The following is a 123,033-nucleotide window of genomic DNA, read 5'->3' on the forward strand; positions in this document are numbered from 1 at the left end:
ACCATCTTGACCATGGCAATGAAAGCAGCAGCCAACCCTTCCACCAGCACAGCAAAGCTATAGAGAATGTTCTCTCTTCTTTGTCTATAAAAGATTCTAGGGCTCAGAAACATGAAGCAATCTGTCTGACATCACTCAATGGGTTAAGAGCTCTAATGGGAACATAATCAAGTCTTGCAGCGTCATTTTGCTGTCAGCACAGATTATAGCTGTGCCCATCGGCCATTGGCAGGAAGTATCTCAAAGCCTCGGTCTCTGGCCCTGTTCAGCTTGCCTGTCCAGGTCAGCTGAAATGACTCAAGAGTGTGCAGTCAGAGGCAATAGGTTCATTAAAAAAATTTGAGTGTTTTCTAGAATAAAAATAAAACCTCTGTAAGATGACAAAACACTAGCTAGTCTAATTTTTAAAAAAGATTTTAAAAATACACAAAATTAGGAAAGTGGAAAATATCACAAAGACAGAAGGTATTAATTATAAGGAAATGTTTTGTACCACTCAAAGCAGTTAGTAGGAAAATCTGAACTATTACTAGGAGATTATAAATTATCAAAATTGACTGAAGGAGAAATTTTTAAATCTAAAAACCGATAATACTGAAGGAAATTGAGAAAGTTAACACTGAGCCTTCAATGAATAGATGTTTAAAATATGTAATTGCATGACATTATGTTTTATTATTCTCACGTCATAAATTGTATGCAAAATATAGAGCAAGAAGGAAAACTCTAAGAGAAAGTTGCTAAGAGGGTAGATCTTAAAAGTTCTCATCACAAGGAAAAAAAATTATAGCTATGGTGTGGTGATGGATGTTACTACACTTATTGTGGTGTCATTATGCAATATATACAAATATCAAATCACTATGTTGTATACCTGAAACTAATATAATGTTATACATTAATTATATCCCAATGAAAAAAGAAGGACATCTCTTTAGTTCTTTTCATGAATAAAACTGATATTCATCTCACAAAGGCAGACAATAACAAGAAAACCATAGGGCAGCGGTTCTCAAACTTTTTAGTTGCAGGGTACCTTTACAGTTTGAAAAAATCATTGACAATTCTAAAGACCTTCTCTTCCTGTGAGTGATATTTACCAATAGTTAGCATATTAGAAATTAAAGCATAAGTTAAAAGAAATATTTGTTAATTTACTTAAGATAACCATAATAAAAATATTAAGTATTAACATGAACAACATATTTATTCAAATAACTACATTTTCGAAAAGAAAAAATTTAAATAAGACTGGTATTGTTTCACATTTTCTTGAAACTGTTTAATGTCTGGCTAAAATAGAAGACAAGCGGGATTTTCTGCTTTTTACATTCAGTCTGTTGAGATATCACAAGTTATGTAGCCTTTGGAAAACACTGTACACTTTTGAGAGAATGAGAGTAAAAAGGAAGAATGATGTCTATGCATTACTAGAAAAGTAGTTTTGACTTTGCTGATCCTCCTGAAAGGATCTTGGAAGTCCCCAGCAGTCTCCGGATCACATTTTGAGAACCTCTGCTATAGGTCTATCTCAATTATGAATATTGATGCAAAAATCTAAGTGAAAATTAGTAAACAGAATCCAGCAGTATGTCAAAAGATGAATGCATTATGTCCAAGTGGGATTTGTTTCAGGAATGTAGGAATGTTAGGAATTCTATTAATATGGATTTAATACATTAATAAATCAAAGGAGAAAATAACTTAATCATTTTAGTAGATGCTAAAAAGTGTTTCACAAAATTCAATATTAATTCTGATTGAAAAATCATAGGAAAGTGGATACGATAAAATAAATATATCTCTATCCAACAGCCAGCCTCATGTTTAGTTAAAATATGGCAGAGACACAATGAGGGGGCAAAACTTTCCTGAGCACTCTGGGAGCTCAAGTTCTGCCTGGGGAGATGGATTGCCCATCACTGTGGTGAACGGGGAAGTAGCAGCAGACCCTGATGGATGTTGGAGGCGGCAGCTGAAGAATGAATGATTACCTAGTTTAAACCATCAGCTCCCACCATGTTCCATTCCCTGAGTGTACTTACATATTGGTGCAATGAGCAGCGGTGACTACCCAGGTCTTCCCAAGGATGGTCCCTCCACAGAGATGCCTGGTGGCAATCTGCAGACTAACCTACATTGGCCAGGAGCTGGCTGTGGCCTCCTTGCCTCCCACAATCTGGCTGGAAAGTAATCTGGAAGGGGACGGTTAAGCAGCTCCGCAGAGGCCACCTGGGAAGGGGCCAAGAAGACCCATGTTTATTACTCAGGGATCCTCCTCACCATCAAGCCCGGATTACAATCTCTGAGCATCACCCTTGTGCCAGGCACTCTAATAGACAACTCGGATTAATTAGAAGTACCTATTATATTCTAGAGAGATAAAAAAAATATACACACTACTGAAAGTGGGTGTTATATCCAAGAAAACCACTAAAATTTCAGGCTCACCCTTGACATCTCCCTTTTTTTGCTCCAACTATGCAGTCTCCAAACCCTTCAGATTCTATACCTATATATCTTGCATCCACCTTTTACCTTTGGGCTCAGATCCTCCATATTGCTCACCTGGACTACTCTCCCTGCAGTTAATCTTTTCCTGTCCTCCTCACGCTCCCAAATCAACCTCCCCAAAGTGCTGTTTTGGTTGTGTCACTCCCTTGATCAAAACCATCCAAGGTTCCCCACAGCACATGGAATCATGTTGACATCCTACTTACCCTTGCAGGCCCAAATCAAATGCCAGTTTCCTAATCATCTCATCCAGAAGTTATTTCAGTGTCTTCTTGTATTATGGTTTTCTGTACACTTTTTAATTTTGTTGTGAATTTTATTGAAATATTACATACACACAGAAAAATACTCAAGTAGTAAAGTACTTTGAATGAATTTTCAAAAAGCATAACCAGAACGCAGATCAATAAACAGATTAGCAGAATCCCAGAAGACCCATCAAGAGCTGTTCCAGTCACTCCTCCTCCGAAGGGTAATTGCTCTCTTGACATCTCACACTATATGTTAGTTTTGAATGATTTTAGTTTTAAGTAAATGGAAGTCATACAATATCAACTATTTGTACACCTAATTTTCATTATTAGGATATAAATTCCTTGAAGATAGGCACTATATCTTCTTCCTCTATGCACCCTCCTCCCCTATGCCCTAGAGATTTGTACAGAGAAGGCACCAAATGAGTAGTAAGCCGGTGTGACAGGATGTCAACAATCGATGAATATTAGTGAAGGATAAATAGGTGCTCATTGTACTATTCTTTCACTTGTTTTGTAGATTTGCAAAATTTCAAAATAAAAAGTGAAGGATAAAATTGCACATTGAATGACTTACGTAACCCAGGTTAGGTGTGCTATTTAAAACAGGGCACATGTAAACTCTTTTTCTTGTCCTTCTCAAGTTGTTATGTGTATTTGTACAAAGGGAGAAGGCCCTAAAGTAGGTGTGAGTTCAGAGAGAGAAAATCAGGAAAGTCTCTCTTACTGAGGTTTTGTATCAGGAGCTATTCGTGGACTATTTAATTTTACTCACCAAATATTTATTTGGCATCTACTGTGTTCTGGGCACTGCGGTAGGTGCTGGGGACAAAATGATGAATAAATCTTGCAGAGTGTTGTAATGAGACTCCTTAGAAAATATTGTGCTTGGTTTAAGCTGAGAAAAGTGACTTTGCTGACTGTACCCCCACGGTGGCAAGAGAAGGAACTGCGGCAGCCACACTTTACCAGGATTTTATACTCAGGGCATCGATGTATCATGAGGTCCAAGAAGCCAGAACAGAACGACTCAGACTGCATCCATCTCTTCTCATTAAAAGGAATATTCACCTTCCATACTCTCTATTATCCTGTGTTTTACATGTCAGATACTTTGTAAAACTAAAAAAAAAAAAATTAAAACTAAAATTAAAAATAATGTGCTAGATCTTTCTCTTGACAAACTATCAAAATGACAAACTACAAAAGTTTCTGTACCCTCATCCTCTGCCTGCTCCCCTCACCACATTGTCCACATGGACCAAGATCTTGCACACATATATCAGTGGATGTGATGGCGGAAACAAGAAGAGAAAGTTCAGCACTTCTCAATGGTCATTTCTTAATGTCATTTAATGGCATTAAAAAGTAGTGGTATCCTCACTGTTTTTCAGTGGATGGATCTTATGAGTCAAGCCACAATTTGGCACGTGATTTACAATTCCCACCAAATGAATGACTTGGGATGGGAATTTTGATTCTTGTAACTGGAAATATTTCAGCATTGCTTTGAGCAAGAGGGACAATGACCACAGCCCACAGAGCTCTATGCAATGGCTCTTTTGATGTGTCAACTTGGCTTGGCTACAGCCCCCAGTTATTCAATCAAACTTTAATCTAGATGTTGCTGTGAAGGGATTTTGCAGATGTAATAAAGGTCCCTAGTCAGCTGACTTTAGGTGAGGAAGATTATCCTGGATAATCTGAGTGGGCCTCACTTAATTAATTAGAAAGGACTGAAAAGCAGAGCTGAGTCATCCCCAAAAGAGAGAAGAATTTCTGCCTGTAGAGAATAGCTTCAGCCCACGCCCGGGCAACTTTGGTGTCCTTCCCTTTCTGACTGCCTGCCCTATGGATTTACTTCTTAGTCAGCCCCCACAATTGTGTAAGCCAGTTCCTGGTGTGTTAGTTTGCTAGCCCTGTCATAACAAAATATCACAAACTAAATGGCTTAGAACAACATAAATTTATTGGGTCACAGTTTCGGAGGCCAGAGGTCTGAGACCAAGGTGTTGGTAGGGTTGATTCCTTCTGGGGGTGGTGATGGAGAATCTGCTCCATGCCTCTCTCCTAGCTTCTGGTAGTTTATTGGCAATCTTTGGCATTCCTTGGCTTATAGATGATGCATCACCTGATCTCTGGCTTCATGTTCATATGATGTTCTCCCTGCGTGTGTGTCTCTGTCTGCATCCAAATTTCCCCTTTTATAAGGACATCAGTCAGATTAGGTCCACACTATTGACCTCATTTCAACTTGATTACCTCTATAAAGACTATGTCTCCAAATAAGGTCACATTCTGAGGTACTGGAGGTTAGGACTCCACCGTATCTTTTTGGGGATTTCTGGTTGAACCCCGGCTGATACACTCTGTGTGTATCTCTTGGTCCCATTCCCAAAAAGAGCTTACCAGAAGCATTGGGTTCTTCAGATAGTACATTCTGTGTCTCCACAAACATTGACTCATCCTCTGATCTGGAGATGTTTAAATCTGGATGTAAGCATAATACAATTGCTCAGATCACAGACAAGGCCAGTATTTGGGACTTATCAGAAAATTATTATTGTTAGGATTCTGGGGCATCTCAGTCAGCTGAACTCTATGGGTATTTTAACTGTAAAGTGCAGTATTTTAACTATAACCTTGCTTTGCCATAAGCAGTTGCTTACCGCCTAACAAGAATGAACAACTTGAGAAGCCGATAACTGGCTTTGTGGAATTTGGACAGAATGCTCATGGGTGTGAGGGCGTGGAAGGAAGCTGTGTAGCTCAGGTGTTTAGGGACTGGGGGTTGGTGAAGATATTTCGCATTTCTGAGCCTCTGTTATGTGGCCAAGCATACCCTAACTGAGTTGATCCTCACTACATTCTTACCAGGCATGTATTATTCTCCCATTGGAAGGTTGAAGAAAATATCTTAGATGACTCTTTCTTAGATCACACATTTATAAAAATAGGCCAAGATTCAGACATATAGTTGATCCTCTTTCTTTATGGATTCTGTATTTGCAAATTCATCTACTCGCTAACATTTATTTGTGACTCAAAACCAGTACTCATGGTGCTTTCACAGTCACTCATGGACATGTGCAGAGCAGTGAAAAATTTGAGTCACCTGATGCCCGTGTTCCTAGCTGAGGTCTAACGAGGTGACACTCTGCCTTCTTGTTTCAGCTTTCATACTCTAAACAAGTGTTCTTTCCATGGTCTGTTTAGTGCCACCAATTTTTTTCTTGCATTTTTGTGTTTTTTGTTGGTGATTTGGCTGTTTAAAATTGTCCTAAACAGTGCTGAAGTGCCTCTCGTGTTCCTAAGTGTGAGGAGGCTGGGATGTGCCTTATGGAGAAAATAAGTGTGTTAGGTAAGCCTTGTTCAGGCACAAGTTATAGTGGTGAGTTCACTATATTGGCTGTGAGTTCAATGTTAATGAATCAACAATATATATTAAATAAGGTGACTTTAAACAGAAACTCATATAAAACCAGGATCATAGGAACCTAGCTCTGTTTTCCCCCCAAGGAGCAGTGGCTCATATTCACTAATTCAGTGTTCCTGGTGGCTTCATAGAACAGAACTGCTGCCAACAATGAGAATTGACTGTACCCATGTTGGGCTCTAAAGGCTGCCCTTTATTACCACATTGTGAGGATGAGAATTGAAACCCGAGGCATTGGTGCCCCATCTTCTTACCTTTTTCAGGAATGAACGAGACTGTGGCCTGAAAGCCTCTGAAGGTCACATTTCCATCCGACTGGAAACTGATGAGCATTACACCGGAGGAGCTCAGCACAGGGGCGGGTGCATCAAAGCCACACAACCGAGCTGGATCAAACCCAGCCCAGGCAAGACAGGGTCAAGAGTACAGCAAGTAGATACGGCATTGGATAGAAGAAAAAATTTGTCCTTCAGGTAATTGTTGAGAAATAAATTTTCTGGTGGGCGTCACAATTCATTTTCAAAATAGAAAAGCAGTTTGCTTCTTCTTAATATGTATTTAATCCCATCAACATTTCAATTCTGTTTGTCTACCAAATGCTCCCACTGGGAATGCCACTAAGGGAATTGGTTCTAGCCACTGGGTTTATCTCAATGGCACTTTCCCTTTGCAGCATGACCCCTAGTTCATTGTGGCCTTCCACATTTTCTGTTCAAATGGTTCTTTGATTCTCCATCTCACTCTTCCTGGCCCTGATGTGGGAGAAGGAATGGTGATGAGACCATAGGGAGGGATGGAGGTAGTGCAGAGGAATGAAGGAAAATTGAGCCAGATCCTTTTTATCCTTGGAAAGGAATGGGTCCAAATGCAAACTAAGGAAGCTGAGGCTCTAGGGGAACAAACCTATTTCCGTCTTCCCTTCTACATCCCTGTGCACTGTCACAAAGTCGGAAGAGCAGTCTCCACTTTCTTCTATTTCCAGGCTCTGAAAGGAAAGCTGAGAAGACTCAATATTACATCCAGAGTAAATAATATGAATGAATTACCTGATTTTGATTAATCAGAAAAATGTGGATTGCTCAACTTGCTCTGGAATGTGACCTCAGATGAGCAAGTGAGTGGGGCATTCATGAATGGGTTAAATTACTTAGGAAAAGATGCTACATCATGGGCTCCCAAACCTTCTGAGATATCTAAGCTACCAAATATGGGCTGAATATAAGGGTGGGGAAATGTGCAAATATTTGAGTTCCCTCGCAGCTCTAAGAGACCAGAAGAGCCATCCCATGGAGATTTTTCACTGGAAGCAACTAGGCTTTGGGTTATACAAGAAATCTGTGAACACCCAGCTGCTTCTCTGAACATCTTACTGTTGTACACTTGGTTCCTGATATTTCATCTTGAACCTCCAGTTCTCCTGAATCAAGACTGAAGGTGGTTGTTCCCCTTGGAGACTGTGTCTTTCTACTTGGCAGGATATATTTGGCCCCTATTCCCATGCGCCTTGTCTTGCTGCCAACAAATCTCTATGACTCACTGACAAATTCTGATATGGCACAGATATCAGTGAGTGTTGAGTGCTGATGTAAAACAAAAGATCATCTGAGCTACTAAGAGCATTTGCAAAGGTGGTCTCAGAGTCAACACAGAAAACTTTGAGAAGTCATGGACATGTGTGAAAACGGAAATCCTAGTATGGGTTAGAGACATTTGATTTTGGATACTAAGCTTAAATGTAAACTTCAGCAAAATTCTAGAGTAGATTCTTAAACACATGATGTGTAATACTCTAGAAAAGAAAGATGATTACTTGGGACCAGCCTGGGCTCACCAAGAATAAATCATGACAAATCTTATTTCCATCATTTCTATAATTATAATATTGAATGGTAGCATAATATTCCATTTATCTCTATCCTTGAACAATTATGAAAATCCCACTGTTTTTCTTTCTTAAACATGTGAATATACTTATACACTTGCCTTTTCCTTCTTTTATATTATTTCCTGAAAGGGGAGCCTGTTCTGTGTTAGGCAAAGGGAAGGGAAGTATCTAGATAGAGGGAGCCATGTGAAGGAGGAGAAAGGAAACAGCAGAGAGTGATCTTTGAGCAATTTGGTAGCACTGGCAAATTGAATTTGAAGTGAGGAGCCATGGGAGATGGGGCTGACAGAGTAGGAGTTTGGATTTTAAACACACAGATGACGGGGATACAGTGGAGCCTGAGCACTTGGCAAAAGACACAGAGGACTGCATGGATGGGACAAAAGTGGAAACAAATGATCATTAATGGTGAATATAGCCATGGAGAGAAGGAGATGCATCAGAAACAGGATTTGTTCAAACATTTCTTAAACTTTTACTGGCATACTTTCCAGAAATAGACTTTTTAATCTCCAAGTCAAATGATATGCACGTAGTTATGACTTTGATACTAATTTCCAAATTACTGTCTTGGGTGAGTCTTGCGAGATGATGCTGTCACAGGTATGAGAGCATCATTTCACCCAGGCACAGCACTCAATGTATATTCATTGAATAGATGCTTTTGAATCACTTCCAGCTCTGGCATGTTCAGATTTTCAACTAAATTTTCTCTTCTTTCTCTTTCCAGAAATACGCTCATACTTAAACTTTTATCCTCCATCACAAATAACAAATCTTCCCTTAATTCTGCTTCCTCCTGAAATTTCTGCCTCAACTCTGTTGGGATTCAGAAGCTCTTAGAAAGAGAAGATCTATCCTTGCATCCTCTGTGGCATCTTCTCCCACTCACTTGTAAAACCTGTGTGATCTTTTGTCTGCTCTTAACATCCAACTTAACTTGATATTTCAGACACCACCACTCCCCCCTCCTGTCTATTGTTCAATTGTCCAATGCAATTATTCCACATTTTTATTGGGGGATGAAGTGGGGACTGGACAACAAATGATCAGTTTCATCTTCTTTAAATTCTAACTTTTTGTGCTAAATCCAAACTAGCGGCCACAATTTTTTGTTTGTTTGGTTTGTCTTGTTTTAAATTAAAGCCTCCATTTTCTGGACTGCCATAGCATCATACCAATTTGCTTCTCCTCCTGTGTCTCAGATGTCTTTTGGCCTCTTAAATATACGAGAACTTTGAGGTCTTGTCCACCCTTACTCCTCTCCCTTTATTTTCTGCTTTACTTTCTCTCCTTCATACACTCTCTAGCTTTCAATTATTGTTTTAAGAGAAAGACTCCTAACTAAATGCCTGGTTCCAACCTCACTCTGGCTGCAGTCTCACCTTCAGCTCTCTAGGAGCATCTCTCTGCAGATGGCCCCCTAGGGTTTAATGAACAAACAAACAAATGACCACAAACACTAATCAGATGCTGAATAAACCCTGGATCCTGCCTTTCCAAACCCTTTATACTTTAACCTCAGCCTCACTTTCCACCACCCCTCCAGGCACCATGTGATTCCTACACCAGCAAGTCCCTGAACCTGTTCTATGCTGGCTCCTCTGTGCTTGCCCTGTCCCCTCTGCTTGGAAAGCTTGATGATTTGGGCCTTATTGTCATCGAATTTTGTTATCCATTACTTACAAAGTGTTTTGTCAGCAGTTTAATTAATAAAGAAGAATTGCTTGTTTCTAGAAGTGACTAGACATTGATAAATTACCAAGTACACAGATTAAGGCAGCACTCCCGCAAAAAGTAAAGTGCTCTGTTGCCATCTAGTGGTAAGTGTGGGTAGTTACAGGGGAAAATAGGCTGGTCTGTTAAGTGCTTACCCAGAGTCTTGTGTGCCGGATACTAGGCACTAGGGATCCAGCTGTGAATCAATCAGGTAAAAATCTCTGCCCTCATAGTGCTTATGTTAGGTGTTCTGTGGAGATACCACAGCAAAGTAAAGGTAACCAGAGTCAGTACCTTAATTAGGTAATGTTTGGGGGCTTGAAAAATCCAGTTGCAGTCGGCCATGTTAGTGTAGTCCTCAGGATAGTGAAGACTCTGTATGAGGCCTTCTTCAAAAAGGACAGTTAAGGAACTGCAACCTGAATCTGAAATACAAGGGAGAACGTTCAAACAATGGCATCATCCAAGCAAAGAGGAATCCTCTTTATTCTCCCTCCTGTCTCCCACGAATTATGCCTGAGCTGAATTCTCAGGCAGAGCCACAAAGCAGGAAGACATTGTGCACTGATTTTCCGGAACTCATTAGACACTCTTAACTCATGAGTTAGCAGGACCGTAGGAGAAGTGCCCGCGTCCGCACCGCGCTGACCTTGTGCTTCTCTCCACTATAGAGCCCAGGGGGACTTGGGAGAGAGCTCCCTACCTCTCACCTAATTCTTATGGGGCCTCAACTTCTACAAAAGACCTGGAAAGTGTGTGATAGAAGTAAATGGTTTTACCAGGAAGGTAGTTTGGTTTAAGAGCTTTATAGGTGAGATTAAACCCAGCGGCGTAATCTGTGGCGTCAGAGCTGAACTTCAGCCTGATAGAGTTGGCGCCAATGAGAACTGATGAAGTGAGGCTTTCTCCACAGAATTTCCCTGCAACATAAGATGGAAGATTTTTTGTTCAGAGTCTAGGAAACAGCACTCATTAAAAGACTTAAGGAGAATGGAACCTGTCACAATCGTGCAGGATTGCCTAAACAGGGTTTCTCAACCTCAGCACTATTGAGATTTGAACTGGAACATTCTCTGTGTTCAGGCTGTCTTGAACATTCTAGGATGTTTTGCAGCATCCCTGGCCTCTACCCGCTAGATGCTAGTAACACTCCCTCCAGTGTGACAACGAAAAATGCTTCTAAGACATTGCCAAGTGTCTACTGGGGAGCAAAATCACCTCCAATTAAGAACCACAGAAACGCTCCTCCATTTCTGTTTCTTATGTAAGTAGCCTTTGGCTCCTACTCATGGTTATGCGTTGGTATTTTTTCTCTTAGCTGCTTGAGGCAGGTAAAGGTCATTTTCATGTCTAGGAAAGCAGTATTCTGCCTGGGAGGCCCCAAGAGGCCCTGCAATATGTCTACATTTTACACCTGAAGGGCTCCAGGTCTGACAAATGAGACTAGGGGCCTGGTTCCATGGGTAGCAGATGCAGCAAATGAAATACACTGGGGCCTTACAGCCATCAAACAGGCTCTGATTCAGTTCCTTTCCACTGTCAATTCTGAGTCTCAAAATTGCAGACAGGAAGTATGTTGTTTGCAGATGCCTCAGTGCCAGACATATTGTCACCAGGCCTCATTAAGCCCTCCTGACACTAATGTCCATTTGATGATGTGAAAATCCACTCACCAATAAGTCTGTCTTCTAAAGAATATATTGACAGGTGATTGTGGTAACAGGACTCTGCATCCAAATGGGAAAAGATGAGTAACACATGCATTGCCTCTGGTACCAGCAGCGTCCAGACACACAGTCTGCGGCAGACACATTGAGAGGGTATTATGTCTACACAGAAAATGGCTGTCACAGTCCAGTTAATGGGCTCAGTCAGACTCGGAGTGGGAGTCAGCAGAGGAGAGGCAGAGGGGGCTACTCACTGCTTGCTTTCATAATATAGGTAGGAGGTTTCTGGAAAGTGCAGCTGCCCCTCAGAATTGCTGACCACATGATCCTGCTCACTGCATGAGGCTGGAAGGGAAAGCCAGGAGAATCAGGGCTGACAGTGATGCCTAGCCACAACAGTCCCCTCCTTCCAGAACCTGCGCAGACACTGGAAGCTCCTGGTTCTTCTTTATGTGCACTTCCTTTCTTCACGGAACCTCTTCCTGCATTCGCGTCTATGATGCCTTATTCTTTTTGTTCCATTTAGATCGTGCCTAGTCTTGAGATTTACGGTTTCTTCTCCTTCACTCTTCTTTCTCTGACTCCATAACTCCACTCTATAAATACAGGTATTTCCCAGATTCTATCCCTGGTTTTCATCTTTCTACACGATCCCTCTGACCGGCCTCATTCATATCCTCGGTTTCAATTATTATTGTCTCTACGTTTCCGAACTTCAGACCTGATTTTTCAACTGTCTCCTAGATGGCTCCCTTGAAGCTTAACATGTGACAAGTGGAATTCCTCTGGGTCTGCGAAACTGCCTCCACTTTTGACTTGATTACTTTTATGTGCCCTTTTCTTAGTCTCTCATGCTCAAAACTTTGGTACCATCCTTGATTCCTCCCCCTCCCTCACCACCATTCATCTAAGCGACCACCAAGCCCTCATTCTTCTGGTTTCTATTCTCTCCTTTTCATTCTCCGGCCATTGCTCTAGTTCAGGCCACCATTTCTCATGCACAATCTCATAAATCCACCTTCAATTATTTCCCCTCCAATCTATCACTTATCCCCCAATCTAGTGCTGTTCTTATATCACTAAAGGATAGCTCTACTTATCTAATTAATCAACTTCCTATTACTCAATAAAGTTCAAACTTTTTTGACTGGCATTCAAAATTTCCACAATTTGGTCTCAAGTTAGCAATCTAATCTTCTCCCCATCACCTATCTTACACTTCAGCTGCTTTGACTAACGTACTGGCCTCTGTTAACATCCTAAATTTTCCCATCTTTATCCTTAATATTCCTCCTTTGATACGGATGATTCCTTGAGCTGGAACAGTTTTCTTTACCTGTATCCCATTTCCACCTGATAAAATCCTACTCGTCCTTTGTCATTTAAGGTTCAGCTTAAAAGATGTCTGTGCTCAAATGCCTCCCCTGTCTTTTTTTTTTCAGCTAGAAGCAGCTGCTCACTCCTCTGAGCTCTCAGGGGGCTCTTTTCCCACATTACTTATTTGTATATAGTTCCAGAGACTCACAGAACCACTGAAGATTTGAGCTAAAGATGCCTTAGATACAATTACAATACAATTACAATACAAATCCCAACTCTTTTCTTTATGGATGAGGAAAGTGAGGTCCAGAGGTGGGAAGGAGCTTACCCAAAGTCACAGAGTAAATTCATTGCAGGCTTGCAATGTAACACCCAGGGTGACTGAGTCCCCTGTATAAGGAAGGATACTTTCAGGGTAAGGTGGACAGTTTATGGACCACATTCTTACCACCTCACCCTCCTCCCTCGAGTCTCTGATCCAAAGCTAGGATTTGGCAAATGTTTACTGAATTGAGATGGAGTTCTGGATTGGTAAGAAGTGAGATGAGAGGGAATCTGGGGCTCCTGCTGGGCGAGGGACTGCCCTGGCTGGCAGGGAATGCTGTAGGTGCTTCAAGAGGTGGTTTTACGAGCAAGCAGAGCTCTTGCAGAGGAAAACTTTTGATCACAAAGGGAACAGATATTCAGAAATGCTAGATATTAATTCACGCTCTTGGAGCAAGCTTCAAGAAACACCCACCTCTGGAGATCTTTCTCCGCTTCCCTGGGAAAGAAAAAGAAAGATACAATTCAAGGTTTGTGGTATCCTGAACAATATTTCAAGAAGTTAGCATTTCCCTGGCTCAAAAGTGCAGAGATTTTTAAGTCAATATGCAACTAATGAAAATCTAATCTGTGGGACCGGCCCTGTGGCTGAGTGGTTAAGTTCATGCGCTCTGCTTCGGAACCTGGGGTTCTCTGGTTTGGATCCAGGGCACAGACCTACACACTGCTTGTCAAGCCATGCTGTGGCAGCATCCTACATAAAAGAACTAGAATGACCTACAACTAGGATATACAACCATGTACTGGGGCTTTGGGGACAAAAAGAAAAAAGGGAGAAAGATTGGCAAGAGATGTTAGCTCAGGGCCAATCTTTCTCACCAAAGTAAAAAAGCATACCTTAAAAAAAAATCTAATCTATGGAAAAAACAGAAGGGATAAATTGACAGAACAGGAGAGTGGTCTTGGTGTTTTAGTGAGATGACTAAAACACTCTTTATTAAGTGGGCTAATTAAGAATCAGACCATGATTAGCTTGGAGGTTATGCAGATCAGGAAGGGGTCATCTGTTCTACCTCTCTCATTTCACATGAGAAGAGAGACTAGTGATGGAAATAACTCTCCACAATCACAAAAGCATTGCTGGGATAACCACAAATTGAAGTGAGGGCTTGGATACCTGCCACTGTGCCATACACTTGAAAATAAACCCAAGTTCTTATGGAACGAATTTGAATTAATTTAACTAATTGAATTTCCCTCTTTGGGAAAGAAGTCCTATTGAGGCTGGAAGCCACCAGTTAAGAAAAGAGTTAAGTTGAATTTGGAGGCAGAAATCAAATTGCAATTAACTTACTGGTCAATCTACTAGACTGGGTCTTTTCAGACTTGCAGTACTTAGGCCTATGCCAGACCTTCTCAACCAGAGCATTACTAACATTTGGGGCTGGATCATTCTTTGTTGTAAGGGCTGTCCAGTGCATTATAGGATGCTTAGCAGCATTCATGGCCCCCACCCACTAGATACCAGTGGCATCCCCCTCTCCCAGTTGTGGCAGCCCAAAATGTCTCCAGACATTGTCCCTTGGAGGACAAAATTTCCCCTGGCTGATAACTGCTGATTTATGCTATAGCTTGCTGAATCTTGCTGGCACAGTCGAGAAATAAGTGGTGAAAACATATCACCAGAGGAGATAGTTTCAATTAAAGGCAAATTTGACAAAGTCTAGGATGGATATATTCATATTTCATTGAATATTTGTATGCTGTACCACACGCCGTATTTTACTCTTGCTTTGGACTTAGTAAATATCACAATCCTTATGTGAGACACGAAGAGCAGAAGCAGAGCCTGTCTGCTCAGTGGTCCTCACTTGTCTGGACTCTGCTGATTCTCTCTCCGTCCCTAGCTTGTTAACCTTATGTGCTGGCTTCATTACCAATTTGGACGTGTTTGTGGACCCAGGGAAGCACTTTACTAAGGTCTGTGAAGATCCCAGGGGATCCTTGATCATCTTTCTGTACATTGTTTCTCCAGCCTCGACCACAGCCCAAACCCCAGGAAGTCACACCAGCCAGAGTCCAAGCCCCTTTCTTATTTCGACACATGAGGGAACCTCCTGAATCGCCCTGTAGGGGGAAAAAGCCTCAGTTACTATCATTGCCAGTGTCTGTTCCCCAAAGCACTCAATCCTTTTCCCCCACAAAGATGTTAGGTAAGAATCAATGATATTTCTTCATTTCTAATAATTTGGACTCAGGAGCCTGGAAGAATAGCCAACTACAATTCATAATAGCTGCTCAAATATCATTGGAGCCTATCAATTCCACCTCCTCCTCCCCCATCCTAGGCTTTCATCAAACAGATGTATTTCCCTCTCCTGTCTCATCCTATAGACTCAGAGAATTCTTTCCCAGTAGTAAAATTGACCTCGGGTCTTGGTCAGCAGGAAGAATGGAGGGAAAGTAAAGTTCCCATTATAGACAAACTGGATATCTCTATAGAGGAAAGTGCCAGGCATCTTTCAGCAGGGGAGAACCCTGAGCTCATTGTTGGCATTATGTCTATGATTTCGTCTTTTGGAAAAAGCAGAAGACCTCCTCTGAATTCATACTGCCTGGTAAAAACAGGTTGTTTAAATTGTCCCTATATTTTGACTTGACTTTCCCTGTCACTTCTGACCCTTCTTTCCAGAATCTAGTCTTACCTACAGCCTTCTTTCAGTCCCTCACGTGATGACAAAGCTGAGGGAAGCCCTGTCAGGGACCTGTCAGCTCAGCCACTCCCACCTACCTGACAAGCATCTCTCCCTCCATCTGGAAAGCCTGTGCAGAGAAAGGTCTGCCCACTGATGGGTTTCTTTAGGGTTAACAGAGCTGCCACACACTCCTCCTGGGTCAAAATGGGCAAGTTCACTTCCTGCAAGACTTGCGAGAGGATGCCGTCTAGAAAACACACAGATGAGAGCCCCAGCGAAGCACTCTTTCACCATTTCTGAGTTGAAGATGCCCCATTCAGGCTTGTGTCTTTTGGAAACACCTGAATTTCTAAGCACCATGTGATATTCTCTGTTTTTAAAAATGTTTACACAATTGTTTTACAAGAATACAATACAAAGAAATTTATGCACCGCTATGTTCATTGCAACATTATTCCGACAGCCAAGATATGGAAGCAACCCAAGTGCCCATCAACTGATGAATGGATAAAGAAGATGTGGTATATATATATACAATGCAATACTACTCAGCCATAAAAAAAGACAAAATTGTGCCATTTGTGACAACATGGATGGAACTTGAGGGTATTATGTTAAGCGAAATAAGCCAGGCAGAGAAAGATAGATATAGTATGATTTCACTCATTTGTGGAAGATAAACAAACACCTGGATAAGGAGAACAGATTGGTGGTTAAGAGAGGGGAAGGGGATGGGGGAGTGGGTGAAAGGGGTAAGGGGGCACATATGTATGGTGACAGATAAAAACTAGACTATTGGTGGTGACTATGAAGCAGTCTATACAGAATCTGATGTATATAGTGTATACCTGAAATTACACAGTTTTATAAACCAATATGACTTCAATAAAATAACTAAAAAAATTCTATTTTCTTACTGTCTACCAGAAAGTTCTGACGTCTGATTAAGAGTAGTGGCATAGAAGACCTTACCTTCAGTCAAGCGGCCCCAGCCTGCAGTTGTACAAATAAATCCAGCCTCAAATCGTTCCCCTGGTTCTGGAAGACACACGGGCCGCACAAACTGGCCTAAAGAAAAGAGCAAGGTAGGGCTTGTCTCATCCATGGAGGAGAGGACACCATAAGCCACTCACCAATTGGCATCTAGGTGGTTCCCCAGAGACCTTGTAAGAGTTGTGATAGTTTCGCCTGGAGTCTCCAGGGGTCACTTTTCAGACAAAGAAAGACCCTCTCCTGACTCCATGTAATACTATATCTGAAGCCACAAGCAAAAAGAGTTTCAGATAGGGAAGCCTCCACTCCAAATCTCTATCTTAAAGTCCATGACCCAGAACTGTTGGGCATATGCTACATAATATATACTGTAGGGAATGTGCTATGGAACAGAAGTTATGGAGAACATGGGATAGACAATTCAGAGTTGGCCTCAAATGTTTACCGAAATTGAAGGCTCCAGTCATCTTCAAAAGAGCAATATCGTAGTCCATTGGTTTCTTGGTGGAGAAATGTGGGTGTACAATGATGGTTTCAATGGTGAGAGTTTGCTCTCCTGGCTCTGTGTGGTTCAAGTCATATTCTCCAGCAGTAACATTCAAAGTTAATGCAATATTTCTATGAAGAGGAAGCAGTAAAATGGTGGATTTCATTGAGCCTCTGAGTATAGATGAAATGGTTGACAAACTGGCCTCTTCAAAATGACATGGGTAGATAATGAGGGGTGTGAGGCTGCTAAACAGAGAAAGTGAGAATGATTCCAACACTTTCAGTAAAAATGCAGAGTTTCCCAATTCAAGTGGGATACTAATAAAGAGTGGCCTCATATAGAGCCAATGATATGATAAATTGAATACTTAGCAATGTTATTTGTAAAATGTCTAAAAAAGTATATACATTGCAATTTAGGGGTCTAAAGCTGTTAGCGGACTTTATTCAGCATCTCTGGGGGTTAGTCTGGACTGACTATCAGTGAGATCCTTTGGGAATGATTTGTGATGCACACTAGGTATGCTGCTTTAATGTCAGAGATCTAATGCATAATGTATATTGTGAAAGACACAAGAGCACCATAACACTTATGTCCCAGATAGCATGAATACTCAGGGATTTGGGACAAATTATAACAATGGGAGGTAAGGATCCTTAACTCCTTTATGTTTGTAACTTAGAGCCCCGGCGCGACATGGGAAAACCATTCTACTACCTTTTTTCCTGCAATAAAGTTGTCTGAAAGGAACTTCGTAGGATGCATTGAGATGTATTAAGAGCTCTGGGCTTGCCATCTTTTGGGAGACTTCATTCCCAGGAGTGATGATTTAAATAAAATTAGAAAGGGTATAATTTTCTCTTGATATGCTTCCCTGGGCTCGTGGCTATCGTATGTACCTAACCTAAAACATAGCATCTCTCTAGCCTAACCACCTACCACATTGTGTGAAATCATCAGTTGACTCTTCCTTAGACTATCAACTCTCTGGGGGCAGAAATTCTGTATTACTCATATTTTTATCTTTGGTACCCACTAGTGTCTAGCACCAAGTAAATATCCAGGAGATGTTTGCAGACTTGAAATGAAAGAGAGAAAATATGAGGGCATGATCTTGGTTATAGCCTGGTGAGTAGCAAGAGCCCTGACAACAGTAGAACTTTTGGAGCACATAGGAAATTGGATCAAGGATGGAAGTTGTTGGAATGAAGCACAGAGAGGCAGGATCAAGAGGAAAGAAGACATGGAGAATTCTTTGTGTTTTACTGGCCTCCCATTTTTTTTTTTTTAATCCATTTCTTAAGATACATAATGAACTGGATAATTTTCTTTCTGTGAAATTTAAGAAAACTAGGAAAGAACTTTCACAAATCTATCTTTGTGTTACTTCTTTTCTCAATTAGATATTATCCTTTATTAACTTCCAGTCATGTTAAGTAAGTAAAGTATTCTGCTCCTTCAAGGGATGTATGTTTTCTACCAAGTTGAGTATCCTCTGACAGTGTCACTGAGCCCTATTTGTGTTATGAAGTTAAGATATTCCCCTACTACAGCATATGTCACACAGATGTATGTTTTGATAGAGTTGTTGCTGCTGATGCCAAGGGAGAAGGGTAAACTGTCCTTTATCCGTGGCTCGGCCTTCCCCTACCTGTTTGCAACGCAGTGAGCAGCTGTAATCACCCACTGTGGAGAGATGATGGTCCCACCACAGATATGCTTCTGCCTTCGTTTCAGTGACACCTGAATTGCAAAGACCTTAAATGGGAGCAAGTTAATGCCTTGGGATCCCCCAAAACCTGGAAACTGAGCATATTCTGAAAAACAGATCTGGATATCTTATTCATAAATATCAGAAACCATGGACTGTGAAGCAGAAAAACCCACCTCATCACAGCTCAGAAAAATAGCAGTGCTGGAGATAGAACATTCCCAACCCTGGTCCCCAAGAGAGGTAGTTAATTTCAGATGATTGGCTATAAGGTTTCAGTAGAGTTGATGGTAAAAATTGCTGGTATCTATCTATCTATATATCAATCAATCATCTATCTATCACCTATCTATCTGTCTATCTAATCTATTTATTTTTATAATACTTTTGACCCAGACTGTTACTGTAACAATATTAACAATATCTGTGAGTGAAGAGAAAGGAAACAAAGCATAAGATACAGTAGAGTCCAGATGAAGACGTTTGGGAGACAGGCCAGGTAAGAGCTAAGGGTGTCTTTCAACACAAGCTCTAATTCCTCCAAGCATCTTAGAGAAATAGTATGCACCTACAAATTTCTCATACTCTTAACTATTTGACCTCTACAACTCCTATAGGCCTGTTTTTTAAACGTTATTTTATTGAGGTCACACAGCATTGTGTAAATTTCAGGTGTGCATCATTAAATTTCAGCTTCAGTAAAGACTGAATTGTGTTTACCACCAAAAGTCTAGTTTCCATCCAAGCCTATTTTTAAATCTCCCTCTACAATATACTTTTTATCTTTGGTTTATCTTGTTTATGAATTTGATTTCACTCTAAAACAACTTACAGGATACAATTACATACTTTTAAATCCACTGTTGAAATTAGAAAAGATGCGATTTATTACAATTGTCTCCTTTTTGAACAAAAATTATTCAATGAGCAATATAAAATGATATTCAATACAAGATAAAGCCTAAGAATGGAATAAAGAGCAAGTAAGTAAAAGTCAATGAGTCACCCCTATGATTTGAATATGGACTTCTGAATTGACTAGCCAACCAATTGACCAAGTAAGCAACTGATCAATCAACTCTTCTACCAAATAATCAATTCATCAGTTAATCAAATGACAATGATTCAGCCATTCAATCAACCCACTGAACACAAACTCAAGCAACCAACAATTACCAAATATCCACTGCCATAAAGTTAATATGATTGACTCAAGGAAGTAAATATAAAGAGCTATCCCTTTACTTGCAAAATTAAGAAGCAAGAGTATGACATGGCTCCCATGATAAAGAAAGTTTGGAGACTTTCAAAGGCAGTACATGTAAACACCATAGGCTAGGTGCAGAAGCAGAAAGGCCTTTCTATGGCATGGGAGGACCAGAAAATTAGATTGAGTCAGAATTCTTAGGACACTAGCTATTAAGAAGGTGGTACTCTTGACTATTCCCTGAGGAGTCCTATGGTATAGGTACAAGCCTTATACCCAAGACATAAAAAACAGACTTATGGATATGACATCTTTGTCTTTCCTGGTTGTCTTAAACTATACTGAGACACACATATTTTAAATGTATATATCGAATCAGAAAACTATTTTTTAAATTGTAAATTCAAAAGTTTTTCAGCTCTTGAAGTGGGATTTCTGTCTTAGGGGTTGGAAGTTTGGGATGGCATTTCTAATTTTTGGAGCAAGGCAATAGTGCATGTGGCTACTCTAAATACACCTTTTCTGGAACTCAACTGGTACACATCATGAGGGAATTGGCCTTGCACACACTCATGGAATCTCTGGTGATGAGCTGGGCAGAATGGAGTGCACTGATGGGCAGAATGTGACTCTGGGAGATCCAATCCTAAGACAGCTTATAGTCCACCCACAAGAGAATGTTCCCTGGGACTTACCTGCCAGGGGTAGGAACCCTTTTCCACTTGGCTTCCCCCAACAATGCGACTGAAAATGTTAAAGTAATTCTGAGGCCGTGCCTTCACCAAACTCTGCCCACAAGTGGGAGCTGGGAAAAGAAAAGAGAAAAATTTAGTAATTAGATAGTTCCTAGCACTCAGGGTACAGGAAACTTTTCTGAGCAAGAAAAAACTGTAGGACATGGAGTATGTATAAAGATTACAAAATGGCTTTAAGTTAATTGTGGAATTTGCCGTGATTTGCAGTATAGGGGATTGTTCAGCTTTTGTCACATGGAACAGGCATATTGTGAAGAGATCTACTTCTCTGATAAGAAGATTAAGGGCCTCAGATGTAGATCTCCACTAGGTTAGCAGGGATGCAGCCTCCTTGATTCTGAGCACTCTGGCCCCTTAGAGATTCCTCGCAGCACTCTGTACTTCTATGATATCTATCACGGGTCTTTATGGTTATTTCTATGTCTTTCAATCCAACTAGACTGTGGGCTCCTTAAAGAAAGAATCTTAATGTTAGGAATGTCTATAACCTCAATATCTAGCACAGTTCCCGATGCATGGAAGTTGCTCAATTAATTGGTTGAATGGATGATGCCATAGACTGTTACACCTTAGACTGTAAATGTGTGTACATCTTCTTCTCAACTTCACCCAGGAGACTGAGTCAGAAACCATTGTCTATGCTGCCTGGCACACAGTCAGATATTGGATTTAATTCTCTATGAGGGTGGAAAGTGGCAGGTTTTTCAAGGAGAGTGGAGTAGAGAGAAGACATTGTCCTGATTCACATACCAGAGTAGTGTTAAGGTAGAAGGATTGCCAGGTAATGGAAGAAAGAGCTCTTTCCTCTTTGTGGAAAAGACTTTACCCCTGAAAACAGTGCCTTTACTTGTTTATCCTCAATGGTTTTTTTTGACTACTCATCTAATAGATGGGCTAGATTAAAGATATTTAATGACTCCTCAGAAATTCAAGGATGACACATCTTCTGTTCCTACTGCAGGTCATTCTTTCCTACATGTTTTCTAAGAGGGCCTAGAAATACCTGCCTCACAATCAACCCACTTTTTTTTTTTTTAAGAGATTGGCACCTGAGCCAACATCTGCTGCCAATCTTCTTCTTCTTCTCCTTTTTTTCTTCTTCCCAACCACCTCCCACCCCCCGCCCCCCGCTGCAGTACACAACTGCACATTCTAGCTGTAGGTCCCCCTGGCTCTGCTATGTGGGATGCTGCCACATCATGGCTTGTTGAGCAGTGCTAGGTCTGTGCCCAGGATCGGAACTGGTGAAACCCTGGGCCGCTGAAGCAGAGTGCGCCAACTTAACCACTTGGTCATGGGGCTGGCACCTCAACCCACTACTTTACCTAGCGGAATCCTCTAATCCTAATTCTTCAAGTTTAAAGATCACCTCAACTAAGAAGTATTCCTTGATTTCATCAAACTGTGCTAAGTGTCTCATCCCTGTATGTGTAGTACTCTTTCCTCTCCCTTTTTTTTTTTTTTAAAGATTTTATTTTTTTCCTTTTTCTCCCCAAAGCCCCCCGCTACATGGCTGTACATTCCTCGCTGTGGGTCCTTCTAGTTGTGGCATGCAGGATGCCGCCCCAGTGTGGCCCGACTAGCAGTGCCATGTCCGCGCCCAGGATTCGAACCAACGAAACACTGGGCCGCCTGCAGCAGAGCGCGCAAACCCAACCACTCAGCCACGGGGCCAGCCCCTCTTTCCTCTCCCTTTTTATGGTTTTTGCCATGTAGTATTGTGATAGTGAATTGTTCATCTGTCTCCCTCACTGGACTATGAAATACTTGAGGAAACAAAACTATGTCTTATTCATCTCTGTATTTCCAAAGTTTAGTACTATTGCTAGCATACAGTAGACACTTAGAAGAGTTGAATGGATGAACAAAACGTTTTTCTTGAGAAGGTATCATTGAGAGCATAATTATTTAGATCAATACATTAAAATATACAAAGCTCTTTCAAATAACTTCTCATTTAATCCCCATTCTATGCTTATGAATCAAGCTTTATTATCCCCACATTACAGTTGAGACAACAAAAGATCAAAGAGATGCACAGCTAATTAATGGCAAAGCATGGATGTAAAACCAAGCCTTTTGATTCTGAACCCAGTGAAGGCATGACATTGGATCAAATATTTATTTTTTAACTGTTTCAGTTGAAAAAATCACAAATACCTTAGAAACAGAATTTACTGTTTTCTTAACTCATTTAAGCAAGGATAGAAAACATGATGATTCTTGGTACCGGCACAAATATGACTATGGAGAAGCCTGCTAAGAACTGTTCTCAGCTTATGTTACTTGAGGAAACAAAGACCACTTATAATACACCACAGTGAACATGCTTCATATTTCCCAGCAACATAATTTTCTAAAAGACTACAAATGTTTCCAAATTTATGCTTCTTTCTAGAATTTGTTCCATGAAAGAGGATGGGATTGTATAGCGTGTCCAAATAATTGAACAATCCTAGTTTTCTTCAGATCAATTCAACTTTTCCAAGTTATATTCCATAAATGTTTCACCCCGTTTCATATGCTGACTGCAGGACAGAACGTCAGAAAAGTTACATTAAAATAAGTTAGATCTCCAAAATACATTTTCTTCTCCTCTTTTCCCAAAGGAATATAGAGTGAAGACGTGATGCCCATTGCCAGCAGAGGCTATTCCTTCAGGCAAAGGTAGTTATAGAATTTGTGTGGAACTTACCTTTGGGGAGAGACAGAGTTGCAGATTTCCCTTGTTCCAAACAGATCATTCCAATTAGTAAAATCAGCTTATTCTTGCTCATAGGCATTTTGAGACTCAGAGTTTTTCCCTGAAATTTTAGAGAGACTGAGGAGAACCAAAATAGAAAGCCTGTGAGACCAGCAATAAGCCAATTTAAAAGAAAGTTATTCATTAACCAAGACTTGAGGCATTCAACCATGTCTATATGATGTTTCTGAATGTGGTTTCTTGCAAAGATCTTTGCAAGATGTGGGAAGTCAACCACAGAAGCAAAGTCTTGATAAAGCAATATTACATGCCCCATTATACCCACATCAATATGTTGCTTCACTCAGAGTGTATCTGGCTAGCCAAGTGGTTGGTGGCTAAGGCTTTTATTTGCAAACATCATTTGCCACTTAGTACAGGTTAATATAAGAGGATTGAATATCAAATTTGTCCTTGTTTTCAAGATTAGACTTTCCGACATGCTTGCAGACAACTCATCAGAATGAGCTGAAGCATTTTTCTTTTTCTTATTTTCCAAATGTAAATGGATAGTTATACCATGTAGTAGAGAAGAAGAGATGAGAACAGATAATTTGGTAGCACACTCAGGATGTCATGCTACTAGACAGTGACTTAGGATACGGTCCATTAGGGCATTTGTGAATTTGCGTTCTCTCACCATTTTTTGTATTTACAGAAAGTAAACACTAAATATCCTTTGCTTCTACACCTGGTAGATGACGTGGCACAAATAGGTGGCTTTGATTAAATGCCAGTCTTCTTCTTCCCTGGCTGAGTTCTTGGCCCATGGTCAGTGTGTGAGCAACACTTGTAGATTGGCCAACGCCATCTCTGACCACACAGGAATATGAGATTTTTCTGTCAACTGTTACAAATTAGCTGCCCAAAACAGCAAATGTCAAACCAGAAGCTCCTAACTTCTTTGTGGCAAATTTTTCCCGAGTACAAAATAAATCTATAAAAACACAACAGATACAAATAATATAAATGCAAAACAAAGAAGTTCTAATAACTAAAATTTGTGAGAACTGCAAATTTAGGCACCAGTCAAGATTGTAGCTTTACATAAAGGACACTCAAATCCCTGATTGAGGCTTTATCCACAAATACTTTAATTCTGTAGCTGGGAAATTTTGACTGTTGATATGGGAATTGATGTCAGTCCTAACGAGTAATCAATCAAAGTCCAAACTATAATCAAAATCTCAATCTTTGTTTGACAACAGATGATCTGGAAAGTTCTATTATATCTTATCAATCACTTTCCAGAGCAATTTGAATAGGAATATGGCCCTCCTGACGCGAAATTCACTATATTCTGTCCATATATTGTGTGCTACTAATGTAAAAATTAGAGAAAAGTTTAGCATAGGCCTGGGATGTGCCAGGTTGATAAGCCTAAAGTAGAAATAGAGATTCATTTAAAGCACAGAGCCTTCTGAGCTTTTGACCTACTGTTGGTTTCCAGTATCATAGAATAAAGAAATTTGACTGTAAAATGAAAAATTATGAGTTTTCCTGTGTCATGCAAGAGGGGGGCATTTTTATTGGCTGCTACACATAAATGTGATGGGATCTTGCTTATTCCTTCAACTCAACACATATCAAAACACAACCATCAGTATATATCAATGCACTCATTCACATCTCTCATCTCTTGAGAGTGTAAGCTCTGATCTCCTTGCTGTTAAAATCTTTCATCTTCAGAGAGAGTATACCAGGTTCTGGGATACCAAGTTTCTGTGAGGTCAGCTACCCAAGCCTTGCAGAGTTCTATAAATTATAATTGTATATAATAGTCACTTGCAGAAAGGGATATAGTGAAGTATTTGGCATGGTAGTAGAAAATCAGTTTTTCATTTGTAAGACTGGTAAATTTTTTGGAGGGTGAAAAATCTGTCTTGGCAATTTTGGACCAAAGTCTGCACCAAACATAGCTTTAGGATTCAAATTATACTGTTTTCCTTATCTGTACACCTTCAAGTTGAGAAATTCGTATCAAAATTTATCCTGAGCTAGTGATACAGATGGCAGCTGACAGAAATAAAGAACAGAACTTATTTGGAGGACATACTCTCAATCCAGGCTAGACAAAGGTAACACTCACTAAAGAAAGAAGGGCTCACAATTTAAAATCATAAAACAACAAAAAACAAAAATGAACAGAAAAAAACCAAGAGTACATCCACAGACACATTAAAGAGCAGATTTAAGCCATTAAGAACTTCAGAAAATAGAATGACCTAATAGACATAATATGATATCTGTTAATATTTTTAAAAAGTAAAAGAATATGAAACTCAAGAAAGCAACTATTTTTTTTAAAGAAAGGACCAGACAGATTTGGGGGTAAAAGACAAAGAGGCATTCTAGAAATAAAAAATATTCTCAGAAAAAAATAGATTACACAGTTGGTTATATATAACTGGAGAATTAACGAGCTGGAAGATAGATCTTTGGAATTACCCAGAATATCATACACAGAGACAAACAGATACATAGAATGAAAAAGAATTTATGAAATATGCAGAAGAGAATGAGAAAGTCCATCATATGTCTAAGAGAAATAATAGAAGAAGATTATAGAAAGAATAGTGGACAGGCAATATTACAAAACATAATAGCTAAAATTTTTCATAACTAATGAAAGATATTAAGCTTCAGATCCAAGAACAAAAATTCCTAAACAAGATAAATAAAAGCCCCAATTTACTGTGAAACTTTATAACAACATGGCAAATAGAGCTCCTTAAAAACAGCAAGAGAGAAAGACAAATTACCTATTAAAATATATTAGACTGACAAATGATTTATCAGTAGCAATGGAAACTAGAAAATATCTTCAAAGTGCTGAGTAAAAATAACTATCAATTTAGAATTTTATGCCCAGACAATTGATTGTTTAAGAATAAGAGTGAAATGAAGATATTTGCAAGGAAAAACACTTGAAAGAATTTAATATCAACATACCATTGCTGAAGGAGCCACTAAATGAAGAAATCAAATCAGAAAAAAGAAATTAAATCCAGAAGGAAGGAGAGGGATGCAAGAGGCAATGATGAACAAAGAAAAAAACTGATAAAGATATATGTAAATCTAACCAAGTATAAAGTACTATGGTGGTCTAGTCTTTAAGATTTGGTGCTCTCACTGCCACAGCCTGGGTTCATTTCCTGGTCAGGGAACCACACTACCTGTCTCTTGATTGTCATACTGTGGCAGCTGCATGTTACTGCGATGCTAAAAGCTATGTGGCAGGTATTTCTCATAGCAGCTGGGTCACCCGTGGTGGACAGGTTTTAGCAGAGCTTCCAGACAAAACAGACTAGGAAGAAGGACCTGGCCACCCACTTCCAAAACATTGGCCATGAAACCCACGTGAATAACAGTGGAGTATTGTCTGATACAGTGCTGGCAGGTGAGAGGATGGCACAAAGACACTGGGCCCAGTTCTGCTCTGCTGTACACAAGGTCGCTAGTAGTCAGAATCAACTCAGAGGTACTAATAATGACAAAAATAAAGTGCTAGCAATAGTAATGACTACTCACTTTCTGTGTATCTTTCTGAATGAAGAGAGAGAGAGAACCTAAGGGGACATATGAAACACAAGAAGCAGGAGTGATCAAAGGGACAAATAAAAGTAATTTATTAGTCTAAATAATTGTTGATCAAAAATAGTAGTTTGTAGCTAAATTTCTTAATGACTTAACAAGCGAGATGGGGAGTGCCGAGAGAAGGAAGAAAGAGAAGTAAAGGCATGCTCGGATTCCTTTCTAACTTGAAGGTTGATGTAGAAAGAAATTAATTCCAGAATTGGTAGGAAATGTAAACATTGAAGAGTTAAAATTATTAGAAGAGTATAAATAAGATGCATACACTCTGTATTATTAGATTAAAAACAGTACAAAGAAAACTGATTTAATCTAACTAAAGCAAATAACGACAGGACAACAACAAAAAGAAGAACAAGGAAACTGCAGTAAGTAGAAAACTTGAATTAGATCACGTTGTTTATTGCAAATGAACAAATTTGATAATATCAAAGCTTAACTAAGGAGTGAGAGAATATGTACTCTCAGATACTGCTGGTGGGAAGTAGATTGACACAGATATTTTTAAAGGTTTTATAAAAATAAAAGGTATAATTTACATTAATTTATAGCAGTCTTAAGTATTTATATACCTAATAACACAGCGTTGAAATATTTAAAGCAAACTCTGATAGGAATTTGAGAAATTGAAAAACCCATAATCATAATGCAAGACTTTCAGAAATGGGTAGGTACAATAAACAACAAAATGAGTTTGATAGAATAGATTGTTAACATGAAACATCATTTTAAAAATGATGCTAGTTTTCTTTAAGTGCAATTTGGTAGTAACTATTAGAATTTAAATTGTGCAAACCTTTTGGCCCAGTAATTCTACTTCTTGGAGTACATCCAAGAGAACTACTAGTGTACAAGCACAATGAAGTGTTAGGAGGGATATTGTTCAATAAATACTAATTAAATACTGTAGAACACTATGAATCATTACAAAGAATGAAGGAGATTAATAAATACACAGAATTATCTAAAAAAGATTTTTGAGCGAAAAAAGCAAATTTGCAAAATACAAACAATAACTCACGTGTAAAACTACATGGAAATTAGAAACAAGGAAGACACTGTTGGCTTACCAGAAAGGGAGGGATGGGATAGAGATAAATATGGGTCAGGGAAAGGAAGAAATAACTTTAACTCATCTCGTCTACTTAAAGAGTCCAGGATTAGGGAGGGGCTGTTTATGATAAGTGGGAAATGCTCACGCTGAATTAAATCATGGGTCACTTTCACATAGAGAAAGCATCATGGATTTCCTGAATCTCCCTAAGGTGCCACTAAATGTGAATCACAGGAGAGAGCTCAAGAAAATAGTTTCAGGCACCCGGTCATGGCTGCTTTTCAGAAATACCACAGAAGATCAAAACATAGTCCACATTAATTATGTTGGTCCAAATCAAGTTTCAAAACTAATTAGATTATGTAGTTTTAGAACCTACGTACAAATAATGACAAGAATAAATGAAGCCCCTGAGACCTTAATGAACATCTCAGCTAGCATAATTGTGCAGGTAGATGTAAACACATGTAATTTTCTCAATCTCAATGGATTTTCTTCCACTGGATTTTCAATAGGATGTCAGCAGACCTGTGCATATCTGATGCTGAGGTACTTAAGGTCTTATATTCCAAATGGTCCTAAATCCTGCATAAATAAGCTCTGCTGTACAGGTATGATTCTTGGAGTCTGTCCCATCATAATATTTGAACAGCAGATAACGTTCATTCTTTGTTATGGATTTATAAATGACTTTCGTATTTGTAGTAGAAGCTAATAGCTGCATATTTGAAGTAGATTCTCATTTATGGATTATTCATTCATTGCCATCCATTGCTAGGTGTTTTAACATACATCATCTCACTTAACACAACGACCATGCAAAGTAAACATTATCATCTCAATTTTAAAAATAAGGAAATTGAGTCTCAGAAGGGTTGTGTAACTTTTCCAAGATCACTTAGCTAGTAAGTGGCAGACCTGGAATTTATATCCAGAGCTTTTGGCTCTGAAATATTATTTTCATTGCAGCTCTGTATGCCATGCTTTCTATATCATACTGGCACTCCTATCATATTTTGAATTCATTTGAGTCTTTCATGTATATATTTTCTTATAAAAATATAAGATTTGTTTCAGATTTATGCTTTTTAAACCTCTGACATACTCCTCAGACTAATTAATGAAGCCAGAGATTTAGCATTCTTACGTTATTTTATCAAGTTAATTCATATGAAAAATTGATTAAATACATTGGTGTAATCATCACCACATAGAGAACAAGTTTTTCATCCTAAGATTGACTGAGAATAGGGTACTGATAATTATTATTATATTTTGTAAAAAAAAATTTAATGTTGAGATCTCTTAAAAAGTAGCAAACATTCCGTTTGGAAATTCAAGAGTCTACACATGGTCAACTCTGTTCCTTTCAAAAACAATGACATTTTTTCTCCCTCAAGTTGCAGGCTTCTGATATTTGATAGTACTTCTGAAGTGTTATTTGATGTTTCAAAGTTTTTTTGATTTGATAATACTTGCTGATTCTTTTCATTGTTTGGTACTTGCTTTTCCGGTGTTCTAGCTTGTTTCTTACTGGGATGCTGGGATGACCTCAAAACTAAGGTAGTTGCAGTTTAGTTGAGCTCCTTATTTTTTAAAAAATTCCTGGGGCTGGCCCTGTGGCCGAGTGATTAAGTTCTCGCGCTCTGCTGGGGCGGCCCAGGGTTTTGCCAGTTCGGATCTTGGGCGCAGACATGGCACCACTCATCAGGCCATGTTGAGGCGGTGTCCCACATGCCACAACTAGAAGGACCCACAACTATAAGTATACAACTCTCTACTTTGGGTATTTGGGGAGAAAAAGCAAAAAAAAAAAAAAAAAGATAAGCAAGTTGTTAGCTCAGGTGCCAATCTAAAAAAAAAAATCCTATGTTGGCATCATCTTCACATTTCTCTTGCCTCAGTGACAAATTCCCCTCTAATACATTAAATATTTCTCTGATCTGTCCACTGTTCTCAATCTTTATTACTGCCACCCAATACAGCACCATATGCACCTGGACTACATTCTGACATGCCTTTCTGTTAATTGTTTTACTCTACAATTTAGTTCCCATAAGGTAGGGAGTTATCTTATTATTATGTAAATTAGATCATGTCATTCTGTTTAAAACTTTGCATTGTCTTCCTCTTGCACTTAGAATAATGTTTAAACTCTTTATCGTGGCTTTCAAAGCTGTAAATGATCTAGCTTCTGCCTAATTCTTGAGTTAATCTTGTGTCACTCTATCCACATTGGCTTGCTGTTCTTTAAATGTACGAAGCTATCACGTACTTCAGAGCCCTTGCACTGGCTGTTTAGACTATAATGTTCTTCCCCTCTAACTTAGCGTGGTTTGTTTGTTTGTGTCACTTATGCTTTCTTTTAAATGCCCCTTCCACAGAGAGCTTACTCGTGACCAATTTAAAATTAGCCACAAAGACTAAATCAAATCACCTTAAGTTTCTGCATAGCATTTATCATTGTCTAAAATTTTCTTGCTTATTTACATTTCGTTTTACTCTTTTTGAATTGTCTGCCCTCCACTATAGAATGTATGACACATGAGGGCTATGTTCTTGTCTTATTTAGCAGAAACTCGTAAGTACATCCACAAGAGTCTGATAAATAGAAAATGCTCAATGAATATTTTTAAATGAAAAATAATTTGTGCCTTTGGATTTTTCCCAGATATAATGAATTAAGTGTGCATTCTGATATTTGCTTTTCTTCTTTGGACAATTGCATAGAAGCTATGTGCTGTTCAACTGTAGTCATCAATCAGGGAAAGAAATACAGGTTCTAGTTTCAAGCTTAGTTATCAATAATATATGCAATAGTGATAAAATTTTCTAATCTCTGTAGGCCACAATTTACCCACTCTTTATTAAATATGAGGTTTCAATGGAAAGATAAGAGAGTAAATTTACTAGGAAAATATCATGTAACTGGGCATCTATGTAGGCTCACTTGAAATTTGTGGTCACAACTTAAAGTAAGATCAGTCAGTATTTTTCTCCAGACACAATTTGGTCTAAAAATATAAATGTAGAGTAAGCTGAAAGTTACATTTAGCCAGAAGTCACTTTTGTTAGGTGAGAACAACAGAGAAGAGCAGCAAGAAAATTGAGGAGTAACCAAAGGAATAGTTATAATGATGGTTTGTGAAACCCTAGCTGGGTAAGTAGAGATGTGGAAAACTAATAAGGGATGGAGACAACTGTGAACATATGCTTTCATCAATGATTGGTGCTTCCAGTGGGGTCAAAGAAATTTTGAATAATAGACCTGTAGGTGATACTGAGAGAGTGAGATATATGAAGTGTTATTATGGAGTTAGTAAACATTGGTAATGACAAAAATCTATGGAATGATCATGTGAATGAATGGGTGTGAAGAGTAGAAGCCTTTTCTCTCTTATGACTCTTTGTCTCTTTACTCTCCTCCATTTATAACATAATTGTCTTAAGTATTTCTTCTGCCCGTATTGAGAACCACATCAGACAGTGTTATAATTTTTGTTGTGATCATCAAACATAATTTAGAAAACTTAGGGGAAGAAGAAAAATGTATTGTGCTTATCTGTATTTTTACTTCTCCTGTTTTACTTTTCTTTTTCCTGATGTTTCAAGATTCTTTCTTATGTTAATTATTTTATGTTTAAAGAACTTCCTTTAGCCATTCTTCTAGGGTGGATCTGCTGGTAACCAATTCTCTTAGTTTTCTTTCATCTGAGAATGTCTCAATTTCCTCTTCATTCCTGAAAGGTATTTTTGCTGGATATAAAATTTATAGTTGACCCTTTCCTTTATTAGCACTTAAAAGATTTTCTTTTGACCTCCATGATTTCTGATAAGAATTCTGCTATCATTTGAATTGGTTTTCTGTTTATAGGTAAGGTGCCATTTCTTTCTTACTGCTTTCAAATTTTTTCTTTATCCTTAGTTTTCAGAAATTCAATTATGATGCATCTTGATGTGGATGTCTTTGAGTTTATTCTATTTGTCATTTTCTGTAACACTACTGGAATACGTAGGTTTGGGTCTTTTGCAAAATTTGAAAAATTTTAAGCCATTATACGTTTGAGTACTTTATCAGCCCATCCTTTTTTCTTCTCTTTTTCTGGGACTCTGATGACACAAATGTTAGATCTTTTGTTGTAGTCCCATAGTTCCCTGAGTCTTTGTTTACTTTCTATCTATTTTCTCTCACTGTTAAAATGGGTTCTTTCTTTTGTTCCAGCCACAATGTTACTCATTTTTTCCTACGCCTTCTCCATTCTGCTGTTGAACCCACTCATTAAGTTTTTTGAGTTATATTTTTCAGTTCTAAGATTTCCATTTGCATCTTATTTGTATTTTTTATTTCTTTGCTGAGACCCTCCTTTTACAGCCAATCTGTAATTATATTAAGCATGTTAGGTGATATTATTCTCTTCTAACAAATTAACTCTGGAAACTCAATGTAGTATAACATAACATAGATTTATTTTGCACTTCCAGTATATTTCCAGTATAGTCTCTGCTCTCCATAGTCCCTCAAATCCCAGGCTGGTGGGAAGTATCACTATCTTATAGTCATGTCATGCAGAATATGCTACTGTGGGAGAGGAAGAGAGAGTTGCCAACTGTAATTTAAATTGACCTAGAAGAGACACATGATATTTTCTTTCATAGCCCATTGGAATGTACTGTTCAAAGTCTCATTTAACTTCAAGGGAGCTTGGAAGTGAGGTTTCCAATATGACCAAGAAATAGAAGAAAATTGGATATGGCTAAACACCAGCGTAAGGTCAAGCACTTTGACCATTCTGGCTCTCAAAACATCATTATTGTAAGTGTTCAATCAACAACCTAAATTAATCAAATGATGTAAATATGAATGCTAACTGTTCTGATCTGAGTCATTGGTCCCTTTGTGAATATCTTTGGCCTCAAGATAATGGACATTAACATCCTCAAATCATGCATAATGTAAATGAGTTTGGAAAAATTTTGTAAGGTGTAAGCATTAGACAAAAGTGAGATCTATATTTTGGTTTTTTAATAGACTGGATGTGAAGTAAATATATGAGATCATTCGATTTATTCTAGTATCCACTGATTTTTTTATTTAACAGACATCATTCGAAACAAGATGGGGACTGGAAACCACACAATGGTGACAGAATTTATTATTTTGGGGTTAACAGAGAATCCTACACTTTGTTCCATCTTCTTTGTGGTTTTTCTCGGAATCTATATTGCTACCATATTGGGCAATATCAGCATAATCATGTTAATCCAAAGAAGCCCTCAGCTTCACAATCCAATGTACCTTTTCCTCAGCCATTTGGCCTTTGTGGACATTGGGTATTCCACATCAGTCACATCTATTATGATTGTTAGTTTCCTAAGAGAGAGAACTACTATCCCTGTTGCTGGCTGTATAGCCCAGCTTGGCTCTGATGTTATCTTTGGAACAGCTGAGTGCTTCCTGCTGGCTGCTATGGCCTATGATCGCTATGTGGCCATCTGCTCCCCACTTCTCTACTCCACCCACATATCTCCCAAGGTCTGCATCATCCTATTGGTTGCTTCCTATTTGGGTGGATGTGTGAATGCTTCATCAGTTACCAGTTGTTTATTGAGCCTGACTTTCTGTGGACCAAATAAAATCAACCATTTCTTCTGTGACCTCCCACCACTAGTGAAGCTTTCTTGTACCCATATTTATGTTGCTGAAATATCTCCTGCCATCTCAGCTGGGTCAATCATTGTAATCACACTGTTTATCATAGTTGTTTCATATCTATACATCCTCCATTCGATTCTGAAGATGCACTCTACCGAGGGAAGGCATAAGGCCTTCTCTACCTGCACTTCCCATCTCACTGCAGTCATGTTGTTTTATGGGACAGTTACATTTGTTTATGTCATACCAAAGTCGAGCCACTCACCTGCCCCTATTAAAGTAGTATCTGTTCTACACAGTCGTAATCCCCATGTTGAACCCTCTGATCTATAGTCTGAGGAACAAAGAGGTGAAAGAGGCTATGAGAAAACTGATGGCTAGAACACACTGGTCATGTTGAAGGAAAGCCGATGTTGTTTCAGAAACTGCAAAATGATAGCTCCAGGAACATGTGACAGATATTTACGTCTTCTATTAGTCTTATCATTTTATGTGAAGAACTATCTTAAATAAAAAATGTCAGTTTGTTGATTAATGCCAATTTTAATTTATAATTTTCTAAAGTCACAAAATATATCATTTTCATGAAAATTTGCTGGATCCACATTACATGTGTATAGTTCAAGGCCAGGATACTTGGAGAATATAGTTTCACTTTTTCTCTTTTTGTTCATTATTTAGGAAGTCTGTGATTAGAGAGGGTTTCTTTGTCTTCTCTTAAGTTACATATTTTTAAAATGTCATCTTGTAAATTAACATCATGTCTTAGAAAGCATCATATACTCAATGGAACTGGAATTCATGGTAGTGTTGACAGTCCACGTCATTTTTCTCTGGAAGATCTTGACATCTCGTATACAAGATTATCATAATCTTTGGAAATAGAGATGCTGAAGTCTTACAAAAGTTTCATTCCCATCTAATTGGGGAGTGGTAAGAGTTGGGGATTAGGGCACAGTGGAACTTTCTTTCAGCAAGCTGGTTGGTATTACTAGGTCATAGAATTATGGATTAAAACACCCAGGCTGATGCAGGCATGGAATATACTTGCCAAAATCCTTCTTTGTAGTATCTATCAAGATGGTGTTCATTGCTACTTCTGTCACTGCTTTATTTTACATGTGTACTGTAAGGCTTGAGGGTTGGTTTCTTTTTTGTTTGTATTGCAAGTGCTGCCTGACTTAAGCTTTGATTGCTGAGGCATCCACTTCAAAGACTGCCATCCTGAATAAACACATTGCTGGCCACAGGACTAGACAGAGACCCAGGGAGACCCCCACCCCTAGGTTCCTTAGACAACTGACCATTTGGGCATCTAGAGTTTTCTCTTCCTGTGCTTTAAATTTCTACTCTTATGTTATAAGTTCAGTAGTAAAGAATGAGTCTGCTAAACCTCAGGCTCCCACATTCTACACCAAAAAAACTAGGACGTTAGGCCCACATACTTTTTCTCTCTCTGCCCCTGACTAAACTCTGCAAGAAAAAGACACAGAGTAGCTGAATGGGTAAAAAAAAACAAGATCCAAGGGCCAGTTCTGATTGTCTAGTGGTCAAAAATTTGGCACTCTCACCACTTCAATAGCCCAGGTTCATTTCCTGGTTGCAGAACCACACCATCATCTGTCAGTGGCCATGCTGCGGCAGCTGGTCACATAGAAGAACTAGAAGGACTTATAACTAGGATATACTATTATTCTCTGGGGCTTTGCGGAGGAAAAAGAAAAAGGAAGGTTGGCAACAGATGTTAGCTAAGAGTGAATCTTTCCCTGCAAACAAATAAACTAACAAAAACCCAAGATGCAGCTGCATGCTGTCTACAAGAAACTCACTTTAGAATCAAGGACACACATGTACTGAAAGTGTAAAGTTGCAGGATACAAAAATCAGGTGCAGTTCTATACACTGATAATGAACTATCCGAAAAGGAAATTAGGAAACAATCCCATTTACAATAACACCAAAAAGAATAAAATACCTAGGAATAAACTTAACTAAGGAAGTGAAAGACTTGTTTACTGAAAACTACAAAATATTGAGAAGAGAAATTAAACAAGATGAAAACAAATGTAAAAGCACACTGTGTTTTTGGGTTGGAAGAGTTAATATTGTTAAAATATCAGTATCCATACTACCCAAAGCAGATTCAATGCATTCATATCAAAATCCCAATGGAATTTTTTACATAAATAGAAAAAACAATTCTAAAATTTATATGGATCCACAAGGGACCCCAAATAGCCAAAATAGTCTTGAGAAAGAAGAACAAAGCTGTAGGCATCACTCTTCCTGACTTCAACATATGCTACAACATACATAATACAACATACATAATAACATACAGCATACAACATATAATTAAAACAGTATGGTTCTGGCATAAAGATAGATATATGAACCAATGAGTAGACTAGTGAGCCAAAAAACCCATGCATATACAGTTGACTAGATTTAGACAAGGGTGACAAGAATACACAGTGAGGAAAGGATAGTCTCTTCAATAAATGGTGCTGGGAAAACTGGATATCCACATGCAAAAGAATGAAACTGAAACTTTATCTCATACTGTACACAAAAATCAACTTGAAATAGATTAAAGACTTAAATATAAGACTTAAAACTGTAATTAAAAAACCCTAGAGGAAAACATAGTGGAAAACCTTCATGTCATTGATTTTAATGATTTCTTTGATATGACACTAAAAGCACAGGGAACAAAACCAAAAATAGACAAGTGAGACTACCTCAAACTAAAAAGCTTCTGCACAGCAAAAGAAACAAGCAACAGAGTAAAAGGCAACTACAGAATGGGAGAAAATATTTGCAAACCATGCATCTGATAAGGGGTTAATTTAAAATATATGGAAAACTCATATATCTCAATAGCAAAATAACTAATAACTTAATTAAAAAATGAGCTAAAGACTTGAAGAGACATTGCTTCAAAAAAGACATTGAAAAGGCCAAGAGGTTCATGGACAGATGCTAAACATCACTAATAATCAAGTAAATGCAAATCAAAACCCCAATGAGATATCATCTCACATGTGTTGGGATGGCTATTGTAAAAAAACCCACTAAAGACAAGTGTGGGTGAGGATGTGAAGAAAGAGGAAACTCTTGTACACTGTTGCTGGGAATGCAAAATTGTGCAGCCGCTATGGAAAACAGTATAGAGCTTCCTCAAGTAATCAAAAATAGAACTACCATATGATCCAGTAATCCCACCTCTAGATATTTATCTAAAAAAATTAAAATCAGTATCTCAAAGAGATATCAGCATTTCCATGTTCCTTGTAGCACTATTCGCAATACCAAAGATATGGAAGCAATCTAAATGTCCATCAGCAGATAAATGGATAAAAAATTTGGTATATACATACAATGAAATATTATTCAGTCTTAAAAAAGAAGAGAATTCTACAGTACGTGACAACGTGAATGAGCTTGAAGGGCATTATGTTAAGCGAAATAAGCCAGTCACAGAAGGACTAATACTGCATGATTCCAGTTTATGAGGTATCTAAAATAGTCAAATTCATAGACTCAAGAGTGGAATGATGGTTTCCAGGGGCTGATGTTAGAGTGAAATGGGGAGTTGCTAATCAACAGGCATGAAATTTCAGTTAATTAAGGTGAGTAAGTTCTAGAGATCTGCTGGAGAACATTGTCCCTATAGTTAACAATACCATATTGTATGCTTAAAAACCTGTTAAGAAGATTAGTCTCATTCTAAATGTTCTTAACACAATAAAATAAAAATTTTTAAGTAGATCCTTCATTTATTCACTATTCATTCATTTAGTATTGCTGTGCACTAGGCACTCTGCAATGTTTTAAGAATGAAGTGTTGAACAAGGCAGATGTGACCCCTCACTCTTGGAAGTTGTAGGACAGTAGGCAAAAAAAGATATTGAGCAATAACATACAACAGTACCTGTATAATTAAAAGTGTGATAAGTGCAAAACATATTTCATGGTTATCTGAAACTGTTCACCAGGAGAATATAACTTAGTCCATGATATCAGGAGGGGCTTCAATGGTGAAATAAACTTAAACCCAGAGATCTAAGGTAACAAGGAGTTAGTCTTCCATTGGAAGAGGGTGGAGTAATGAATATGACCATAAAATGGTTTGTAGTTGAGTAAAAATAAGGATGTGGGACTACCTATTTATCTTTAGTTCATAGCACTGTGTCTGATACATAGAAAGATTTTTTAATGGTTTAATACTAATTCAACAAATATTTAGTGCCTCTTATATTACCAGCACTGGTCCATTAAAGAGGGATACAAAAATAATTAGTCATAGACACTGTACCTTCACACCAGGGGAAGAGCAAGATCTTCAACTATATTGGGTACTATCAAGTGGTGTGAACAAAACGTTAGGAAGAGGACAGGGTGAAAGGGATCTAGTTCTCCCAGATGTGATCTGGGAAGTTTTTGTGGAATCAATGGCCACCTATTTGTATCATTCATTAGCCACAGTTGGGCTTCCTTAACACGTAAAGGAATTGTCTTTCTAGGAGAGGTGGAACCTCACAGCATGTCCATTTCATAATTTGTTGGACTTGAGGTATTTGAGCTGTCAGATCCTTCTAATGTGTATTATCAAGTTTAGCTTTGTTCTGAAGCTCCCTCAATCCCAGAATCAAAGGAACCTGACCTTCAACCTAGAGAATGTTCTGCTACACGGTCATGGTTCAGGAACACAACCAGAAACAATTATGGCCATGTGTCTCTGACAACCTGCCAGTCAGCGAGGCAGCTGTAGGTGGCAGAGTCATAAGAAAAATGTTAGTGTGAGTTTCATTGTTATATTAGAAGCGTCAATGTTGGTGGATCAGAGTTGGTAATGGGGAGAGGGAAGAGCATGTGTTAGAGAAATATTTACTCCCAACAAGCATGGTGTGTTTCTCAAGTGTCGTAGGACAAATCTATAACATACGTATAAAATACATATGATTTTTTTAAAATGTATATCACTTACCATGTTGAAAATAATATTTCAATTACATTGGATGCATGTTTATAAACCAAACTCTACTAGCAAACCCAAATTAACTCTAAACATAGGTTATGTGAAAAACTGCACCACTGAATATAGCCACATTTCAGAAATGCTACAAATTGCCACAGCCATATTAGCCATGTTAATCTAATGATAAATGTCAACGTCAGTAAAATGTTATGATTTTTTTCAATTGAATTAAGTTGAAACTTTCAATTTTTCATTTAATTAAAAAGTAAATGGAACCTCAGGGTATTTAGAAAATATTTCATGCATACACTTTTACATAATCATGTTTACATGTTATTTCTCGGTCCCAACAGATGTGTACATGTAATTTCTCTATCCCAATGGATTCTCAATGTAGTTTTCCAAAACAAGGGAGGTAATTAATTTGTAATTGTAGGTGAAGTAAATGATTTGAGCCTTATCTCAAATGACATAAATCCCTCTTAAATACGGCATTGCTGTAGAGTAACAATTGCTTGGAACCTATCCCTAGTGTTGCAGTGGATGTGTCACTAGCTTATACTTGTTGCTTTTTAAGGATACGGAAATATTTTATTCTCTCATATATACCAGAAGTTACAAGTTGATTATTTCACGCAAATTATTAGTAATCGAGCATTTATTTGCTGGGTAAACAGGGCTTGGTGTTTCCACCCAGATCATATCATTTAACACAAGAATCGCATGAGGTATGTATTATTATCCTCTTTTTACAGATAAGGAAAGTGAAGATCAAAAATTTTTGTAACTTGCCTGTGATTCCATAGACAGTGAGAGGCACAGCTAGAGACTGATCCCAGGTTTGCATGGCTTCAAGCCCATGATATTTCTGCCCATCACTTTGCCTTCCACGCTGGCAGTCATATCCAACTTTGAAAACATTTGTGTCTGTCGTACATCTGTTTTCCTTAAAAATATGAAATCTATTTCAGGTTTGGGTCTTTTTGTCATTAAAAAGTCAGAATTTGAGAACTCAGATACATAATCCTAGGACTATTCATACCATTGTCATGATTCACATGTAACATTGAGTAAAATGTGCGTGGTTGCTAACAGGTATGTATGTATGTTTTCTTAATTCTTCTTCAGATGGAGGTTCTTGAGGAAAAAGCAGATTATTCCTAAGAATATGTTGGTCTTTAAACTGAAGGAGCAATGGGAATGACTGAATGTGACTAGTATATTCTCCTTGGCCTTGATTCTGTGCTCTAGTTTGAATTAAGGGAATATTATTTTGAAATGCTCATCTTTCTTTCAATCTAATTCCCTAGCTTTCCTAGCTGGCTGCTTCCATCCCTACCTCCCTGACTATTCCCCCTTTCCCTATCACATGGCCCCTCTTATTTCCTTATAGTTGCTTAACAGATTGATGAAACCAAAATTTATGTAATGCAGGTCCCCAAATGTTTCAGTTTACTATTCATTTAATCCTAGTCAATGAAAATATCTAGGCTACTCTTATTGCTTCATGCAATCCTATAAATATGAAATTCTATGGTATAGGAGATAAGCCCTGGAAGGTTTTGCAAAATGGTCAGGATTTTTAACTCATAACAACAGTATAAATTCTATTTGGCTTTTTCATTTTTAACACGGACACTTTCTAGCCCTTAGTGTCAATTATTATAACTAAGGATGTGATTTCTTTTTTATTTCAGGAAAAGAATCAAGTAAGAAAGAGATATCAAAGTTGAGATCATATTTTTTGTCCTGATCAATTGGAAAATGGAGATAGCATTTACTAAGACGGACATTATAGGGTAGAGGCTCATTTGGCATGGGGATGGAAAATCAAGAGCTGGCTTTTCTATGACCAATTAGTTTATTTACAGTTTATGTTATTAAATCAATATTGCTGTAAACATTCTTTTACATATCTCTTGTTCACAAGGGAAAGACTTACTCCATGGTATACAAATATGAGTAAAATAGGTGGGTCCTAAGGTAATTGTGTCTTCAATTTTAAGCTTTCCATGGAATTTGAAAAGAAAATTTGTGTGCGCAAAATATTCTATAAGTGAGACAAATTTACCATTTAAAACTTTGTAAGATTATGTTTAGGTACATACGTTAAATGCGGTGTCATTTCAGCCAGTTTAATCTCCTCTGGTTCTGATTTCAATAGGCACCATTAAATGGATAAATGGAGACTGAAAACCATACAACAGTGACAGAGTTCATTATTCTGGGACTAACAGATAATCCCACACTGCGTGCCATCTTCTTTGTGATTTTTCTAGGAGTTTATATAGTTACCATAGTGGGAAATATTAGCATAATCATTTTAATCCGAAGCAGCCCACAACTTCACACCCCAATGTACCTTTTTCTCAGCCATTTGGCCTTTGTGGACATTGGGTATTCCACATCAGTCACGCCAATCATGCTTATGAGTTTCTTAAGAGAAAGAACTACTATCCCTGTCGCTGGCTGTATAGCCCAGCTTGGCTCTGATGTCACTTTTGGGACTACAGAGTGCTTCCTGCTGGCCACCATGGCCTATGATCGCTATGTGGCCATCTGCTCTCCCCTGCTCTACTCCACACAGATGTCCCCCGTGGTCTGCTTCCTCCTACTGGGGGCCTCCTACCTGGGTGGATGCATGAATGCTTCATCTTTTACAGGCTGTTTGATGAATCTATCCTTCTGCGGACCAAATAAAATCAACCATTTTTTCTGTGACCTCTTCCCACTTTTGAAGCTTTCTTGTGGTCATGTTTATATTGCTGAAATCTCTCCTGCCATCTCCTCTGCCTCAGTCCTTATAAGCACGCTGTTCACCATAATTGTGTCCTACAGCTACATCCTGCACTCAATCCTGAATATGCGATCAACTGAGGGGAGGAAGAAGGCTTTCTCTACCTGCACGTCCCACCTCACAGCAGTCACTTTGTTTTACGGGACAGTTTTGTTTGTTTATGTGATGCCCAAATCGAGCTATTCAGCTGATCAGGTCAAAGTGACATCTGTGATCTACACAGTGGTGGTCCCCATGTTGAACCCCCTCATCTACAGTCTGAGGAACAAGGAAGTGAAAGAAGCCATGAGAAAACTAATGTCTAGAACACGTTGTTTTTCCTAAATTAAATCAGATATAAATCTGTAAATAACCAACCAATGATTTTGGGAACATTCGTGATGGATATCTTAATGATATTTCTCATTAACTTTATCACTTTTATAGTGAAGAACTCCCACATATATAAGGAACCAATGTTTACTTCCATTTATAAAGTTAAATATATCATTAATATGGATATCTGCTTGATTTCAATTAAATATAGATTTTTCAAGGTAAGAATACCTTTGGAAGATAGTTTCTACTTAAAAACCTCATTCACCGATTATAGAGTCCTATTTAAATAGAGATATATTTCAGCCAAAGATCACATTTCATTGAATTCTCTCTTGTAAAATAACACTTTGGAAAGAAATTTTTCCACAACAGACATGTACTATTGACAAGTCAGGCAGTTCAGGTCACTTCCTTTAAAGGTACTTCCCTGTCTTGGTCGATGGATCTTTAAACTTTTGGAAACATTGATGCTAGTGTCTTAGAAAAGATTCTGTTTATTTTCACTTTATGTAACCAGAGCAAAGATCATGATCTTGTATGACCACTAAGAGCTCCAACCCTGATAATACAGAAGAAACTTTGTATAAATCTCAGCTGACTCTTCTCACAATGTAAGTCTTACCACATGACTACTAGGGTAGGATTTGGAAGCTGGCATTTCTTTGGAGTAGGATCCTGGGACGGTGGGACTTCCTTTCAACAATAGTTGATAGATAGGGGGCATGAAATGATGGTTCAGGCAAAGAATATATCTACACACATTTTGTAATGTCTCCTAAGGAGGTGTCCACGGTACTGCTTCTTCTGCTGACCTTTTTGAAGGTGCTTGTGATCCAATCTGGTTATGGCAATGGCTTCTAAATTGATTCCCTGCCCTCTGCACTCCATTAACAATGATTCATGATTAATATTTTAGCTAATATATTTTATTATTAACGTGTTAATAGTGTCAGACAAATTCTGAGACAGTTTTGAGGGAACACTTTACAAGCTGACCTCGTATTCCTGGGTTCTTCACTGACCAGAGGAAGGAAACCTCCTGCTTTCCTGCCTGGAAGTCACTTTGTGGAATTTCTCTGGTTCTGTTTCCCTGTTTGTATCTCTTTGCATCAATTATGGGTGTATAATCCAACCAGTGCAATAACTTTGGGCTAAAGTCAGTGTAGACATGGCCATTTGTAGAGAGAGGGCATTTAAAGGTGTGACTCCAGTCTTGGAAAGTGCTATCTTAGAGTTGTGGTGGGAGCTCTGCACTCTGGAGGTTGAGGTTTTCATTCACTGTTTCTAGTACTCTTCCTCTTTATCCTTCCCCTTATACGTTGCTTTTCACCAGGGTTCATTCTCTGCCCTCTACTCTTCTCCCCATCACCCATGGTCCCCTTGGGTAACCTCATATTCTCCCATGAACTCAGCTGCTATCTGTATGTTGACAGTATGCTTATCTCCAAATACAACCTTCTTTAGAGGACAGATGAACTTCTTCACGGGCCTTTTCCCAAGACTCTCAAACTCAGTGTGCCCCAACTGAATTTATCATATTTATCCTCAAGCTATTCCTTTCCCAATAAATGGCAACTCTTTGTGAAGTCTAGTATTCCAAGAAATTTGGGGCAATCCTCACGGCATATCCGTCAAAATGGTCTGCTTTCCTCCATCTCTTTCCTTTTCTCACATGGAAGGCATGTCGCATACTGACCACTTCCTTATCTAAGTCTCTTTTATCTAGGGGCTTCAAGACTCCCAAGTTAATTACGATAAGTCCAGGCAGAGACTTTTCCTTTGTATTTCCACTCTAAGAGATTCAGATAATTCAATCACCTGGATGTAGAAGGTGTGGTGTGGCACTGTTAGAGTCCTTATTGGAGAGGGAATACGTTGATAATCATTTTCCGCTCCCAAGTTCTAAATCAACTGAGGGAATGACAAAAAAGAGAAGGTACATAGGAGAGCAAATATTACCTGTACAAACGAAAGAGCTGATATTAGAGAATGTGGCACACATGTGTGGACTCATGTGTTTTTGTGCTCTGGTCCCAGAATTTGATGCTCTTTCCTTCTCTGTCACTGGTGGTGCTGGAAACACTTAGGTCTCTCCAGTCAGACTAGGCCTTTGCCCATCAGCTTCCAGCATGGCCAAGAACAGCCAGGAGCACTGAGGACAGGCTCACTATCAAGAGAAAGCAGGAAGAAGAAGGCCTGGGATTGCTGTTATGGGTTGAAATTGTCCCTCAAGAATTCATGTGTTGAAGTCCTAGGCACTAATACCTCAGAATGTGACCTTCTCTTGGAATAAGGTTGTTGCAGATGTAATTAGTTAAGATGAAGTCCTACTGGTGTAGGGTGGGCTTCTAATCCAATATGACTGATATTCTTCTTTTAAAAAAAGGGAGAATTTGGACACAAACAACACACAGGGAGAATAGAATGTGAAAATAAAGACAGAGATATGGGTTTTACTTCTGCAAGCCAAAAAACTCCGAAGATTGCCAGCAAACCACTCGAAGCTAAGCGAGAGGCATGGAACAGATCTCATAGCCCCCAGAAGGAACCAACCCTGCTGACACCTTGATCTTGACTTTCTTGTCTCCAGAACTTGAGACAATAAATTTCTGTCATTTAAACCACACAGTTTGTGGTACTTTGTTACAATTTCCCTGACAAACTAATACTATTGCATTGGATATTAGATTCCCCTCCAATTTACCATCAGCTAATCTAATCCTTCTAGGGGAGGAGGGAGTGAAGGGTTAGAAAGATGTCAGGTGTGTTATACTAGTGGATGTCTCTCCAAAAAGAGGCTGAGGAATATTAGGAACGGTAAAAAGCATATTCCCCCAGCAGTGTGTCAAAAAATAAGGATCGAGGATATCTCTGTGGGAACAATCAAAAACTCCTTTCATAAGACTTCTTTTTGGAAGTTTCCTGCTTACTATGGATTGCAGATTGCTTCTTAGAAGGCAGGGATTTGAACTGGAAGAAATTGTAAAAGATCTTAAACTGTTGTGTTGTTAAAAGGTTCTCAGTCTATATAAATTGCAGGAAAATTTTCTTCTTCTGAAGTGGATTGGGACTTATGGAGTCATTGACATTTCTCAGGTTCTGTGAAGCACTTACCTGTAGTGGAGTTTTGGAGAAGAAATTGAAAGCAAAGGGACAAGAGGTAATTCTTGGGGGTGAGGAAATCATTGTATATTGTGATTGAGGTGGTGGTTATACAAGTGCATACATTTGTCAGAAGTCATCAACCTGTATACTTAAATTGTGTCTCTGTAAATTATACTTCAATAAAATTGCTATTTTAGGAGATTCTACAAGAGAGCACTCTTTCTTTCTCATTTTAATCTGAGACTACAGGCAGTAGAGACAGTATCATCATTTACCTCTCGATGTAGACTGGTTCTATTTCTTAATTATTCCTCAAAGCTGTTCCCTCACCTCTTGGACCTCCTCTAGTTTCCCATATATTTATTTTTCGTGCCCTTCATTCCTTTCTTTAACTCTATGCCTATACCAGCATTGATTTTTCTTTTGCTTAAACCATTCTTTTTTTTCTTTTAATGCAGATTTGCTGGTGATGATTTTTAACAGTATTTTGTCATAAAAAGTCCTTATTGCACTTTCATTTTTGAGAGAGATTTGTATATGGGGTAGAATTCTAGGTTACAAGCTAAAAGAATTGAGCACTTTTAAGATTCAGTTGTTTTCTTGCTTCTATCATTTCCTTCAAAAACTCAGCTATCAATCTTTCTTCTTTCTCTCTCTCTCTTTTGAAGGGAATATGTTTTTTATTTCCCTCTGGAAGCTTCTAACATTTTGTTTTGCTTTTGGCTTCCTGTCGTCTTTTTATGATTTTCCTCTGTGTGGTTGTTCTTATCCTTATCATGCTTGGAATTTGCAGAGTTTCTTGAATTTGTAGCTCATAGTCTTTGACCAGTTTGGAAAATTATCACTGAATATTTCTTCAGAAATTTCTTCTACTGCTCCTTTTTTACTTGAACTTCAATTACACATATGTTAGATCTTTTCACAATTTCCTATATAGCTCTCATACTCTACTTATATTTTCGATAATTTTTCCCTCCATCCTATAATATATATGTTTTCTACTGACCTATTTTTCAGTATACTAATTCTCCTTTTTCATCTCTCCAATCTACTATTAACCTATCTGCTGAATTCCTAATTTTATTCTTCATTTCTAAGACTTAAACTCGATTCTTTTTCTTTTTTTTGTTTTTCTTTTGTAGTCAGTTCTCTGGTGTGATTCTTCATTTTATTCTTCTATTTTTCTTAGATATATTTTTAATATTTGTTTTGAAGTACCTGGTTTTTATTCTTTTGGTCCTGTTTATTGACATATCTTGTCATTTATTTTTTAGTGAATGATGGACAATATGGATAAAAATTGTAGAGTCTCTAGATGAGATTATTTTCTTTCAAAATGTGTTCAATTTTATTTTAGCAGGAAGATAGAGCACTGGACTGATCCTTTTGAGGAAATGTAAATAAGAACTGATGTCTCCATGTCCAGTATAACCCCTGAATTTGCATCCTAGTGGAATGGTGGTGGTGTTTTCAGCGTAGGTTGGGGGTTGTGATTTGTTGGGGATAATCTATTTCTGGTTTGACCTTATTTCTGGGATGTAGCAATTTCTCCTAAAATGTGGTCCTTCAGGACTCTCAAATAAAAGCACAACATGTTATGGGTCCCCTCTAACTTAAATGACCTATCTATTAAACTTTTTCAAACGAGCACTGCAAAATGCCAGAATCTCTGCTAAGATCTTCAGCCTCCCACAGGCTGATTTCCATTTGGTGTTTTGATATTTCATCAGACCGTGTGCAGCTTGGGACTAGTCAAATTCATTAATGAAAAATTACACATAGAATTCCATGCTTACTTCTCTACTTCACTTATCTTTTTTCTTCTCCAGAATCTTGGCCTCACAAGTCTTAGCTGCCTTGGCATTCTTGACCTCAAGTGAATATATACTCACCCTGCCACACTGCCTAAAGCCCCAGGCTGTAGCTCTTTTCTCAGTCTCTGTTCCTCATATATCATTTGGAAAATGCATTTGTTTGTGAGGCTCAAGGAAGCCTTTACTGGGGAAATGACATTTAAACTGAGACATAAAGGAAAATAGGAGTAAAGTGGTCATTTAGAGTGGGAAATGAAGTTGTAGAAACTTTGGTGAGTGGGTGAAAGTAATGATGTGGGAGGTTGAACTAATTGTCCTTAACTCAAAGTACAGTGTCTGGTACAGAGCAAGCATTATACAAATATCTCTTGGTTAAACATTAACTCTAATTGAATGAATATTTGTTTAGTGTCCCCTTTATTCCTAGCACTAGGTTGTGAACTGAGGAAACGAATATGTCATGTGCTTTTCTTTCAAGAATTTCACAATAATCCAAGAACTGTTTCTTAAAAATTACAATGGTTTCCATTCAAATGATATGAATAAAGTTCTAGTTGCCATGTTTTCTTCAATCTTTAAAAGAATTTTAATACATTTTTATTTTTTAATAAAATTGCATACATTTAAGGTGTACAACATGATGTTTTGACATACATATATACAGTGAAATGATTAATATAGTCAAGCTAATCCATCTCATCAAATAGTTACCCTTTTTTGGTGTGGTGAGAGCACCTGAAATTTACTATTTTAGCGAATTTCCAGTATAAAATACAGTATTATTAACCACAGTTAGCATGCTGTACATTAGATCTCTAGAATTTATTTATCCTCCGTAACTGCAACTTGTGCCCTTTGACCAACATTTCCCCATTTCCCCTACCTACTCAACCCCAGTTGACTACCATTCTATTCTCTGCTTCTATGAATTTGACTTTCTTAAATTCCACATATAAGTGAGATCATGCAGTATTTTTCTTTCTGTGTCTGGCTTAATTCACTTAGCGTAATGTCTCCAAATACGTCCATATTGTCACAAACAGCAGGATTTTCTTATTTTTTATGGCTGAATAATATTCCATTGTGTAGATACGCCACAACTATTGACACGACCATGCCTTTTTTATCTTTCATTCTATTAATGTGGTATATCACATTGACTGATTTGCATACATTAAACCAAACTTGCATCCCAGGGATGAATCCCATTCGGTCAAAATTTAGACTTAAAATAATTAAAGAAATGAAAAATTTTAAGGTAATTATATGAGGAGGTAGAGACTTTCACACTAAGCAGGGAATGTTTGTGAAAACGTAATTGTGAAATTTTTGAAATGGCTGGTCAGGAAACTTCTAGCCAAATTTTAATTCAATGTTGAACAATGAATGAGACCTGGAGACCCAATAGACTCTGACACCACCTCTGATCAATGTAGCTGTGATTTGAATCCCAGTTGCAAGCCCTTCGGGAACTCTCCTCACCTGCATTCACTTCAGCACAACTCTATGCTTCCTCTCTTTTGACTTTTCTTTCTTCGTGGGATTTCTCCTAGCATATTTTGCTTTCATGCTGGAGTCTTCTCTCTATTTCATCCATCAGCTTTTCAAAGAGTACATTCTCTACCTCTTCATCTTAAATAAACCTGGTTGTCCAAGAAGGGCACATCTGTTTCTCAGCTCTACCGAAGAGAAGTTGCTCAATTCCCTGTTTTATAGGCACCAATAAACAATGCTGACATTCTCCTATCTCCTTACCATATTTCTAAACCATTTATTTACAATCTTCATGACAGAACAATTCACTCATTGACACCAATATTATCCCGTTATGAAACATTACACTATTTCCCTCAGAGTCCTTTACTGACTATTCAGTTTCTTCTTCTCATTTATTAAAGACTTTGCCACTGGCCTCTTGACACTTTTCCCCATCTCAGTCCCTCAGTCCTGCCACAGTGTTGATAATTGCACTTACCATATGGATGCACCATTAGACAATGTGACCTCAAAATGCCTAGACCTCCTTATAGCATCTAATATCTTCTACAATCCATGTGAGAACCTTATTACAATGGCCTCAGTTAGATTCAGTTGTATGTAGCACCTTCCACTTCTGCGGTTTCCATAAATTAGAAGCTATTTATCTTTATCTGTGCTTTAACTCAAACAATATTTGAATTATTTGCTTTTTGAGGACTTGAAGAAGTTAATCATGAAGCCTACTCCTTTGTTGGGGAATGGGAAGAAAAGCTATTTGACAAACTTTTCAATACTATTCTCGGAATTTGGTATATTAAAAATGCATATTTCTTTTCCAGTAACTTTCATCAGTTTATTTTTCCAGAAATTCATACATTCCCATCTTGTTTTCATATTTCTGTGAATAGAATTGAGCAAGGTATTTTCTTAAACTTCTTTGAAATTTTTCTGTATTTCGGTATCTTACACATTTCAAGTCTAAATTTTTGTGTTTGTGCTTTCTCTTTTTTTGATTAAGTAAATTAGTGATCTTTCTCTTTCCTCTCCTCTCTCTTTCTTTCTCAGTCTCTCCCCCTTTATTTCATTCTTTATCCTTTTCCTTTTTAATATAATTTTCTTCCTTCTCTAAAGGCAACCAAAATTATGAAAATACAGTGTTCCGAACATTTTTTGATATGTTTACTACATATATAAGTACATGTGTGTGTATGCATATATACGTGCAATAAACATTTTTAAATATTTTACTTCATTTTAAAATATTTAAAAACTAAACTACATCTGGGTTTTTAGTAGGAAAGGAGTGAGATCAGGCTATATTAGGCAATTAGAACATATTTTAGTGATGATTTTTATTGGAAGTACTCCACTTTTATTTATCAATGGTCTAAAATTTTTAAACAAGAGTTCAGGGCTCTTTCATTTACCATCTGAGGGAAAAAACTACATTCCTTGCCTAGTACTTTCCCTAGGACTATCTGCATTTCTTTGTTTCTTAGACTGTAAATGATGGGATTAAGCAGAGTTGTCAGCACTGTATATGTCACAGCCGTCAGCATATCTTTATGGAATGAGTCACTGTCTTTGGGCCTCAAACAAACAAAGCAGGAAAATCTATAGTGCATGGACACCACAGTGAGGTGGGAGGAGCAAGTTGTGATGGCCTTATACCTCCTCTTTGCAGAAGGCATCTTCACAACTATGGACCCAATGAAGACATAGGAAATCATAATTAAAATAAAAGTTCCCAGCAACACAAAGGCAGTGAATGCAAGAAGAACCATTTTCTGAAAAAAGGTGTTATCACAGGCAAGAGAGACCACAGGTGTGATGTCACAAAAAAAAGTGCTGGATGGTGTTGGAGTATCAAAAAGACAAATTAAAACCTATAAGGGTGACATCCAGGGTCACCACAATCCCAATAACATATGAGGCCATCACGAATTGAAAGCAGATTTTTTGGGTCATCAAGATGGGATAGTGCAGTGGGTTGTGAATGGCAGTGTAACGATCATAGGACATGGCAGCCAAGATGAAGCACTTATTGGCTCCCAAGCCAAAGGAGAAAAACATCTGCATGGCACACTCAGGAGAGAAATGGTCTTGCTGTCTGATAACAAGTCCACGAACATGTGGGGGTTGATTACCATAGCGGTACATGTTTCTGAAAAGGACAGGCCACAGAGGAAAAAGTATATGGGGGTGTGAAGGTTGTGACTGAGGTTGACGGCCACCATTATGGACAGATTTGTAGCTGAGATGGTCACACAGGAGAAGAACATCACCACAAAGAGGAGACTCTGCAAGTCTGGGAAACTGGAAAATCCCCACAGAAGTAATGCGCTCATTGCGGTGTGATTGCCCATCGTCTAGTAGCCTCAGTAACTTTCGGCCACAGGTGCAGATGTTCTTGAGGTCAATACGCTGATAAGATTGTAAAAAGTACTGATGTCACTTAGTTTTTAATCAAGGGCCTGTGGGCAAGGGCAGGACAACCCTTAATGAGAGAGCCTGAGAAATGGGAGCTAAATTCACCTGAATGAATTCAAGGTCAGGACTCAGAGTGATAAGGAGAAAGTTTCTGTAGGAGAATCCGTATAAATGCCATGAAGTAGGCCCAAATATATTCTGGGAACCCCCTCAGTTATCACCCCTTTCCATCCTCTACCGTCAGAATCTGTATGAATGAAAGAGTGAAATATGGAAAAAAACCCCTTATTTTCTCACCTACTAGAGTATGAAGAGCAACAGGTATAAAATGTTTATGTGTCATCTAATCACAGGCTGGCATAAAGAAGTGACTAATAACATTGACTGAATCAATACCAACTTAAGGAGAAGTAAGGAAAAATTTTTGAATGGCTTCCAAACGTTCTTGGAAAGTAATCCTATCTTCAGAGGTGTTCCCAAGAAGGCAGTGGTTGCTCGGCTAACAATTATGGCAATGAGTAGACCTAATACATGAATTTACCATTTTGAATTTGTGCTGGTTTCCTATCCATGACAATAAGTTAAGGCTGGAGGTATTCACTAACAGTCTCCCATTCAGACAGATCTCGGAGGCAAAATGGTTATGGAGAGACTAGCCCTGTACTGGATGGCTCATTTATGTTCATGATGTCCTGATCAATTCTTGAACTTTCAGGAAAACTTCGAGGATATTTTCTAACTGATATACTGGTGGAAAGGGCTGCTTAGGAGCACAGCTCTTATAAGAACTAGAGTGCCTTAGGTAATTTTCATCACTTCTTAAAATATCCACTCTGTGTGTGAGATGACAGCATGAAAGTAACACAAAGACTTTCCATACAATATGGGGTTTGGTTTCAAGAACCATTGTTGGAAAAGGAAAGGAAAACAGTGAAAAGACATGGGTGTGGAGTTGAGGGACTGGGGAAAGCAGGGTAGAGACACACTGGAAAGTATTTTGTAGGATCCACAAAGCTTGAAGAAAAAAGAAGAAAATATACCTTTAGCTGAAAAGTTTGTGTGTTCTTTACATACTGAATTATTGGGCAAAAAACATACAACAGGCAAGTCAGGTAACCAGTATTTACTTAACATCTGAAATGTGCTGGTCAATATGCTGTGTATTTGATAGAATTTTCTCACTAAATTTCTCTCAACAACTTTATGAGGTGGATATTTCAATCCTGATGTCAGAAAAATGAAAACTAAGGAATGGGTTGCTTAATTGACTATCCAAAGCCAATGTATTAATTCCACAAATATTTATTTAATGTCTATGATGTGTTAGTCAATTGTATGCATGGAAAATATAACATGGGGTGAGAAACATATGAGCTCTCCTATCTTACATAGAGAAAAATGCTATGAGGAGAATTAGTAAAGTGATAAGAGAGTGAGGGACTAGGTGGCTACTTTGGACTGTAGAGTTAGGAAAGTCCTTTCTATGGAACTGACACTTTGTGATTGGAATGCAGGAAGCAGCCCACCATTTAAAGATCTAGGGGGAAAGCACGACAGACACAAGAAATAGCGAGTGCAAAGACCCCATGGTGGGAATGAGCTTGACACATTCCAGGAATATCAGGACAGCCAATGTATCCAGAACACCTCTCTTATGTATCCTTTAAACATCTTATGAAACAAATAGTAGTATTGTGCCCATGTTTGAGATAAGGAAACTATGGCTTAGGCAGTTCCTTCATTTGCGAAGGTGATAAAGTTTGTTAAAGGAAGAGCTCGTATTTTCACCAGGCAGAGTGACTCTGGAGAAGACCTTCTCAACTAGTAGATTAAAGTGTCCCTGTAAGTGTAAGTGCCCTAGTATAGCATCCAAGGTCTACCTGTCCACCTGCTCTTCTGCCACCAACCTCCCCTACATGGGAAACAGCCCATTGTCCCCAAGCATAGCATGTCATGGGTCTCCTACTATGCACACATTGTTTCTCTATTTGCAGTGTTCTTCCTGCCTTTTTCTATTTCTTAAACTGCAGTCTTTGTTTTAAACCTGATTCAAATGTCACCTTCCTAGAAATCCATCCCCAATCACTCTGAGGGAGTTAATGAAATCTGTGTTCACATCTTATTCCATCATGATGACATTTCAACATGCCTGACTTATATATTAGTCAGTAGAGGGCTTTTTCACCATTTTGTCCACACTACTTGCAGCATAGCCTGGTAAATATAAAGGTTTGTGTCATGAGAACCCAGCGAACGAGTTGTCATCTTCCTTAAGAAACTTCACTTTGTCTTTTTTTTTAGGTGCACTGATTAATTCTTCCAAACTATCTTATTTTCACCGTTTAGCATTTACTTAATTTGGACATGTACTAAAGGTTGTTGGCTGTTTCTTCTAATACATTTAAAGATTCATTAAGATACAGCCACATCATCTAGAAATATAATAATTGCATATCGATATTTAATACATGCCTGTTTAATGAATAAAGTGTATTCCTCCCCCTCCAAAAAGAGCCCCATCTAAACTCTAGGAGTGTTTGGAACAAACAAAGCAAACCAAGCAAAACAAAGCAAAAAGAACTATTATATTCTGGAACAAATATATTGGAACAAAGCAAAGAGAACTATTATATTCTGATCTAGACAATATACTTCACTTTCTGTGGTATCAAATAACACATGATTGCCATAACTGCTCCTACAATAGGGAGCATATCATGATCACCAGGAGATCCTTCTCAAGAGTTACATATCTTCATTCAAATCCATCCCAAGTTTCTAGCAGGTCTTTCCAAGAAGAGAAAAGAAAAACTTCAGGAGAAATTGGCACACCTAGGTTTTGAAACTCTCACTGTAATCTGTTACTTCCTTTTCCCATTTGTGTGGATAATAAATCCTACTTTCTTCATAATACTCAAGGGAACTAGTAATTGAGAATATGCCAATATTACATAGTTCCCATTACTTCTGGTCACTCTCCGAGGGACAGAGGGTGATATTTTCTGACCCAGCATTTTGTGATAAATTCACCCACCTTGGGCTATACCACTTCTCTAGACTGAAAGGGACATAATTATTTCTTTCCCTGAAAAAGCCATTTCCAAGTTTATCCATACCCCTACCCTTGAGGAGAGATCTGGTGGACTTAGCATGTCTAATTTCTTTGAAATAGAAACCAGACCTGCAGGAATTTGCACTGATTCTTGAAATAAACCAGTTTGCAGACTCTCTTGTCCCATCACTATATCAGAACAGTGGGCAGTGGACACTGTACATCAATCTACCTCCCAAGAGATATGTCAAAACCATGGCCGGGCTGAGGATGGCTGGGACCACCATGTTACTCATCATTCCCCACTAGACTGAACTGGAGGATTTTTCTGGCAGTCACATTTAGTTTCTGCTCATGGAGCAATGTTCAAAGGTGGAGAAATGGTGACTATCTATCACCAAGTCTTTGGAAAAGTTCATTTAACTTTCTTCCACTCCAATCAGAATAAAAGTCAGCTTTGAGTCAGCTTTTCTATAATTTTCAGAAAAGATACTGATATTTTTAAAGGAGAAATAAAGGAATATGTTTTGTTGAGTTATAGGTATGAATTCCAACAGGAAATTTAACAAAATTTACATAGAGATTCATGAAGCTCATGTTTTTCCTAGTTGTAAGTGGCTTTCTAAGGTCACATATATATGAAAACTTATTTCTTTAGTTCTTTCAATGGTCTATATTAGATCCACAAGAATACTTGTTATTTTTATAAGTCACAGCTGCATAATTATGAAATCAAATGGTCACACTGAGTAACCAAAGGAAAAACAGAGGGAAACATACAAAGAATCAAATTGCCATTGGTTTATAGTGAAATTTACAATTAAATAATGGGTGAAATATGAAAATTGTGGAAGGATTTTGTACACGTTTTTCTTTACTCTTTCCTGCTTAATTCTTTTGATACACCGAAATCACCTAATTAGCCTTGAGATTAGACCTGGAATTACACTGGAGTCTATTTTGTTATGAGCTAGAGGATTGAGCAGATTTACAGGGGCCTGTGCTCAAATCCAAGCTCTTCTTCAATTAATATAAATTACATACAGTAATGTAACCTCTCTGATAACCATTTTTCTCCTCTGTAACATGGTCTTAAGTATACCACCTTGCAGAGTGACAATACTGTGCATATAGACCTATCAGATAATAAGTGCTTAGTACTTGCTAGTTCCATTCTCATTTGCTAAAATAGCACATGGTTTATGCGTAACTTTTCCTACAGGTGCTTGGCGATACTTGCCTGCTCACAAGATGCCTATAACGCTGTCCTGCTCTTCTACTTGGTTGGCTGTGTGAAATTGATACCTCTTGGCATATTTCTCCACGATGTACACTTTTCAGTCCTGTTCTCAGTTTGCAGCTTTCTAGCCTCCCCTCAGTGCTGTTGTCTGTGTCCTAAGTATGCCAGGAAGAGGAAAACAACAGCATTTATCTTTGTCCAATTGTATGCTTAGTATTTTCACTACCTTCTGTTGATTAACACCCATATCTACTTGGCCATTAGTGGCTAGAACACAATGTTCATGGTAAATAGGCATATAAAATAAAATTCCAACCTTATGGCAAAGAAGAATCGCTTTCAATCTCTTAAAAAGAAGAAAACATTAGTCTGTCTACTCACACTGCTCATGTGCAGTTTTCTAGAGTTCTTTCTGAAATATCGTGTAGGGATGAGTTCTAAGTCATTTTGTGCTTTGAATGCCTGTGATGCATTCACTCTATGTCTGAAATTACAAAATCTCCCATAACAATAGGATAGAGTCTTCTCTTTTCCTTGTGGCTGGAGCTGAGTTGCATGCACATTCCAATGAGAATTTCATGCTCACCTGAGAGCATTATCCCTTAACACTACTTGGAGTTACTTCCTTTCCATTAGTTACCAGGAAGAATGTCCTCTGTGGACCTAGAACTCATTGTGATATCCGCAAAACATTATTTTTATTCTGCCATAGCACCATGATTATTCAGTGAAATTTGTTCTTATTTATCCAAAAAAAAAAAAATCAAGTAATTGAAATCCAACTTATTCAAATACAGCTTGGAATGTGGATAATTCTCTTAGGTATATTTTACTTTCTACTCACTAGCATCTATTTTATAGTTCTGAAATTTTGCCAAGTCCCATAAGTCTTCTGTCCTATATACAGGGCTAGAAGGAGGGTATCTTACAGGCTACTGTCCAGGGAATCAGTTAGAAGAAAGCTAGAAAAGAAGATGAACACATCAAATGATTGTTGTGACTGCTTTCTCATGAAGTAACTCTTCTGTAGAAGGCCTTGCTGAACAGGAAAATCCACTGTAATAAAAAATCTCCTTTCGCCGCAGCACCACTCAAAATTTTTTTCCCAGTATTTCATGAAATTTTTAAAACATAGAGCCATGCTGAAACAATTATACTGTTAGCATCTGTGTATCTACTGCTTAGATTGTTCTGAGTATCTACTGTTGTATAATAAACTACCCCAAAACTTAGTGGATTTAAACAACTGAATTAGTATAGACAGAGCTCTATAGAGATGACAGAGACATTGAATGTTTTGTTCATTCTAATATGATTGTTTATGCTGGCTATTGTCTGAGACCTAAAACAGGGATTCAGCCTTTCTGCATTGTGCGTAGTGACTGGGCTCTGCGAGTGAGCATTCCATGGGAGCCAAGTGGATGCCATACAACTTTTATGCCCTACCTCACTTGAACTGCATTCTTTTCATTCAGACATCTATAAAGTATCATCCAGGTTCTAGGAGTTGGAAATATATTACAACTCTTGATGGGACAGTGACAAAGTTCTGGAAGAGTCTATGGGATTAGAATTATTGCTGTCATCATTTCTGGAAAATCCATTATGCCATCCATTAAGATTTTACTATATTTGCTTTATTACATACCTCTTTGTACTTTGTCCGTCTATTAATCATCTTATTTTTTATGATACACATCAAAGGAAATTGCAGGCGTAAGTACACTTCCTCTTAAACACTTTTGTACACATATCAATAACTAGAGTTCAATACCTTTTACATGTTTCGTTATATGCAAGTTTATTGAAATTTACATAAAGTGAAATATACAAATATTAAGTGTACAATAACTACATATTGGTAAATGCATTGGCCTGTGTAACTCAACTATCGCTAATCATACAGTATATTAGCATTAGCCCAGGAACTTCCCCCCTACCCCTCCCCAGTTAGTCCTAGCTCCTCCATATAGAGGGACCCATTGTTCTAATTATTTTTCCATCATGGCATAGTTTTGCAGGTTCTAGAATTTCATACAAATGGAATCATACAGTATGCCCTCTTTTATATAAAGTTTCATAATTATTTTAGTATATACAAATGCAACTGATTTTTGTATGTTGATTTTGTATTCTGTAACTTTACTGAATTCATTTATTAGTTTTAATAGTTTTTTGAGTAGTCTTTAGGATTTTCTGTATATTAGATCATGTTATCTGAAAACAGAGACAATTTTACACCTTCATTTCCAATTTGGATGCCTTTTATTTCTTTATCTTGCTTAATCACTCTGGCTAGGACTTCTAGGACTATATTGAATAGAAGTGGCAAGACTGGGCATCTTTGATTTTTTCCTGATCTTAGAAGAAGAGGATTTCAGCTTTTTACCATTGACTACGATGTTAGCTGTGGGCTTGTCACTTATGGCCTTCATTGTGTTGAGATACATTGCCTCTGTATGTGATTTATTGAGCGTTTTATGTCATGAAATGGTGTTGAATTTTGCCAAGTGCTTGTTCTGAATCTATTGAGATGATCATATATTTTTACCCTCCATGCTTTTAGCATGGTGTATCCTGTTATTAGTCGACAAAATGAAAAGGCAACCTACAAAGTGGGAGAAAATATTTGCCAACCATATGACTGACTAGGGGTTACTATCAAAATATATAAGGAACTCAAAAATAGATAGAAAAAACAGACAAACCAATAACCTGATTAAAAAGTGGTTAAAGGAACTGAAAAGACAATTCTCCAAAGAAAACATACAAATAGCTAATAGGGTTATGAAAAGGTGCTCAACATCACTAGTCATCAGGGACGTGCAAATCAAAACCATAATGAGACATCACCTCACTCCTATTAGAATGGCTAGTATAAAAAAGACAAGAAATAACAAGTGTTAGAGAGGATGTGGAAAAAAGGGAACTCGTACACTGTTGATGGGAATATAAATTGGTGTATCCATTATGGAAAATAATATGAAAGCTCATTAAAAAATTAAAAATAGAACTACCATGTGAAGCAGCAATTTCATTCTGGGTATATACCTGAAGGAAGTGAAATTAATATCTCAAATAGGTATCCACATTTCCATGTTCATTGCTACATTATTCACAATAGCATAGATACAGAAACAACTTAAGTGTCCTTTGATAGATGAACAGATAAAGAAATTCAGGTATATAAAATATGGAATATTATTCAGCCTTAAAGAGAAAAGGAAATCTTACCATTTGCAATAATGTGGATGAACTTGGAGGACATTATGTTAAGTGAAATAAGTCAGAGACAGAAAGACAAATACTGAATGAAATCTATGTGAAATCTAAAAAAGTTGAACTTAGGGAAACAAAGACTAGAATGATAGTTTCCAGGGTTGAAGAGGTGGGAAAAATGGGTTGGTGTTGGTCATAGAGTAAAAACTTCCAGTTATAAAGTGAGCAAGTTCTAGAAATCTAATGTATTATGTGTAACTATACTTAACAATAATGTATTGAATACTTGAAATTTGCTAAAGGAGTAAATCTTAAAAGTTCTCATCACAAGAAACAAATTTTTGTAACTATATGTGGTGATAGATGTTAACTAGACTTATTCTGATGATCATTTCACAATATATACATATTTCAAATCATTATGTTGTACACTTGAAACTGAGATAAGGTTATATGTCAATTATACCATAATAAAAAATGACTGCAGGGTCTTCCTGGTGGTGTGGTGATTAAGTTTGTGTTTTCCACTTCAGTGGCCCAGGGTTTGTGGGTTCACCACTCATCAAGCCATGCTGTTGCAGTGTCTCACATACAAAATACAAGAAGATTGGCACAAATGTTAGCTCAGCAACAATCCTCCTCACCAAAAACAAAAAAGACTGAATTAAGAAAATAGGAATAACTCAAATAAACTACCTAACTTTACATCTCAAAGAATTAAAAAAAGAAGAACAAAAGAAGCCCAAAATTAGCAGAAGGAAGGAAATGGCAAGGATAAGAGAAGAAATAAATGAAATAGAGACCAGAAAAAAAATAGAAAAGATCAACAAATCTAAGAGCTGTTTCTTTGAAAAAATAAACAAAATTGACAAGCCCTTAATTAGAGAGTAACTAAGAAAAAAGAGAGAAGACTCAAATAAAATCAGAAATGAAACAGGGACATTACAACTGATACCACAGAATTATAAAGGATCATAAGAGACTACTATGAACAACTATATGGCAACAAACTGAATAACCTAGAAGAAATGAATAAATTCCTAGAAAGATACAACCTAACAAGACGAAACATGAAGAAATAGAAAATCTGAACACCAATAACAAGAAAGGGATTGAAGCAGTAATCAAAAACCTTCAAAGGAGAACCAAGGACCAGATTGTTTCACTGGTGAATCCTACCAAACATTTAAAGAAGAATTAATGCCAATCTTCCTCAAACTCTTCTCCAAAATTGAAGAGTAGAGAATGCTCCCAAACTCATTTTATGAGGCTCATATTACCTATATAGCAAAGCCAGATAAGGACATTGCAAAAAAGCAAATTACAAGCCAATAGCCTGATGAACGTAGAAGCAAAATTCTCAATAAAATAGTATCAAACTGAATGCAAGAGCATGTTAAAATTACCATAAATCATGATAAAGTGAGTTTTATCTCTGGATGTAAGGATGGTTCAACAAATGCAAATGTTAAATATGGTACACCACATTAATAGAATGAAAGATAAAAATTTTATGCTCATCTCAATATGCAGAAAAATAATCTACAAAATTCAACATTGTTTATAATAAAAACACACAATATAATAAAAACACACAAATTGGGCATAGAAGGAACGTACCTCAACATTATAAAGGCCATATATGGCAAGCCCACAGCTAACATTATACTTAGTGGTGAAAGATTGAAAGCTTTCCTTCTAAAAATAGGAATAAGACAAGAATGCCCACTCTCATTACTCCTATTTAACATAGTTCTGGAAGTCCTAGACTGAGCAGTTAGTCAAGATAAAGAAAGAAAAGAGATCCAAATTAGAGCAAAAGAAGTAAAATTGTCTCTATTTTTATATAACATGATCTTATATATAGTAAATCCTAAAGACTCACCAAAGAACTGCTAGAACTAATAAACAAATTCAGTAGAGCTGCAGGGTACAATATCAACATACAAAAATCAATTGTGTTTCTATACACTAACAATGGTGGATTATGAAAATATAGTGTTGAAAAACACGTTTTGATTTGTTTTCTACATGCATATATGTGTAAATACAAACATACATGCATGCACACAGACACATATTAAAAATATTTTACTATTTTTTTTTGAACTAGAAAAATGGTGATGCCAGGACAATTAGATAATACTTCCTTAGGGCTTCCGCATTTCTTTATTTCTCAGGCTATAAAGGGTGGGATTAAGCAGAGGTGTCAGCACTGTACGTGTCACAGCCATCAGCTTATCTTATGGAATGAGTCACTGTCCTTGGGCCTCAAATAAACAAAGCAAGCAAATCCATAGTGGATGCACACTACAGTGATTTGGGAAGAGCAAGTTTAGAAGGCCTTATATTTCCCTTTTAAGAAGGCATCTTCAAAAATATGGACCCAGAGATCTCTTCAAGATGGTGGCATAGACAAACTCTGAACTCAGCTTCTGCCATGAACACAACCAGGTTACAGTTATTCTTGGAAAAATTATCCCAGAGAGAGAACCAAAAACTGGATAAAAAGAACCCCAAAAAAGGGACAGTCCTGACTGAAGTGGAAGAGGCAGAAATTCCTTCTGGAGAGGAAAAAAAGCACCTTTGTGAGTGGTAGAGCTTCAGAGCCAGCTAGGCGGGAGACACCCTAAGGTATACAGCCTTCCCTGGAGAAGTGGGGACCTGAGCAGGGGCACATTACCTCTATATGCATCCTTCAAACTCAGCACAACTGAGAGCAGTGTCATACTATCTGGCTTTGCTTGCTAACAATGGGGAACACCCCCAGAAAAGCTATCAATATAAGAGGAATAAAGCCAGCACTTAAAGGGCCCACACACAAATTCATCTGTCCCAGAGAGTAACCCAAAATCACCATAAAGAAAGGCGAACAGTCCTTTGGTGAAAATAGACTCACCTGGTAGGCTCTGGGTGCATTTAGGTGAGAGGTGAGACCTCTCTGGAGACTGAGACACTGGTGGTAGTCATTGTTGTGACCTAATACAGGTGTGCTGACACAGACACTAGCAGATGCCTTTGGAGTTTTTCCTCTGGCCTGTTAGCCCAGGGGTCTGCCACATCCACTAGAGTGCAGATTTAATCCAGTTCAGCCAGGGTAGGCAGCATACCCTGGGGACCAGCCCCATACAATAACAAGCCCTTGGGCAACTTTTCAGCCTGCATAGACTGGGTGCCTGGATCCTCTACAGGCAGGTGAGTGTGTCTGCCTCTGTGAGAGAGGGCCTGTGTGAGTACCAGGTGAACTGTGGGTGTGGTGGTGGAGAGGTGGGGGTCTCTGCAGTGGGGTGACTGGGTACACTCCAGGGGGTCAGGAAGTGTGCATGGGCCAGGACTGTGTTGACAGTGTGTGTGGACATGTAGGGGGTGGGGTTTATCAGTGGCAGAAGACCCGTTCTTCACAAACAGCCATAAAGGGGATTGGCCTCACCTTCCAAAGCCTGAAACAATTGGGTTCTCCCATGCATGGGGTCAGCCCTACACAGCTGCAATTCTAAGAGAGCTGACAACAACTGTGCAGGCCTGATGCCTACAGCAACTTTAAGCCCCTGAGCCTAGCAACCAGCTACACTGGGTGCCTACTTATTTAACAGGAAAACTGCAACAGGAGTGTGCTATTAGACGTTGAAGCAAATGGTGCTGAGGCTCCCAAACCTGATTTACAAACAGCTAGTCAGGGAAGGAAAGCATAGACTCCCTGAGTACCTGCAGTAAGAGCAACCCTGCCACAGCAGAAGGACACAAGTAGCCCACACAGGCGTCACTTGGAACATTTGGACTGGTGATAAGAGGGAAGCACAATGCTGGGCCTCAAAAGGCATCTCTTACATAAGGCTAATTCTCCAAGAACAGGAGACATAGCTGACTCACCTAATACATAGATATAAGCACAGAGAAAGAGATATAATGAGGAGGCAAAGGAATACGTTCCAAGCAAGGGAACAGGAAAGAGCCTCAGAAAAAGAACTAAATGAAACAGAAACAAGCAATCTACCTCACAAAGAGTTCAACAAAAACTCATAAGGATGCTCACTGATATTGGGAGAAGACTAGATGAACACAATGAGAACATCAACAAAGAATTTGAAAATATAAAAAATAACCAATCAGAAATGAAGATTACAACACTGGAAATGAAAAATTCACTAGAGGGACTCAATAGCAGAGCAGATAATACAGAAGAATGGATCAGCGAGCTGGATAAAAGATTAGGAGAAAAACCCCAGCTGAACAGATAAACGCTAAAAGAATTAAAAAGAATGAGAACAGTCTAAAGAAACTCAGGGACAATGTCAAGCCCACTAACATTCGTATTATAGATGTCCTGGAAGGAGAAGAGAGAGACAAAGGGGTAGAGAATCTACTTGAAGAAATAATAGGTGAAAACTTTCCTAACCTAAGGAAGAAAACAGATATGCAAATATAGGAAGCACAGAAAACACCAAACAAAATAAACCCAAAGAGGCCCCCACCAAGACACATTATAATTAAAATGTCTAAAATTGGGGCCAGCTCCATGGCAAAGTGGTTAAGTTCATACGCTCCACTTCAGTGGCCCAGAGTTTCACCGGTTTGGATCCTGGTCGTGGCCATGGCACCACTCATCAGGCCATGCTGAGGCAGCATCCCACGTGGCACAACCAGAAGGACCTACAACTAGAATATACAACTATGTACTGGGGAGCTTTGGGGAGAAAAGAAAAAAAAAGATTGGCAACAAATATTAGCTCAGGTGCAATCTTTGGGGAAAAAAAGTCCAAAATTAAAGATAAAGAAAAAATCCTAAAAGCGACAAGATAAAGGCAACATGTGACATACAAAGGAAAGCCCATAAGGCTATCAGAAGACTTATAAGCTGAAACTCTGCAGGCTAGAAGAGAGTGTCATGACTTATTTAAAGTGCTGAAAGGAAAAACACCTACAGCCAAGAGTACTCTATCCAGCAAGGTTATCATTCAGAATGGAAGGAGAGAAAAGAGTTTCCAAGACAAGCAAAAATTAAAGGAGTTTATCACCAAGAAATCAGCTCTACAAGAAATTCTGAAGGGACTTATTTAAGTGGGAAGGAGAAAACCACAAATAAAGATAATAAAATTATCAAAAAAAAAAAAAACAGTCAATAAAACCACTGGTAAAGGCAAAATACAGTAAAGGTAGCAGATCAACCACCTATGAAGATAATATGAAAGTTAAAAGACAAAAGTAGTAAAATTACCTATTTTAATGACAAGAGGGTAATGGATAGACACACACAAAATAAGAGATTAAATATGATTTCAAAAACATAAAATGTTGGAGGAGGGGAGTGAAGGAGTACAGCTTTTAGAAAGGGGTCAAACTAAAGAGACTATCAACTCAATATAGATTACTATGTATGTAGAATATTACATATGAACCTCATGGTAATCACAAACCAGAAACCTATAATAAATGAACAAATAAGTAAGAGGAAAGAAATCAAACATATTACCAAAGAAAGCCATCAAACCACAAGTGAAGAGAGCAAGAGAAGACAAAAGTAACAGAGAAGAACTATTAAAACACCCAGAAAAAGTAACAAAATGGCAATAAATACATATTTATCAATACCTACCTTAAATTTCAATGGACTAAATGCTCCAATCAAAAGGTAAAGTCTGGCTGATTGGATAAAAAAACAAGACCCATATATGTGCTGCATCCAAGAGACACACTTCAGACCTAAGGACAGTTACAAACTGAAAGTGAAAGGACGGAAAAAGATACTCCATGCAAATGGCAAAGAAAAGAAAGCTGAGGTAGCAACACCTATATCAGACAAAATAGACTCTAAGACAAAAACTGTAGCAAGAGACAAAGAAGGGCACTGCATAATGATAAAGGAAACAATCGAACAAGAGGATAAGATACTTGTAAATATCTATGCACCCAACATAGGAGCACCTAAATATACAAAGTAATTATTAACATACATAAAAGGAGAAATAGACAGTAACACAATAATAGTAGAGGACTTTAACACCCCACTTACACCAATGGATATATCATCCAAACAGAAGATCAATAAGGAAACATTGGCCTTAAAGAACACATTAGACCAGATGGACTTAGTAGATCTATATAGAACATTCCATCCAAAACCCACAGATGCACATTCTTTTCAAACGTACATGGAACGTTTTGCAGGATTGATCACACATTAGGCCACAAAACCAGTCTCAAATTTAAGAAGATCAAAATAATACCAAGCATTTTTTCTGTCCACAACAGTATGAAACTAGAAATCAACTACAGGAAGAAAATCAGAAAAGCCACAAAAATGTAGAGATTAAACAAAATGCAACTGAACAATGATTGGGTCAATGAATAAATCAAGGGATAAGTCAAAAAATACCTGAAGACAAAAGAAAATGAAAATATAACATGGCAAAATCTATGGGATACAGCAAAAGCGATTCTAAGAGGGAAGTTTATAGCTATTCAGGCCTACCTCAAAAAACAACAAAAATCTCAAATAAACAATCTAGCACTGCACCTAAAGGAACTGGAAAAATCAGAACAGACAAAGTTCAAATTAGCAGAAGGAAGGAAATAATAAAATTCGGACCAAAAATGAACTAAATAGAGACTAAGAAAACAATAGAAAAATCAATGAAACCAAGAGCTGGTTCCTTGAAAATATAAACAAAATTGGCAAACCTTTAGCTAGACTCACCAAGAAAAAAAAGAGTGAAGCCTCAAATAAATAAAATCAGAAATGAAAGAGGAGAAATTACAACGGACACCTCAGAAATACAAAAGATTATAAGAGAATACTATGAAAAGCTATATGCCAACAAATTGGATAATCTAGAAGAAATGGATAAATTCTTAGAATCATACAACCTTCCAAAACTGAATCAAGAAGAAGTAGAGAATTTGAATAGACCAATCACCAGGAAGGAGATTGAAACAGCAATCAAAAACCTCCCCAAAAATAAAAGTCCGGCACCAGATGGCTTCCCTGGTGAATTCTATCAAATATTCAAGGAAGACAATATCTATCATTCTCAAATTCTTCCAAAAAATTGAAGAGAAAAGGAAACATCCTAACTAATTATTTGAAGCCAATATTATCCTGATATCAAAACCAGGCAAGGACCACAAAATAAAAGAGAAAATTACAGACCAATATCACTGCTATTCATTGATGCAAAAATCCTCGACAAAATACTAGCATATCAAATACAACAATACATTAAAAAGATAATACACCATGATCCAGTGGGATTTATTCCAGGGATGCAGGAATGGTTCAGCATCCACAAATCTATCGACGTGATACACCACATTAACAACGTGAAGAATAAAAATCACATGATCATATCGATAGATGGAGAGAAAGCATTTGACTAGGTATAGTATGCATTTATGATAAAAACTCTAAATAAAATGGGTATAGAAGGATGATACCTCAACATAATAAAGGCCGTATATGACAAATCCACAGATAATATCATTTTCAATGGAGAAAAACTGAAACCTATCCCTCGAAGAACAGGAACCAGACAAGGATGCCCACTGTCATCACTCTTACTTAACATAGTATTGGAAGTCTTAGCCAGAACAATCAGGCAAGAAAAAGAAATAGAAGGGATCCAAACTGGAAAAGAAGAAGTGAAACTGTCACTCTTTGCTGACAGCATGATTTTATATTATAGAAAACCCTGAAGAATCCACTAAAAAATGTTTAGAAATTATAAGTGAATAGAGTCAAATTGCGGGATACAAAATCAACATACAAAAATCAGTTGTGTTTCTATATACTGTAACAAAGATGTAGCAGAAAGAGAAATTTAAAATACAATCCCATTACAATTGAAACAAAAAGAATAAAATACCTAGGAATAAACTTAACCAAAGAGGTGAAAGGCCTATATACTGAAAACTATAGAACACTGTTGAAAGAAATTGAAGAAGACAGAAAGAAATGGAAAGATATGCTGTGCTCTTGGCTTGGACGAATTAACATAGCTAAAATTTCCATACCTCCCATAGCAATCTGTAGATCCAGTGCATTCCCTATCAAAGTTCCAACAATGTTTTTCACAGAAACAGAACAAAGAATCCTAACATTCACATGGAACAATAAAAGACTCCAAATAGCCAAAGGAATCCTGAGGAAAGAACAAAGATGGAGGTATCACACTCCCTGATTTCAAAATACACCACAAAGCTGAAGTAACCAAAACAACATAGTTCTGGCACAAAAACCGACACACAGATCAATGGAACAGAATTAAGAGCCCAGAAATAAACCCAAACATTTATGGACAGCTAATTTTTGACAAGGGAGCCAAGAGCATACAATGGAGAAAGGAGAGTGTCTTCAATAAATATTGTTGGGAAAACTGGACAACTACACGCAAAAGAATTAAAGTAGACCATTATTTTTTACCATGCATAAAAATCTACTCAAAATGGATTAAAGACTTGAATGTAATACCTGAAACCATGAAACTTCTAGAAGAAAACATAAGCAGTATGTTCTTTGACATCAGTCAATAGAAAAAATAAGCAAATTGCACTACATCAAACTAAAAGCCTTCTGCACAGCAAAGGAAACCATCAACAAAACGAAAAGACAACCTAGCAATTTGGAGAAGATATTTGCAAACCATATATCAAATAAGATGTTAATATCCAAAATATACAAAGAACTCATAGGTCTCAAGAACGAAAAAAGCAACAACTCAATTAAAAAATGGGAAAAGATCTGAACAGAGATTTGTCCAAAGAAAATATATGGATGGCAAACAGGCACATGAAAAGATGTTCAACATCACTAATTATTAGGGAAATGCAAATCAAAACTTCAATGAGATATCACCTCACTGTGGTCAGAATGGCTATAATTAACAAGACAGGAAACAATAAGTGTTGGAGAGGGTATGGAGAGAAGGGAACCCTCAGACACTGCTAGTGTGAGTGCAAAGTGGTGTGGTCACTATGGAAACCAGTATGGATTTTCCTCAGAAATTTAAGAATAGATCTACCATATGATCCAGCTATTCCACTGCTGGGTATTTATCCAAAGAACTTGAAAACACAAATGCATAAAAATACATGCACCCCTATGTTCACTGTAGCATTATTCACAATAGCCAAGACTTGGAAGCACCCTAGGTGCCCATCAAGCAACAAATGGATAAAGAAGATGTGGTATATATACACAATGAAATACTACTCAGCCACAAGAAATGATGAAATCTGTCCATTTGTGACAACATGGATGGACCTTGAGGGTATTATGCTAAATGAAATAAGTTAGAGGGAGAAAGTCAAATACTGTATGATCTCACCCATAAGTAGAAGATAAAAACAATGACAAACATATACATAGAAACAGAAATTGGATTAGTGGTTACCAGAGGGGACAGGGAGAGGGAGGAGGGTGAAAGGGATGATTAGGCACATGTGTATGGTGATGGATTGCAATTAGTCTTTGGACGGTGAACATTATGTAGTCTACACAGAATTTGAAATATATTATGAAGTACACCTGAAAGTCATATAATGTTATAATCCAATCTTACTGCAATTAAAAAAAAAAAGAAAAAGAAAAAAGAAAAAAATATGGACCCAATGAAGATATAGGAAATCCTAAGTAAAATAAAGCTGCCCAGCAATACAAAGGCAGAGAGCACAAAAATAGCCATTTCATGATACAAAGTGTAATTACAAGCAAGGAAGACCACATGTGAGATGTCACAGAAGTGCTGGATGGGTTGGAGCCACAGCAAGACAAATTGAATACAGTGATGATAACGCACAGAGAAACCAGGAAGCCAACCATCCAAGAGGCCAACATGAGCTGAAAGCAGATCTTATGGGTCATCTCGATGGCATAGGGCAGTGGCTTGCGAATGACAGTGTAATGGTCATAAGGACATGGCAGCCATGGTGAAGCAGTTATTGCCTGACAAGCCAAGGAAGAAAAACATCTGTGTGGCACACTCAGGAAGAGAAATGGTCTTGCTGTCTGATAACAAGTCCACTAACATTTGGGGGAGGATTACCACAGTGGTATAAGTTTCTGAAAAGGACGGCCACAGAAGAAAAAGTACATGGGGTGTGAAGGTTGTAACTAAGCTTGATGGCTACCATTATGATACACTTGCAGCTAGGATGGTCAGTTGCAAGAAGGAAATCACCACAAAGCGTACACTCAGCAGTTCTGAGATACTGGAAAATCCCCATAAAAGGAATGTGTTCACCTTGGTACGATTGCGCATCTTCCTGGTGGGCACAGCAACTTTGCTCCAAAGGTACAGAGAGTCTTGAGGTTAAGTCACTGAGATGGTTGTAAAAAGCTCTTGCTGCACCAAAGTCACCTAGGTTTAATCTTGGGCATCTTGGAAATTAATTGTAAGGCAACTGTTAATGAGAAAGCCTGAGAAAAAGGAGCTAGATACACCTGGATGAAGTCGAGATGATGAGTCTGAGTGGTAAGGAGAATGATCCTAGCATTAGAAAATGTATAAATTACATAGAGTGGGCCTAAATATTCTCCTGGTTTCTACTCACAAAAGCACTCTTTATGTTTCTCTTTTCCAACCAGGATCTGCATCTAAGAGGGAAAAAATGAATAAAATTGCTTTGTTCTCACTCACTGGATTTTGTGTTGCCACATTTTTCAAATGCTTTTTGTGATCTAATGATACACTGGCACTCAGAGGTCCTTAATAAACTCTTTATTGAATGAATACAATATTTCATAAATTTAACTAATTTTAAATTAATATGCCATTTAAAAATTATGGAGTAGTAAGTGAAAATTCCCAAAAGAACTTAAACATTTCTTTCAAGGCAACACTATCTTCATCAGTGTCACCATGATACAGTGGCTCCAAGGGTGATAACTGTGACAATGACTAGACTAGATAAACGAATTTAACACATTATAACTTATGCTGGGTTCCTATCCATGGTAATAAATGAAGCTTGAGATATACAACATAATTAGTTCTTAATACAATAGTTCTTGAGACATACCAATAATTTTTAAGTTCGTAATAACTTTCATAGAACTTCTTTTCCAAATGCCAAATATAATATTATGTACTAATTTAGAATCAAAATAATATTTTTTTGAGGAAGATTAGCCCTGAGCTAACATCTGCCACCAATCTTCTTCTTTTTGCTGAGGAAGATTGGCCATGAGCTAACACCTGTGCCCATCTTCCTCTATTTTATATGTGGGATGCCTGACACAATGGCTTGATAAGCGATGTGTAGTTCTGCTCTCAGTATCTGAACTGGCAAACCCCAGGCCACGGAAGTGGAGCATGTGAACTTAACTGCTGTGCCACCAGGCGGACCCTAAAACCAAAATAATTTTGAAGACACTATCTCATTCTACAATGGCTTTTCTGGTCATTATGTCAACTTTTGAGTTTTTAGAAGAAGCTCTAGGACCTTTTCTAGCTGGTATACTTGTTACATGATTTGCTTTGAAGGACAGATCTGAAGAGAATCAACTCAAATTCCTCAGATCAATTTGGCAAGTCACATTTCTATTTCAATTGTTTATTAAACACCCAATCTTGTAGGAGGTGAGGGCAGAAAAGTTATATGAAGGACTTTCCATAGAATTTTGATTTTTAACTTCAGTCACTGCTAAAGTTGAAGAGAAAGAATAATAGTAAGGAATCCTAAACAGTATATTTGTTCAGAATTATGTATAGTGTCTGCATGGCACGTAAGTCCCAGATGACAAGCGTCATCCTCTTTATGGTAAAAGGTTAACAAAATCCTTTGACTTTTTTAGACAAAAGTGATCTTTTTGAACTTTCTTTTCCCCCTAAATCCTGACAAAAATGGAATGTCAGCTGTGTTACATACAACATGGCTTATAACAAAAATGATTCTTTAATTGTAATATGCATCTGGACTGGAAAGACAATATACGAAATATATTCTTCCCTGAGTGCAGTGAACTGGAAACAATGCTTGCAGGGACTCTGAAATTATATCTGACAGTTACAGGATATATCGGTCCCAGTTATGGTCATGAGACTTCTAAGGTAGAATGGCTCCTCTGCCTGAGCTGTCTTCTGGGATCCAATGTGAAAACCTGTGAGGATTATCCTTGCCAAAGAGAAATGCACAATACAACTGCAGGCACGGTGAAATTTTCAGTTATGCAGTTCTACGTGGGTGTTTTGTACATTATTTAGTCATCACTTTTGGTTTTATATGATTGTTCCCATTTAAAGTTTCACCTTGCTGCTAGCAACCCCTTCCACTGGCATTCCGTGTCTGTCCCAAACTCAGAAGCTTGCATTACTAGAAGAGTGCATGAGAGTATGGGCAGCATCTCCAGCAACTCCTCACATTTCTGCTTCCCTTCATTTACCCACTAGGCTGCCACTGGCTCCTTCAGTAGTGGGTTCAGAGAAGGGACAAGAGGTAAGCAACAGCAAAAGCTATACTTGACCAGAGATCCAGCCATCTTCTCAATGTTAGGCCTTTTCAGGCATGAGTCAGATGTCATTCCTTTGCATTCCAGGGCTTACATGTCAAACTTGGAGTGATTCTGAGATACTTCCTTAATTGTTTTGTGATTGGGGATGGGGCATTTCTGTCTTAGTTTGAATTTCCTGGAGGGCAGAGCCTGAGACGAGGATTTGGCATGAGGCACTTTATGAGGGAGGTGACCCAAGGAAGCAGGAGTGAGGAAATAAGAGCAGTGAGACAGGCAAGGAGCAAAACCCAGCACAAGGTCACCGCTGTAGCAACAGTGGCTTGATTCCACTGGGACATGTGAGAAGTCCAGAGATTGCCTTCCAGAATTTTTAAATTGAAGAATGAGGAAGGATGTCTATGCACTGAATTCCAGCCTCCATTGATTAGGGGTTACCTAAGGGTTTTAGCTAGTCCCCACATCTTAGATGTGCTTGCATGTGGACTGAGCAGGCTACTACTGACTTCCCAGAGGGTCTTAGGCTTCAGAGAAGGACTGGGACATTTAGTGGAGACATTAGTGGTTAACTCTTGAAGCGGGAAACTGACAACATGAGTTATAACCATCCATATATGCTCTTAAAATCATAATTGAGGCAAGAGCATGTGATATAGGTATCAAGTGTGTGCAACATCTCCCTACCCACACCACCTTATCCAAAGGTTATGGAAGGGACAATGCCACTCCAACAATTCATTCTATAAATAAGTCCACTCTAGAAATTACTCCCCTATACATATGCTCTAATATGTCTTTGAACTGCATAATTAGTGAAATATTGTTGGACTGATCTTATTTTTTGTCTTTTTTGGAGGGCGGGGTGGGTGAGATCACACTGAGCAAGCCCTGACTTGGTGTTCTTCATCAATGTTGTCTTAGATCAGTTCTCCTAGAAACAGATCCTGAGAAGGTTTGTTTTAAAGTGATTTATTAAGGAAATGCTCCCAGGAGAAACTGGTGAGGGAGTCAGGGACGCAGGACAGGGAAAGGGAAGAAAGCAAATAAGGGTGCAATTACAGGAAAAGTCCTGGTTCTCCAGTGAATATTATTTATATAGTTGTAACAGTATAAAGACTTATTTACTTTAATATTTTGTAATCAATATATAAAATTTATAAAACAATTTTAATTACAGAATGCAGTGCCAAGGTAGAGGGGACTGAAATATGGAAGCCAATTTTGGGAAAAGAGCTGCAAAGAAGTGTAGGTGTACAGATATCTTTATCCTCATAAAGTAGGGGGTCATAAGATATTTTCTATAAAGTAAAACAATTAAATGTGAAATGTATATTACATAAAGTTTCAAAGTTTTAGAAAATCAAAATATGATTATATTGAAAGGATAGAAAGAATGGAAGACGTGTGTATTTATGTGAATGGTGGAAGTGTACAGAATGTCAATAGATGAATATATAAAAATTCTGGATCAATAAAAAAGGTATAAACTGTAGAAATAAAAGCTTTAAATTCCAAGTTATTTAACTTAGCTTTGATTAAAATTAGAGTTACAACCAGAAGACTTATAATAATAGCTGGAAACTTGAAAGATTTAGAAACTGAATTTTTAAGTAACATAGACTAAGATGACAATGAACTTAGTTAACCATAAAATCTTGTTATAGAGATATGGGTAAAATGTTGGAAAAAATATGTATGATAGTCAATTAAAGAAACTAAAAACATGGTTTTTTGGGGCGTAAGATTTATATTTATCCTCTACTTCGCTAGAATGAAATTGAGTTGCTTATTAGTAATAAACTCACTTGTGAGATTCCACTTTAAATCTATCTGCTTATTGTTATGTAACTTTCAAGATACCACCACATTCTATTGCCTGTTAGCTGTGAGAAATGATTAATTTTTATCTTTGCAATAATATATTAAATTAAAATTTACTCTCTTTTTTGGTATTTAACTCATTGATTATTCTGTTCTGACTTTGTTATAATAAATTCAACAAGTAATATCTGTAATGATCTTCTCAGACTTGGAAAAACCACTGATTTTCTCCTTGTATGAATTATTTTCAAATTAAATAAATAGTTGAAAACTAGCAGGAACACAGAGAGAAATTCTAGTTTTTCTTCAATAAAGCACATTATTTACAGATACTGAGGCATCTTAATCTTGAAAGAGTCAAGAGTGGTTCCCTGTTGGGAAGTGGACTTTGGACTTTTAAAGAATGGGGAAAGTATCATTGTTTTCTCTATGAGCCATTTTAACTACATGCATGTAATTATTTGATAGCACTAAAAATGAATAATACTAAAAATTTTAAATTAATAGCTCATTCTCACTGTTGTGCAGAAGACCAATCGTACATATAAGAAAATCAATTAGTACAACTATGGCAGGTTTGAGATAGAGAGAAATGGACACATTAGGTAGGAATATAGGAGGTAAGATCAACAGGAGTTGGTCATTGGTGAGCATAGGAGAGGAAATTAGGATCCTGAGTACTGACCTAGTGCTCGGCGCCAGACTGTAGGGCTAGTCAGTTTTAGGAAAATAGGCAGTGTTGAGGGTGGAGAGAGGAAACTATGAATCAGAGACTAGTTGGGAACCAGTGGTCATCACTTAGCATTTAGGTCTTGAAGCTGACTAGACGACAGCAGTAATGAGGAGTACACATTCCAGTATTCACTCTGATCTGAATTTTAAAGGTGGATTTAATTCAACCAGTTGAGAACATTTGGACAGCTGTCTTAAAGTAAGCCTCAGTCCTCTGTCTGTAAAATTAGGATAATGAGAATACTTAGCTCACTAAATTATTGTGAGGATTAAATAAGAAAATGTAAGTAAAGTGTTAAGCGTGGTGCTTGGCAAAGAGTAAGGTCTGAATGAAAGTTGGTTGGTATTATTAGTGCAAAGACCATTTAAGGGCGCATCAGGAGGGTGAGCTAGAATTTTCTATAACTAGAATTAGTGAGAGAATTAGATTGAGTCCTCAGGTTGAAGATAGCTGTTTCTCCCACCATCCATATAATCAAATAAGCCACTAGCCAATAATCATCACTTTGAGGCTTGTAGACTAAGTCTGATCGGGAAGTCATCCAAAGCTCTTTTTATTTCACAGTTCTCTATTGACACAACTTTAAAGATATTTATTTTATACTTTTTGCTAAAAAAATATACACATCTTAAATAAATGTGTTATTTAAAATTCAACTTTACATGGCATTCCACTCCATTCTGCAAGGCACCTAATGGAGTGCCTTACATATGCCACGTAAAACACTTATGAAATGGACACATAAAATGAATGAAGCTGAGGTTACTTTTTTATATGTAAAGTTTAGTGTCCTTAACCTGAAATATCAAAGTAAACTTAGAACTGATATTTAGCTATGAGATAATATATTATATTATACCACAACAATTATCAAATGAAAGTGCGCCAACACCTAGATAAAAAGAAAAAAACTGACCACTTGAGAATTGACAAAACCCTTCAAGATTAGTTATGTTTGTGTGAAGTGAACTGCCCAATATTCGCTTGAGAATGTGTAATGATCCCCAGTGATTTTGAATTCACAACTGAATCTTTAGAATCTTCAGAGATTTATACTCAAATGCAAACAATAATAAGATAGCATGGCTGCTATATAACAATGACTTTGAATTTATTGCTGTCAGATGAATGCATTCTTATTTCAAACGGTAAGATTTTGGCTTTTGTGAGTTAATCTGACGTACTGATCCTCGTTTACCATTTGAGAAGAATTTGGTCTCTAAAGTTTTATCTGTACTCTCAGGCCATAGTTGAGAAACAGTGCAGATGTAATTCACCATCAGCTAGCAAGTAAAGCTAGCTGAATTAGCTTGTTTTCAGTCTATTCAGTGTGTATAAACAAGCACAATTCAAGGTGCCAGCATCCTCATTTTTTCACCTATAAGACCAGAAACTCACATGATATTTCAATATTTTCTAAACTTGGCACTCAGTCACAATGTTAATAAATTCAGTAGCTTTGAGATGCGTTGAGGATTTACGATTAGTAAATATCTTGTGGAAAGACTTCGTTTGTTTATTGTTTTGAATGTTTTAGCTTACAGGCAACCAGATACGTGGGACAAAGTCAGGAATGTAAGGTCAGAACACTTGGAGATGAGGTTTAACCTGGCCACTCTCTGGGTGAACTTCAGTAAACTTAACTTTTTAGGCTGGAACTTTGTTCAGCTATGTATTATATTGAAACTAATATTATTTCATTCTGTTATACTCCAATTAGAAAACAGTGTTACATTAAGAAATGATTTGATTTATTCAAATAAATGTACTCTAATTATGTCTTAGATATTAATGACATAATGTTTTGCATAGTAAATGGATTGGTATTTCAAACTACTTGACAAAACAATATTTTAATTGTAAATATTAAACCTCTGTAACAAATTTTGAATAGATGACTTCATTCATAACTTTAATTTGAAATTCTTTTCTATTTCTTCTTTGTCCTATGGAGAAAATTGTATTTCTCCTTTTAAAAAACATTCTTATTTTACTGATAGAAATTGTAAACTTTGTGATTAACTAGGCACTTCTTTTATACATTAGCTATCAGAAAGTAGAGAATAATTTGCTGTCCACCCATTTCCAAGAGACTCAACTTTACCATAAGTATTATTTAGTTTCATTTATAACATAATTCCTACAGAAATGGACTGGATTCAAGCTGCCTTGGATTCACATCTTGATTCCACCACTTGCTACATAAATTTAGATAGATAAATTACTTAACATTGTCAGTTTCTTCATTTATAAATAAAATAAAACTACTCGATATTATTACATGGAAATTAAAATAAAACTACAGGTATAAAACTCTTAACCCTGTGCCTGCAATTTAGTGATCATTCAATAAATGTTAGCTATTACCCAAGTCTCCATTACATAATCCTATATTTATATATTTTTTGTTATACTTATCATTTTATTTTGTTATTCTCATAATGCTTATATTTTTCAATCTTTATATTTAAAGGCAATTTAAGAACATTTTATAAGTATATAACACAAAAAAGATATACATTATCTGAAGTAGATTTTCTAGTGTTTCTACTAAAAGCAATTTTTAAAATATAGAAGACTCACTACACATAAATATATAAACTCTAGACTCTGAAGTAAAAGAAAAGTCCAAACGCAGCTTGAATTATTTGTTCATAATAGTGTCTATGTGTATTAATGAAAATGAAACCATCAAATTTACAACTTCTTTTATATAATGTTTCATTGCAGGTTCATTTTGGTAGCAGGTACATTTTGTGTCATGGATGCCTTGGGCGATGGGAACCACACTTCAACGACAGGGTTCATTTTATTGGGCTTAACTAATGACCCGATCCTTCGAATCATTCTCTTCATGATCATACTGTGTATCTACCTGGTGACCATATCTGGCAATCTCAGCGCGATCATTCTTATCAGAATCTCTTCTCAGCTCCATCATCCTATGTATTTTTTTCTGAGCCACTTGGCTTTGGCTGACATAGGCTATTCATCATCTGTCACACCCAATATGCTCGTAAACTTCCTGGTGGGAAGAAATACCATCTCCTATTTTGGATGTGCCACCCAGCTTGGTTCAGTTGTTTTCTTTGGGACAGCTGAGTTCTTCCTCCTGGCTGCCATGGCATATGATCGCTTTGTGGCAATTTGCAGCCCACTGCTTTATTCCACCAAAATGTCCACAGAAGTTTGTGTCCAGTTACTTGTAGTGGCTTATATAGGTGGTTTTCTCAATGCTTGCTCTTTTACTATTTGCTTTTATTCTTTAGTCTTTTGTGGACCAAATCGAGTCAATCATTTTTTCTGTGATTTTGCTCCTTTAGTTGAACTCTCCTGTTCTGATATCAGTATTCCTGCAGTTGTCCCCTCAGTTACTGCTGGCTCCGTCACTGTAGCCACAGTGTTTGTCATAGTCATCTCCTACATCTACATCCTTATCACAATCCTGAAGATGCGCTCCACCGAAGGGCGCCACAAGGCCTTCTCCACCTGTACCTCTCACCTCACAGTGGTCACTCTGTTCTATGGGACCATCACATACATTTATGTGGTGCCCAAGTCCAGCTACTCAACTGACCAGAACAAGGTTGTGTCCGTGTTCTACATGGTAGTGATCCCCACGTTGAACCCCCTCATCTACAGCCTCAGGAACAATGAGATTAAGGGGGCTCTGAAGAGAGAGCTTGCTAGAAAAATATTTTCTTAATTAATCTGTTATTTAATGTAATAATATACAATAAACATAATAATAGGACAAAGAGCGTCTGTGGTAGAAATACATCGGTCCATGTGTCATTAGTCAATGTGGAGAATTTTAGTAAAGGTAGGGAGTGGTTTTTCTGAGATCAAACTTTAAGTCAGAGGCCCAATTAGTAAGACAAATTGGTTAATATGAAAGAATACTTAATATGCTGAAAATTATTTTATAATTTTTTTCATTTCAAAAGTAGCTCTCTGCCATCTGTTAAGATAAATGTACCTCCAAACCTTTAAGACTATGTCCATTTTTAACTGCAGTTTATCCTGAAGTGAGTGTGATAATTATAGTTATGACTGAGTACATTCTAAGGGGAATTGACCAAGTGGAACCAGACAGTAAAATTACTGGAGACATTCTTCTTGCAGAAAGCTTATCTGCTGGCAATGGGCTTTCTGGACCCGTAAATTCTGGTCTGTGTTCCTGGTCTCTTGCTCCAGCCTAGTAAGGGGAGAACTCATAAAAGAATGGGATGAAATACCCCTGATCAAACTGTGAAGTTTCCTCTCAGGTCAAAACAGGTGACTTCCCCATGGGAATGAGAAGGGTTCCTGAACTCCTCGGGGGTTGAATGAACAAACTCTTGGAGTGACTTGTTCATGGTCAGACTCACACATCCTGTTAAGAAAGCTTGAGGGAACTGCGTGGTGTTTACTCTGTGAAGCTTAATTTACCTCTATATCCTGATGACCACCACATTTGTTTCTCATTCGCTGTCCTCTGTTTAGTGTTTTAGACAAAAATATTTTTGACTAATGAAACTCAAGCACAAATTGCCTAAAACTAAATTAATTTTCTCCTTCTACCACCAACTTGCTCCCCTCAGTGTTCTGTACCCAGTAAGAAGCACCATTATTCAATCAATTCATTGATTCAGAAACGGAGAGAAATTTATTTTTTCCCCCTCGACATGCCTACACTCAATCACAAAGTCTTGTACATTCCGAAAACAATATTATCTCTTACTTTTCTTCATTTTCATTGTCAGTCCTTCTATATTCAGTTACCATCTTATATATTTATTTTATAGTAGCACTCCTGTGGTAACTAACTTTATGTGTTAACTTGGCTAGGCCGTGGTGAGCAGCTGTTTGACCAAAAACCAGTCTAGATGTTGCTGTGAAGGTATTTTTTAGATGTGATTAACATTTAAATCAGTAGACTTTGAGTAAAGCAGATTACCCTCCATAATGTGTGTGGCCCTTGTTTAATCAGTTGAAAACCTTAAGAGAAAAAACTGAGGTCCCCTGAAAAAGAGGGATTGTGTCTCCAGTCTGCTTTTGGACTCAAGACTGTGACATCAACTCTTACTGGATTTCTAGTCTACTGAACAGTCCTATGGATTTTGGAATTGAAATCTCCCACAATTGCATGAGCCAATTCCTTAAAATAAATCTCTCTCTCTTTCTCTGGTAATCCGTACTAGTACAACCCTAACTAGTTCTCCTCTCTTACTCTCTTCCAATTCATTCTTCATATGCCAACCACTGCCATAAATCTAAACAGATTAATTTCTTCATTAATATACCCCAAAGATCTTAGAGTAAAGGCAACAATTCTTAACATGGTTTACAAAGTCCTGCATATGGCCCCTGTTTTATTTCTCTCTCTCTCACTGCTCTTCCCTTAATCCCCAACAGACAAACTCTAGGAAGCAATCATTGGTCTTCTTTTAAATCCTTAAACATGTTCAATTTCTTTGCTGCCTCAGGACCCTCTCACATTCACTACCTCTACTTGGATGCATTTTCCCTTCACCTAACACCTTCTTATGCTATAGGTACCAACCTAAATATTGTTTCCCATCCTCATGAAAGCCTTCTTGAAACTTGAGACCTAATTAAGGACAACTGTTATCCCCCTTAGAATCCTGTGTATTTTCTTTGGAATACTCAGTGCACTTGTAGTTACAGAATCAGTATTTGTTTTCTCCACAATGCTGGCAGTTTCATATAGACAGCTACAATGTCTTTCTCCTTTCCCTATTTGACATGAATGAAAGAAAAATTAATAAGTGAATGGATGGCTGAATGAAGATTTTGCTCTGGTATGAATCACTGACTCTGCTGCCTTTGAATCTGTTGAATGTCAGGCTGATTCAAGTGATTGAATGTGTCAGATCCTGGTACAACTGTGACAGGATTTTACACAAAACCATCCTCATCACAATTATGCCACTGCCTCAACACTGTTTAACTCAGATTGGTAACTACAATCCCAGCCTAGTTTAGCCTATTTTAGTAAAAGTTTTATAATCACTCTCTTCTGAAGAACATTTATCTCCCTTATGTGTTTGCATGTTTGGAGAGTTAAAAGATCTAGAAACCAAACATTAGTAATAGTAGCAGTAGCAGTAGTAAGAGCATCAGCAATAGGAGCTATAAGATGAGATTGCACCCTAGATTTCAGGTATTATTCATGGTGATTTACAAGATGGAGCCAAACCTCAAGGTCACAAATATCCTCTTAATGTTTTGACTTCTTTTAGAGCATATACTTTCTGTGGAGGAACTCTTTGAGAATATTTCACCACTAAAGGACTTTCATTTGACTCCGACACATCCCATTCTAGCCAACTCTTTGTCTTCAAAGTAAGTATGGAGACTTCTACATTGGGATATATCAGGCTAACCTGTGCTAGACTAATTTTATGCCACAAAGTAAATAAGAAGGTGGATAAATATCTTTAAATGTTTGAAGGCATAGACTTCTGGTTCCATTGAAGATGAAGCAGATCCATTCCTCTAGGTCCTCCTGATCGTTACTGAAATCATCCCTAGATGTGACACAACAAACAAGCATAGGAAGACTCTGAAAGAAGGAAGAAGAAGGCAGACTCCTAGAACATGGGACCCGAGGAACCACATAGCAATGAGTCCCTGAGTTTTCTTATTGCTTCTATATATCCTGCACAGGGTGCTGCAGAAGCCTCCAAACCAGAACCACCAAAAGCTACAAAAAGAGCTCTAAGAAAAGCCTGTTCCTTCTAGCCAAATAATTGGGGAAAGGGTGGTCTTAACAGAACACAAAACCTTTTGGCACTACCTGCCCTATTCCAGACAAACACCAGTGCAAAAGTCATACCTCTCTCCCTCCCCCAGATTTCAATGAGGCCAAGTAGGGAGCTTGGCCTCATTGGATGGTGGTCCATCCACCCTCTCATTCCTCAGCCAGGCTGGTGTCTGTGGGGTCTAGTGAGGAAACGAGCCTCCACTGTCATTTGGAAGCAATGAGACTTACTGAGGGAGCGTGAGCTGGAGCTAATTATACTCTGCTCTCCTCTACTCCAACCCTATTTGTGAGTGCTCCAGTGGGAAGTTGAGCTTCCACATCTACCCTGTAACAACTAAGCAGTGTGAACAGCCTTACACTTCCTCCTTCCCTAGAGCCAGTGTGGCCAAACAAGGACCTGAGCTTTCTTGGAAGCAAGGAGGCATGGAAGTCCCATTATCACTGAGAAGGAGCCAACAGGGCAGAGGGCAGAATTGATCTTCCATCTCACTCATCTGGAAGGAGGCAGTGTGAGTCATCACTCTATTTTTTCCAGAGTTGTGTCAATAGTGCTGAGCAGGAAGCTGAACATCTACACTCATCTGGTGGTTGCAGCAACACTCAACAGGGGAACCCCCTCCTTAAAAAATCATTGAATGTGATCCAGAGTCTCATAACATAATATCCTATAGGTCTATGATACAATTGAAAACACTTTGTCATATCAAGAACCAGAAAAATCACAACTTGAATGAGAAAAGACAATATATGCTGATACCAAGATGAATGGGATGTTCAAATTATCTGACAAAGATTTTAAAGCAGCCATCAAACAAATACGTCAACAAGCTATCATTACTTTTCTTGATATTACTGAAAAAAAGAAAATTTCAGCAAAAAAATAGGTTATAAAAAATAACTAAAAGTGATAGAACTGAAAAATATAATCACTGAATTAAAAAATAAAACAACTTTCTGGATGGGCTCAACAGTCAAGCAGAAATGATAGATGATAGAATAAGTGAACTTGAATAAAGATAAATAGAAATGCCTGATCGGGGCTGGCCCTGTGGCCGAGTGGTTAAGTTTGCGCGCTCCGCTGCAGGCGGCCCAGTGTTTTGTAGGTTCGAATCCTGGGCGCGGACATGGCACTGCTCGTCAGACCACGCTGAGGCAGCGTCCCACATGCCACAACTAGAGGAACCCACAACGAAGAATACACAACTATGTACCGGGGGGCTTTGGGGAGAAAAAGGAAAGAATAAAATCTTTAAAAAAAAAGAAATGCCTGATCTAAACAAAAATAAAATAAATTGAAAAAAAGAACAGAACTACATGGGTTTGTGGGATAATAAAAAATGAACTAACATTCATAAAATGGGAGTCCCAGAAGAGGAGGAGAAAGAAAGGGGGACTGAGTAAGTATTTAAAGAAATGGAGGCTGAAAACTTCCCAAATTGTATGAAAGACATAGAGCTACAGATTCAGGAAGCTCAGCAAACTTCAAGCAGGATAAACCCAAAGAGATACATAGCAAGACACAGCATAATTAAAATTCTAACAAGTTAAAACAAAAAAAAATTTTGAAAGCACCCAGAGAGAAAGGACTCATTATTTATTTGAAAAAGTAATGTAAACGACAAATTTCTCATGAAACCATGAAGGCCAGAAGGAAGTGGCACAATATTTTTCAAGCACTAAAAGCAAAGAATTTGCAAATGTAAATTCTATATTTGGCACAAATAGCGTTCAAGAATGAAGGAGAAATAAATACATTTCTGATGAAAGAAAGCTAAGAGAACTTTTTGCCAACAAATCTACCTTTAAGTAATAGCAAAAGGAAGTTCTGTAAACAGAAAGTAAATAAGAAAAAGAAGATTTGGAACTTCAGTAGTTAAAATATACACAGTACAGAATGACTTTTTTAAATTGAGTTCATAATAGTTTACATCAATGTGAGATTTCAGTTGTACATTATTTCTTGACTGTCACCACATAAGTGCTCCCCTTCACCCCCTGTGCGCTCCTCCCACCCCCTTCCCCTGGTAACCACTGAACTGTTTTCTCTGTCTATGTATTTGTTCATATTCCATATATGAGTGAAATCATCTGTTTGTCTTTCTCAGAATGGCTTATTTCACTTAGCATAATTCCCTCCAGGTCCTTCCATGTTATTGCAAATGGGATGAATTTGTCTTTTTTCTGTCTGAGTGGTATTTCATTGTATATGTATATATACCACATCTTCTTTATCCAATCATCAGTCAATGGACACTTGGATTGTTTCCATGTCTCAGCTATTGTGAATAATGCTGCAGTGAACATAGGGGTACATATGCTACTTTGGATCATTGATTTCAAATTGTTTGGGTAGATATCCAGTAGTGGGATAGCTGGGTCATATGGTAGTTCTATTTTTAGTATTTTGAGGAATCTCCATACTGTTTTCCACAGTGGCTGCACCAGTTTGCATTCCCACCAGCAGTGTATGAGCATTCCTTGTTCTCTACACCAGCTCCAACATTTGTTATTTTTAGTCTTAGTGATTATAGCCATTTTAACAGGCGTAAGGTGGTATCTTAGTGTAGGTTTTGTTTGCATTTCCTTGATGATTAGTGACATTGAACATCTTTTCATGTGTTTATTTGCCATCTGTATATCTTCTTTGGAAAAATGTCTGTTTATATCCTCTGCCCAATTTTTGATCGGGTTGTTTGCTTTTTTATTGTTCAATTGTGTGAGTTCCTTATATATTATGGAGATTAACCCCTTGTCAGATATATGATTTGCAAATATTTTCTCCCAATTGGTGGGTTGTCTCTTTGTTTTGATTCTAGTTTCTTTTGCCTTGCAAAAGCTCTTTAGTCTGATGAACTCCCACTTGTTTATTTTTTCTTTTGTTTCCCTTGTCTGAGATGACATGGTATTTGAAAAGATCCTTTTTAGTTCGATGTCAAAGAGTATACTACCTATATTATCTTCCAGGAGTTTTATGGTTTCAGGACTTATCTTCAAGTCTTTGATCCATTTTGACTTTATTTTTGTATATGGCCTGAGATAATGGTCTACTTTCATTCTTTTGCAAATAGTCCATATTTCCCAACACTTCATTCTTTTGCATGTGGCTGTCCAGTTTTCCCAACACCATTTATTGAAGAGGCTATCTTTTCTCCATTATATCTTCAAGTCTTTGAACAATTTTGAGTTTATTTTTGTGTGTGGTGTGAGGTAGTGGTCTACCTTGATTCTTTTGCATGTGGCTGTCCAGTTCTCCCAACACCATTTATTGAAGAGGCTATCTTTTCTTCATTGTATATTCTTGGCACCTTTGTTGAAGATTAGCTGTCCATAGATGTATAGTTTTCTTTCTGGGCTTTCAGTTCTGTTCCATTGATCTGTGTGCCTGTTTTTGTACCAGTACCATGCCATTTTGATCACTATGGATTTGTAGTACATTTTCAAGTCAGGGATTGTGATACTTTCAGCTTTCTTCTTTTTTTCTCAGGATTGCCTTAGCAATGCAGGGTGTGTCTTTGCCCCATATGAATTTTAGGATTCTTTGCTCTATTTCCGTGAAGAATGTCATTGGGATCCTGATTTGGATTGCATTGAATCTGTAGATTGCTTTGGGCAGTATCAACAATTTAACTATGTTTATTCTTCCAATCCACATGCAGGGAATCTCTTTCTATCTCTTTATGTCAGTATCAATTTCTTTCAGTAATGTCTTACAGTTTTCATTGTATAAGTCCTTCACCTCCTTGGTTAAATTTATTCCTGATACTTTATTCTTTTAGTTGCGATTGCAAATAGAATTGTATTCTTGAGTTCTCTTTCTGTAAGTTCATTATTGGAGTATAGAAAAGCAACTGATTTTTCTAAGTTTATTCAGTACCCTGCAACTTTACTGCAGTTTTTAATTATTTCTGTTAGTTTTCCAATGGATTTTTTTTTGATTTTCTCTATATAAGATCATGTCATCTGCAAACAGTGCAAGTTTCACTTCTTCACTCCCTATTTAGATTCCTTGTATTCCTTTCTCTTGCCTAATTGCTCTGGCCCAAACCTCCAGTACTATGTTGAATAAGAGTGGTAATACTGGGCATCCTTGTTTTGTTCCTGTTCTCAGTGGGATGGTGTTCAGTTTTTGCCCATTGAGAATGATGTTGCCTGTGGGTTTGTCATATATGGCCTTTACTATGTTGAGGTAAGTTCCTTCTATCCCCATTTTGTTAAGAGGTTTTTTTTTTTTATCATAAATGGCTATTGGATATTGTCAAATGCTTTCTCTGCATCTATTGAGATGATCATATGGTTTTTATTCCTCAATTTGTTGATGTTGTGTATCACGTTGATTGATTTGCAGATGTTGAACTATCCCTGTGTTCCTGGTATGAATCCCACTTGATCATGACGTATAATCCTTTTGATGTATTGCTGAATTCAGGTTGCCAAAATTCTGTTGAGGAGTTTTTCATCTATGTTCATCAGCAATATTGGCCTGTAGTTTCCTTTTTTGTGCTGTCCTTGTCAGGCTTTGGTATCAGAATGTGTTAGAAAGTGTTCCATCTTCCCTAATTTTTTGGAATAGCTTGAGAAGTATAGGTATTAAATCCTCTCTGAAAGTTTGGTAAAATTCCCCAGGAAAGCTGTCTGGTCCTGGGGTTTTATTCTTTGGGATGCTTTTGATTACTGTTTCAACCTCTTTCCTTGTAATTAGTATATTCAGATTGTCTGTTTCTTCTTGACAGCTTTGGGAGGTTGTAAGTCTAAGAATTTATCCATTTCCTCTAGGTTATCCATTTTGTTGGCATATAGTTTTTCATAGTATTCTCTTATAATCTGTTCTATTTCTTTGGAGTCTCTTGTTATTTCTCCTCTTTCACTTCTGATTTTGTTTATCTGAGCTTTCTCTGTTTTTCCTTGTAAGTCCGGGTAGGGGTTTGTCAATTTTATCTATCTTCTCAAAGAACCAGCTCTTTGTTTCATTGATCCTTTCTATTGCCTTTTTTGTTTCAATAGAATTTATTTCTGCTCTGATTTTTATTATTTCTCTCCTTCTGCTGACTTTGGGCTTTGTTTGTTCTTCTTTTTCTAATTCAATTAGGTGTAGTTTGAGATTGCTTATTTGGATTTATTCTTATTTGTTAAGGTGAGCTTGTATTGCGATGAATTTCCCTCTTAATACAGCTTTTGCTGCATCTCATATGAGTTGGTGTGGTATGTTTTCATTTTCATTTGTCTCCAGATATTTTTTGATTTCTCCTTTAATTTCTTCAATGATCCATTGCTTGTTCAATAGCACGTTGTTTAGTCTCCACATCTTTGTCCCTTTCTCAGCTTCTTTCTTGCAATTAATTTCTAGCTTTATAGCATTATGGTTGGAAAAGATGCTTGTTATTATTTCTATTTTCTTAAATTTATTGAGGCTTGCCTTGTTTTCCAATATATGGTCTATCCTTGAGAATGTTCCATGCACACTTGAGAAGAATGTGTATTCTACTGGTTTTGGATGGAGTGTTCTATATATTTCTATTAAGTCCAACTTGTTTAGCTTTTCATTTAATTCCACTGTTTCCTTGTTGAGTTTCTGTCTGGATCATCTATACATTGATGTGAGTGGGGTGTTGAGGCCCCCCACTATTACTGTGTTATTATTGATATCTTCTTTTAGGTTTGTTAATAGTTGCTTTATGAACTTTGGTGCTCCTATGTTGGGAGCATAGATCTTTATAAGCATTATTTCTTCTTGATGGAGTGTCCCTTTGATCATTATATGCTGCCCCTTTGTCTCTCTTTATCTGTCTTATCTTGAAGTCTACTTTATCTGATATGAGTATTGCAACACCTGCTTTCTTTTGTTTGCCATTGGCTTGGAGAATCACCTTCCACCCCTTCACTCTGAGGCTGTGTTTGTCATTGGAGCTGAGATGTGTTTCCTGGAAGCAGTAAACTGTTGGGTCTTGTTCTTTAATCCATCTCACTACTCTGTGTCTTTTTTTTGGAGAATTCAATCCATTTACATTTAGGGTGATCATTGATGTATGAGGGCTTAATGCTGTCATTTTATCACTTGTTTTCTGGTTTTCCTGCATTTCCTTTTTTTCTCATCCCATGTGTTTTGGTCCACCCATTGAATTATGTAGTTTTTTCATGATATATTTCTTTGTTTTTTCCTTATTTATTTTTTATGTCTCCATTCTGCTTCTCTGTTTAGTGATTACCATGAGGTTTGTATTTAGAATCTCATGTATAAGATAGTCCCTTTTCTGATGGCCTCTTATTTCCTTAGTGTAAACCAGATTCAGTCCCTTTCCTCCTCTCCCCCTAATTTGTTTTTCTCATATCTTATTCCAACCTGTGTTGTGAGTTTGTGGTTAAAGTGACAAGATTGTCTTTGTTTTTGGTGTTTTCCTTCCCTTTAGCCTAATGCTATAGTTGAATATTTGCTATCCTATTCTACTTCTGTCTACCTATTTATCTCCTTACTCTGTGTTTTGTGAACCCTTTCTCCCTTTTTTTCTTTTTTTGCATATGAGGGCCTTCTTGAGTATTTCTTATAGGGAGGTCTTGTGGCTACGAAGTCCCTTAGCTTTTGTTTGTCTGGGAAAGATGTAATTTCTCCTTCATATCTGAAGGATATTTTTGCTTGTTAGAGTATTCTTGGCTGAAGATTCTTGTCTTTCAAAGATTTGAATATGTTGTTCCATTCTCTCCTAGCTTGTAAGGTTTCTGCAGAGAAATCCACTGAAAGACTGATAGGGGTTCCTTTGTAGGTTATTTTCTTCTGCCTTGCTGCACTTAGTGTTCTTTCTTTGTCATTCATTTTTGCCAGTTTTACTACTATATGCCTTGCAGTAGGTCTTTTTACACTGACAAATCTATGAGATCTGGAAGCCTCTTCCATACATATTTCCCTCTCTTTCTCTGTGTTTTGGACGTTCTCTGTTATTATTTCTTTGAACATGCCTTCTGCTCCATTCTCCTCTTCATCTTCTTGAATACCTATAATTTTTATGTTGCATTTCCTCATTGAGTCAGATATTTCTTGGAGAGTTTCTTCATTTCTTTTTAGTCTTAGTTCTCTCTCCTCTTCTGTCTGGAGCATTTCAACATGTCTACCTTCGATTATGCTGATTTGCTCCTGTTTGATGTCCACTCGAGCATTCAGGGAATCTATATTTTATTTTATCTCTTCCATTGTGTCTTTCATCTCTAATATTTCTGATTTATTCTTCTTTATAGTTTCAATCTCTTTTGTGAAGTAGTTCCTGAACTCTTTGAATTGTTTCTCTACATTCTCTTTTACTTCGTTGAGTTTTTCCATGATAGCTATTTTGAATTCATTGTCGTTTAGCTTACATATTTCTGTGTCCTCAGGACTGAGTTCTGGGTGCTTGTCATTTTCTCTCTGGTCTGGAGATTTGATGTAGTGTCTGATGTTGGAAGGGCAGGTCTTTCTCATTCTGATATTATTTGGTTGCAGTTACCACCTATCACCACTGGGTGGGGGGTCGAGAGCCACATATTTTGAGCCCTCTGCTTTCTGTCAAAATCTCAGGCAGTGGAGCAGCTTGGTATGGGGTGGGTGGGGGAAGGGGCACTTTCTCCTGCATGCAGTCTGGTATTTCTCAATCAGCTCTGCCTATGTGGTCTCCTGGGGTGTTGGCTTGATGAGGTCACAACCCAGGAAAGCTTTCACCCCATTAAAGGGCTTCTCTTTAGGCTGTAGGGGCCCTAGGGAGCCTTGGGTGATCCTGTGAACCAGCATCCCCTCCCCAGCTCCTTTCCTCATGGATCCCCCCTCAGTCCTGATTGAAGTCTTTAGGGGAGGGAGCAAAGATCTCTCTTACCCCATTCCAGCTCCTATGAGGGAGGCTCCAGCCTCTCTGCCCTCTGTCATGTGGCTGCATGTCTCTCTTAGGTTTTTGTATGACGTTAGGGTGTCCTCTGTTGGAGTATGGATGTCCCTTTTTGTTGTATGTTGGAGGGGAGAGAGTCCTGGGAAAGTTCACTCTGCCATGATATTGATGTCACTCTTCCAGAATGAAAATTTTAAAAGACAACATATGAAAATGTGAGATGCATTTAAAGTAGTGCTGAGAGGGAAATTCACAGCTCTAAATACTTGCATTGCTAAAGAGGAAAGGTCCTAGAATATATAAAATAATCTTGAAAAGAAGAATACAGTGGGAAGAATCATTCTGCCTGATATAAAGGCTTATTTTATAGCTACAGTTATCAAAAAAGTGTGGTAATGGTAGAAGAACAGACACACAGATCAATGAACCAACTAGAGAAACTACAGAAAGACCCACCAGATATGCCCAAGTGATTTTTTCAAAAGGTGCAAAAACCATCCACTGAAGGATAGAAGGCTTTTCAAAAATTTTGCTGGAGCAACAGGCCATCCATGGAGGGTGGAAACCCCTCGCCCTAAACCTCACACGTCAGACAGGAATTAACTCAAAACAGATCATAGTCTTAAATGTAAAATGTAGAACTATAAACTATAAGCCTTTAGGAAAAAATAGATGAAAATATTTAAGACATAGGGCCAGTCAAAAAGTTTTGGGAATTGACACTAAAACTACAATATAGAAAGATTCATCTAACTACTATCATGAAAATACTGTGTTCCACAACATGTTTTAAATTGTTTAGTGCATGCATTTATCTTTACACACACAGTTTAACACACTCATGTATTTAAAAATATGTTAAAACTGTATCCTGTTTGTACTAGAACAATGGTGATGTCAGAATATATATGGTAATTAGATAGTACTTTAATTGTTTTGTATACAAAGTGATAATTTTTGGAAGTAGTCCTGTTTTTCCACTTTTATTTATCAGTATCTGTACATTTTTAAATGTTCTGGGTTCTTTTATTTACCATCTGAGGGATAAACCTATTTGCATTACCTAGGACTTTCCTTAGGGCTTCTGCATTTGTTTGTTTCTCAGACTGTAAAGGACGAGATTAAGCAGAGGTTTCAGTACTGTATATGTCACAGCCATAAACACATCTTCACAGAATGTATCACTGTCCTTGGACCTCAAATAAACAAAGCAAGCAAACCCATAGTGGGTGTACACTGCAGTGAGGTGGGAGGAGCAAGTCTAGAAGGCCTTATACCTGCCCTTTGCAGAAGGCGTCTTCAAAACTATGGACCCAAGGAAGATGTAGGAAATCATAACTAAAATAAAGCTTCCCACCAACACAAAGGCAGAGAGTACAAAAACAGCCATTTCATGATATAAAGCATAATTACAAGCAAGGGAAACCATAGCAGAGATGTCACAGGAGAAGTGCTGGATGGTGTTGGAGTAACAAAAAAGCAAGTTGAATACAGTGATGACAATGCTCAGAGAAAGCAGGAACCAAACCACCCAAGAGGCATCATGTGCTTTGAAGCAGATTTTATGGGTCATTCGGATGTCACAATGTGGTGGGTTGTGAATGGCTGTATATCAGTCATAGAACATGGCAGCTATGATGAAGCAGTTATTGCCTGACAAGCCAAAGAAGAAAAACATCTGTGTGGCACACTCAGGAAGACAAATGGTCTTGCTGTCTGATAGCAAGTCCACTAACATTCAGGGAGGATTACCATAGTGGTACAAGTTTCTGAAAATGACAGGCCACAGAGGAAAAAGTACATGGAGGTGTGAAGGTTGTGAATGAGCTTGATAGCCACCTTTATGCACAGGTTTGCAGTTGAGATGGTCACACGGGAGAAGAAAAATACCACAAAAAGGAGACTCTGCAGGTCTGGGAAACTGGAAAAACCCCACAGAAGGAATGGGGTGGGCAAAGCAACTTTGCTCCACGGGTGCAGAGGTTCTTGAGGTTAAGACTCTGAGATGATTATAAAAAGATCCTTATGCAGTGATGTCACTTAGACTTTAATCAAGGGCACCTGGGCAAGTTTCAGGCACGTCTTCATGGGAGAGCCTGAGAAAGGGATGCAATGTGCACCTGACTGAAGTCAAGTTCAGGAGTCAGAACGATGAGAGTGATTCTAGTATGAGAATCTGCATAAATGACAGAGAGTAGGTCCAAATGCCTTCTTGAATTCTACTCACAAAAGCACTATTAATCTCTCTTTTTTCCCAATCAAGATGTGCAGGTAAGAGGCAAAATATGAATTAAACTACTTTGTTCTGATCCACTGGATTTTGTAATGCCACTGGTACCTTGGTACTCAGAAGTGCTTAGTAAACTATTGATCAAATAAATAACATAATTCAATCATTTACATCACGTAAAATGGATATGACATTTAAAAAATTTAGAGAGATCTGTGAAATTTTCTAAGAGAACTGACTTTTCTTTCAATGCAACGCTCTTTCATTTCACTTTTTCAGTGCACCATTATGAAGTGGCTCTGTAGGTCTTAAATGTGACAATGACTAGACCACGTAAATTAATTTAACATGTTGTGACTTTTGCTTGGTTCCTATCCATGGTAATAATTGGAGCTTGAGATACATAATATCATTAGTTCTTAATACATATAAATAATTTTTAATTTCTTAAGAGCTTCTTATTGAAGTTATTTTCCAGATGCCTAATACAATATAATGGACTAGCTTGGAGTCAAAATGATTTCAAAGATACTGTCGCATTCTAGAATGGCATATTCTGATCATTATGTTCTAGTCAACTTTTGGACTTTTGTCAGAACCTCAAGGATGTTTTCTAGCAGGTATACTTGTTATGCAGTTTGCTGTGAAGTGCAGAACTGAGTAAAACCAAGTCCCATTCGTCAGATCAATTTACCAATCATATTTCTACTTCAAACGTTAATTAAACATCTAACCTTGTAGGAGATGAGGGCAGAAAAGTGATGTGAAGACATGCCATAGAATTTTGATTTTAACTTCTGTCATTTTTAAAGGGAAAAGGAAAAAAAATAGTAAGGAGTTAGCAGTGGAAAATGAAATAGTGTGCAAGAGAAAGAGAGAAACACTGGCTGGGAATTATTCTGTAGAACTAACAAAGATGTTGTTATTTGAAGATTTGGTATTTTCTATTTGTATTGTAGTTATGAGCAAAGAATAAAAGAGGAGTTAGGCTTGTAACCAGTACCTAATTTAATACCTATAATGTGCCGGACAATATGCTGGGGTTAGACAGAGCTGTCTTGTGTAATCCTTACCAGTCTATGTGCTGGACATTTTTCTTCTGATTTTGTAAAAGACAGAGCAAGCTACAGAGTGATTAAGTGATTATATAAGTTATAACTTTATTATACAAATATTGACTAAATGCATATGATGTGCCAGGCTTTTTTACATGGGAAACACAACAAGGAACCAGACACACAGGATCTCTGTGATGTGGGAGAATGACTACTTTTGTTTGTGGTGTTGGGAAGCCCTCTCTGAGGAGGTGACATACTTAAGGGGAGAGTAGAATGGGAATGAGCAGCCAACAGGTAAAGATCAGGGGAGAGAGCACCACAGGCACAGTTACACAGCAAACACAAGACCCTCACACGGGAAATTCATCTACCCAAGCAATTCAACCAAGACCCATACGGTTTACTGTGAAGACCACTCCAGTCTCTTTCCTTGGAAGCTTTCCCTGTCTATTTACCTCTAATGGAAACATCTTTCCATTCTTATTGTTTCAGGTACCACTTACCTTGTGTGACTCTCCAATTTCCTCCTCTAGCAAAAAGGAACCTCCAATTTCCTTTGGCACATCTCCAGTGCTGGAATGATCTCCAATAATTGGATGCAATGTTTTCAGAACTAATCTAGCTGTATTTCCCCCAAGTCAGAATTTCCTCTTCTACTTCCTGTTTAAGTTAGTTACAGTCATCAGAGAGCTACCATCAGCCTCTATTTTTCATTCCTCCATCATCTTTTTATCCAATAAGTCACTTCAAAATTCCAGATGTCCTTTTACTAGCATCCTTATCCTCTTTTTTTATTCCCTCTGCTACTGTCCTGGATCTATCCCATAGGGTGAATATGGTGCCTCCGTGCTTGTCTAGTAGTCACAATTCTGCATTTTTATCTTCATCACTACATGGTGACCCAGTGTTAGATTTCTTAAAACAGGATGTATTAAATCACTGATAGTGACAGAAATAGTGAATGGCTACACACTGCTTAGAGGAGGAAATCCAGATACCCCCGCATATTTGGTGCTGATCGCAAACTGATCCCTAGACACTGCTCCTGCCTCAGTCTCCACCACATCCTCTATCTACCATATCCTCAAACCAGACACAGTCTATCTTTGCTATTATCTCCATCCACCACTCTTCTAAATGCAAAGGAAATCTGCTACAGGTAGAGTAATGGAAATAACAGTGTCATTTCCTTCTAGAAAATGGAGCTAAAGGTACCACTGCTCCTCTCTTCAATTATGAAGAAATCTGTGTGTTGAATTTTCTTCATAACAGTGTTAACAATCTTCTTGGAAATAATAACATAGGGCATCAATCATTTCATTCATTCTTTCAAAAAATTATATTGTGTGCTCTTATATTGTAGGCACTGTCTGAGTCTATGGGAAATATAAGTAACAAACAGCCAATGACGTCTGCGTGCATAGAATTTATCATCAGCATTTGCAAAGAAGAAAGAGAAGAAACTGTGGCCTAGCATTAACTGAATATGCCAAAAAATTAAACTAGGAAAGAATAACTTGATAACTCTGTCAGGCAGAGTAGTCATCAATTAAACTCAAATCATTTAAACTTCCTCTACCAGCTTCTGGAAAGAACAGAAAGAGGAAGATCAATACTGGAGATTTAGAAAAAGGAAAGAAGTGAGACAAAACACAAATAAATAACATCGGAGTGAGAATTACTTGTTTGACTTAGCAGCCCATTTTCTTGAATGCAAAAATAATACTTTATAAATGATGCAGTTGTTCTGAAAGAGAAAAAATTATCTTTTTTGATAGCATTGATCCTTGTTATTCATTTCAATAACTTAATAATAATAAAAGAGAACATTTCAATCGCCTTCTAAAGATTCCTCATGTCCGTTTGCAGTCCATACTTCCCTCTGTCCCTGGCCCCAAATAACTGTTGATCTACTTTTTGACAATATAGATTAATATGTTTTCCTAGAGTTTTATAAATGAGAATAACATAGCATGTGCCCATCATATCTGACATTTTTCTATTAATATATTTAGTTTGAGATTCATTCATGTTTTGTATATGAGTAATTTATCTCTTCTTATTACCGAGTAGTATTTTCTTATATCGATATATCAAATTTTTATCCACTCACCTGTTAGCAGGCTTTGAGGTTGTTTCTACTTTGGGACTTCTGTGAATTAAGGTGTTATTATGAACATTCAAGTGACCTGGGTACCAATATATGTTTTCACTTGTCTTAGTTAAATACAAAGAAGTGGGCATGCTGGATCTTATAGTAGATATAAAAATATTTACACCTATATATTAAAATATTTTTAAGAAACTAGTTTCTAAAATGGTTATATGGTTTTATATTCCCATGTGTAATGTTGAGAATTCCAGTTGCTCCAAAACCTTGATAACATTTGATATTATTCTTTGATTTTAGCCATTCTAATAATTGTACAAGAGCACCTCTTTTTAATTTTAGCTTGTATTTCTCTGATGACTCATGATGCTAAGCATCTTCTCACATGTTTACTGTCCATTTGTATATCTCCTTTTTGATGTACCTGTTCAAAGCTTACCCCATTTTAAAAATTAGGCTCTTGATCTTCTTATTATTCAGTTCTAAGAGTTCTTTATACAATCTACATGCAAGACCTTTTTCATGTGTATGTATTGCAAACATTTTCTCCCTTTCAGTGTTCTGGACTGTTCTGTCTGGAAAGCAAATATTTTAAATTTTGAGGAATTCCAATATGTCATTTTTATTTCTTTTATGGTTTGTGCTTCTGTGTCCTACCTAAAAAATCTTTGCTTACTCTAAAGTCACAAAGATTTTTTTTCATATGTGTAGCTCTAGAAATTTTATAAGTTTTGTATTTACACCTGTGATACTTTTTGAGTTAATTTTTGTGTAGAGTATGAGATAAGGATTGTTGGTCACATTTTCCATATGAATACAAAGTTGTTTCAATAACATATGCTGAAAATTCTTTCACCGTAGAATTACGCTTAACATTAGTTCAATATCAATTGATCAGTATATTATGGATATATCCAGTACTTATGGGGATCTATTTATGGACGTTTTGTTCCTTTGACTTGTGTGTCCATCGTTTCCCCACACGGTACTATCTTAGTTTTATGGTAAGTCCTCAAGTCATGTAGTGCAAATTCTCCAAATTTATTCTTCATTTTTAAAAATTGCTTTCACTGTTCTGGTTAATTTGCATATCCACATAGAATCAGTTTGTTTATTTATACAAAAGGTCCTTCTAGAATTTTTATCCATATATTGCATTGAATACATATATAAATTTTTGGAGAATTAACACTTTAATAGTATTAAGTTTTCCAATCCATGAACGTAGTATATTATGCTCCATTTATTTATGTCTTCTTTAATTTCTCCAAGTTCTACAATTTTTTGAAGGTGTATTGTATAGCTTTTCATAAATTTATTCCTAAATATTTATTTTTTAACATACTATAAATGTATTTTTTCCATTTTAATATTTCCATTGTTTGCTGCCAGTATATAAAAATAGAATTGCTTTTGTATATTATACTTCCATCCTGTGCTCTTACTAAATGAGTTATAGTACGTTTTATATATTTCTTAACATTTTCTTAGCATTTTTGCACGAACACATCTACAATTGGAGACAGTTTTACTTTTTCCTGTTTCGTCTTTATACTATTTTTATTACTGGTTACCCTATTTAAATACCTGGGACCTCTAGCATAATGTTGAATAAAAGTCCTTACGATAGATTCCTTGTGTTTATCCCAAATGTAGATGGAATTCTTTCAACATTTTACCACTAAGAATGATGTTAGCTGAACATTTTTCATGGATGCTCTTTATCAGATATTGTTGTTGGTGTTGTTCTCCTCTTACCCTTTCCTGTCATCTTTTAGATTATTTGAATTTTTAAAAATTCTATTAAAATTTTTCCACTGGCATTTTAGGCATATCTCTTTGCATTAGTGCTTGCTTTTAGGATAAGAATGTATGTTCCTAAATATTCACAGTTTGCCTAGAGTTAATAATTTATAGAGCCCCTAAGACCCTATATGTTGATTTTCCTCCTTCCATCTTTTTCCTATATTTGTTGCATATATGTCTTACATCTCTATACACTCTATACATAAAGACCTCACAAGACAATATTACAATTTTTTATCTGCTGAATTTTATGTATTTTAAAGAAATTAAGAAGAATACAATATATTTTTATATTAAGCTAGTATTTATCATTTTAGATTCTCTTCATTCATTCCTGCAAATGAGAGATTTCCATTTTCCCCATTGATATCTTCCTTCCTGGCTGTATGACCAAGGTTACTGCTGTAGCAACAGTGATTTGATTCCACTAAGACATGTGAGAGGCCCAGAGATTGTCTTCTAGAATTGTCCAGCTGAAGAGTGGGGGAGGAATGTATATGCTCTGAATCTCAGCCTCCATTGATTAGTGTTGGCCCTGGGACCTTAACTGCTTCCACACTGGGACTTACTTGCCTGTGGACTGAGCAGGCTGCTCATGGATTCCCAGAAAATCTTAGGTTTCAGGGAAGGACTGGAAGGCTGAAGTGGACATATTATGGCAGCACCAGAAGTGGGAAGCTGACAATGTGAGTCAGAATCACCCAGCACAAGTGGATTAATTCTTCAGTCTCAGTTCTCCCATCTGATCAATGAGGATAATAAAGAACTTAGATCGTGAAATTGTTGTGAAGATTAACTCAGTGTAAACTGTTAAGCACAGTTCTTGGCAAAAAGTGAGCCCTGAATGGATGTTTGTTCTTATCGTTTTGTTGATGGCAAACTCCAGTTTCTCAAAAGAGGAACTTCAGGGGTTGGGATAGAAGATAATAAAATTAAGATTAGCAAGAGAATTAGGGTAAGATTTAATCTTAAGGTTGAAGATACCTATATTCCAACACCATCAGAAGGCACTACTCAGGATGCAACACTTTGAGGTTATTGACCTGGGAGGCTATTTCTTACCTGGAAGTCATCCAAACCCCTTTGTCTTCATAGTTCTCTATACAACTTTCAAGGCTTTTATTTTCCTACTTTTAATATGATAGCTAACATACATGTCTTTAAAAATTTGTTATTTAAAATTCAACTTTACATCAACTTCCATATCATATTCCCCCAAAGTAATTAAGGATATGTCTTATAGATATCAGTACAAAATACTTATCAATAAACACATATGGAATGGATAAAGCTAAAGTTATCTTTTTATACCTGACGTTTGGTGCCAAGTATTTCTTAATAAGAAATAGCAAAGTAAACTTAGGACCAATATTTACCTATAAGACAATTTTTTATATTATATTCTCTAATAGTTATTAAATAATTTAATAAATTACTAAATTCTCTAATAATTAATAAATATATCTATGCATGAACACTTAGATAGAAACAAAAGAATAAATTGACCACTTGAGAATTGACAGAATCTTGAAAGGTTAGTTGTTTTTGTGTGTGAATTTGAACTGCTCAATATTCACTACAGAACATAGTGATGCTCCATTATGCTTTTGAAACCACATTTGAATCTTCAGAGATTTAGCCCCAAAGGCGTAAAAGATAGCTATATAACCACAATGACTTTGCTGCTGAAAGATTGAGTTCTTATTCCAAGAGGTAAGAGTTGGTTTTTTTTAGGGAATCAGATGTATTGATTTTCATTTACCATTTGAGAACACTTTACTCCCTAAAATTATATCTGTACTCAGAAGTCATGGTGGGGAAACAGGGAAGATGTAATTAAGCAATCAGCTAGTAAGCAACTTTGGCTGAATTGCTGTCTCCACCATCAGTTCATGTGAATAAACAGGCATAATCTCAGTTATCAGGATTCCCTGTTTGTCTACCCACAAGAAATAAATTCATAAGGTCTTTCAACACTATCCAAACTCAAAACTCCCCAATTATGCTAGTAAATTCACCATCTTTGAGATACTCTGGGCATGTATTGATATGTAAAGATTTACATGTTTAAATTGAAGATTTAAAAATTGAAAGATATTGTAAATACCTTTACAGAAAGGCTTACTTTGTTTATGGGTCAAAATGCTTTAGCTTCAAGGCAATAAACATTAGACAAGCTCGGGTTATAGAGTCAGAAAATTTGGAGATGAGGGTCAACCTGGTCACAAACTGGGTGACCATTTTTCAGCTTTTAAGCCATACTTTATTCAGCTACATATTAAGTTGAAAATAATCTTATTTTATTCTAAAGAACTCTAAATGAGAAACATTGTTACAGGAAGAAGTGATTTGATTTGTTGAATAAGTGTATTTTAATTCTTTTGACTATCAATCATGCCTATTGCATAGTGATTACATTGACATTTCAAATTACTTGATAAAATAATGATATTTGGAGTTACAAATATTTTTAAAATATCCAAAAAATTTACAATAGAGGACCTCATTGATAACCCTAATTTGAAATTCCTTTGTGGAATAGTATCAAGAATAATTTTATTTCTTCTTTTTAAAAGAAGTTATTTAACTGGTTGAGATTGTGAAATGTGTACATAATCAGCTGCCTCTTCTATGCATAACTACCAGAAGGCTTAAAGGATAATCTGCTGTCCACCTATTGCCAGATGTACTGACTTCATGGTAAGTTTATTTAATTTCATTTATTGTATAGTTTCTAGAGGAATGGACAGTCATACTTCCTGGGCTTCATGTTTTGACTCTACCACTTATGTAACTTTGTGCAAGTTACGTGACTTCTTTTAGACTGTTTACACATATATAAAATAATGAGATTAATTAACATTATTTTATGGGAAATGAAATAGACTATATACATATATATGTGTCTATAAATTCTTAGCCCATGCTTATCAGTTAGTAAGCTTGTAGTAAATATTAGCTATTACTAAAATGTGTATGACAAAACCTCATACATATATATATGTAAAGTTATATATATGTGTGTATATTTGATATACTAACCAGTCTTTTTTGTATTTTCCGTCTGTCTTATTTATTCTTTGACCTCAAAGCGACCTTAAGTGCATCTGTGGAAACAATATAATATAAAAAGAAAAGGTGACATTATCTGAAGAAAGTTTTCCGAAAATTCTGCTAAAAATAATTTTAAAACTACAGATCCTCATCATCACATGTAAATATGCACTGATTATTCAATACTTTTATTTATAATGACTTCCCATATATGTATGAATGACAATGAAGCTATCAAATTTACAACCTCTTTAATGTAATGTTTCATCACAGGTTCATTTTGGTAGTAGTTACATTGTGTCATGGATGCCTTGGGGGATGGGAACCACACTGAAGTGACAGGGTTCATTTTATTGGGCTTAACTGATGACCCAATCCTTCAAGTCATTCTCTTCATGATCATCCTATGTATCTACTTGGTGACCATATCTGGCAATCTTGGTACGATCATTATTATCAGAATCTCTTCTCAGCTCCATCATCCCATGTATGTTTTTTTGAGCCACGTGGCTTTTGCTGACATGGGCTATTCATCTTCTGTCACACCAAATATGCTTGTAAACTTTCTGTTGGGAAGAAATACCATCTCCTATCTTGGATGTGGCATCCAGCTTGGTTCAGCGGTTTTCTTTGGGTCAGTGGAGTGCTTCCTTCTGGCTGCCATGGCATATGATCGCTTTGTGGCAATCTGCAGCCCACTGCTTTATTCCACCAAAATGTCCACACAAGTCTATGTCCAGTTACTCATAGTGGCTTATGTGGGTGGTTTTCTCAATGCTTGCTCTTTTACTATTTGCTTTTATTCTTTAGTCTTTTGTGGACCAAATCGAGTCAATCATTTTTTCTGTGATTTTGCTCCTTTAGTTGAACTCTCCTGTTCAGATATCAGCATTCCTGCAGTTGTCCCCTCATTTACTGCTGGCTCCATCATTGTGGTCACAGTGTTTGTCATAGCCGTCTCCTACATCTACATCCTCATCACCATCCTGAAGATGCGCTCCACTGAGGGGCGCCACAAGGCCTTCTTCACCTGCACCTCTCACCTCACAGTGGTCACTCTCTACTATGGGACCATCACATTCATTTATGTGATGCCCAAATCCTACTACTCAACTGACGAGAACAAGGTGGTGTCTGTGTTCTACATGGTGGTGATCCCCATGTTGAACCCCCTCATCTACAGCCTCAGGAGCAATGAGATTAAAGGGGCTCTGAAGAGAGAGCTTGCTAGAAAAATATGTTCTTAATTAACCTGTTATTTTATAGTATTTGATGTAATAATATGCCATAAATATAATAATAACAGGACAAGGAGTGTCTGTGGTCAAAATATATTGGTCCATATGTCATTAGCCAGTATGAAGCTTTTTAGTAAGGGTATGGAGTACATTTTCTGGTACCAAATTTAAATCAGGCCTATAGTGAGTAATTTTTAAAAGAATTAAGTTAAATTTATAATTAAAAAAGCATATTGGTTCACAAAAAAACCTTAACTGTTGAAATCTTTTAAAACTTTTATTCCTATTTTTTGTTCCATAGCTGTTCTCTGCCATAAATTAAGGATATTTTACCCCCAAACCTTTAAGACAGTGTTCATTTTTTCAACACTAGTTTACCCTGTAATAAGTGTGACAATTATCATTACAACTGAGTAATTATACAACTGAATGTACTGAACATATAGAGGAAATGATAAAGTGGAACCAGATAGAAAATCGGTGGAGATGGTTTTCTTGCAGGAAGGTTATCTGCTGAGGATGGGCTTTATGGATCCATAAAATTCTGGTCTGTGTACCTGTTCTCTGGCTCTAGTCACCATATAGGGGGTCCTCAGAGCAGGATAGATGTCCCTTCTGACCTGTGAATTCTGTCAGATTAAAACAGGTAACTTCTCTGTGGGAATGAACAGGGTTCCTGAACTCCTCAGGGACAGAGTGGAACAAACTCATGGAGTAACTCGTTCATGGTCAGGCCCACATGCTCAGGAAGTGGGAAGGAACTGGATTGTCTCTCTCCTGAATATGTGACTGCCCACTGGAGAAGGTTAATCAACCTCTATATGACGACAACCATGTTTATTTACCTTTCCTGTCCCCTCTTTAGTGTTTCAGACACAAATTTTATCTTTTTGCTGACAGACTCATAGGCCATCAATCATTAATTCATTCATTTCTTCTTTCATACCTTCAAAAGTTATATTTAATGATTCTTGTATTCTAGGGATTGTCCTAGGCTATTGGGAATATAAGTAACAAGCATCCAATAAATCTGCCTTCATGGAATTCATCTTATAGCATCAGAGAGACAATAAAACTAACAAGTTAGTGATACAGACTATTTGAAGGAGATATGTGCTGTGGAGAAAGAAAAAGCAGAGCAGAGTAATGGAGATTAACATGCCAGGGGCAGGGAGTGTCAGTGCTGGTCTCATCAGGAAGATAACATCTGAGCCAGGATGGAGGAGATGAGGACACTTCCAGTCTGATATGGTGTTTCCTGTGTACATTTGTGCAAGTCTAATCTTCAACTCACAGCCATATAATTTACCTTTGATGCTTTTTGTTCCAACTATGGCAGGCTTTGTAATTTTAATCAATCTCATGGTGAGTACAACTAGAACAAATGATAAAATGTTAACTGTGCCTTAAATTTCACATTAGAGCTTACAGGAGAATAAGAAATTCCCTCACCAGAAACTGTGACACCCAGGGAAGTAGACCTGACATTCAAAAATGCTTTTGCCACTAGAGAATTTGACAAGCCAGAGGAAGAGTTCCCATCCCAAGCTGTGGATTTAGTGTTCTTCTGAAATGAGAGAAGGCTATGTCCAAACCTACCCCAGGTCCAGGTGAGAATTCTGACTGATACGCCTCACATATATCCTCAGGATAAGAGGAAACTTGGAATGACCAAGTCTTGCCCAGGTGTGCAGCCCTGAAGATCTAGAGCGTCTCAAGCCTTGGACAGGTGGTGCCTCAGGGTGAACTGCATAAGCAAACAAACAACTCAAGCCTCAATTATTCCTACCAATAATTATTCAAACGCAATAACCAGCACCCAGTGAGAAATAAGGACTAGCACAAAAGGAAATGAAATATCAAATGTGGGATCCAGTGGAAACAACAGACAATAGAAACAGAACCACTAAGATTTAAGATACGGGAGTTAATAGACACAGACTATAATATTACTTGGTTTAAAAAGATAAAGGACAATTTCAGAAAATGCATACAATCACAGAAAACCAAAAATAATGACCAAAGTATGCAAAATAATAATATAGAACTTCATAACTGAAAAATTCACCACACCAGCTGTTATTTCAGGCATTGCTCTGTGGGGAGCATAATCCTCACAGGTTTTTGCACTGGATCCCAAGAGACAGCAGAAGCACATCCTAGCTTGGGAGCCTCATGGCCATGATTGAAACTAATGCATCTTGTAATATTGTTAGGTATAGTTCCAGGGTCCCTACAAGCATTGTTTCTGGTTATCAGAATCACTGCACTCAAAGCATGAATTAGAATATATTTCATACACTGTCATCCCTGTCTAGATGCATTTTATAATTAAAGAGTTGTTTTTATTATATGCAATGTTACATGTGACACAGCTGACATTCCATTTTTCAGAATTTAGGGGGAATAGAAAGTTCACAAAAGTCAATTTGTCCTTGGAGAAGTCAAAGGATTTTGTTAACCTTTCTCTGTAAAGAGGATGATATACATCATCTGAGATCTTAACTGCCGTGTCATCTCCACAGAGAATTCCGAGCAAATGCACCATTTATGATTCTGTACTGGATCACAGGCAGAACATAAGGACCCTGTGTGGGGGTATTTGAGAAATGAATTGCCTACCCTGCATGCCACATATAGGGTTCTCAGAGAAATTATGAAACACCTTTGGATTTTTTAAAAGAGGTGCTAATATAGACTTTGGAATCCTTTGGGGGTTTTTTTGGGCAAAATTGTCAAGTCCTTTGCCAAACTACATGCCTAAATCTTATTGAGCCTATGAGGAAAACATAAGCTTAACAAAAATTATTTTCTTGGTTGGACTTGATGGTTTTTATAGGAATTATTTGGCATTTGTACATAAATGTTATTGGCACGTTCTAATTTTCTTAGTCAATAAAAAAATTTAACAGCTTGGGAAAAGTCTAAAACTCATCTCTGCTAAACCAAATGAAAAAGTTAATAATTGAATTTTTCATAATTGATTTTATCATTTTCTTAAGTAGCATTATGTGCAAAATCTGAACCACAAAATTGACAACACTAAACACATACAGAACATATTTAGAACACAGCAACCAACTGCAAAAAATACGTTATTTTTTATGAAATAGTATATTTTTTAAAATTGAGCAGGAAATAAGGCAAGTCTCAATTAGTTTTAACAATTTTCATTTTAATAAGTATCTTTTCTAAATACAGTGCAATAAAGCTAGAAAGCGATAACAGATAATTAGAAAACATCCATTTATTTGGAAATGAATTAATATACTATTAAATAACTAGGGATCAAAAATCAAATATAAATTAGAAAAAAATGGAATAATAAGAAGTATACTACATATAAAACCCTGTGCTGCAGGTACATAATTTCTTAGAAGAAAACTTATAATAGAAATACTAGAAAAGACAAAAAGGCTAAAAATGAATAACATTTGCATTTATTTCAATATGTAGGAAAGAATAGTAATATAAAACCATGGTGTAGAAGGAAAAGAATTATACAGTTACCAGCAGAAATTAATCAAATACAAAATCAACATGCAATTAAGACCACCAATGCCAAATATGTGTTTTTAATAGTGATTTTTATTGGACTTATCAAGAAAAATTTAAAAATGTATAAATAGCCAATATAAAGAAGGTAAACTGGGATACAACTACAGATTTTGCAGCTATTGATAAGACTATAGAGTAATTATGAATAATTCTATGCAAAATTTTGATAACTTAGATAAAACGGTATTCCTAGAATAATAAAGTAATCAAAACTAACTAAAACAGAAAAAGTAACTGAAGAATGATTTAACCATTGAATAAATTTGTTAATATATAAAAATCTTCCCACAAAGAAAAAGGACATATGAATGATTCCCTTGATAAGTCCTGCCAAATATTAAAGACATTCAAGTATGAAGTAATTCCAGTGTTACACAAACTCCCTGAAACAATGGAAAAGAGGGTACACGAAGTCAAAATGACACCTGGAATCCTGATATTAACACTCAAGAAGGACGAGAAAAAAAGAAATTATAGGCCACCTTTAATGAGCATGGATGAAAAATTCTTAAAAAAAATTAGTAAACTTAATCAGCAATATGTGAAAAGAATAATACGTTAAGAAAAAGCTGGGTTCATTCTAGGAATGAAATGTGTATTTAACGTTAGAAAAGCAATAAATTGAATTCTAAACATAGTAGATTAAAAAATAAAAACATGATGGTATATAGATTCAGAAAAGACTGGTAATTTTCAACATCCAGTTATGCTTTAAAAATCTTAGCAAAAGTGGAATAGAAGAAAAAATACTTGATCTAAGGAAGACCTATTTATATTTGAAACTGCAAAAGATTTCTCTTTGTGTCTGAGAGCAAGTAAGAGATGCCTATTATTAGCATTTCTATTCCTCCTGGTATGAATGGCACCAGCCAGTGTACTATGGCAAGAAAAAGAAATAAAGGCACAATGATTGGATATATACAAATAAAGTCATATGAAGTGATTGTTTATGTAGAAAATAAGAAAGTGCAGATAAATGATCAGAATTAAAGAAATCTTAAGATTGATGGAAACAAAGTCAATGTAAAAGTAAGTTATTTTTCTATACACCAGTAACAAGCAATTAGAAAATGACTTTAAAAATTTTACAATAACATAAAATAATCAAGTACCTAAGGAAGAAAAATGTCTCAGAGATGAAGAGAGAGTGAAAGACCATAGAAATATTTGACAAGTTAATTATGAAGTCCCCAAATCTGGTTTAAAAAACCCCAAAAATATTAACTTAGAAATCTAAAAACTCAGTGAATGCGAAGCAAGATAAACACACACACACACACTCACACATATAGTTGTGAACATAATAGCTAAGTGCTAAAAACCACAGTAAAAAGTAGATCTTGAAAGTAACACAAGAAAAAGAACGCATTATACACAGGGAACAGTGATGTGACTGATGGCTGATTTCTCATCAGAAAATGTGGAGGCTAGAATCTATTGGAATGAAATATTCAAAGGTGTAAAAGGGAAAATAAACTTTCAAGAAAGAATTTTATAACTATAAAACTATCTTTTTAAAAGGAAGGAAAATTGAAGGTATTTTCAGATAAACCAATTTGGGAAAATTTGTTGTCTGTCGACCTGAACTTCAATAAAAAGCTAAAGGAAAATGATAAGCTGTAAGAAATAATTCCAGGCTATTTGAATGTATATGAAAGAATAAAGTACACTAGAAATGAAAAATATTTGTGTATACAATATATGTGTGTGTGTTTTAGGCTGCTAAATGGTAATCTTCTATGCAGTAATAGAAAACTAATACAAGAACCAAAAAAAAAAAAAGGGCACAAACAAAATGAGACATACCATGCCCCGGGTTAAGAGACTCAACATAATAAAAATGTCAATTCTACTTATACTAATCTCTAACACTCAGGTAATTCTAGATAAAATTCCAATTGAAACACACAGTTACTGAGGAGAATATGTAATTAATAATTGGGAACACTGAAATGTAAATAAGCAAACAACAACAAAAACCATAACCTAGAATATACAATGGCAATCTAGACATTTTCAAAGCATGATGTGAACAGAAAGGAAAATTTTCTTCTAATTCTTAGAAGTTAGAGTAGGCTTTGGAAAGAAATGAGTCTTGGTGGATAAGTAGAAATCACCCGGGATAACGAGCAAAGAAGCAAATGTTAAAGAGAGTATAGCATCTTGAGGGACTCTAAGTGGTTCGGGAAGGTTGGATGAGTGCAAGAGTTGGATAGAAATATCCCGAGAGACAAGCTCAGAGATGTATGCAGGGTATCTATCAGGAAGTGTGCACTGTGTTGTGCTGAAGAGGTTGGGTTTCATCTTGAAGGCTTGAGAATGCACTGAAAGACTTAAAAGAATCTCTTTGGCATCACCTACTTTTTACTTTGGCAAGAAATCACTTTGTCAGATATACTGTGAATAAGAAGGGGATAAGAATGAACGCAGGAAGATAACAGATAAATAAAATAAAGAGGAAAATGACCAGGGTCTTAACTAAAGTAAGGATGCTAGGAATGGAAGTGAGGAGATAAAGAAATAAAATTGGGAGCTAAATGTAGATAGAATGAATAGGATTTTATTAGATGTGGTACAATGAGAGGAAGATGGCTAGGATGACTCCCATGTTTCAGACATGAGAGTTTGGGTGGCTGCTGCTGTCATTTCACAGCTGTAGAAGTCAGGAAGTGTGGTCCAAGAAAAGGATGAATTTAGTACAGAGGAAGCTTGGTTTGAGATTTCTGTTGGAAATCCAACTGGAGACTTCCAATAGATAACTGAAACTGTAGATCTGGACCTTTGGAGAGAGATCTGTCTAGAGGTCAAGGTTGGGGAGTTGTTTTGAAATGAATACTAGATAAATAAAAGAATATAACTGAGATAGAGAGTGAGGTTGAATCATTCTCCTTCTGTGCAAGGAGGAAAGAGACCAAAAAAAATTTCTGTAGAGCACCATGTTTACAGACTGGGCAGAGGAATGTATCACTGTGAATTAATGTGAGGAATAACCACAAAAAACTGGGAATGTGTGCAATAAAAGCACAAAACAAACGAATTTTCCCATTTTCCTCAACAGGAACAAATCACAAAGGAGATGTTTGGAAACCACACCAGCATGACAGAGTTCATCATTTTGGGGTTAACAAAGGACCCTATACTTTGTGTTATTTTCTTTGTGATGTTTCTAGGAATCTATGTTGTCACCTTAGTAGGCAATATAAGCATAATCTCTTTAATAAAAAGCTCTTCCCAGCTTCACACTCCCATGTACCTCTTCCTCAGCCATTTGGCTTTTGTGGACATCGGGTGTTCCACATCAGTCACACCTCTTGTGCTTATAGAATTCTTTGGACGTGAAATCACCATCCCTGTTGCTGGCCGTGAAGCCCAGCTCTGTTTTGTGGTCACATGTGGGACAGCCGAGTGCTTCCTGCTGGCTGCCATGGCCTATGATCGTTATGTGGCAATCTGCTCTCCCCTGCTCTACTCCACCCATATGTCGCCGAGAATCTGCATCCTCTTAGTGGGGGCTTCCTATCTAGGTGGGTGTGTGAATGGTTGGACATTTACTAGTTGTTTATTGAGTCTGTCTTTCTATGGACAAAATCAAATAGATCACTTTTTCTGTGATTTCTCCCCTGTATTGAAACTTTCCTTCTCAGATATCTCCATTATTCAAATTATCCCTTTCATTTCTTCTGGCTCCATCCTCGTGGTTACAGTGTTTGTCATAGGTCTCACTTACATCTTCATCCTCATCGCCATCCTGAAGATGCACTCTGCTGAAGGACGACACAAGGCCTTCTCCACCTGCACATCCCACCTCACTACAGTTACTCTCTATTATGGAACTCTAACCTTCATTTATGTCATGCCCAAGTCCAGCTACTCAACTGACCAGAACAAGGTGGTGTCTCTGTTCTACACAGTGGTGATCCCCATGTTGAACCCCCTCATCTACAGTCTGAGGAACAGAAATGTAAAGGAGGCTCTGAGAAAGGCAACTGTCAGAATATATTCTTAGGATCCGTTCTTAGCACTTCAGGTGACCTATAAAGGCTTTGTTTACCAATGTCACACTTAGGACCTATCAAGTGCTGCTGATTGTTTAAATTAATATCACATTTCTTTTAACTCTCACTTTTATACATTTGTAAACTAATTTGGAATGACCTTTTAATCAGTAATAATGATAGTAATAATTATCACTATTTTAGATCACTGGTAGGTGCCAAGCACTTTTTAAAATTTAATTTATTGAACCAACAGTAATTTGCCTTTATGATGTGCCAAGACCTATTCTAAGTGTGTTACATGTATTAACTGGTTTATTCCTCACAAAAACCCTATGAGGTAATCCTGTTATTTATTTGTTACAAATAAATCATCTGGGGCACAGAGACATTAAGTAGATTCCTCAAAATCATGCAGCTAGAATGTTGTGCAGTCAGTGTTTGAATCCAGAAAGTCTGGGTCCAAAACCACTACGCTTCTCTATTTAGTTATCACAGCAATTTCATGATGGTATTTTAGTTTACCTCAATTTACAGATGAGAATACTAAGTCTTAGGGAGATCCAATAGTTTCCCCAGAGAGGTGTGTACTCAAGTCCTCTGATTCTAGAGGAAGTAAGTCTTCTGATTCCATGCACTTAATCTATAGAAGTAATAATGCAATTGGTCTCATGACTTTAGCACTGTTACTGTTCTAGAGGACTTGAGCACAGTAATCAAGCCTAAGCTACTACTGTGTATCATTCTTTTGAACAAACTCTACCCCAAAGAATGTCTAGGTTGTGAAGACTCCAACAAAAGAATGATGATGGGAAAACTGCACTGATTCCTACCTTTTAGGAAATCAGGGCTGGGTACCATGATCACATAATTTGACTGGAAGTCTATCTGTAATTAAACACATGTTAACAACATGTTGTTAACATGTTAAAAACAGTCCCATTTGACATAATGTAGTCTTCTTTATTTGTAGGAATTAAAAAGGGTATGTTGTAATTCTAAACATTGCAATTATTGTAACAGCAATCATAGTTCCAAAGTCTAGATATGTAAGGAAATTAGAACCCATAAAAAAAACACCTAGAAATGCTGTCACAGATTATACTAAATGTATTTAATGGGTAATGATCTTTCCTCACTTACATCATCACCATGAGACTGGAAACAGTGAGGAAAGATTTTTTGGAGTACAAGAACTCCTGACTCTCAGAAAATACTGAGACAACTGTTAAGAGCTTTGGAAAGCAAGACTTAGATCATAAAGTCAGCATAATGGGGTGAGAAATGTGAGGATTAGTAGATATAAAAAAATAATCTAATGAAATGGAAAATGTTTATAATATAGTGGTAAGTAAAAATGTAGAGTATCTAAAATATTGCAAATTTTAAGTGGAAAATGCAAAGTCTAAAGAGATTAAAAGATAACATGGATAAATTAAAACACATGAATTGATTAAATAATGGGTAAAGGAAAACTGTTTCTCTACTTACAATACTTCTGACATTAAATGTGTGGTGATTTTCCCTCATACCAACCAATTGGAAAGCCAATATTTTCTAAATATCCAAACTTTGATTTCATGCCCTTCTTTTAATTAATTTGTGACACTAACCTGGAGGTAGAGTCAGACATCACAGGTTTAAGGACTCAGTCCCACAAGTCTTCTCTCACTTCAGACACCGATTACAAGTAGTGAGTCCCCAGGATACCCACATTCCTGTCCAAGGTGGCCCGCAACACTCTCCCAGGTTTGGTAGTCTGCTGGAATCACTCACAAAAACTCATGGAAACATTTACTTACATTACCAGTTTATTATAAAAGATATCAAGAATACAAATAACTGGCCAGATGTAGAGATACATAACAGGAGGTCTGGAAGGGTCCCCGGGACAGGGGCTTCTATCACCATAAAGTTGGAGTGCAGTACCCTCCTTGCATATGGATGTGTTCACCAACCTGGAGGCTCTCTATCCCATAGTGTCAGAATTTTATGGAGGCTACATGATTGATGTCAGCCCTAGTGGTGTAGTGGTTAAGATTTGGTACTCTCACCACAGCGGTGCAGGTTCGTTTCCTGTCAGGGAACCAACCACCTGTCTGTCCGTTGTCATACTGTTGCAGCTGTGTGTTGCTGTGATGCTGAAACTCAGGCCACCAATATTTCAAATACCAACAGGGTCACCCATGGTGGATAGCTCTCAGATTTAGACAGACTAGGAAGAAGGACCTAGCCACCCACATCCCTCAAAAAAATTGGTGATGAAACCCCTATGAATAGCAGTGAAGCATTGTCTATATAGCACTAGAGGGTGAGAGGATGCTGCAAAAACACCGGGCAGGGTTCTGCTCTGCTATAGACAGGGTTGCTAGGAGTGGGAATTGGCTCGAGGGCACTAACAACAACATGATTGATATTAACTCAAACTCCAGGCCCTCTCTCCTTCTTGCAGATTAGGAGGTGAGGTAGAAAATTCCAAGCTTCTAATCATGGATTCGTCTTTCCGATCACCAGCCCCCATCCTGAAGCCATCCAGGAACCCACCAAGAATCCCCTTCTTAGAACAAAAGACAGTCCTATCACCCAAGAAATTCCAAGGGATTTGGGAGCTCTGTGTCAGGAACCAGGGTCAAAGATGAAATGTTAGAGCAAAAGATTCTCCTTGCACCCCTAACACTCAGAAAATTACAGGAGTTTTAGAAGCTTTGTGTCAGAAATTGGGGGCAGAGACCAGATATATATTTCTATTATGCCACAGTTTACCTCCTGATGTGTGGCTACAGACCCCTCATAGCAAAATGATTGTAAGAGTCTAAAGATACTGGCACATTACTAGAATCCCATTGAGTCATTAATGATTACTCAGCCTATCATCATATCATAGGAAAAGGTCTCCCAGGGCGACATTATTTAGGTACGTAGGCTTCCATTTGCTCTTGTTAACTTTTAAAAACAGGAATGGTCTCAGTAATATATGCCTTAGCTCTTTCAGCCATCTGGTATAATTGAGCTAAGAGATAATATCATCTCTTGCTCTGAGCCTCTTTTGAGGCATTAACGTCATGTTGAATTTTTAATAAACAATACTTCCAATTGTTCTGTAACAATTTGAGGTGCAATCTGAGTCCCATGACATCTCAGACCTTCAGTTATATGAACTCTAAAGTCCTGAATGTAAAGACTTTCTTCCTTTGCACACTGTGGACCCATATCTCAGATGTCAGAGTGTTCATAGGTCTTCTGTTTTACCTCAGGTATCATTTGAGCTTTGCTAATTGGGAATTAATTTCAGTCAAGAGCCAGTGACAAACATTAATTTCCAGATCTATTCAGATTTATATATACTTTGCGTGTTTTGAATAATTCAGGAAGAAGATGGAGAAGGAGGCCTCAAACATTGATAATTTCCTGACATTGTCATCTCAAAGTCTGAGGAATATTTGATCAGGGCTTTGAAGTCATTTTACAGGTAGATATGGAATTGTCATTCATCCATTCATTTCAAAAATATTTGTTGAGCTTTTATCATATTCTGGGAATTGAGTAAATGCTGAAGATATGTTGATGGATAGAACAGAGTTCCCACGCAGTTTGGATCTTGGTGGGGAGACACTCGTGAATAAACAAACATTACAAATACAGAATGTGACAAGTGGTGTGGAAGAGACAAGTAAATTAGGTTGATATGATGTATCATATCTATGTATCATATACATATCTGTATCATATCATGTATAATATCATAGCTATGGTGGTGTGGGTGGTGTTATCTAGAGAAAGTGACAAGGAAGGCCACTGGGGGAGGTGACAGGTGAGTGGAAAGTTGAAATCTGAGGAAGACCTATTGACATGGAGAGTGGGGGAAAGCTGCCTGACAGAAGACAAGAATTGCAAAGATCCTGATAATCTCAAGAAATAAAGAGGCCATAGTAAACCAGGGGGAGAGAGGTACTCAAAAAGGATAAGATTATGGAGAACTTCATAGGCCATGGAAAAGAGTTTGGATTTTACTCTAAAAGGAATGGGAAGTCATTAAATGATTTTAAAAAATAGTTATAATCTAAGGTTTTGTATGTTTTTAAACATCACTTGTTGTTGTATACAAAATTGACTATAAAAGGGAAAAATGGGAGCAGAGGACCAGTGAGATTAGTAGTCAAGATCTGAGATGATGATGCATTGGGCTAGGGTGACCGCAGTGTGGTTAGAGAAAATCAACATATTCAAGATATAGCTTAATTAAAGAACCAGACAGGACTTGCTGATGGATTAGTGTGGGAGGTTAAAAATTAAGAAAATGAGTTGAGGGAACCTCAGAAATTTTTGGCTTAGATTATTCAGTAAATGTGAATGGAATGTCATTTATTGGTTGAGGAAAGGTGATGTTCAGATTATCTATTGCTCTGTAACAAATCACTCAAAACTTACTGGCTTAAAACAAAACCATTTTATTATATTACATTATTTTGTGAGTCAGGAATTCAGATAGGGTTTGGCTCACATGACATTGGTTCTTCTGCTCCACATGACATTAACATGAGTCACTTAGTGCTTTTCAGATGGCATCTGAAGAGAGTCCAAGGTGGCTCCACTTGGATACCAGCAGCTTTGCAGGGATGGCTTGAAAGCCTGTCCTTCTCCATGTAGTCTGTCTCTCCCTATGGTCTCACCAAAAGATCATTTGAATTTCTCACATGGTGGCTCAGGACTCCAACAGCAATAGTCGCAAGAAACTAAAAAGGAAGCTGCAGTGCTTCCTACAACCAGCCTCAAGAGACCCAGAACATAATTTCCACTGTCTCCTGTTGGTAAAACAAATCACTAAAGCCAGATGATATTCTAGGGGAGGGAAATTAGACTGCACCTTTCAAAGAGATGTAGAAAGACTTTGCAAGCATCTCCAGTCTACCACAATCCTTCTGACCACAATTATTTATATATTTACCACATGTCAAAATACATTCATATCCTCTCACATTTCCCACAGATAACTCACTGTATTTTTATTAGCATTTCCCTAATAAGTAGTAATGTTGACATCTTTTCATATGCCTGTGGACCATCTGTGTATCTACTTTGGGGAGATGTCTGTTCAGATAATTTGCCCATTTTTTTCAGTTGATCAATTTTTTCAATTTTCAATTGAGTTGTTTGTTTTTTGTTGTTGAGATATATGATCAGTTCTTTATATATTTTCAATATTGACTGCTTATCAAATATATGGTTTGCAAATATCTTCTCTAAATTATTAGGCTGTCTTTTCACTTTGCTGATGGTTTTCTTTGCTGTGCAGAAGCTTTTAGTTTGACATAGTCCCATTTGTTTATTTTTTCTTTTGTATCCCTTTCCTGGTGAGAGGTGGTATTCAAAAATATGCTGCTAAGACTGATGTCAAAGAGCATATTGCCTATATTTTCTTCTAGCAGTTTTATCGTGTCAGGTCTTACATTCAAGCCTTTAATCCATTTTGAGTTAATTTTTGTGTATGGTGTAAGATAATGGTCTACATTCATTCTTTTACATGTGGGTGTCCAGTTTCCCCAACACTAATCATTGAAGAGACTCTCCTTTCTGCATTGTATGTTCTTGGCTTCCTTGTCGAAAATTAGCTGTCCATAGTTGAGTGGGTTTATTTCTGGACTCTCAATTCTGTTCCATTGATCTGTCTGTATGTTTTTGTGCCAGTATCATGCTGTTTTGGTTACTATAGCTTTGTAGTATATTTTGAAATACAGCTTTGTTCTTTTTCTCAGGATTCCTCTGGATATTTGGGGTCTTTTGTTGTTCCACATACATTTTAGGATTCTTTGTTCTGTTTCTGCGAAAAATGTCATTGGGACTTTGACGAGGATTGCATTGAATCTGTAGATTGCTTTAGGAAGCATGGACATTTTAAGTATTTTAAGTCTTCCAATCCAACAGCACAGAATATCTTTCCATTTCTTTATGTCTTCTTCAATTTCTCTCAACAGTGTTCTATAGTTTTCAGTATATAGGCTTTTCACCTCTTTGGTTAAGTTTATTCCTAGATATCTTATTCTTTTTGTTGCAATTGTAAATGGGATTGTATTCTTAATTTCTCTTTCTGCTATTTTGTTGTTAATGTATAGAAATGCAACTGATTTCCGTACATTGTTTTTGTATCCTGTAACATTACTGCATTCATTTATTATTTCTAAAAGTTTTTTTGGTGGATTCTTTAGGGTTTTCTGTGTATAAAATCATGTCATCTGCAAATATTTACAGTTTCACTTCTTCCTTTCCAATTTGGATCTCTTCTATTTTTTTTTTCTTGCCTGATTGCTCTGGGTAGGACTTCCAAGACTATGTTAAATAAAATGGTGAAAGTGGGCAGTCTTGCCTGTTTCCTGTTCTTAAAGGGATAGCTTTCAGTTTTTCACTGTTGAGTTTGATATTAGTGGTGGGTTCGCCGTATATGTAGACATGGCACCACTTGGCAAGCCATGCTGTGGTAGGCATCCCACATATAAAGTAGAGGAAGATGGGCACAGATGTTAGCTCAGGGCCAATCCTCCTCAGCAAAAACAAGAGGAGGATTGGCAGCAGATGTTAGCTCAGGGCTAATCTTCCCCCCCAAAAAAACCCCCAGAAACCTGAGAGTAATTTGTTTCCCCCCTCCACACACCTTCATTGAATTACAAAGTTTTGCACGTTACATTTCCAGTATTTGTCTCCTACCTCTCTTCATTTTTGTTGTCAGTATTCCTATTTCAAGCTATCATCTCATACATTTGTTTTACAATAGTACTCCCGTAATGGCATATTTTATGTGTTAATTTGGTTAGGGTATGGTGACCCATTGTTTGGCCAAACATCAGTCTAGATGCTGCTGTGAAGGCATTTGTTAGATGTGATTAACATTTAAATCAGTAGACTTTGAGTAAAGCTTATTACCCTCCATAATGTGTGTGACCCTTGTTCTGTCGGTTGAAAGCCTTAAGAGAAAAAACTGAGACCCTATAAAAAGAGAGATTCTGTCGACAGGCTTCCTTTGGATGTAATACTGTTAGATAAACTCTTGCTGGCATTTCCAGTCCCTTGGACAGCTCAGTGGATTTTGGAATTGAAAGCTCCCACAATTGTGTGAGCCAATTCATTAAAATCTCTCCCTCCCTCTCTCTCTCTCTCTCTCTCTCTCTCTCTCTCTCTATATATATATATATAAACCCTAACGATTTTCCTCCTTCCTCTCTTCCAATTCATTCTCCATACACCAAGCATTGCCATAAATATAAACAGATTACTTTCTTCTAATATGCCCCAAAGATCTTAGAATAAAGCCAACAATTCTTAACATGGCTTACAAAGCACTGAATATGATCCCTGTTTTATTTTTGTCTCTTATCACTTGTCTCGTGGTCCTCAAACACCCAATTACTGAGAATCAATCATTGATCTTCTTTTAAATCCTTAAACACGTCCATCTTCTTTGCCACCTCAGGACCCTCTCACATGCAGTACCTCTACCTGGATGTGTTTTTCCCTTCACCTGGGGAACTCCTTCTTATGCTATAGGTACCACCCTAAATGATGTTTCCCATCCTCTCAGAAGCCTTCTTGAAGCTCAAGACCAAATTAAGGACACTTGCTATCCTCATGTAGAACACTGTGTATTTTCTTTGGAGAACTCACAGCACTTGTAGTTACGGAATCAGTGTTTGTTTTCTCCAAATGCTGGAAGTTTCTTATGCACAGCTACAATGTCTTTCCTCTTTCCTTATGCATCTAATTTCCACACAGTTCCTGGAACAAAGTAAGCTTAAATGATTATTTAAAATGAAGGAATGAAAAATTAATAAATGAATGGATGGCTGAATGAAGCTTTTTCTCTGGCACAATTCACTCACTGCGCTGTTTTTGAATCCGTTGAATGTCAGCTTGATTAAAGTGAATGTTTGTGTCAGATTCTGCTATAACTGTGACAGGCTTTACATAAACCCTTGCTCACCACAATTATGCCACTTCGTTAATACTGTTTCACTCAGATTGTCAGCTAGAACCCCAGCTAGCTCAGTAAAGCTTTTGTAATCACCATTTTCTGGAGACCACATATCTCCCTTACACTTTTGTATGGTGAAGAGTTAGAAGATCCAGAAGTCCAATGTTAGTAATAGTAGTAGTAGCAGTAGTAAGAGCATTAGCAATAGGAGCTATAATACGAGATTGCTCATTACATTCCAGGAACTGTTACCAGTGATGTACAAGTATTGACCCAATAAATCCTCAGAATAACCCTAAAGTTTTTTTAAAACCCGTATTTTACAGAGGATGTAACTGAGGCACATACAGTTTAAGCAAAAGCTCAAATCACAAATATCCTCTTAATACTTTGACTTCTCTTAGGGAATATACTCTCTGTGGAGGGGTGCAGTGAGGGGCTCGTTGAGAATATGTCACCACTAGAGGACTTTCATTCGTCTCTGACACATCCCATTCTAGCCAATCCTTTCTGTTCAAAATAAATATGAAGATTTATACATCTGGATATGTCAGGCTAATTTGCATTAGACCAACTTTCTGATACAAGTAAATAAGAAGCTAGATAAATATCTTTAATTGTTTGAAGGCATAGACTTTTGCTTCCATTGAAGATGAAGTAGCTCTATTCCTCTAGGTCCTCCTTATTATCTCTAAAAACACTCTTAGATGTGACACAACAAACAAGCATAGGAAGACTCTAAAAGGAGTAAGAAGGCAGACTCCTGAGAATTCAGGACCTGAGGAACCACATAGTGATGAGTCCCTGGGTTTTCCTATTGCTTCCATGTATCCTGGACAGGGTGCTGCAGAAGCCTCCAAACCAGAAGTGCCAAGAGGAACAGACAAAAAGAGCTCTAAGAAAAGCCTGTTCCTTCTGGCCAAAAAACCTGGAAAATAGTGGCTTTAACAGAACAGAAAACCTTTTGGCAACACCTGCCCTACTCCAGACAAACACCAATGGAAAAGTCATACCTTTCCCCCATCCCCAGGTTTCAGTGGGGCCAAGTAGGGAGCTGATCTTCACCCAACTCACCCTATGATTCTCTTGCCCAGGTAATTTCAGTGGGGTCCAGTGAGGAAATGATCCTCCATTGTCATTTGGAAGCAATGAGACTTAATGAGGGATTGTGAGGTGGGGCTAGTGATACTCTGCTTCCATCGCCTCCAACCCTACTTGTGAGTGCACCAGTGGACAGCTGAGCATCTGTCTCCAGCCTGCAACAACAAAGCCGTGTGAACCAACTCCACACTTCCTCCTTCCCTAGTATCAGTGTAGCCAAAAAGGAGGTGAGCCCTCTTGGAGGCTAGGAGGCATGCAAGTTAGTATCACACTAACACTGGGAAGGAGACAACAGGGCAGAGGGGGGAATTGAGCTTCCATCTCACTCATCTGCAAGGAGGCTGTGTGAGTCACTACTCTGTTTTTGCCAGAGTTGTGTCAATAGTGCCGAGCAGGAAGCTGAACAGCTACACTCACCTAGTGGCTACAGCAACACTCAACAGGGGGACTTCCTGCTAAAAAATGATTGAATATGATCCAGAGTCTCATAATATAACATCCTAAATGTCTATGATACAATCGAAAACCCTTTGCCATACCAAGAACCAGAAAAATCACAACTTGAATGAGAAAAGACAATATATGCTGATACCAAGATGAATGGGATGTTGAAATTATCTGACAAAGATTTTAAAGCAGCCATCAAACAAATGCATCAATAAGCTATCATTAATTCTTAACACAAATTAACAAGATAGAAAATTTCAGCAAAGAAGGAGAACTTATAAAAAATAAAAATAATTAAGTGAAAATGAAAGAACTTAAAAATATAATCCCAGAAGTCAAAAAATAAAACAACTTTCTGGATAGTCTCAGTAGTAGAGTGGAGATGATAGAGGATAGAATCCATGAACCTGAATAAAGATAAATAGAAATACTTGACCTAAACAAAAATAAAAAAGATTGGAAAAAGAAAAGGACAGCACTACATGGGTCTGTGGGGCAATAAAAAACATGCTAACATTCATAAATTGTGAGTCCCATAAAAAGAAGAGAATGAAAGGGGAACTGAGTAAGTATTTAAAGAAATGAAGGCTGAAAACTTCCCAAATTTGGTGAAAGATATAGATATAGATTTCTCATGAAACCATGAGGCAAGAAGGAAGTGGCACAATGTTTTTAGAGTACTAAAAGCAAAGAATTTTCAAACATAAATTCTGTCTGGCAAAAATAGCCCTCAAAAATGAGGGAGAAATGAAGACATTTCCAATTAAGGATAGCTAGGAGAATTTGTTCCCAACAAATTTACCTTTAAGTAATGGCAAAAGGAAGTTCTCTAAACAGAAAGTAAATGATGAAAAGAATACTTGGAACTCCAGTATTTACAAAATACATAGAACAGAATGAAAAATTTAAAAGGCACATATGAAAACATGTGATATGCAGGTAAAGCAGTCCTGAAAGGAAAATTTACTGCACTAAAATCCTTACATTACTGAAGAGAAAAGGTCTTAGAATTATAAAATCATCTTGAAAGAGAAGAATCAATTGGAAGGAATCACTGTACCAGATGTTGTCTTACTATATATCTAAGTCATCAGGACAGTGTGGTACGGGTGGAAGAACAAACACACAGATCAATAAAGATGACTGGAGAAAGACCCACACAAGTATACCCAACTGATTTTTTCAAAAGGTGTAAAAGGAATCTACTGAAAGAAAGAAGCCTTTTCGAAAATGGTGCTAGAGCAATTGGACATCCACAGAGGTTGGAAGCACCTCAACTGAAATTTCATATGTCATGCAACAATTAAGTCAAAATAGATGATAGGCTTAAATGTAAAATGTAGGGCTATCAACTCTAAGCCTTTAGAAAAAAATAGGAGAAAAGATTTAAAATACATGGCTAGTAAAAAAGTTCTTGGAATTGACACTAAAACTACAATCCATAAATAGAAAGATTCATTCAACTACTGTCATGAAAATGCTGTGTTCCAAAACAAATTTTGATTCATCTACTGCTTGTATATGTGTGTGTATATATATATGTATATATATACACACACATATAAATGCATGCACACATGAATTTAAAAATATTTTTAAAATGTATCCTGTTTGTAGTAGAAAAATGATGATGCCAGGATCAACCTGGCAATAAAAACAATACTTTAGTTGCTTTGTACACAAAGTGACGATTTTTATTGGAGGTACTCTCCTTAATCCACTTTTATTTATCAGCAATCTGTAAATTTTTAAATGTTCAAGTTTCTTTTATTAACCGTCTGAGAGATAAACCTAATTGCATTGTCTACTACTTTCATTAGGGCTACCTGAATATCTTTGTTTCTTAGACTGTATACTATGGGATTAAGCAGAGGTGTCAGCACTGTATATGCCACAGCCATCGGCATATCTTCAAGGACTGAGTCACTGTCCTTGGACCTCAAATAAACAAAGCAAGCAAATCCATAGTGGATGCACACTACAGTGAGGTGGGAGGAGCAAGTTGAGAAGGCCTTATACTTCCCCTTTGCAGAAGGCATCTTCAAAATTATGGACCCAATGAAGACATAAGAAATCATAATTAAAATAAAGCTTCCCACCAACACAAAGGCAGAGAGCACAAAAATAGCCATTTCATGATACAAAGTGTAATCACAAGCAAGGGAGACTACAGGCGAGATGTCACAGAAGTGCGGGATGATGTTGGAGTCGTAGAAAGACAGGTTGAATACAGTGATGACAACGCACAGAGAAACCAGGAATCCAACCATCCAAGAGGCCATCATGAGCTGAAAGCAGACCTTTTGGCTCATCCGGACAGCATAATGCAGTGGGTTGTGAATGGCAGTGTAACGGTCATAGGACATGACAACCATGGTGAAGCAGTTATTGTTTGAGAAGCCAAAGAAGAAAAACATCTGTGTGGCACACTCAGGGAGAGAAATAGTCTTGTTGTCTGACAGCAAGTCCACTAACATACGGGGGAGGATTACCATAGTGGTACAAGTTTCTGAAAAGGACAGACCACAGAGGAAAAAGTACATGGGGGTGTGAAGGTTGTGACTGAGCTTGACGGCCATCATTATAGACACATTTGCAGTTAGGATGGTCATGTGGGAGAATAAAATCACCACAAAGAGGAGACTCTGCAATTCTGGGAAACTGGAAAATCCCCACAGAAGGAATGTGCTCACTGTGGTACAATTGCCCATCCTCCAAGTGGGCACAGCAACTTTGCTCCAAAGGTACAGAGGTTCTTCAGATTGAGATTCTGGATGATCATATAAAGATCCTTATGAACTGATGTCACCTAGACTTTAATCAAGGGCACCTGGGCAAGTTTCAGGCAACTCTTCATGAGAGAGACTGAGAAAGGGATGTTATATGCACCTGACTAAAGTCAATTTCAGGAGTCAGAGAGATAAGAATAATTCTAGTATGAGAATCTGTGTAAATGACATAGAATGAGCCCGAATATCTTCTTGGATTCTACGCACAAAAGCAATCTTTATCTCTCTCTTTCCCAATCAGGATCTGCATGTAAGGGAGAAAATATGAATAAAATTGCTTTGTTCTGACCCACTGGATCTTGTGATGCATATTTTTCAAATGCCTTTTGTGATCTAACAGTACCCTGGCATTCATAAGAGCTTAATAAACTATTGATGGAGTGAATACCGTAATTCAATCATTTACGTCACTTAAAATGAATATGACATTTAAAACATTTAGGGGAATCGTGAGATTTCCTAAGGGAACTTTGACTTTTCTTTCAATGCAATCCTCTTTTCATCAGTGCAGGAACATGAAGCATCTTCAAAGGTGATAATTATGACAATAACTAGACCACATAAATGAATTTAACACATTGTAACTTCTGCTGGGTTCCTATCCATGGTAATAATTGGAGCTTGAGATCCATAATATCATTAGTTCTTAATAGAGATCAATAATTTTTAAGTTCTTAAGAGCTTCTTATTGAAGCTTTTTTCCAGATACCTGGTATTATATAATGGACTAGTTTGGAGTCAAAATGAATTCAAAGGTATTGTCTCATTCTAGAATAGAATAATCTTTTCATTATGTCCCAAATTTTGACTTGTTAGCTAAACCTCCAGGACATTTTCTAGCAGATATACTTGTTATGTGGTTTGCTTTGAAGTGCAGAGTCAATTCACATTCCTCAGATCGATTTGGAAAATCTTTTTTCTGTTAAGTTGTTCATTAAACATCCAGTCTTGTAGGAGGTGAGGGCAGAAAAGTGATATGAAGACATTCCATAGAATTTTGATTTTAACTTCTGTTACTGTTAAAGGGAAGGAGAAAGAAAGATGGTAAGAAATCAGTGATGGAAAATATAGGAATGTACAAGAGAAAGAGAGAAACACTGGCTGGAAATTATTCTGTAGGATTCACAAAGATTAAAGACAAAAGAGGATAAAAAACCAAAATATTTTAAGAGTTGGTGTTGTCTATTTGCATTGTAGTTATGGGCAAAGAATACAAGAGGAGTCAGGCCAGGTAACCAGCACCTGCTTATACCTATAATGTGCCAGATGATATGCTGAGGTTAGACAGAGCTGTTTCGTGTAATCCTCACAAGTCTATGTGGTAGGAAGTCTCATTCTGTTTTTATAAAAGATAAAGTGCGGTACAGAGCGGTTAAGTGATTATAGAAGTCATGAATTTATTCACTACATATTGACTAAATGCATATGATGTGCCAGGCTTTTTCTACATGGGAAACACAAGGAACAAGACACAGGATCTCTGCGACGTGCGAGAATGGCCACTTTTGTTTGTGGAGTCAGGGAAGGCCTCTCAGAGGAGGTGACATACTTTAGTGGAGAACAGAATGGCAATGAGCAACCAATAAATAGGTGAAGATCAGGGGAGAGAGTATCGTGGGTACAGTTCACAGCAAACAGAAGACCCTCAGGTAAGAAACTCCTCTACTCAAGAAATTCAACTAAGACCCATATGGCTTCTTTGAGACCCCTCCACACTCTTTCCTCTGAAACTTTCCCAGTCTGTTTGCCTCTGAAAGAAACATTTTTCTTCTCTTGCTGCTTCAGTTACTGCCTCCCTTATGTGGCTCTCCAATTCCCATCTCTACCAAAAATGATTCTCAATTTCCTTTGGTATATCCTCAATGCTAGAATAACCTCTGATAATTGGATGTATGATTTTCAGACAGAACCAACCATATTTCCCCACATGTTGGAGTTTCTTCGTGTGCTTCCTGTTTGAGTTAATTACAGACATCAGGGAGCTACAATCTGACTCCATTTTTTTTTGCTCCTCCCTGATCTTTTTATCCAATAAGTCACTTCAAAATTCCAGATGTCTGTTTGCAAGCATCCTTATCCTCTTTTATTTATTCCTTTTGCCATTGTCCTGGGCCTATCCCACAGGGTGAACATAGTGCCTCCATGGTTGTCTATTAGTCACAAGTGTCCTGCAATTTTATTTTATTCACTACATTGTGACCAGGTGTTCAATTCCAAAACACAGGATATATTAAGTCACTGATAGTGTCAGAAATAGTGAATGGCTGCACTGCTTATAGGAGGAAATCCAAATATCCCAGCACGATATTTCGTGTTCATACTGCTCCTGGCTCAGTCTCTACCACATCCCTCTACCTACCCTGCACTCAAACCAGTACCCTCTGTTTTCCAAAACATTGTGTTCCTCCATGCTGCTGTGCCTTTGTACATGGTGTTCCACCTGCCTCAGTTGTCCCTCCTCCATTTTTCTTAGATCAGACTTTTATTCATTTGTCATGTCCTTCCTTGGATTAATTTCACTACTCATCCTCTGCTGTTGTTCACATTTTCTAGATTCCAGGATCCTAACTGAAAAATGTGTCCTTCATTCTACTCTACTGCTCATCTGGATATTGCAACAATCTTGTCTTTCCCTCTCCCTGTCCTGTCCTTCACCTACTACCAGCTTTTCTGTGTTAACTCTACAATCATGCTGCATCTCTTCATTTTAGTCTTCTTTTAGATACCTTTTGCTTACACAGTAGATAATTCTAAAACTTCTAATCTTTATTGCATGTTTCAGCTATACGATCTCACATATCCTCATAGCTATCTTGAGAGATAAGTGCTATTATTTTGACCATGTTTGTAGTGAGGAAACTATGACTTAAGGAGTTACTTAATTTGCTAAAGGCGATACAGTTCATAAGTGTACATGCACAGTATATTTACAGCAAACAGTGAGAGTCTGGAGATCCACTTGCTTGGCTGGTTGATTATAAGGCCTCCCTCAGAGCAAGGGTCCTAGCATGGCATTCTAGGTCTTAGCTCTCCAGTCTCATCTCCTGCTGTCATCCTCTCCTATATGGGGAACATCCTACTGTTTCCCAAACATCCTATGCCCTTCATGGCTCTTCTACTTTTCAGACTCATTTTCTTCAATTTACAATGTCTTTCCTGCCCTCCTCTGCCTGCTAAAAGCCTAGCATTCCTGAAAAGACCATTCAAATGTCACTTCCCCTCAGAAGTCTACCTAAACCTCCCTGGCTGTGTTAGTCATTTCTTCTAGAATCACATCCCATTTTATCAAGATGAAGTTTTCTCCTTTTTTTAAAAAAACTTTTTAAATAACTTGACTCCCATACTAGACAGGGCAGAGACCATTTTTAAAATTTTGTACTCCCCATCTTGTAGCCTAAGTCTAGTGAATGTAGATTTTTGAGTAAGATTCTTTCAATGATGCTAGGAAAAATAGAATTCCTTCTTTTCCAGAAAGCTTCTCGTAATTATTATTTTGGTGCATTTACTAATTCCTCCACAATCCTTTTTTTATCTCTATTTAGCATTTATTTTATTTTGACATGTACTAAAGATAGTTGGGGGCTCTCTAAAGAGGTTTTATGGATCTTGTCACTCAGCAGTGTGAATGCCTGTACAGAAGCTTTCTACATGCCCACTAATTGAATTTGTGAATGGTGAACAAAGAAACTTC

At 37.4% G+C, this 123,033-nt stretch overlaps 7 protein-coding genes and 3 pseudogenes across 15 annotated transcripts; 5 read left to right on the plus strand and 5 right to left on the minus strand.

Moving 5' to 3' along the window:
• Positions 1-2,809: 2,809 nt before the first annotated feature.
• On the minus strand, positions 2,810-66,456 carry OVCH2 (ovochymase 2). Of its 9 annotated transcripts, XM_070274668.1 has the most exons (21): positions 66,398-66,456; positions 55,172-55,326; positions 48,453-48,675; positions 43,870-43,962; positions 39,729-39,882; positions 23,607-23,732; positions 20,852-20,961; positions 18,890-18,981; positions 17,194-17,366; positions 16,728-16,823; positions 15,851-16,002; positions 14,997-15,186; positions 13,535-13,558; positions 11,730-11,820; positions 11,482-11,606; positions 10,588-10,728; positions 10,103-10,233; positions 7,108-7,189; positions 6,459-6,590; positions 5,178-5,258; positions 2,810-3,890 (listed from the first exon to the last, which is right to left on the minus strand). In XM_070274668.1, exons 5-21 carry the CDS (start codon positions 39,781-39,783, stop codon positions 3,874-3,876), a joined length of 1,818 nt encoding a protein of 605 aa, XP_070130769.1. In that variant the 5' UTR covers positions 39,784-39,882; positions 43,870-43,962; positions 48,453-48,675; positions 55,172-55,326; positions 66,398-66,456; the 3' UTR covers positions 2,810-3,873. The 9 variants fall into 9 exon arrangements, with proteins under 9 accessions (XP_070130769.1, XP_070130764.1, XP_070130763.1 ...); XM_070274663.1 differs by lacking the exon at positions 43,870-43,962 and having other exon boundaries at positions 66,398-66,448; XM_070274662.1 differs by lacking the exon at positions 43,870-43,962 and having other exon boundaries at positions 18,890-18,996; positions 66,398-66,432.
• Positions 33,419-34,288, plus strand: OR5P5 (olfactory receptor family 5 subfamily P member 5). Its single transcript, NM_001391703.1, has one exon. The coding sequence runs from the start codon at positions 33,419-33,421 to the stop codon at positions 34,286-34,288; it is 870 nt and encodes a 289-aa protein (NP_001378632.1).
• OR5P4 (olfactory receptor family 5 subfamily P member 4) lies at positions 41,119-42,057 on the plus strand. The gene has a single exon (NM_001391447.1). It carries the CDS (start codon positions 41,119-41,121, stop codon positions 42,055-42,057), a length of 939 nt encoding a protein of 312 aa, NP_001378376.1.
• OR10AB11P (olfactory receptor family 10 subfamily AB member 11, pseudogene) lies at positions 49,874-50,815 on the minus strand (annotated as a pseudogene).
• OR10BT1P (olfactory receptor family 10 subfamily BT member 1, pseudogene) lies at positions 67,942-68,643 on the minus strand (annotated as a pseudogene).
• Positions 76,148-77,092, plus strand: OR5P92 (olfactory receptor family 5 subfamily P member 92). Its single transcript, XM_001500307.2, has one exon. The coding sequence runs from the start codon at positions 76,148-76,150 to the stop codon at positions 77,090-77,092; it is 945 nt and encodes a 314-aa protein (XP_001500357.2).
• On the minus strand, positions 89,034-89,946 carry OR10AB12P (olfactory receptor family 10 subfamily AB member 12, pseudogene; annotated as a pseudogene).
• On the plus strand, positions 98,557-99,501 carry OR5P2B (olfactory receptor family 5 subfamily P member 2B). The gene has a single exon (NM_001391449.1). The coding sequence runs from the start codon at positions 98,557-98,559 to the stop codon at positions 99,499-99,501; it is 945 nt and encodes a 314-aa protein (NP_001378378.1).
• A 6,625-nt stretch (positions 99,502-106,126) lies between these two features.
• OR5P96 (olfactory receptor family 5 subfamily P member 96) lies at positions 106,127-107,056 on the plus strand. Its single transcript, NM_001391450.1, has one exon. It carries the CDS (start codon positions 106,127-106,129, stop codon positions 107,054-107,056), a length of 930 nt encoding a protein of 309 aa, NP_001378379.1.
• An 11,245-nt stretch (positions 107,057-118,301) lies between these two features.
• OR10AB8 (olfactory receptor family 10 subfamily AB member 8) lies at positions 118,302-119,264 on the minus strand. Its single transcript, NM_001391861.1, has one exon. It carries the CDS (start codon positions 119,262-119,264, stop codon positions 118,302-118,304), a length of 963 nt encoding a protein of 320 aa, NP_001378790.1.
• Positions 119,265-123,033: the final 3,769 nt, after the last annotated feature.

This window comes from Equus caballus, chromosome 7, assembly GCF_041296265.1.
Source record: "Equus caballus isolate H_3958 breed thoroughbred chromosome 7, TB-T2T, whole genome shotgun sequence".
Taxonomy (NCBI): domain Eukaryota; kingdom Metazoa; phylum Chordata; class Mammalia; order Perissodactyla; family Equidae; genus Equus; species Equus caballus.

Bases quoted from the DNA above. Each gene is read 5' to 3' on its own strand.
- OR5P5 (NM_001391703.1), top strand. From the start codon at position 33,419: ATGGGGACTGGAAACCACACAATGGTGACAGAATTTATTATTTTGGGG.
- OVCH2 (XM_070274660.1), bottom strand. From the start codon at position 23,931: ATGGGGCATGTAATATTGCTTTATCAAGACTTTGCTTCTGTGGTTGAC. The intron at 18,997-20,851 runs GTAAGTCCCAGG...CTCCCATTTAAG, and splicing joins AGGGTTCCTACCCCTGGCAG to GTCTTTGCAATTCAGGTGTC. The intron at 16,824-17,193 runs GTAAACATTTGA...TCTTTTCTTTAG, and splicing joins GACTGGAGCCTTCAATTTCG to GCCAGTTTGTGCGGCCCGTG.
- OR10AB8 (NM_001391861.1), bottom strand. From the start codon at position 119,264: ATGGGCAATTGTACCACAGTGAGCACATTCCTTCTGTGGGGATTTTCC.
- OR5P4 (NM_001391447.1), top strand. From the start codon at position 41,119: ATGGAGACTGAAAACCATACAACAGTGACAGAGTTCATTATTCTGGGA.
- OR5P2B (NM_001391449.1), top strand. From the start codon at position 98,557: ATGGATGCCTTGGGGGATGGGAACCACACTGAAGTGACAGGGTTCATT.
- OR5P96 (NM_001391450.1), top strand. From the start codon at position 106,127: ATGTTTGGAAACCACACCAGCATGACAGAGTTCATCATTTTGGGGTTA.
- OR5P92 (XM_001500307.2), top strand. From the start codon at position 76,148: ATGGATGCCTTGGGCGATGGGAACCACACTTCAACGACAGGGTTCATT.